The 120,372-nt window shown below is 47.7% G+C and overlaps 1 protein-coding gene across 1 annotated transcript; it reads left to right on the top strand.

Moving 5' to 3' along the window:
* Positions 1-2,484: 2,484 nt before the first annotated feature.
* Positions 2,485-115,959, top strand: HS3ST6 (heparan sulfate-glucosamine 3-sulfotransferase 6). Its single transcript, XM_063143432.1, has 2 exons — positions 2,485-2,983; positions 114,941-115,959. Exons 1-2 carry the CDS (start codon positions 2,538-2,540, stop codon positions 115,557-115,559), a joined length of 1,065 nt encoding a protein of 354 aa, XP_062999502.1. The 5' UTR covers positions 2,485-2,537; the 3' UTR covers positions 115,560-115,959.
* The last annotated feature ends 4,413 nt before the right edge of the window (positions 115,960-120,372 follow it).

The following is a 120,372-nucleotide window of genomic DNA, read 5'->3' as shown; positions in this document are numbered from 1 at the left end:
AAAAGGTTGTCAAACAGAGGAGGGCTAGGATCTCTTCTCGATCCTCCCAGAGTGCAGGACACGGAATAACGGGCTCAAGTTAAAGGAAGCCAGATTCCAGCTGGACATCAGGAAAAACTTCCTGACTGTTAGAGCAGTGCGACGGTGGAATCAGTTACCTAGGGAGGTTGTGGGCTCTCCCACACTAGAGGCATTCAAGAGGCAGCTGGACAACCATCTGTCAGGGATGCTTTAGGGTGGATTCCTGCATTGAGCAGGGGGTTGGACTAGATGGCCTTGTAGGCCCCTTCCAACTCTGTTATTCTATGATTCTATGATAAGCAGGACACAAGCGCAACAGGCCTCCCATGATCCACAGCAACTGATACGCTGCCTCTGATAAGTACTTGAAGGTTTTCATACAGAGGAGAGCCAGGATCTCTTCTCAATCCTCCCACAGTGCAGGACATGGAATAATAGGCTCAAGTGACAGGAAGCCAGATTCTGGCTGGACATCAGGAGAAACTTCCTGACTGTTAGAGTGGTATGAGAATGGAACCCATGACCTAGGGAGGTTGTGGGCTCTCCCACACAGAGGCATTCAAGATGCAGCTGGACAGCCATCTGTCAGGGATGTTTTAAGGTGCATTCCTGCGTTGAGTAGGGGGTTGGACTTGATAGGCCCCTACCAATTCTACTGTTCTATGAGGCAACATATAGCCATCACAACTAATAGACTTGTCTTTCATGAATGGGTCAAATCCCCTTTTAAGGCCCTAGTATGGGCATCCATCATGACATCTTGTAGCCATGAGTTCCACAGTTTAATTATGCAATGTGTAAGGAAGGACTTCTTTTCTCCTGTCTTGAATCTCTTACTGTTCAGCTTCATCGGATGACTCCATTGGGTTCTAGTGTTAAGATGGGCGCGGAGGGGGGGGGACGCACCCCCTTGTCAATTTTCTCTGGGCCTTCTCTGCATTTTAGCCCTGAGGCTAAATTCTCGCCCAGCATTCCATTCATCCAGTGGCCAGCCAGATGCCCCAACGGGAAGCCTCCAAGCAGGATATGAGCGTGCCACTCCTGTTCCCCCATCCATGGGCATACGAAGGCAGGCAGCCTGCCTCTGATTCTGGAGATGGCATATAGCCATCAGGACTTGTAGCCTTTGATAGCTGCCGCCGCCTCTGCCTCCTCTTCCTCCTCCTCCTCTTCCATGACTTGGTCTAATCCCCTTTCAAGTTGGTGGCCATTAGGACCTATGGTAGTGAATGCCATAGTTAAACCATGTGCTGTGTAAAGAACCATCAGAAGAGTCCTGCCGGATCAGACCGAGGGTCCATCTAGTCCAGCACTCTGTGCACACAGTGGCTGACCCACGAGCAGGACACCAGTGCAACAGCACCCTCCCGCCCATGTTCCCCAGCAACTGGTGTATACAGGCTTACTGCCTCCTCTTTTTCTGTCCCGTGGTTCAGACCCCCGCATTAGGAGAGAGGGAGAAAAACTCCTTCCCCTCATTCTCCAGACCCCACCCAATTCTACACACCTCTCTCATGGCCATTTTTGTAAGCCCACCACCACCACCACCACTATTTCCCCCTTTCCCAGCTCATGAGGTGGGGGAGGGGGGCTTTCTCCAGCCCCTGGATCCTTGAGGATGCCTGATGCCCTTACTCGAGAGGAACCCCGCTGAAACCAGAGAAGCCTGCCTGATTAGGGGCTGCGCGGCTGTTCACGCAGCGCGTAAGACTCCGGGCGGATTTGGCAGCATCTGAGCGCCCCGATCCCTCTTTGCCGACTTCAAGGGCGCCTCCTCTCCACGGAGCGTGCGTAGACCCTAGGCACGCCTGGGGCGTGGGGTTCCTCGCGAGTAAGCGCGCGGGGGCCGGCTCCTTCAGGGCGGGGCGGGGGCGCGCTCTTTGCGCCTCTCCTCCGCGCCCCGTCGAAGAGGCGCGCTCCCCCCGGGTCCGCCGAGCCCTCGCGGATGCCGCTCGCGCGGGGCGGGGAGTCCCGGAGAAGGGAAAGTGACCGGCCCAAGGGGCGGCGCCAGAGGTGGGTGTGAAAGTGACCCGCCGCCGAGCGGTGCCGCGCCAGGCGGAGGCGGCGGAGGAGGAGGCGGAGGAGGTGCGCCCGCGCCGCTGACTCGCCGGGACCTTCCCGGGGCCAGCAGGGAGGAGGGCAGCTGCCGCGCCCGTCGGGCCAGCCGGGGCGGGCCGCCGAGCGGAGGAGCGGCGCGCCGGGCGGGCGGACGAGCGGGCGAGCGCTCGGCTGGGGCGGGCGGGCGAGCGGCGCGCCGGGCGCCCGACGGCGCGGCGAGGCGGGCGGGCGTCTGCCTTCCGGATCGCGGCGGCGTCCGGGAGCCATGTCCCCGCCGGCCCCGGGCGCGCGCCTCCTCCTCCTCCTCCTCCTCCTCCTCTTCGCCGTCGTGGCCGTGGCCGTGGTGGTGGTGGTGCTCCCCCCGCTCGGGCCGGGCGCGGCCCCCCATGGGATGTAGCCGCGGCGGGCTCCTCCGGGCGCCCCTGGGCGGCCAGCCGCGCGCCCCGCTGCTGCTCGCCATGCTGGGGCTGCTCTGCGGCGGCTACCTCGTCTTCGCGTGCCTGGCCGGCTCCTGCGAGCCGCTGCAGCTGCCCGGGGCCGGCCTGCAACGTCCTGCCCAGCCGCCGCCGCCGCCGCCCGAGCGCCGCCCGCTCCCGGGACTCGCCGCCGATGCCGCTGACGACGCGGCGCTGGACCAGCCGGACGACGAGGAGGCGGCGGCCGCCTTCGCCGGCGGCGGCAGCAGCAGCAGCAGCAGCAGCAGCGCCCGCCCGCCGCCCTCCCGGCTGCCCGTAGCCAACGGCGCCGGCAGCAAAAAGTTCCCGCAAGCCATCATCGTCGGCGTGAAGAAGGGCGGCACGCGCGCGCTGCTCGAGTTCCTGCGCATCCACCCGGACGTGCGAGCCGTGGGCGCCGAGCCCCACTTCTTCGACAGGTGCTACGAGAAGGGGCTGCTCTGGTACAGGTAAGGACGCCTTCCCCCCTCCCTTTTCCCTACGGGAGGGGGGCATCGTCGTGGGGGGGGGGCGCGGAAGAGATGCGGCTCCATCCCCCGGGTGGGGTCCCCACCAGCATCCGGCTCTTTGGGGATGGGAGCGTGCCCTCGCGAGGTCCCGGCCCGGGTCCTTCTCTCGTTTCTGTTTTCAGAACGATCTCCCTCCCTCCCTCCCTCCCTCCTTGGACGGTCTGAGATCGCAGGTTTTACAACTATAAAGTTGTCCTATATTTTAAGCATTACTTCATTTAAATACTACTAATTAAAAAAAAAGATAATGGAGCCTGTCTAATTACTCTAAGCAAGGTAGTCAGTTTCTTCTTTTCTGCCCCCCCCCTTGTCCCACAGCCCACTTCCTACTCACTCCACACAACCCATGCTCCTAGCCCTTGCTGCTCATATGTTTAAAATATTTAACACCCTCACAGGCTTCCCTGTGCCGGGTTAATTAACCCAAGGTAGCTGCCAAACCTGGTTCTGTCCCGGGAATTGCCCCTCTGGTTTGGAATTCCCACTTGGCCAATAATAAACAAGGGTGGGAAATTTGCCCCAAATCACTTAGATTGGAACACAACCTATTAATCCGATTTAACATGGTTGCTTTTTCTGCCTGGTGTTCTCCACGCTGAGCCTTTGCAGTGTAGCGAGAGATAGAACCTTCAAAATAATCTGATTAATACCTTTGGGTAATTAATGCCCTATCTTCCTTTCTTAATTTTTGCTGCACCTTTATTCATTAAAGCCAGGTACGTAAACTTGACAGTGAAATGACAGCTAATAGACACCAGCTGTTGTCAGTGGCTTAACCGTGTGGATAAATTGTGGATTAACGCCTCACGATTTTGGCACAAGGTGTCTTTTAATCAAAATTATAATAAGCCCATCTCGCCGTTAATCCCAATAAATCCTTTTTTATATCAGGGCCACCTTTCCTGAACTGTAGTTGCATTAAAATCTTTCCCAAAATGTTTAGTTTGGTATTGGTTCAAAAAGTTTCTTCTAGAAGTTGCTCCTGATCCACATTGTTAACACCTAGGCCACAAATGTCAGCCACGGATGCAGCCGCGAACTCCACCGGCCATGTTAAATGAGCAATTCTCAGTTTTATAGTGGATGAAATGTTAGTCCCATCTCTCATTGATGTTACTCTTTGCCTGCCCTTCTAGCTCCTTTATGAAACTTTCTATAATGGGATAAAGTATGAAAGACACTCTTAACTTTCAAAGTTGAAGGCTGCCTGCGTTTGATGTCAGCAGTGCAGCCTTGGCTTTTGTTGACTTCAAAGGGGTCTAGATTTCACAAAGACAAGGTAACAAAAGCTGACCGACTATTGGAACTGTGTTGTTTTTTTTAAAAAATCTCCAAAGTGATTAATCAAGGCTCAGGTATTGGCCTTCAGTGTACAGCTTTAGTGGGCTGGAAGGCAGATCACAAACTTTCAAAACCATTAGCTTACAATATTCCATTGGCCCCGATTCAATCCAGCCCCCAAACACAAGAGTGCTTCTTTTGAAGGGTATACAGAAAGTTTTTAAAAGTTGTGACCGCCTCCTCTAAACCACCCCGGAGCATTGAAACTACAGTGAGATCAATGTTCCAAACTCATTAAGGTTTCCCAGGTAACACCCGCTTCCTTTTCCTCCCTTTCGACTTCTGCTCTCTTTCCCCCTGTTGGGTTTGTAAACGTTTGCCTCTTTTGGAACTTCTGAACGGAACTGCAGCCGTCATGTTTGAAATCGCAACTTAAGCTGAGCTGTGTTTTCCTCCCATTTTGAGCAAGGCAACAATCGCTCCGTAAACCTGCAAAATTCAGAAATATGTTTGCAATAAACCGGCACCAGGAACTGATGGAGCTTCCATTTTTACTAGCTGAATAAACTGCTATTTGTGGATGGAGGGAAAAGTTGTGAGATACAGAGGGAGAGGATTCCCATGCTAGAAGGAGTCTGATAAAAGTCTGTTTTATTCTTACTGGGCTGCCCGTTCACCTTCACATCTCTGCGTTTCTGTGGCTATTAGTTTTTCAGGGTGCTTCTCCCCACCAGCACCAATGTACACCCAAAGTGAGTGTGCACGATAAGGCATTAGCTGCTGTTTTGCATCTTCATATAGTTAATGGTATTCTAACGTGAATCTCTCCAATGTGCACTGGCTGCAACCCCCGGCAAATGCTAGATATGAATAGAAACGGTTGTTGATATGAATAGAAATCTCATAAGACTGCATTAGTGCAATTGAACAATGCCCGTGCCAGTGCGGCAAGAGAAAGCCAAGATGAGCGATTTGTGCCTCTTATTGGTATATAAAGTACTTTGCTTCTTTCTTTGCTTTCCTCTTGGGGTCATGATGGAAGTTCAGGTGGCTACTCGGTATATGTGGTTTTAGTTATATCAGTAGAAAAAAAGAAAACCTTTAAAAACGTTAGGACCTGTGGTTTTCTCTGTATATGTTTAGCCGGACAACTTATTTATACAGCAATGTTTTGCAGAGTAACAACAGCACTAAAAAGGCAGGCCTCTGCCCCAAACAGCTTACAGCCTAAATTTTGGCAGAGTGTAAGAGAAATAAGAATGGTAACAGGATACAACCATGAGCTGATGCAGTTACACATACGTGTATTTCATTTTGGCTGGACTAAGAGATTTCCGCTTGAAACAGGCTGTTGGGGTGAGGTGTTAGTAAGGCTGAGGCCTGGTTATAGCAGTGCATCACTATTTTTCTCCTGGGAATTACAATCCCTGCTTCAATTTTGGGGTAGATGTTACAGACCGCAACCGATTGGGAGTGTCAGCTACAGAGGTCCCGTTGAAAGCATAACTACAATAGCACACCCGTTAATTATTCCAAACAGGCTTTTGGAGGTGGTGACCTCATCGGATTTTGCAAAAACTGAGCAATTCGGTGTTGAAATGGTAGTTTAGTGGCTTGTAACTTTTAAGTATTTTTTTTAATCACTGTAAATTTAATTTTATTGGGAAAGTATTGAAATGCACTGCTTGAAAAACAGTAGACAATATTGCATCTCCAGAAAGAAGTCATGGGGGTTTAGAGTCATGCTGAGGTGCTAAGCAATTCTAAGCACCTTTACTTAGAAGTAAGGTCCCTTGAAATAAGGTCTACTTTCTAGCAAGTGTTCATAGAGGGCATGGTAAGAGAAACTGAACAAGTTCTAAAGTCTCCTTAAATCATCTGGCAGGTCCAACTTTTGTAAACCTCTCTGCCCACCTCCTTCTGGTGATTATAAGCATAAATATTACATCACATCATGGCATCTTATCAAATGGCATAAAGTGTGTCAGTTTTTTCAGGTTTGTAGGATTAATAACATGTCTGCGAAGGTTTTCCAATATTCATGAACTTCTGATTATTATTTTTAATGGGTTTCTTCTATTTATTTTTATCCCTTGTTCATCAACTCTCTTCCTTTTTACTATCTTTGAAAAGAAGAATTAGAAAACTTGATATTTTCAAGCAGCTGAAATCTTTGGCACAGCGTGGAGATTGAATGTGCAAGGATAAAAAAACCTGAATTGGGTTCCTTACGGGATTACATTGCAACGCGATGGGATTGATCAAAGGGATATAATGTTCTTATAGCAAGAATGAACTCTTTAGGTGGTCGAGATCTGAGTAGGTCCAGCTACTGTTCATATGCTTAATATTAAACCTTCATATCTTCGCCAACTGGATAAATGTCTGGAGCTGATTTATCTCTGCTTAGAAGTAAATGGATGTATCCGGTACATTATCTTGGGGGGGGGGGTGAAGTGGAAAGACAAAAAGTGAAGCAGTTAAAATGGCTGCTACCTTTCCGTTTCTGAAACCGTTGGCTTTCCGGACTCTTTTGGAGCCAATCAAAGCAATGGTTCAGTCCAATCTAACGTCAAGAAAGACTAAGTTCCATTTAAAAAAAAATCAATAGAACGTGTAAAACTTGGTTGTTAACCAAGGCCTATTATTTTCGATAGGATGTGTACAGCCAGATCCTCAAAGTTACTCAAAAGTAAAACCCACTTATTTTAATGTGTGTCATTACCGATTGTGCTATGGGATTTCAGCTGTTAGTCCTATTACTGTCTTAAAGCAAACAGTTCTTTAGTAAGCTCTGCAGGAGTTATATCCTAATTTCTGTGATGAATTTTTTTTAACTCAGTAGCAAATTTAGCCTTAGTGTTGAGGTCAGTCAAGGTACATCTTCTGCAATAGCAAGGTTTTTTTTAAGTATTGCGGCAGCTTTCAAGATGGTTCGTAGAACATCTGTGCACTGGAACAAAAATAAGGTATTTTTTAATCTCATTCCTTAGATTTGTATATACCTGTAGTGCTACAGAAATATTTTTTTTAAAAAAAAGCAATTGGAGCTTGGCTTCTAATGATGAAAACACTTAATTAAACCACATTTTCATCTCATGACTATGGGGTTATCCTAAAGTGGATTTAAAAAGTAAGTAGAAACTATTTGCCAGACTACTGTGATTTCTTTGAGGTTGCTTATATGTCTTCACTGGCCATTCTTTCATTTGTCTTTGGGTGCAGCAGAATTAATGAAAGGTATGTACTTGGAGAAATGTTGCAGCTGTGAAGAGGTGCAGTCTTTATGATGGAAAAAGCAGGTGACTGCCATCCAACCAAAATTAAGTTCTTTTAAGGCTGTGATTCTAGGTATGAACCCAGTTGAAACCAACAGTGAGGCTTACTTCTGAGTAAATATTAATAAAATGGAACTGTACGTTTTAGTGGTTTTAAATGAGAGAGAGAGAGAGAGAGAGAGTTAGAGTTAAGGGCCCTGCTCAAGTCTTCTCCTGAAATCAGTGGAATTTTGGCCAGGTTGTGTCCTGGTGAGATGTGCAGAATGCAGAAACTAAGCCAGTACCACTTTTTCTTTTCTTTTTTAAGTATTTTCCTTCGCTTAAAGCTTGTTGAACTTCTGCCTGTTTTTCTTCCCCTCTCCTTTCTGGCAGAGAGAGGGCGGGCGGCATGTTTCTTAATTTGGGTGTATTTAAGATTGCATCTGATTGCAGGTGATAGAGAGATATTTAAATTTCGGGTGTGTGTGCAAAGAGGAGGGGAAGAGAAATTGAGCTCCCTTGCTCCTGGGAATCTTTCAAACTAGTGTCAACATTTCTTAAATATTTGACGAAGCCAAGAAATCCCAACCCATGCCAAAAGCTTTTAATTGCCAACACGCTGAACCCGCAAGGCACCTGTGGAATGGTTCGTGTTTAAGTACTTTTTTTGGGGGGGGGGGGGGGAAGCAGAAAACATTTTGAGCCACAAACTCTCTCCTCGCAATCCAATCTCTTTGTATTTTCCCATGCAGTGTTAATCCAACATGGAGTTCTATATATAATATATGAAATTGGCACGAACTATGCTTGGCGTTTGGCCTTCTTTGAAGTAGGAGTTATTTTGCTTTGTAAATATATTATAAAATCAGCAAAAGCAGAGGGGGGTACCATCTTTTTGTGAAGTGCTTTTGGTTGGTTGCCCTGCCCTAACTGTTCTGGAACTTGCGCTCTTTGTTAATAACAAAAAAGCAACTTAGAAAGCCACAAGCAATTCCTCAGGTTGCTAAACCTTTTAACTCTTTAATGTAGGGGCAGAAGGAGAAATGCAGCTTTCTTTTGTAGGCGGTGATGTGAATCACTCAACGGACAGTCGAGGAATTAAGAGACTCTTTAACTCAAGTGAAACAACGCCTCAAATATTCTGTTCTAATGCTGAAGTGGAAAGAAAAGGAGAGAATGGGATGTCATTGAAAAGAGTTTTTTTTAAAAAAAAACATACACCTTTCTGTTTTGTGGAGAGGAAGAGACCAAATTTTGCACATCCGGCTACAAACCACTTTTCAAACTAAAACAATGAGGCGTTTTGTGGCACTTCGTGACGAACCGATTTCTTCTGGCAGAAATTCTTGTTGGCCAGAACTTGTTTCATCAGATGTGTCTGACAAAAGTGCATTGTAGTTCACAAAAGCATCCTCCAGAGTCAAACTGTTACTCTGTAAGGAGCCCCGAATTAATGCTGTGCTGAAAATTTCTCCCATGAGGATTTTGACCATTCTCATTCAATTTGACGGAAAAGAAATTGCTTTTGAGGAGAAATTCCGGAGAAATTCTCATGGGATGGGTTCAGGGTTCTTGTGCTTACCTTACGTACGAGATGGCTGAGGAGTGCGTGTGAGTGTCCTGTCCTTTATTGTACAGTCATTTCTCAGACAGCCTGTAGCCTCCTTGGCTTCCTGCACTTCCCACTCAGGGGAAGATGTCATGAATTTGGACCTTTTTTATTCTCTCAGTATTTTAACACTTAATTTTAACTTCAATTTAAATGTTACTGTTCTAACTCTGTATTTTAATCTTATATCAATTTTGCTGCGTGGTTTTATCCTGGTTGTGCTTTTTATACTGTATTTTGTATTTGTGCTTTTAACCTGCTGGTTGTTTTATTATGGTTTTAATTTTTGTGAACCACCCAGAGAGCTTCGGCTATTGGGCAGTATAAAAATGTAATAAATAAATAAATAAATTTATTCCTCCCACTGGGCCGTTTGAGATCAAGAATGTAGGCAGCCTGGAAGGCTGTAGAGCAACTGTGAGATGTGTAATAGAAAAAATACAAATAGACAGCGCCCTTAGCCACCTTACAGTGATTAGTTAAAGTCAAAAACACCACCAACACACAGGCCTTAGCTAGACCAGGCTATATCCCGGGGTGATACCCGGGATCGTCCGTGTGCGTCCAGATGATGCCCAGGGGGTCCCGGGCTCACAGAGGGATCAACCCTTCCTGGCCCCAGGATATAGCCTACCCCTTTGGGCCTGGTATTTTTCCTCAGTCTTGGGCTGAGACCGAGGCCGCGGAGCGTGTGGCCCATTTTCGTGGCTTGACCCCAGCTACACGCGATTACTCGCGCATAGCTGGGAGCCGCGCACAGGGCGCAGCGGGGGAAACAATTTTTTAAAACAACAACCTTACCTGGGCGCACAAGCATTCGTGCTCATCCAACCCTTTAAGAACAAAAAAAAATGGCAGGCGCGACGGCTCTCTTCAGCTGTAGCTAGACCTAAGGTTTATCCCAGGATTGTCCTGGGGTCAAACCTGTTCATCTAAGTGCCACACAGGGCATCCAGCGCTTAGGGCAGGGGTGAACCCGGGATGATCCTGGGATAAACCTTAGGTTTATAAACCTACGGCCTTGGTGAGCTCGTTGCACCTTGTGCGTAAACGAGGGCGAGATCCCGCGATAGTTGAATCGCAGGCTCTCCCCTCCTCTCGCCCGGATTTTAAGGTAGGTCTAGCAAAGGCCACATTCAAAGTAATTTATGAAATGCCCTGAGAATGAGGCAGAAAAATGGAAGCCCCTTTCATGGGGGAGGGTGGACTTCCAGGAAATTCCTGAGATTTTTCTGTTCTTACCTCCTAGAAATTAAAGGACACTTTTCAGAATTTTCTTCACCATTATTTTTTATGATGGCTGCATTCCCTCCCCTCAATGCCCTGGAGTGCTGCTAGGTAGATGGGGCATTGTGGAGGGTTCAAAATGGGGGCCAGGCTGCCAACATAGTTGATGGTGTTACCAATTGCGGCAGCAGTGGAGAGAAAAAATAAAACCCCTTCAAAAAGAAAGAAAGAAAGTAGCTGTTCTACAACCCTTGCCGATGGGGATGGCTACCTTTGAGAAATTGTTGGAGAATTTCTCTTCCCCCTGGGGAAATTCAGTTAAATTGTCCATCCCACCTCCTCCCCCCCCAAATAGGGTGGAGAATTTTGAGAGGCTGTTTGCTCTAGCCTCAAATGCTTGTAACAATTTCCAGAAGGGAAGCCGTATTAGTCCACTGCCGCAAAAGCAACCAAGAGACTTCTGGCACCTTAGAGATGATCACATTTATTATCAGCATAAACTTTCATGGACCCTATCAGAGGCATGGAGTGTAAAACTTAAATTGGTGCATAGCAAAACTTTTCCTTTGTTTTTGTTGCTACAGACCTAACACAACTAAGTTTATCACCTTTTTTTTAGAAAAAAAGTCCCTGAGTCTTCTAATGCAGGGGTGGGCAGCAAGTAGCTCTCCAGACGGTTTGGACATCCGCTCCCAATTTTCCTGACCATTGGCCATGCTGTTGGAGGCTTCTGGGAGTTGAAGTCCAAAAGAAATCTGACGCTCTACCTTCTGTCCACCCTGCTCTGCAGAATATATGTGAAGATGGAGATCCCATACTTTGCACCTACAGTATATAGATAGTGCCTTATATTGTTATTATGACATTGCATCAATATAGTCCTTAAAAGTGTTCCAAGAACGAGGCTTACACAATTTGTCTTGATAATCCTGACCAGCGACCTAGGCGCTACGCTACATCAGCTCTTAAGGATTAGTCACTTCAGCTTTCTACGCATGCAATAGCACTCACTCTGAGCTTGCCTGTCGTGCACCTCAAGCGTTCAAAATGCTTCAGATACATTATCTCCGTAATCCTTACGAGAGCCTCATGGAGCAGACTGTTTGTGTTGTATATAATAAACGGGCTCAAGTTAAAGGAAGCCAGATTCCGGCTGGACATCAGGAAAAACTTCCTGACTGTTAGAGCAGTACGACAATGGAATCAGTTACCTGGGGAGGTTGTGGGCTCTCCCACACTAGAGGCCTTCAAGAGGCAGCTGGACCACCATCTGTCAGGGATGCTTTAGGGTGGATTCCTGCATTGAGCAGGGGGTTGGACTCGATGGCCTTGTAGGCCCCTTCCAACTCTGCTATTCTATGATTCTATGATATCCCCACACTGCAAACGCAAGAGGGCCCAAAAACAGTTAGAGAGCAGCACATGAGTTTGTTTATGTCTGAGGTGAGACTTGAATCAGGGACTTCTGGGCTCATTTTTCTTAGATGCTGCTAGGGTTGCCATATTTCAGTCCCTCAAATCCAATTTGTGAATTATGCAAATATTACTCTGGTTTGTGTGAAGGACTTCTGAGTTTCTACACATTTCAAAAGGCAATGCAAGACAGCGGAGCACAAGGTTGCTGGATCTGGGCTGGGAGGGAACCAGAGGGGAGCCGGCAAAGCAGGGAATCCAGCCCTACCAATAGTCAAAGTGAGGCAGTTGCCTCAGGCAGCAGAGAAGTATATGCTATGTGATCTTCCCTGTGTCCCTAACCTAGGGTGTGTCTACACCAGCCATTTATCCCGGGATCATCCCTGTGCATCTAAGGCCATACCTAGGCCTAAGGTTTTTCCTTGGATCGTCCAAGGGTCAACCTGTTCATCTAGGTGACACACAGGGGATCCAGTGCTCAGGCAGGGGCGAACCTGGATGATCCCAGGATAAACCTTAGGTCTAGCTGTGGCCCAAATGACACACAGGGGATCCCGGGAGCAGGCAGAGACAATCCCTCCATTTTCCTGGGAAAATCCTTAGGTGTAGAAAGGGCCCTAGGCTGCTGCCTTCAAGTGTCACTGTTGAAGAAAGGCTTTTGTACGTGGAACGGAAGAGGGCGCCATCTTGTTCTCTGCCCCAGGAAGCAAAATGTCTTGGGCTGGCCCTGGTACTAGCACTGAGCTATAGCCCCTTTCTGTCTGTCACCCAAGCTAGCTGTTGTCCAAGCTAAGTCCAGACATGACCTGGAAGCGTTAATAATCAGGCCAGAGAGAGCCAAAAGGCTGCTCCAGAATAGAGAATGGGGACTCTGCTGGACTCGGAGACAATCCACCTTTCCTCAGCCTTACATTGCTCCTCCCACGAAGAGAAGCAGAACAAGCTCCCATTTTTAGTCTCCGCTGCTTTTGACACCTCTACTCCCCTTCTCCAACCTGTTTAAATAATATGAATCTTTGAACATCCTGCTAATGGGTAAGGGAAAAGGAAAGGAACCTCTCGTGCAAGCACTGAGTCATTACTGACTCTTTCGCTGATGTTTTCTTGGCAGGCCTTATAGCGGGGTGGTTTGCCGTTGCCTTCCCCGGCCATTAATACCTTTCCCCCAGCTAACTGGGTACTCATTTTACCGACCTCGGGAGGTTGGAAGGCTGAGTTGACCCGAGCCGGCCGCTTGAAACCAGCTTCCACTGGGATCGAACTCAGACCGTGGGGAGAGTTTCGGCTGCAGAAACTGCTGCTTTACCGCTCTGCGCCACACGAAGCTCTGCTAGTGGGTAAGCTGTGGTGTAAATAAATATGAGGTTGGATTCAGATGTAGTCATACTTTGAACAGAACCCGTTGAAATCAACAGAAATTAATTTAGTTATAACTAACTCATCCCATTGATTCCAAGACATCTACTCTAGTCATGACTAAATCTGGATCCAACCCATCGTACAAGGATGTTTCAAGGAGGGGCGGGGGCAGAAATTTGGCAATTTGGATGGATGAATTCAAAGTGGCCAAAGTTTTCAATATCAAGTCAGAAACTGCTGTGGACACCACCACAAAATGTCAAATCAGTGGATCACCACTTTGATGTCTACCTGTCGTGCCTATGGATCTTATGCTGCATCATATTCAGCAAAAAAAAAATGCTTCATGTTTATTGGACACCTCAACGTCTCTTCGTTAAGAGAGTGTAGAATTCAGCTAATTGCTGGGGATGCAAAAGAGCTAACACTTCTTTTAAACATACGTTTTGGCAATGTCCAGTAGTTCCTTCTTTTAAGGAATAGGTTATTATTACACAGATAAGTTTTGTATTAGAACAGTCTTTAATATTCATTGATGTGCTCAGACTTCTGAATTATTTACCTGCTTCATGGAAGTTAACAAATGTGCAGCGTAAATGGATTCTCCAGTCCCTTCTGACAGCTAAAAGACTGATACTACAACACTAGAAGGATAAACACTCACCTCCCATAATGCAACGGGTTGAAGAACTTACAACACTTTCAATATTTGAACAGGTGGCATACAGACGCCACCTTCAAACGGATACATATTTGGATGTTTGGTCTGCTTTTGTTGAAACTTACATATAATTGCTAAAAGTTGTATGCATTCCATATGTATTCATTGTGAGAAGGATCTTGGACTTGTTGTAGATCACAAGCTGAATATGAGTCAACAGTGTGGACCTTTCTATACCTAAGGGTTATCCCAGGAAAATGGAGGGATCACCCCTGCCTGCTCCCGGGATCTCCTGTGCGTCATTTGGATGCACAGGGACCATCCAGGGACCATCCAGGGGGGAAAAGGCAGGTGTAGAAATGGCTTGTGATGTGGCTGCAAAAAAAGCAAATGCTATTTTGGGCTGCATTAAAAGAAGTATAGTTTCCAAGCTGCATGAGGTACTGGTTCCCCTCTATTCGGCACTGGCTAGGCCTCATCTTATTGCATCTAGTTATGAGCACCACACTTCAAGAAGGACGCAGACAAGCTGGAGAGTGTTCAGAGGAGGGCAACCAGGATGATCAGGGGTTTGGAAACAAAGCCCTATGGAGAGAGACTGAAAGAACTGGACCTGGAGAAGAGAAGATTGAGGGGAGACATGATAGCAGTCTTCAAATACTTAAAAGGTTGTCACACAGAGGAGGGCTAGGATCTCTTCTCGATCCTCCCAGAGTACAGGACACGGAATAACGGGCTCAAGTTAAAGGAAGCCAGATTCCAGCTGGACATCAGGAAAAACCTCCTGACTGTTAGAGCAGTACGACAATGGAACCCATGACCTAGGGAGGTTCTGGGCTCTCCCACACTAGAGGCCTTCAAGAGGCAGCTGGACAGCCATCTGTCAGGGATACTTTAAGGTGGATTCCTGCATTGAGCAGGGGGTTGGACTCGATGGCCTTGTAGGCCCCTTCCAACTCAACTATTCAATAATTCTGTGATTCTATGAAATCCATGCAATATACTTTTTTAGAAAGGGTGGGAAATAACTTTTGTGGGTGCTTGTGGGCCCCATGTTGGAGAAACACTGTCCATCAGCCACTGCTTTGCAAGCAAAAATAACATTGCAGGAGCTCAGCAACCTTTATCGTTGGAATAGCAAAGAAGTTTGTTTGTAAGCATGATAGCAGAAACTATCACTTTTGCTTAATTCATGTGACCTGCTTTGGGAGACAATAAAAGCAGGATAAAATGTCTGAAAAGCAGGATAAAATGCAGCAAATAAGTAAATAATAAATAAAGATCCTATCTGTAACTCTTCTCAAACCTGGATTTAATAACTGAAGCAGCGGTTTATTATAGGTACATGACGTGAGTCTTCTTCTGCCCCACCAAAAGCTAGTTTACTACATCTTTAGCATAAGTTCAGGGGCTGGTGCTTATGTTTCTTAGCCGCAAGGGTGTGAACACCTGGATTTGGGCCAGTGCATAGATTTCAAGTACTGATATTCTCTACTGAAATAATATCAGCGTTACTACAGAAGTCAAACCATGTTGTTTGTCTGTAATTGTGTAATGTTCTCTTCTGAAGCCAACAGATGGATTCCTTTGAGCAACAGGCAGGGAAAGACCAGCAACGATCTTCAAAATGTACAATATATTTGGCATCGAAACATCGTCACAGGCTAGCCTCTGAGGCAATTGTCAGTGGCTTGCCTCTTCCTCAACAAGCACAACAACTTTAGAGAGTTGTCTTCTTTCTCGTTAGACCTTGTCTTGAGTCTTGCATCCAGTTCTGGGCAGCACACTTCAAGAAGGATGCAGACAAGCTGGAGCATGTTCAGAGGAGGACAACCAGGATGATCAGGGGTCTGGAAGCCCTGTGAGGAGAGACTGAAAGAACTGGGCATGTTTAGCCTGGAGAAGAGAAGGCTGAGGGGAAACATGATAGCACTCTTCAAAGACTTGAAAGGTTTTCATACAGAGGAGTGCTAGGATCTCTTCTCAGTCATCCCAGAGTGCAGGACATGGACTAACGGGCTCAAGTTACAGGAAGCCAGATTCTGGCTGGACATCAGGAAAAACTTCCTGACTGTTAGAGCAGTACGACAATGGAACCCATGACCTAGGGAGATCGTGGGCTCTTCCACCCTAGAGGCCTTCAAGAGGCAGCTGGACATCCATCTGTCAGGGATGCTTTAGGGTGGATTCCTGCATTGAGCAGGGGGTTGGACTCGATGGCCTTGTAGGCCCCTTCCAACTCTACTATCCTATGGTTCTATTCCATCTGTTCTCATACTGTTTGGCTTTTGCACAGAATGATTGCATAACTCTATTATTTCATTGGAATGTTACAGTCCCTTTCCCAGAAATATCCTTATATATACAGTATATTTAGAATCAACACATCGAAGTGGTTTTAGTTTTGTGGCCTGGATGCTCCCACTTCAACTTGCTGTACGCTGAACTCCTCTTCAGAGCTTCTTCTGCAACTGAGATGAGGCAAGTGTCTGTCAGGGAAAGGGCTTCTTCATTGTGCCACCCCATTTATGGAATTCTCTCCCCAGATAAACTCATATTTTTGGTACCAAATTAACACCATTTTTTTTATTCCAGGCTTTTAATATCTGAGCTGTTTGTTTTTAACTCTATCCTTGTTGCATGCTTGATTATGCTGTTTTAGGGGGTTACTGTATTTATTTTTTTGTTGTATTCTATGCCCTGATACTTTTCTGTTGATGGCTGGTGTATAATAAATGTGTAAAATAAAAGTAATAAAGTCCAACAGTTGCATAGGCAACAAAATGGTAAGCAAGTGATTCCATTCAATCTACCCTAAGCTGTAAACAATATTTCCTGTTGCCTTGCTAGTTATGCCTGATTTCTCAGTTATGAGGTTGGTTGTGGTTGGCTCTTCTACCTGAAGGAGAGCCCAGCATGACGCTTACACAATCCTCTCTAGCAGAATAAGGCCCAGTCCAAACTATCTCCTTTATTTTATTTATTTATTTATTACATTTCTATACCGCCCAATAGCCGGAGCTCTCTGGGCGGTTCACAAAAATTAAAAACAAAGTGTAAAACAACATTATAAAACCATAATATAAAATACAATATAAAAGCTCAAGCAGATAAAAACAGCAGCAATGCAAAATTACAAATTTAAAACACCAAGTTCAAATTTATTTATAGACTGTTAAAATGCTGGGAGAATAAAAAGGTCTTCACCTGGCGTCTAAAAGCATATAATGTAGGTGCCAAGCGAACCTCCTTAGGGAGCTCATTCCAAAGCCAGGGTGCCACAGCAGAGAAGGCCCTCCTCCTGGTAGCCACCTACCTCACTTCCTTTGGCAGGGGCTCACGGAGAAGGACCCCTGAGGATGACCTTAGGGTCTGGGCAGGTATATACGGGAGGAGGCGTTCCTTCAAATAACCTGGCCCCAAACCGTTTAGGGCTTTAAATGTTAATACCAGCACTTTGAATTGGGCCCGGACCTGGACTGGCAGCCAATGAAGCTGGAAAAGGACTGGAGTGATGTGGTCTCGTCGGCGAGTCCCTGTTAGTAACCACGCTGCCCTGTTTTGTACCAGTTGAAGTTTCCGGAATGTTTTCAAAGGCAGCCCCATGTATATTAGTGATGTTGGAGAAATCCGCAATGGAACCAAATGGATTTTTATGAATCAGACTCATGGATCCTGCAGCAGACCAGCTTTTTCCGTGTCAGGGGCATCCATGGACTTGTGGAATGTTTTCGCAACCTTTGGGAATTTTACGCAAATTTCATCATTAAAAAATACGCAAACGTTTTTTTAAAAAATGGCCAAAATGTGAGTGAAAATGTACATTTTGGGAGAATTTGCACATTTGCACACGTGTGAAATTCTGCAAATTTGCATTTGCGCAAATTCAGAAACTGAAAAAATCGATCGATGGACAGATGATGGAACAAAAAAGCGCCTGACAATCTGTGAAACACAGACAGATCAGATTTTACACAATTTGTACCTTCCTAATCTCCTTATCTCCCCCCACCCATTTCTTTTCAAAATAAAAGAATAAGGTATGACACATGGATAGGACCCCTGAATTGACTCCATGCTGGCCCAGAAACAGTAGTGCAGTTAGGTAATTTTGTACTCTGAAGCGCAGTTTTCCCCAACCTGTGCTGGATTACAACTCAGTGGCGGCTCTGATGTCATTGGGGCGGTGAATTTGCTCCGGGTTTCTGTCAGAAGCAGTCAGAACTTTAAAGGAGCTAGCCAAGGTGCGGAGCTTCTTTAATCTTCTGACTTGTTCTGACCGAAGCCCAGAGCGGCTTCACAGCCCCACTGACTTCGGAGCCACCAGCCGCCACTGCTTCAACTCCATCACCCCCAGCCTGCATGGGAATGGCTACAGAAGAAGATGCTGTCCCTTGCTTGAAACAATCTTCTCCCGCTGTCCCAATGTGAGAACTACCACAGTCGTATTTGCTTCTGTTCTCTGTCTGCGAGTCTTGGAGAATTGCTGCTCTTTGTATTTCAAAAGAAGCGTCCGCGTCGCTTGACCCTTGCAGCGCGCCAGAGCTCTAAGGTCTGCAAAATGTTTCCTCCGCTATCATAAGACTGAAACAAGTTGCAGACAGGCCCTAACACTGTGCCATGTAACAGAAATGCCTTTCCCCACCACCACACCACCACTTTTTTTCCCCCTTTTTAGCATTGCTTGCAAATTTTGCCTGAAGCAAAATTTCAAAGCAGATTGTTGGAGTTTCTTTCCCTAGTGAAATAGCCAGAGGATTCTGGAGAAGCAGCGCAAAGAATTTTGATAGGACTAGTGAACATTTTTAACGGGGGAGCTTGCACATCCCCACGCTCCCATATGTGATCTGGAGCCTGGCATGAGCAGAGCCCGGGGGTGTGGGCTCAGACCACTCCAAATTGTTCTGCGAAGTAGAATCCAGTACAGACTGTTTGTTTATTCATTACGTTTCTATACTGCCCCAATAGCCAAAGCTCTCTGGGTGGTTCACAACAATTACAACTATAAAATACAGCATGATAAAACATAATATTACACTTTTCAAAGTTTAAAATTCACTTACAAAACCAAAGAGAAAAACCGGCAGCACTGTAAAGATTTTAAAAATACTATAACAGATTTAAAAACAACAGAAACTGAAGAACTAAACTGCCTGAGGAAAGAAGAAGAACTTTACCTGAAGCCGAAAATACCACAATGTAGACACTAGGGCCTAATCTACACCAAGGAAGATATTCCACTATGAAAGCGGTATATAAGAGGCAGGAGCCACACGACTGCTTAGGACAGGGCTCCTGTATCTTTAACAGTTGTATTAAAAAGGGATTTTCAGCAGGTGTCATTTGTATATATGAAGAACCTGGTGAAATTTCCTCTTCATCGCAGCAGTTAAAGCTGCAGGCGCCCTGCCCTCTTTTAAATCTGGTCACTCTAGTATAGCTCCTGCACCTTTAACTGTTATGATGAAGAGGGAATTTCCCCAGGTTCTCCATATATACAAATGACACCTGCTGAAATTCCCCTTTCTATGCAACTGTTAAAGATACAGGAGCCCTGTCCTCCTTTTCATATGGTCACCCTAGCTGCTTTATAGCGGTATTAAAGTGCACGGACAACTGTTGGGGCCCATGGACACATACCATATACTGCTTTCATACTGCTATATCCTGCTTGGTGCAGATAGGCCCAGGTGTGCCTCTCTGGGGAGACTATTCCATAACTGGTGTGCCACCACTGAAAAGGCCCTCTGCTTAGTTGTCACTTGCCTCACTACATTTGACACTGACACCCAGAGAAGGACCTCTGAAGACCATCTTAGGGTGCAGGCAGACATATATGGGAGGAGATGATCCTTCAGGTAACCAGGCCCCAAGCCACTTAGGGCTTTGACAGTTAATACCAGCACTTTCAATTGGGCTCTCACCAAGTGGGGCATGTGGGCAAAAAAGCAGCAGATTATATTTCATAAGGACCACTGTGCTGGATCAGAGCAGAGCGCCTCCCTAGCCTAGCATTCTGTTTGTGCAGTGGTCTGCCAGACACATCTGGGAAGCTAAGTGTTGCTGCTGATACTGGAGAGAACGGATAGCCATCAGAGAAGCCTGCCTGGCACCAGCGTTGTTATCTTTTCAGTGCCAGGTCAACACTTTTCTCGCAGGCATGTAGTACCACATGTTGAGTTTTTAATCGATCCCAGATCTATCCTTAAGTTTGGCTGAGAACTCAAAGCTGTTTTTAAATGTATGCTGTCTTTGTATGTTGTCTGCTTTACGTTTTTATGGTTTTAAATTTTGTATATCAATTTTTAATGTTTAATGTTTTAATCTTTCATAAACCGCCCAGAGAGCTTCAGCTATTTATTTTATTTATTTATTTATTTATTTATTTATTACATTTCTATACCGCCCAATAGCCGGAGCTCTCTGGGCGGTTCACAAAAATTAAAACCATTCAAAGTATAAAACAACAGTATAAAACCATAATATAAAATACAATATAAATGCTCAACCAGATAAAAACAGCAGCAATGCAAAATTACAAATTTAAAACCATGTTATTTAAAATTTATAGATTGTTAAAATGTTGGGAGAATAAAAAGGTCTTCACCTGGCGTCTAAAAGCGTATAATGTCGGTGCCAAGCGAACCTCCTTAGGGAGCTCATTCCACAGCCGGGGTGCCACAGCAGAGAAGGCCCTCCTCCTGGTAGCCACCTGCCTCACTTCCTTTGGCAGGGGCTCATGGATAAGGACCCTTGAAGATGACCTTAGGGTCCGGGCAGGTACATACGGGAGGAGGCCTTCCTTCAGATAACCTGGCCCCAAGCCGTTTAGGGCTTTAAATGTTAATACCAGCACTTTGAATCGGGCCCGGACCTGGACTGGCAGCCAATGAAGCTGGAAAAGGACTGGTGTAATGTGGTCTCGTCGGCCAGTCCCTGTTAGTAAACGGGCTGCCCTGTTTTGTACCAGTTGAAGTTTCCGGACCGTTTTCAAAGGCAGCCCCACGTATAACGCATTGCAGTAATCCAAACGAGAGGTTATCAGAGCATGGATAACTGTAGCTAAGCTATCTCTGTCCAGATAAGGGCGCTATGGGGCAGTATAGAAAAATAAATTATCATCATCATCATCATCATCATCATCATGACTAGAATTCCTTCGAGAACCTCCTTTGGTCTAATCCCCTTTAAAAAACAACAGCAGTACATACACATTGTGTAAGTGCAAAGTGGCACACACTAACTCCACATGTTCCCCAGTATTGGAACCGGCTGTGGCTACCCAGGAAGGAGATCTTGGGTTTGTGGTGGACACTGTTTCTGATCCATGTCAGTCTCATAATCCATTCTGTGTATCTTCTACATTAATGTGCAGTATCTTTTTTCACCCACGGGGGTATTTAAATGACTTTAAATAGTATTATTGAGCTTACTTTCTCACCAAATAGGCATTTCTAAATGTATTTTATCCTAAAATACAACATTTTATATGCAGTTTGGTACATATTTTGAGCCATTTATATGCATCGCAAAATTAAAAAAAAACAGAGAGATCCAAAGGATGTGTTCCAATGCGCACAATGGTCCAGGAGATATGGATCAGGTCAATCCATGGGTAAAAATACAACAATTGTGAGAATTGTTAGGAAAGGGGTTGAAAATAAAACTGGCAGTACCATAGTGCTTTTATATAAACCTATTGTGTAGCCACATCTGGAATAGCTTAGTTCTAGTCCAAGATCTCCCAACCTGGTGCCTTCCAGATGTGGAGAACTTCATCACCGCCACCTAGCATGGCCAGGTTCCAGTTCTCCCAGCCAGCACGGCCATTTTGGGTGTGCTGTTCCAGTGTCTCCGTTGCCAAAAGGAGATCAGAGACCTGGAAAAGGTGCAGCAAAGGGTGAGCCAGACTACTTCGGTGATGGAGCTGAAGTGTTGGGAGGATTTAATTTTAGGGGTGGAGAAAGACAACTTGGGCGGGCGTGGAGAATGGATGAGGACACGAGAGAGGTTGATAAAACAAAGCCTGGCGTGGAGAAAGTGCATGAGGAGATTCTTTCTCCACCTCCCATAACTGCAGAACTAGGTGAAATCAATCTGCGGTAGGTCTAGAACTGACAAAACCAGCATAGTATGTTACGCGACTCAGAGATAACCTATGGAATTCACTGCCACAGGATATACACTTGCTTGCACAATTGACTTTTTGACTTTTTGTAAAGGGGAACGGTCGTCCCCAAATGGGTGTGCTCCAGATGTGTTGGAAACTACAACTCCCATCTCCCCCAGCCAGGTTGTGTGATATATAGATTCGTGGTCTTACAGTGGCTTTTAGCAATGGTTATGAAATAGAACCTCCATGTTCAGAGGTGGTGGTGATCTGTTCCCACAACATGCTAAAGCCATGATGGTTAAGCATTTTGAGCTACAAATTATGGCTTAGCATATTGTGTGAACCCTGACTTAGCGTGCTATGCAAACCACTCCTAACCGTGGTGGCTGCATAACCAGTGTAAACATGCTCACTAACCACTTGCTGCAAAAGGGTTAGCAGCCTAAAAGGGTTAGCGTGTTGTCTGAACAGGCCCAGTATATATGTTTGAATACCAGGTGCTTGAGGCATACAATGAGGGACCATCGTTGGTCGCTTCCATGGCCTGCTTACGGCTTCCTTGGAACTGCGGGTTGGGCCACAGTTGCAAACAGCATGCTATCCCAACAGGGCTCTTTTGATGTTCTGACTTTGCCTGCTGTGACATTTGGAAGCTCCTTCTTCTTGGGAGAGGGAAGCTAAAAGGGTTTTGGGACGTTCTGCAGAATGTTCAGAGCAGCTTCTGCTGTAGCTTTCCTTATTATCGTAATTGAAAACAAAACAATAACAGCCAGTTGAAAGGAAATATCTGTGCACCTCTAAAGCTGGCACACGTCCCGTTCTGAACCCGGGTTTGTCCTAATTGAGGCATGCTGTGGAGTTCCTTCTGCTCGACCAACGCCGCCTTGATCTCTTCTTGATCTCCTGAAACATGTTTGATTGTTAATAGAATGTCCCCGGACGGCTGCTGGAACACTGAGAGTTTCTTTGGTTCGGTTGATTTAGGTGGGGGGAATCGGTCCTCTTGGCTCCGAGGACGACGCAATTGTCTCTAGTCCTCAAAGACGGAGGCGCCTCCTTTGTGTTCCGCCGCTGCTTGGCTGATCCAAGCCCCAGCACCACCCTGCTCGCCGGTCCGGCTTTTATAACTTAAAGGATGACAGGAAAGCCAGCGAGACAAAGCTAATGGGGTTCGCTGCAGGCACTTGCTTGCTGAGCAAATTGAAAGCTGTTACTTAAGCTCTTTTTTTTTCCCTGAGTGCGTGCTTGTCCGTGTGTGAGTGCGTGTGTGCGCGCGCGTCTCTGCTTTCTTCAAAAACTAATGATTGCATTTGCTGGGAGAAGGAAGTGGGCGCCGCGGCGGAAGTTGGGCGCGGGAGGCACAAAAGTTAATTGGAGAGCAAGTTTAAAAGCTTATGGTTGACCTTTTTGTAAAGAGGGGATGGTGGGGAGTAGGGGGGGGGGGGCGGAAAGAGAACTTTTTCACTGAATTAAGCTTGGGTGGAGAATGAAAAGTTGGCTAATGAAAGGCTTGGTTTAATACCACGATTTAAGCTCCTAAATAGCTTTTTAAAGCACTTTTGGAGTCCGTCTACATGGAGAAGCCATCAGGGCAGCACGACCAACTTGTGGTTATCTATTCCTTTCCAAATGGAGGGCTCTCTCCAGAGCTGAAAGTAATACACCAAAGTTGTGTTTTGCATTCTCCCCTTCTCATTTGTAGCAATCGGGAGTGGGGAGGAAGGAGGGCCCAGTTCAGACGACACGCTAAACCATGATGGTTCAGCATTTTGAGCTAAACATTGGGCTTGTTCAGACAACACGCTAAACCATGGCTAGGCTGCTAACCCTTTTGCAGCAAATGGTTAGTGAGCGGGTTTAAACCATGGTTAGGTAACCACCAAGGTTAGGAATGGTTCACATGACACACTAAGCCATAATGTTCAGCTCAAAAGGCTTAAGCATTGTGGCTTAGTGTGTCATCTGAACAAGGTCATTATGGCTTAGCAAGCCACGTGAACCATGACTTAGCATGTCGTGTGAACCATTCCTAACCATGGTATCTACATAACCACGGTTTAAACATGCTCACTAACCACTTGCTGCAAAAGGGTTCGCAGCCTAAACATGGCTTGATGTGTTGTCTGAACAGACCCAAGGATTTCTTATGCCAGCTAGACGGGATAGTTTGAAACTAAAGAGGTCTGAATTGCCTGGCTGCTTGGGTAGCCTTGTGTCCTGCTTTAAAGAGGACAGTCCTCTATTTGATGGGATGTCCAGTCCAGGTCTGGTGTAAGGATGACGAACCATAAGAGAGACAGAGGCCTTAGCTAGACCTAAGGTTTATCCCGGGATTGTGTCCGGGTCATTCTTGTTCATGTAAATGACACACAGGATATCCTGGGAGCAGGCAGGGACGACCCTGGGATGATCCCGGGATGAACCTTAGGTCTAGCTAAGGCCATAGACGAGCAGGAGCCTTGGAACTGCCCATCAACACTTGGCACAGGAGCGCAGGGGCTCTTTCAGCCTGGTGGTGCGTGAGGCCAGGGGCAGAGGGGGAGGGGCCAGAGGGGAGGGGCCTAAAATAAAGCCTCTCTGCCTATTTTAGCTGAAAGCTGTTACTGCCAGCCACTACGCTGGAGGAGGGGCATTTCAACCCTTTGGAAAGAGGAAAAGCTGCTCCAAAGCTGGGAAAGTCCAGAGAGCTTTGTGAACCGCCCAGAGAGCTTCGGCTATTGGGCGGTATAAAAATGTAATAAATAAATAAATAAATAAATGACGAAATAATTGGTAGTTGGGGGGGAGGAAGGCTGGGGAAAGGTCTGTGTCCCCAGAGGGTGGCATTGGAGTGGATTTAGCTGCTGGGCCTGCGGTTCTACAGCGCTGGTTGGTGGAGGCTGGTGGCTCCGATGTCAGTGAGGTGGTGAATCCATTCTGGGATTCAGTCAGAAGCCTAAAGGAGCTCTCCAAGGTAGCTCCTTTAGAGTTCTGGACTGAAACCCGGAGTGGATTCACCACCCCAACGACATCGGGGCCACCAGCCTCCACTGCCCCTGACTTGGCTCCTGAACAGCTTCTGAGCAGGGAACCTGGTCGCGGTTCCCCCCCCCCGCCATGTTTGTATTTCTATTTAAATCAAACAGTTTCCTTCCAGATTTGCCACTCTCTCCTATATACATGAGCAGGTGCAATTTCCTTTGCAAAACCTCTGTCCCCTTCTTTGGCGATGCAGCCAGCCTGTATGCAGGATTAGACCAGACATCACCACACACGCACACACACACACACACACACACACACACACAGAGACACCCCAGTATTCCGTTTCCAACACCGCCAGCCAGGTAGGAAGCTCCCAATCAGCCTGCGAAGGCAACCGCTGTGCCCTGGTGATGAAGGCTCCCATGAAAGGTATGGCCATGGAGGATCCATTTAGCCTTACCTAATCATGACCCCTCTACATCAAGGGTAGGCTGCCTTTTGGGGCCTGCAGGCACACTTGTCATTTGTGGAGGGGGGGAACATATTGGCCCATGGTCATTTGGGGGGGTTCCCTTTTCTTACCCCCCACCCCCAGCTAACATTTTCTGTCTCCTCGGCCCCTCCTCATTTCTTCTCTCTTTCACTGCCTCCTCCTCGTCCTCCTGCCCCCCTGCCTGCTCAGGTGCCGACCAGCCGCTCAGGTGCTGCCAGTTCCCACCCAGCCACCTACTCGCTGCTCCTGCCGCTCACTGAGACCTTCCCACCAGCCAGCCAGCCAACTGCCCCAGCCCCACTTGCCTGCTCCCTCGCTGAGTGCAGAGGTAGGCAGAAACCGTGGCTGCAGCGAAAGCGGGGTGTTGGGGTGAGGAAGCACTTTGGCAGGCGCCGTCCTGGGTTTTGGCAAAAGCCTGCGGGTGCCATGTGCCTGACCCCTGCTCCATAGGATCCCCAGGGATCTACACTACTGCTTTAAAGCGCTTTATAACCGTTTTGACAACAGTATACGGAGCGTGTCCTGGGCTCCAACAGTTGTCAAAAGCTGTTATAAATCTCTTTAAAGCAGTAGTGTAGATCCTGCCCTTGTGTAAAGCTTCTTCTTTTTTTAAGGCTGCCTAAACCAGTGGCCACGGCCACTCAGCCGCCTCTCGTGATTCTGAGTTCTACGAGCTAATTGTGTCTTGAGTGCAGAAGCAGAGCGAGGAGTCCCCCAGTGTGGCTTCCCTGTGGCTCATCATCCTCCGTGGCTCTCGTGGAAACAAGTCCTTGCTGTTCCCCAACGAGCCAAAAGAGTGGGGTGGGCCGACAGAAAAAGGTCCCCACCACTGCCGCCCCCAATGTCCTTCTCCTCCTAAGAAAAATGAATCCTTAGTTCAGATTTTAAAAACAGAAGTCAAAAAGGAGGAAGACCTCAGACAACAACGGAAGCAGCTGCTCTGCCTGACATCTGTTGCTGTTGGGTTCTGTGTTGCTTTCAGAGACAATTTCCGAATATTTATGTAATCCTTTTATCTATTGCTTTATTGATGTAATCGGGATTTTAGATTGGAAGAAGGCCCAAATATTTCCAAAGTGGAAATATACACACACAAACACTATATTGAGCCCTCCTTCATGTGAGTTTTGGTGTAAAACATGAAAAACTTTCTCCAAATTTATTTTGATCAGATTCATCTGCTTACAGTATTTTTCTGACTTTGCAATCCATGCATCTCTCTCTCTCTCTCTCTCTCTCTCTCTCTCTCACACACACACACACACACACACACACAGACACACACACACACTCCCCTTTTCAATCTGGCAGTGGTATTACAATTTCATGATGTCTGAGGGTCTGGGCAGGGGAAGCTGTTTGAGAACACGCTGCAGTAACTCAGTGCTGCAGGGAATTGTATTCATCACATGCCCAGATTCCTTTCTTCACATCTTCCAGGAACTGAAAATAACTTTGGTATTGAAAAAGAGATTCCAGGGTTCAGCCATAGTGAGCCCCAGCAGAAATTTGGCCCTACATCCCGCCAGGCCTTTAGGAACAAGGTCCAAAAGGATCCTACCCTTTAAAAATCATTTTAAATAACTTAAATAAATAAGCAACCATGGCCTAGAGTCCTGTGGGGGATGTAGAGTTGGAACGTGTAAAAATTCACAGTCCATATCAGAAACCTTTGAGGACAGCCCTTCACCTTCCCGGGCACCTGAAGTAGCGGTGACTGTTTTACGAGAGCAAATTGATTACAAGCAGCAGAGAATTACGTTAATATACTTGCTTGTCACTTGGGCCGTATCCATAATCTCTGCTCATTAATCTGCAGAGAATACGGAGGTGACCTTGTTAAGCATCCTTGCAGATGGGGGAAGTCTGACCCGGCTGCTATTGATTTACTACCGTGAGACCCATCAATGCCCCTCCCGGCACACGCCCTGCATTCCAGTTTCAGAGGGAGCATCTGCAGCTCTCCGCAACTGGCCGGGCCTGAACTTGCCCCAGTTTGTGCTTGGTTTCGTGACTCAGCAGTTGTTTTAAGTGTGCAGATGTTTTCTCAATGGGCACCGTCTACCTTTGAAAGAAAAGGCTGCATTGAGTGATATACTAACGTGTCTCTTGGTTGACGGTTGTTGCTTGGGAGAGATCTGATGTCTGGACATGGGCCAAGCCAAGCGTGGCAGGGGGAGGAAGGAGGCACTTGAGTGGGGCCCGGAGTTCAAGGGTGTCATGACCCAGGTTCAACCCATTCCTATGGGGGTGGGGGGAATTGACGCTAAATTGAAGTTCGTGCTAGAAGTTCATGGAAACCTATTTCCTTGTGTCTGTGTACCTGTTATCCAGGGGACTGTGTTGACGTCGTCTTTGCCTCAGGGTGTCTCTGAATCCACGATACTTCGGTTATATGATGCAGACGCAGATTCGAAGCCACCCCGAGGCGAAGAGGCGTAGCCGAAACGTCGGGGACTTAACCCAACTTTTCCAGCCAAAGCGAGGTCAGCACGGCTCTTCTGCTGGCCTGTCCTTGCTCGGAGCCACTCAGGGGGGTGTTCCCTAGGCTGACCATATGAAAAGGAGGACAGGGCTCCTGTATCTTTACCAGTTGTATTGCAAAGGGAATTTCAGCAGGTGTCATTTGTATATATGGGGAATCTCATGAAATTTCCTCTTCATCACAGCAGTTAAAGCTGCAGGTGCCCAGCCCTCTTTTAAATCTGGTCACTCTAGTATAGCTCCTGCAGCTTTAACTGCTGTGATTAAGAGGGAATTTCACCAGGTTCTCCATATATACAAATGACACCTGCTGAAATTCCCTTTTCTCTGCAACTGTTAAAGGTACAGGAGCCCGGTCCTCCTCTTCATATGGTCACCCTATGTTCCCGGGCGGAAGGCGACCTCCTATTGGTCGCTGGAAGCTGCAGGTGGACCCAGTGAGCCTAATGGCCACCAGAAAGTCCACGCTGCCTCCCCTCATAAGGACAAATTGCCGCCGCCGTGAAGACAGCCCCCAGATCATGTGTAAGGGTGCCATGTGCCCTATTTTTTATGAAGGAGAGGTCTGTATTCATGGGCTGTCTGGTCCAAGTCCAATCTAACGATAAAGAACCCTCAAAAGGAAGAGCTAAAGGGCCTTGAAGTTGCGCATCCACAGTTCGTACCTGGAGAGCAGGCAGAGCACATAGGACACCTGGTCCCAGCCTTCCACACTACGGCGAAAGGTCATGTATTTCTACTTTAACTATGATTTGAAAACTGCATACAAACAGATGGCCTGTTTTGGAGCACGTCACTGGAATACTCACACGGATCTGGCTTCAGTTCTGGCTTCAGCATAGATTGACCATAGGGAAAGGAGGACAGGGCACTTGTGTAGAAAAGTAGGGTGACCCTATGAAAAGGAGGACAGGGCTCCTTTATCTTTAACAGTTGCATAGAAAAGGGAATTTCAGCAGGTGTCAATGGTGAGATTCCCTCTTCATCCCAACAGTTAAAGCAGCAGGAGCCCTGCCTAGTGTGACCAGATACAAAAGAGAGCAGGGCTCCTGCAGCTGTAACTATGGCGATGAAGAAGGGATTTCACCACGTGCTGCATGCATACAAAGGACACCTGCTGAAATTCCCTTTTCTATACAACTGTTAAAGAATGAGAAGCCCTGTTCTCCTCTCCATATGGCAGCCTTCCTCAACCTGGGGCGCTCCAGATGTGTTGGACTACAGCTCCCAGAATGCCCCAGCCAGCTCTGCATTCTGGGAGGTGCAGTCCAACACATCTGGAGCGCCCCAGGTTGAGGAAGGCTGCCATATGGTCACCCTACATGTTCCCCAGCAACTGGTATAATATAGGCTTACTGCCTCGAGTACTGGAGACAGCACACAACCATCAGGGCTAGTAGCCGTTGATAGCCTTCTCCTCCAGGAATTGATCCAACCCCCAGGAATTGATCCAACCCCCTTTTACAGCTATCCAAAGTGGAGGCCATCACTACATCTTGTGGTAGTGAATTCCATAATTTAACTGTGTGCTGGGTGAAGGCCCTTCCTTTTATGTGCCCTGAATCTCCCAACAATCAGCTTCATGGGAGGACCCCCTTGGGTTCTAGTGTTATGGGAGAAAAATGTAAGGCACCTTGGGTTTCTTGCAAGGAGAAAAGAGGTGGAAAATCATCATCATCGTCATCATCATCATCACCACCAGCACGACCACTCCAGATTCTTCATGGTAGTCCTCATTCTTACTGTTCAGCAGGATCCCTTCTTGGATTTATAAGCAAAAGAAACCTCTTCTGAGCGAGAAAACCATCTTTTCAGGATGACTTTCTTGCCACCCTGGTCTTGTTGCCGGGGTGTGTGTGTGTGTGTGTTTGCATTTAATTTGCAGTGTAATTCTGAGTGACAAGTTGTCTTGGACAACGTCCTGACAGAACGAACATCGATAGCATCGGAAATGAAATGAACCCTCCCAATTACTGTCTCGGAAGGAGCAGGGTGGAGCCCGGCCACCCGGGGATATGATGAGGGCTCAATAAACGGCATTGATCCGCGCCTTGACGAGGTGTCCTCTTGAGTGTGTCAGCACGCCAGGCTTCTCATTACTTACCCTTGTCAATAGATCCTGGCTCGGACGAGAGCACTGGCAGTCGATCCGAGTCCCATGCCAATAGGACGGCTGTTTGTCGGCCCAGCTCGCTCAACAGGAAATGGCACACCACGGCCTGGCAAGTTATCGATAGCCAAGCGCGTTCTTTTCACCTCAGGAGCCTAACGGTACGTGCCGGCGGAAGCCCTTCCCTGAAGGGCTAAGCTAAGCTGAGGCGACGTCGCAGGTCCTTTATTTATTTATTTGTTTGTTTGTAATATTTCCATACTGCTAAGAAGAATAACATCCATATAAATATGAAAAGCACATTTCAAATGCCAGATTAAAAACACAAGATTAAAAAACAATTCTAATTACGTGAAAAGCAAGACACGCAGCAGTAAAACGGAGCAGAAGGGTTACTTTCATGGCAGCCCAGGGAAAGCCTGGATGAAGAAGTGCGTTCTCAAGGCGGCGTTTGAAAGATGCCACATTCGCTGCATCCCGAACTGCGTGAAGGAGGGGTTTCCAAAGGGCGGGCACCACTTCTAAGAAGGCCCACCATTGTGGTATTGCATGGCGGTAATCCATTAACAGAACATAAGAACATCAGAAGAGCCCTGAGGCTGGATCAGACCGAGGGTCCATTTGGTCCAGCACTCTGTTCACACAGTGGCCACCAGCTGTCAACCAGGGACCCACAAGCAGGACATGGGTGCAGCAGCACCTTCCCACCCATGTTCCCCAGCAAGTGGTGCACATAGGCTTGCCACCTCAGCTACTGGAGGTAGCACGTAGCCATCAGGACTAGTAGTGTGGCCCTACGTTCTGCAAACAATTGGGAGTTTTATGGCAGATAATGGCATGGATTAGATCTCCAGGATCATGCGATGCCCGGGACCAGGAGGGTTCTAGTCTGTCGTTGTAGCTTCCTGGCTTGAGCTGCCTACAGTTTCATCCTCCAACCAGCATCCCTAGTAGTGCAAGGAGCAAGGAACTAGTAGCCGTGTTGTGCTTCAGGCAGAGCTGCTGAGTGAACATTGCGGGCTGCACGTTGGTACAGGGCGCATTTCTCAAACATGAGGTCCGCAGAAGATCCAAGGGTCAGAGCACACAAGGCCAAACAGGAACTAGGTGGCAAAGGAATACTAAGTAGGCATGTGCTCCGCTCCGATTAGAAGCGCAGAAGCAGGAGCGAATTGGCCTGCTCCGCCTTGCCCAGAGGCGGAGTAGAAGCGGACCACGGACCCCTAGAAGCTAGGCGAAGAGAAGCGCCCATTTTCGGAGTGCTCCGGTTTCCGCGGTCCGCTTCTATCGCCATCTTGAAACATTTCGCCCATAGGATTGCATTGCGGAAAAGAAAGGGGGATAACTGTGTTGTTTTTGAAGCTATCTTTCTGAAAATTCTTGTGCTTGGAGAGTCGTGGATGGGGGTCATTTTGAGACTACTCTCAGCTCTCTGCGTGGTGCGGGTCGCGCGCTAGAATTTTTCTAAAAACCGGCGGGAAATACCTTTTTCGAAGGGCTGAGGGGCAGAGTCAACTCCCGGTCATGATCACATGATCCCAAAGTTGGAGGAGGGGATAGGCAAAATGGGTAACTTGGGATTCTGGGAACTTCTCTTTCTACTCTGAATGGACTTTTCCCAGTGTTTTTTAAAACAGTAGCCCCACCAAATGCACAAACACAACTTGTGAAATCATATACTAAGCCAATAATAAGAGATAGAAACACAGCACTGCAACCCACCCTAACTTTGGGGAACAACTGAAAAGATGTGGTGCAAGGGGATGAGCTCCCCTAGGGCATGCCATGTGGACGTGCCCCCACTCTCTCCTGTACTTGGAAGGCCATCAGAGCCTTCCAAAGAGAGTAACCCGGTGGAGCAATGCCTATCATGAGTTGAAGTGAGAGTTCTATTTCTCAGAGCTCTCGTGGTGGAGCAATGGCTTTCATGATTTGAACTGACAGCCTTGCTTCTAAAAAGACTGGTTACTAGGACCAGTCAAATTGGCAGCTGCTTCCCCCTCCCCTGGGCACGTCCCCCTATTGCTGGTAAAAGACAGATATAGCCTTTTTAAAAAAGTTCTTCTTGTTGTTTATTCAGCAACACTGCTGCTTTTAATTCCACCCCTCCTTTATTTATTTATTTATTTATTCCATTTTATATGCATTACTGGCTTATCCTTGGCTCACTTCCTTATGCCCCCAGAAATGTCTGCTGCCTACCTGCCTTCCCTCTCTCCTCCCCTGCCCGCCTCGCAGGGATGTTGTGTGTGTGTGGCTTTGACTCAGGGGAGAAGTCCTTCCTGCGCTCACTTGGAGTTTTGGAAGTTCCAAATCCATTTTTCAAGTGTGGAAGAAGATTCATATTAGGTTGATGATCTCTACTCCCCAATTCATGGCATGTTGGGATTTCCTTTGAAATGGCCCCATTGAGATGTCTGCAGGTTTAAGCCCCGCCAAAAAACAGGGGATGATGGGACTGCCTTGAGTCTGGGCGTGTGTGTGTGTCCCTGGATAAGCTATCATGGTGGCGAGTTTGAGGTTCTAACGTGCAAATTGACGGAGCTATCGAAAGGGGTGTGAATGGGGTGTTGGATTTTCATAAATTCCCCAAAAATCAGGGGATGATGGGACTGCCTTGAGTCTTGGCGTGCATCTGTATCCCTGGATAAGCTATCATGGTGGCGAGTTTGAGATTTTTAACGTGCAAATTGACGGAGCTATCGAAAGGGGTGTGAATGGGGTGCCCGATTTTCACAAATTCCCCAAAAATCAGGGGATGATGGGATTGCCTTGAGTCTTGGCGTGCGTGTGTATACCTCCATGAGGTGTCATGGTGCCAAACTTGAGGTTTCTAACTTTCACAGAAAAAAGTTGTATACTTTTTTAGCTTAATGCAAGCCTATTGGGGGGGGGAAACGGAGCTCCGATCCGGATCCGGAGCGTAGCGGACATGGGCGGAGCGAAGCGGGCCGATCCGAAAATCACGGATCTGGAAGTGAAGCGGAGCGGGGGGTCCGTGCACACCCCTAATACTAAGGCATCTGGGAGCTGGAAAAGGGGATGTTCCTAGTGCCATCTGCCCTGAGCTCTGAGAGCCCCAACCATGGCTCAGTTGCAGATTATCAGAAATGTCTTGGAAAGTTCTTACTCATGAAGAGAGCCTTATACATGGGTAGCCCTTTACTCATGAGGAGTTCTACTTCTTAGATGGGCAGGGTTTTTTCACCTGGCAGTCAACTGAGCCTGCACCCTCAGGCTTGTGCACTCCCTAGGACTAGCTAATGAGTCGGCTTCTACATCCGAATTGGGGTGGTGGCTCTCATTATCCTGAGCCGCTTGGTCTACTAACAGAGAATCCCAAGGGCGTAGGATGCCCCTGGTCCCCCTGACTTGAACCCCCTCCAACTCCCAGGACTCCACACCTGAATGCAGAAAACCAGGAGGCCTCCAGGCGAAGGGGAATTGGCGAGCAAAGCTAGTCACTCAGATCTGGGACAACCGAAGGGCTCCAAGTTCATGAATAAATATTTATAGCTGCCGCACAACAAGCAGGAACCGTTCCGTACAGGGCAAAAAGGGAGAGGGCTCCGTTTGGCATCTTGACAGGTTGGTGGGCCGATCAAAGGGAAGATATTTTCTGCGTGTTGGGCTTATGAAAGCTGTTGGAGGCCCAAAGCCCAGAGGGCATGTGAGCTGGTGGCGGCCCAGAGACAGAGAGAGAGAGAGCAGCTGTTTTTGTTCCTGGGAAAACCATGGGCACAGCCCAGCAGGAATGCAGCCCACACCTGCCACCCCCGAACGGATGAGATGTGGCATGTAGCCGGATGGCTCATTAGCCTGACCCAACGCCAGGGCCTTTTGATCTTGAACAAGTGGAGGCTGGTGGCTCCATTGTCAATGGAGCGGTGATTCCTTTCCAGGTTTCGGTCAGAACCAGTCAGAACTCCAAAGGAGCTCTCCAAGCGGCGAATGGGATACCTTGGATAGCTCTTTTAGAGTTCTAACTGATTCCGACTGAAACCCGGAACAGACTCACCACCCCAGTGACATCGGAGCCACCAGCCTCCACTGCCTCAAATGAAAAGAAAAGAAGAAACAGCAGCAGGGGGTCTGGGAGGACACATCCAAGGGGCTGGGCTCTAGGAAATCAGCCACTCCACTGTTCTCCATCTAGCTCCTTTGCTTTGCTTACTTGGGTGTTGTAAAAGTATATATTCCCAGACTATTGGGACCATCAAGGTGGACTCCTGTGTTCAGACGGATGGATCCAAATCCTCCCCATCTCCTCCTGTTATTTGCATCCTTCTCCCTCTCTCTCTGGTGCCATAATGACACACCTGAAGCACATTAGCATCCTGGAGAGATAAAGGAAGGCAATGCAAACAGACTACTTTTCCAGAATTCCTGTGCAGGAAAGGTGTGTGCCCTTGTGAGCGCCGAGCGATGGCAGAGCCCAGGAGGCGCATTTTAAAATCCTCTTGATAGGCGATTCCGACCCAGGGTGGAGCGTCGATGATTTATGGTGAGATTCAAAGGTCACGGGAAGAGAAAAAAGTGGTGGCGGCAGGGGAGGGAATGGTAACATCTGTATCTGAAACGCCAGCCTCTCCTCGTTGCTTCTGAAGTGTTGAGCCTCGACAGGTAGATGGCTCTTTCAGGAATGCCCCCCCCCTTCCCGGCATCTGGTAACGCTTGTCCCGATATTTAAGACGGCCAGTGGGGCATCATGAAATGTAACCGGGATCCCGGCCCTGTTGTGAGACCTTCCTCACCTGCCCTTTGTCTTTGCAGCATGTCCTCTGGAAGGCGGAAAAATCAGCCGTATCAGTCTGGGTGTTGAGTAATCGGTTTAGAAGCTGCTTTGCTTCAGCTTGCTCAGGGCCCCGGTGTTTAGGGCCGAGTCGCCCCAGAAACAAGGTTAGCTAGGGGAGGGTGGTCTTCTCCTTCCCCCATGACTGTTGATGTTCTCAATTTCCAGAGAAGAAGTCATGTTGGTCCAGCATTCTGTTCACACTGTGGCCTTCCCTTTGCTGACCCCCACTACTCACAGGCAGGAGGGAAGAAGAAGCCAGGACGGGCACCCACACCAGCCACGGTCCTCTGGATCGTCCCGGGACTGTGGGTGAAACTGGGATATTAACAGTCCCAGAAATCCCAGGGAAATGAAGGGATCATCCATCCCTGCTCCCGGGATCCCCTGTGCATCATTTGGACACCCAGGGAGCACCCAGGGACAACCCTGGGGGAAACGGCCAGTGTAGAAACTGCCCTGGTGTGTTCGTAGCATTAGCAGAGGTGAGATTCAGGCCAGGACTTCCTGGTTGGTAGCTCAGTCTCTTAGCTGCTATGCTTCCAGTCTCTTACCCACTCTGCTATGCAACTGACACACCACAGGTAACAATGGTAGTTGTGGCATAACTCTCACTCTGGCAATGGGCAAATGGATACCTGCTACCTCTGACACTGGATGTAGCATATAGCCATCAGAACGAGCAGCCCTTTGAAGCCTTCTCCTCCATGAATTTGTCTAACCCCCATTTAAAGCCATCCAATTTGGTGTCAATCACTACATCTTGTGATAGTAAAGCCGTAGTTTAATTATGCACTGTGTGAAGAAGTCCTTCCTTTAGTTCAGTGGTTCCCAAACTTTTTCAGGTCACCGCCCCCTTGGTTCCACAAACTCATGCCCAGGGCCCCCTACCCTACCCTATAAAAACCATTATTCAGAATAGCGGTTTTCAGTGACCCACTAAGGAAGATAATAACAATAAAATTCAAAACAGTAACAATTAATTGAATATTTATTCAAAATCCGAAGCACCCGCAGCAGGCTTGCTGAGGGAGGGAAGGAAAAGAGAGCAAACGCCTCTGTTTTGCAGCTGGCGTGGCGGGGCACACCAAGCAGGGTATGTCTCTTCATTAGCGTTTTGGTGCTTTTGAAACACTTCAATTCACCGTTAAAAGGACTCTTCTTAAATGGTATTAATACATGTGTGGATTCTTCCCCTATATGGCTTGGGACCAAACTACCTTCTCCCATAAAAATGTCCCTGGGTTTAAGACCTTCTGGAGAGGCGCTTCTCGGAAAAGACCCCCTCGAGCGCCCTCCTGCCTCTTAGTGCCCTCCTGCCGCCCCCTTGCCTCTTAACGCCCCCCTATGCAATCCCACTGTCCCCAAGGGGGCAGTACCGCCCACTTTGGGAACCACTGCTTTAGTCTCTCCTGAATCTCCCACCAATCAGCTTCATCGGATGTGTCTTGTATTATGAGAAAAAGGAGGAAAATGCCTCCCTATCAACTTTCTCCATCCCAGGCATAATTGTGTACACCTCTATCAAGTTTTCTCTTACTATTTTTCTAAGTAGACATCCCCGAACATTGTAATCTTCCCTCACAGGGGAGTTGCTCCAGCCCCTTGAACATTTTAGTTGCCCTTTTCTGCACCTTTTCCCACTCTGCAACATCTGCTGTGGGGCACAGTGACCAGAAACGTACACAGTATTTCAAGTGCCGTCGCACCATATGATAAATAAAGGCTTTTAATTTCTCAATCATTTTGCCTTTTAGCTAATCACAAAATTGAATGATAAATTAAACCCTTTCTTTGGTTGCTGGATAAATGGATTGTATGTTTTTGTTTGTAGTTCATGCTTTTTATGGTTTTAAATTTTGTATATTTCTTTTTAATAGTCACTGTTTTTAACTTTTGTAAACCTCCCAGAGAGCTTCAGCTGTGGGGTGGTATATAAATGTAATAATAATAATAATAATAATAATAATAATAATAATAATAATAATAATAGGTTGACAACAAACCTAGTCTTGAGGCATGTACTGTAACTTCATCTCTAAGTTAGGGATGGATACATCTGTCTATTTCTGGTCAATATCTCTTTCCCCTGTGCTTCACACTTCCATTCCATTTCCAACTGGGAAAAACAAATCCTTGGAAAATATCTATGTAAGTTTTGAATTGTATTTTCTCTGAATATGGGTACTTGAATGCTTATTTTGATACATTGGAACTGCTGAGAACTGTGTCCCAATGGCCCCGTTCAGACAATACGCTAAACCATGCTACTTAACCACAAAATGGTGCATTCCATTAACCATTTTGTGGTTAACTAGCATGGTTTAGCATGTTGCCTGAATGGGGCCACAGTCTGGAGAAGTGCAGAAGCCAACGGCTATCAGACTTCCAAACTGTACATTAGTCTGAAAGGTTCCATCCAGGTCATTTCCTCAAATTCCTCATGCGACCTCAGATGAAGCTCCAGAAGTCTTTTAAACGTTTCCGTGCAATCGAGCATGGATGTTTGCATGCGTTTTCTTCCTTTTAAAATAGATCCACATAAAACCAAATCTATGGAAAGGGATAGTTTTGATCAGAAGATCCAAAACCACAGCAAGGCATCAGGGAGGGAGAGCGAACTTTGGAATGTTATTTCATTGTGAAACGTAAAGTCAAAGCGTTTGATGGCTTCAAAGTTTGCAGACCTACAGCGGCTCTTCTGGAAGCAGCGTGGTTTGGATTTCACAAGGCAAGTGGGATCTAGGACGGCCCCTTAACTGGATCAGGCAAACCCAGCTTAGCTAAAGACGCGACTTCTCTCCCATGAACTTTCACTGTTTTTAAGATCAGATTCTATACACATTAAAATGTTCCTTTCAAGGGATGCCCCGTGGAAAAACCAAGTGTTGCATTACTCTCCTCCAGGGAGCGAAAACGTTGGTCTGTTCTTGAGAAATGTGCAGGCACGGGAAGTGAGAATGGCTTTTTAAAAGTCTTGAACTTCCATCCGAAACCAAGCTGGGAATGTTCCATTGCCTTTTTTGGTCCTTCATTGGGACTTTTCAGGCAGCGCTGGATGTCCTCTGAACTAAAAATAAGAATTCTTAGCATTTATATCAGTGGTTCCCAAAGTGGGCGGTACTGCCCCCTTGGGGGTGCTGGGATTGCATAGGGAGGCGCTAAGAGGCAAAGGGCGGCAGGGGGGCACTTGAGGTGGTCTTTTCCGAGAAGCGCCTCTCCAGAAGGTCTTAAAACCCAGGGACATTTTTATGGGAGAAGGTAGTTTGGTCCCAAGCCATATAGGGGAAGAATCCACACATGCATTAATACCGTTTAAGAAGAGTCCTTTTAATGATGAATTGAAATGTTTCAAAAGCACCAAAATGCTAATGAAGAGACATACTCTGCTTGGTGTGCCCCGCCACACCGGCTGCAAAACAGAGGCGTTTGCTCTCTTTCCCCTCCCTCCCTCAGCAAGCCTGCAGCGGGTGCTTCCCATTTAAAGGGGCCAATTGAGCTACAAAATGGCATTGAGCTGAAGCCAAAGTTTAAGAAATTGTACCAGGAGGTTTGGTTACAGAAGGAAATTTCTGATCGCTATCCTGCGCTATGGAGAGTGATTCAGAAGCTCCTGGTTGCGTATCCAACATCATATTTGGTGGAATGTGGTTTTAGTGTGGTCTGCCTACTTCTCTCCAAGCAAAGAAATTGACTCCAGATTACTAAATGTGGTGATTTAAGACTCATGTTAAGTGACTTTAAACCAGACATTGGGAAACTGGTATCACTTCATCAAGCCCATCCATCACATTAAGAATTTAAAGAATCGTGAGGTACTCTATCTACCCTAGTTACTAAATGGGATATCTAATATTCTTGCTAAATGACTATCAGACTTTGAAAAGATGATATCACTGGATCAAGTTCATCAATTATGTTTAATTGAATAAACTAAAAAATTGAAATTGGATTTTGAATACATATTCAATTAATTGTTAATGTTTTGAATTTTATTGTTATTATCTTCCTTAGTGGGTTGTTGAAAACCGCTCTTCTGAATAATGATTTTTATAGGGTAGGGTAGAGTAGGGGGCCCTGGGCATAAGTTTGTGGAACCAAGGGGGCGGTTACCTGAAAAAGTTTGGGAACCACTGATTTATATGGTGCTTTAGAGGGGTCGAACATTTTAACACTTCACTTGCACTGCTGCTGGTAATCCTCACCATATTTCCATATGGTAAGTGGGCCAGCGATATCCCATTTTGAATTTTAACCAATGGAGCCTAGTGGCTCCGATGTCAGTGGGGTGGTGAACCCGTTTCGGGTTTCAGTCAGAACAGTTAGGACTCTATAGAAGCTAAGTGCGACCACACTTCGAGTACTGTGTACAGTTCTGATCACCACACCTAAAAGAAAGATGTTGCAGAGTTGGGAAAAAGGCAGAAAAGGGCAACTAAAATGATCAAGGGGCTGGAGCATCTCCTCTATGAGGGAAGGTTACAACAGCTGAGGTTGTTTAGCTTGGGGGGAAAGGAGTGTAAAAGGAGGTATGATAGAGGTGTACCAAATTATGCATGCTTTGGAGAATGTGGCTAGGGAGACATTTGGATTGGATAAATTCCTGGAGGAGAAGGCTGTCAATGGCTACTAGTCCTGGTAGCTGTGTGCTACCTCCAATATCAGATGCAGCAAGCCTATGTACACCAGTTGCTGGGGAACATGGGTGGGAGGGTACGGTTGCACCACGTCCTGCTTGTTGGTCCCTGGCCGATGGCTGGTTGGCCACTGTGTGAACAGAGTGCTGGACTAGAAGGACCCTTGGTCTGATCCAGCATTGGCTCATCTTATGTTCTTATCCAAGGTGCAAAGATTTAACCTTAAATAACCTTAGATTTAACCTTTCGATTTAACCTTAAAGCCTTAAATAATTTGGGACCAATTTACTTGAAGGACCACCTTCACCCATATCAGCCTGCCAACGGCCTGGTTCAGAAGACACCTTAAACCGCAGCGTTAATCGTAAAACTCCCAGAGAGCTTTGGCTATGGGGCGGTATATAAATGTTAATAATAATAATAATAATAATAATAATAATAATAATGGCTTTTTGGCTTAGGCACCGTGGTTAAAGCCATGGTTTAAGGTGTCTTCTGAACAGGGTCTATACGTTACGATCTGAAACTGAGGCCCTTCTTATTTGCCCACCAGCAAAGATGATCAGGTTGGAAGGGCTGAGGATGAAGGCTTTTTTGGTGGTGGCCCCACAGTTGTGCAATAAGCTTCCAACTGCAGTCCAGGCAGCTCCATCGTTACAGAAATTTAGAAAGCCCTCCATAAAGACTTGTTCGTTTACCAAATCCTCTTTACAATTGAGAGATTTGGGGGCTATTGCTAGTTGATTTTAATAGCTGGTTGCTTTTGATGTCTTGCTGCTTATTTTAATATCTTTGGACTAGACGTTTTAAATTGGTTTGTTTTAACACTGGCACTGATTACTGTTTGATTGCATTGACATTTATTTTTACCTGTAAAGGTGGCATTTCCAATATAATAAAAAATAATAATGAATAATATCAATAAAATCTTTTGGTTTCCTTCAGAATCAAAGCCAGGGAATGAACCATTTTTTTTTAAAAAAAAAGAAAAGAATAAACTTTCGTTTGGAAATATGCAACACTTGCTTCTCCCTCAATCAAGCTTTTACCAAAAAAATCTGTATTCCGGGGCTGGGATTCTGAGTGTGCTGGATTTGTAATTGGACAGACCGCGTAGTTTGTTCGGGTTAGCAGACCTTGAGAGACCTCAAACGTAGCAGCAAGGCCAGATCTACACTAAGCAGGCTATAACACTTTGAAAACATTTTGAAGACTGTATAGGGAGTGTGCCCTGGGCCTCAACAGTTGTCACTACTGTTATAAACCATTTTAAAGCAGTAGTGTAGATCCTGCCCAAGACTAATTTGTAAAACTGCTTATAGGTGCAGGGCTACCGAGGGCGGAGAGATCTGGATGGAGAGCAGACCATTTTATTCTTGTGTGTGAATTGGCTGGGAATCTCTCCGGTTCGAGCACCGGGCAGATCAAGACAGCTACCAATCCAATAATGGTGCAGACCAGAAGGAAGGTAGAGGAACCACAAGATCAGCAAAGAGAGCAGCTGGATTCTAGATGTCACCACAAGTCGGCGAATTGTAGAATTCATGAGGGGCGCTGGAGACATTTCAGCGGAGGCACTGAGGACAATTGTAGTCAGTTTGGAAATTTGGGGTAGGGAGGCTCATATTTTCTCAGGGGGCCCCAAATGCTGTCAGCAACCCTGTCCTGGCGAGATTTATTTTGTAGGGTTTGAACTAGCAGCTAGAAAAAAGTGGTCCGTTTATTTCCAGTCCTCCCTGCTCCATTCTGCCCACCCCCTTCAGCGCATCACCATTCAAGAATATGAGTTTCTGGGGAATTGCAGATGGAGACATTTTCAGTGTTTACTGGTAACAAATGTAAACCGTGGCCACTTAGAATTTTTCAGGAGCTGTTTTTGATTAATTCCTTTTGCCTTTGACAGTTTCCGCCCAACCCCTCCTGTCCTCTGAGAAGGAAGGAGAGATGTGGCTTCTCTCTCTCTCTTTCTCTTTCTCCCCCCCCCTTTCTCTCTCTCTTGGATAATGTTTCTATGTTTGCGGTGAGGCTAAAATAATCTATCTTTCTTTTTAAAAAAAATGCAAAGAAGGAAACAAATCGAGAATGAATAATAACTTAGACTGACCCCAAAATATCCAATTTCCATAAGGGACTGCAAAAGAATACTGGCTGATGAAGCTATCAAGGCTGACAGAGTAACATGTTTGGGCCAGAGACGTTTTCTGCTGTAACTCTTGAACAAAAACGGAGTGGGGAACCACAGTGCTTTTCAACTTGTTCATAAAACATTTGGAATTAGAAGTGAGCAATGAGGTGGCCAAGTTTTCTGACGAAGCCAAATTCTTAGGGTGGTTAAAACAAAAAAGGGACCGTGAAGCGCTCCAAAACGATCCCTCCAAATGGGGAGAATGGGCATCAAAACCACAAAATGAGATTCAGGCCTTTGCTAGACCTAAGGTTTATCCCGGGATTGTCCCGGGGTCATCGCTGTTCATGTAAATGACACACAGGATATCCCGGGAGCAAGCAGGGACGATCCCGGGATAAACCTTAGGTCTAGCTAAGGCCTCAGTGTAAGCAAGTGCAAAATGTAGACTGTTGGGGTAAAACATCCTGGTTTTATATATGTACTGATGGGATCTGAGCTAGCGATGACTGATCAAGAAAGAGATATTGGAGTTGTGGTGGACAGCTCAAAGAAAATGTTGATCCTGTGCACAACCGCTGTGATAAAGGCAAATTCCATAATTAGGAAAAGAATCAAAAATAAAACTGTCAATCTCATCCTGCCCCTATACAAATCTATGATGCAATACACGCTTGGAGTATTGTGTACAATTCTTGTCACCGCATCTAAAAGAAGATATTGTAGAGTTAGAAAAAGTGCAGAAAAGGGCAAATGAAATGATCAAAGGGATGGAAGAATTTCCGTATGAGAAAAAGTTACTAACATTTGGGACTGTTTAGCTTCGTGAAAAGGTAAGTGAGGAGAGACATTGTAGAGATGTATAAAATGATACATGGTGTAGAGAATGTGGATAGGAAAGTGGACTTTTTTCTCTTCTAATACAAGAAGTTCCCTCCTTATCACAACAGTTAAAGCTGCAGAAGCCCTGCCCTCTTTTGTATCTGGTCACTCTGGGCAGGGCTCCTGCAGCTTTAACTGTTGTGACAAGGAGGGAACTTCACCAGGTCCTGCATGTATAACAATGACACCTGCTGAAATTCCCCTTTTCTATGCAACTGTTAAAGATACAGGAGCCCTGTCCTCTTTTCATATGGTCACCCTACACTGTGTGAACTGAATGCTGGACTGCATGGACCCTTGGTCTAATACAGCAGGGGATCTTCATATGTTCTTTCAACAGGGATGGGAGGAGGGGTTGAAACCTGCCTTTGCTTTTTTCAAAATTTCTGAGATGTTGCTTCTCCTAAAAGACCTTAACTAAAAAATGCCAGCTTGAACAATAAGTGACTTTTGAGTGTCTGCTTAAAAGTAGGCTGTAAAAGGACCAAGCACACTGCTTTGGGGAGGCAATTCCATAACTCTGCTGGAATTCCCTTTTCTATACAACTGTTAAAGATATAGGTGCCCTGTCCTCCTTTCCATATGGTCACCCTACGTTTGGCCTCACCTATTCTGGGCCAACTGAGACATGTCTTAATTAGGGTGATCATATGGAAAGGAGGGCAGGGCTCCTGTATTTTTAACAGTTGTATAGAAAAGGGATTTTCAGCAGGTGTTCTTTGTATGCCTGCAGCACCTGGTGAAACTCCCTCTTCATCACAACAGTTAAAGCTGCAGGAGCTCTGCCCAAAGTGACCAGATACAAAAGAGAGCAGGGCTCATGCAGCTTTAACTGTTGTGATGAAGAGGGAATTTCACCATATTCCCCATATATACAAATGACACCTGCTGAAATTCCCTTTTCTATACCACCGTTAAAGATGCAGGAGCCAAGTCCTCCTTTCCATAGGGTCACCCTAGTCTTCATGACACTGTCAAAAGTAGCACTGCCTGTTGCTGCACCCCTGTAATGCATGCTCTATCTTTCTGATTTGTAAATACTTTTTTACAAAGATTTCGTAAACAGGGCTTATGCTGAGTCTATGCACGGAGCTTTCAAATTCAGTGCCCAGAAAGCATTAAGCTAGCTTTGCCTCAGCTCCCATGTGCTATGAGGGAGGGCAGGTATGCCGGTGAACCCCCTGTCTCTAGTGAGGGAGTGGGAGGTGTAGCAAATTTCCCACTCCTCCCTCACCCCCACCCACCCCCTACCAGGTGGGCCTCCTGCTGCTATCTCGGTCTGGAGGACTTTGCCAGTTCCACTTTTCTGCTGCCCCAGTAAGAGAACGTCCAGCAGGGCTCTTTGGAACAGCTGCCTGCCCTCTGTTTGTTCTGAGGAACCCCCACAGAGGATGTAAATAAATGCATTACATCACTTGTATATATTATTATATAATAAACGCATGCAATGTAATAAAGAGGTACATAGATAGATAGGGCAGGCGGGCGGGCCCTCTGGAGCAGCCGCTGGCCCAATGACATGCTCTGAGGAGGTCCTCCGAGTGAGCCAGAAGGAGGGTGGCTGCTCTCAGCCTGAGCCAGGAGATGGGCGGGCTCTCTGGAAAGCTGCATTGGCTGGAGAAAGTGGCCAGCGCAGCCCTCCAGAGAGACGACCTAAGCGCCTGGCTCTGAAGGGGTCCTTCCTCGGAGCCAGGTATCGTGGGAAGGGTGTCCCAGGAGATTGCGGGTGATTCAAGAAATCTGGAACAGCTGCCACGATGGCTGGCTCTGAGGAAAAACCCCACTCAAAGCCAAGCCCTCTGGCTCACACCGAGAGGAACCTCAGAGCAGTCCAGAGGGCAGGCGGTGGCAATGGATTGGGCGGGGGACACAGTGGCAGCACATGTGTGCTGTCATAGCTCAGGCAGTGGGAGAGCTTGTACCGGTGCTGAGGGAAAGGCCCGAAGCTATGTAGAGCACCGATCCCCTCTCGACTAGATGTCCTCCTCCAGCTCTTGATTCTTCACTGGACGTTGACCATGTAGTTTCTACCTTATCGGAACGAAATTATCCGATAGCCTTACAGCACAAAACCTTGCATTTGGTGAACGGAACTCCCTCTTAGGCAAATCAGGGCAAGGAATATATTAGAAAGCTTCTCATCAAACCTCCGTGTCTTTTGCCCTGGGAGTCTGCGCAACTGTCTTCCGATCTGCTCTCTATTAGAAAAAGATGCTTTCATATGTTTCTGGAACTCCTTGCGCAAGCCGTCCCCACGGCCTGACAATGAACAGTGGGTTTCTTTTCCTGGAGAACGGTTTGGGCCTCACTGAAATAATTTCCTTTGGCCGTGCCTATGAAGGAAGCCAAGTGAAAATGCTGCAAGTCTGAACTCTTGGCTCAAGAGCCCAGGGAATTCGCATCCTCTTAATGGCTGTTACTTCAAAACTGGCAGGCAGCCGCACGCAGCATCTCCTGGAAGAGAGAGGTGTGGGGTGGGGTGTGGGTGGGGGTGGGGGTGCCGTTGGACAGGGAAGGAGCTGGTTTGCCAGCAGTCATGGTTTGGGGCCACACGGATGAGGATGTGATGATCAAGAAAATGTGCTTGGTGGGCGTCCGCTTTCGGTGATTCCCTCTTTATCGCCAGGAAATAGAAGGAGATGCATTTAATCCAATCCAGTTTAATAACCAATCCAGTAAAGGAGTGGAACGGATGAGCGTAGTAACGTAGGGCGTTGAGAATTACAGCATCTGTCTTCATTTCTTCTAATAATGAGTTCATCCCTCTCATGGTCTCCCTTGCCTAAAATCCTTCCGCTGGCTTCCCATCCTGCGTCCAGCACAACTTTCTGTAGAAACATAGAAACATAGAATAGTAGAGTTGGAAGGGGCCTACAAGGCCATCAAGTCCAAACCCCTGCTCAATGCAGGAATCCATCGTAAAGCATCCCTGACAGATGGTTATCCAGCTGCCTCTTGAAGGCCTCTAGTGTGGGAGAGCCCACCACCTCCCTAGGTAACTGGTTCCGTTGTCGTACTGCTCTAACAGTCAGGAAGTTTTTCCTGATGCCAGCCTTACTCTGTACCATCAGCTGGTGGAGGCTGGTGGCTTCAATGTCAGTAGGGTGGTGAATCCACTCTGGGTTTAGTCAGAACTAGTCAGAACTCTAAACGAGCTATCCAAGGTGCAAACCTCGGACTGGTTCTTACTGAATCCCGGAGCATTCAGTCTGACTGGTTCTGACTGAATTCACCACCCTATTGACATCTTCCCTCCTTTTGCATTGCGCCCTGGAATTCCACTCTTTCAGTTCAGCTGTTTTAAGTTGCCCAAAGAAGAGCTCCTTCTCTCCTAAATAAAGCTGCCCATTCTTCCTGGAACCCTTTCTCAGAACACCAATCACACTTAACGCCCTTCAGCTCCCAACTGAAAACCTGCCTTTCCCATGAAACCTCTTAAGAACTCAGAATGGACGTATCTGTCAGTTTCACTTTCTCCCAAATCCAATGTCTTAAAAATATATCAATCAATCCAAAGTTTATTGTACTAGCCAAAGGCCATGACAAATACATCAAAAGAAAGCATCCAAACTTATATACAGTAATACAAATACCTTGAAAATATACAGATAACTTGAAATTTACCCTAACTAAAACTCAGCTTTCACTCAGCAGCCTGAATCTCCATGGCAGTTTATGGCAATTTTCTCTAATTCTCTCTTCCTAACCTTTTTTGGTGCCAGAGCAAACAAAGCCACTTTATGTGTTATGTAGCAGTCGGTATCACTCAAAAGAAAATGAACCTCTCCTGCCAGGGCGTTCCTATATCCGTGTGTTAACAAGGGTTTCAGGAATCTCTCTCTTGGGTCCCTCTACAGAGGGCAAATTAACACATAGTGAACGATGTCTTCCAATTGATGTTGGCCACAGATGAATAGTCTGCGTTCAAATGGCACCTTGTGGTAGCGTCCATCCAGAATTGCAGTTGGCATCACTTGGAATCTCAGTTCAATAAAAGTGTTTCTTAGGGGAAATGGCCTCAGTTTGGAGAAATAGCTGGCTCTGAAATGTTCTGTTTTCAAAAGAGGGAACCACCGGGAGAATTCAGAGTTTTTAATTAGTTGCAGATCCCTCCTAGAATCTATCCAAAATAGCCAATCCCTTAGCTGCTTCTTATCCATACCAAGGATGGGGAAAATATATCGCATTCTTTCTATCCCATATATGAAAAAATGTGCAAATGGTCATACGATCTTTTCAAAAACGAACCAAAACTAAATTCTCATCCACCTGCACTGGCTAGATTCATTAGGAACAGCTATTCTCAACATGATGATGATGATGATGATGATGATGATGATGATAAAGAGATGGCCATCCTAATGTAGAACCATAAACATTAGGGAACTGTGCAAGCTTCAAGGTTCGGCTTTGAAAATTCGAGTCCCGCTGGCCGTTTTATGACAGATCCGCTATTTTATGATGGATCCGCCATTTCCCCTGCACAGCTCAAGGGACCCGGTACTAAATTCCTACAACTCCCAGGATGCACTGCCTGGGATAGAGGGACCTACCAGGGGCCCAGGAACGGCGTGCAATCGTGTCTTGGTTGCTGCGATCGCCGCTGCAGCTGCTGCTGTCATCCGGGCGCTGCAGCCGCCCACGTGCTTCAGGACATGAATGTCCCTGGATGGGGCACTGCACATTCTGCAAGCGCCCCCCACTCAGCCAGGAAGTTCACTGGGTGAATTTAGGCCAGTCAGTGCCTCTCAGCCTAACCTACCTCACTGGGTTGTTGTGAGGATTAAATGGAGAAGAGGAGAACCATGTGAGCTGTTGTGAGTACCTTGGAAGAGGAAAAAGGTAGGATCTGAATAGTAAGCTGAATGCCAGATCAGCTGGCAGCTTACCATTTCCCTCACGCATTCATCAAACTGACCATAAACAAAAAGCACAAACAAATTTTAAAAATTACCCCGAGGATTGGCAAGGAGATACATTGATGGTGCTATTTATAAATAAATAAATAATAATAATAATAATTGATGACTTGAAGAGCACTAGCCCGTTGTATACAGGGCTTCCCTTGAAGCCAATCCAACGCCTACAGGCTGTACAAAATGCAGCAGCCAGGTTGGTCGAGGGGCTCCCGAAGTGGCCTTCTATCACTTTGGTGCTTCAAGAGCTCCATTGGCTGCCGGTGGCTGCTAGGGTGCGCTACAAGGTCTTGTTGACCATGTATAAGGCCCTGCATTGCTTGGGTCCTGGATACCTGAGCACTCGCCTCTCTCCTGTGTCTCACCATTGGCAGACTCGCTCTCAGGAGCAGGGTGACCTGATGGTCCCCCGCTACAAACTGGAATGTGCGGGGGCCAGGGCTTTTTCAGTGGCTGGCCCCCGGTTATGGAACATTGTGCCACTGGAGATTAGACAGGCTCCCACTCTCAATTCCTTCAAACGCCTTTGTAAGGCGTTTTTATTTTCACAAGAGTTTGGGGAGGGGTGGGTTAAACTGGGTTGAGGGCTTTTGATGGATTGAGGATGACGGTTTTTAATGGAATTGTTTTATATGTGATTGTAAAGTGCCATGATACCAGAAATGGTGGGGTGGCGCTATAAAAATGCTTTAAATAAAAATAAATAGCCAATAGGTGCCTTCTAAAACCAGCTTTTCCCAGTCTAAGGGACAAACTAGACATTACTGTAAGAGTGTAATAAGTAACTAAGGGCCTTGCTAGACCTACCAGAAAATCCGTCTGGGAGGAGGGGCGACGCGCCGTCACCCTTTTCCAGACGTAAAGACGTGACGGGGCAAGGGAAAGCCCCGTTGAGTGCTCCGGGTTTTCGCCCCTTAAAGGGCCAGGTGTGCAGGAGCACACCGCTGAAAAGGTAGGTTTTTTTTAAAAAAAAATAAAGGGTCCCCCGCTTCCCCTGCCCCTGATTCCCCCACACACACAATGTCTGATGCCCCCCCTGCCTGCTCGCTCGTTCACCCGTCCTCCCCCCGTCTGCCAGGCCTGTCTCCGTCCTTCCCCCACCCCCGTCCGCCATGGCTGTCCCCATCCCTGTCCTTCTTCCCCTGCCCCAGGTCCCCGATGCCCGTGCCCGTGCCCATTCTTCTTCCCCCGTCCCCGATGCCCGTGCCCATTCTTCTTCCCCCGTCCCCGTGCTTGTGCCCATTCTTCTACCCCTGTCCCCGATGCCCGTGCCCGTTCTTCTTTCCCCGATGCCCGTGCTTGTGCCCGTTCTTCTATCACCGTCCCCGATGCCCATGCCCGTTCTTCTCCCCCCCCCTCCTGCCGGGTTGGTATTTCCCCCGGCCCCCACCTTCCCTCCCACCATGATTCCCCCCCCCAGCCCGATGGGCACAGCGCTCCTATGGAGCGCTGTGCCCAGTCTGTGGCTTCTCCCGGCTACTCGCAAGTAAGCGAAAAGCCGGGAAAAGCCACGGAAGTCGCTAGAGTTTCCGCAGCTCAGGCCGGGCTGCAGAAAAGCCAGGCCATAAGCGAATCTGCTTATCCCGGGTTAAGGGAGGTCTTAGCCAGGCCTGATCCCGGAATCCCCTGTGCGTCATCTGGATGCACAGGAGGGAGACCAGGCCTCACACCGCGCTAACGCTTCGTCTAGCAATGGCCTAAGACTTGTCTTATTTTGTACTCTCATGTAAACACACATGGCCCCAATTTGGCACAGGAACATGGCACCCCAGAAGGGGAAGATTAAACTTTCCCTGCCACACCTGTTTTTTCCCTGAAATCCGCCCCCCATGTGAGGGAGGGGCATTTGAAATAAAAGGGGGGAAGCCTCCAGGTTGGTCGAGGGGCTCCCAAAGTGGTCTTTGGGAGGAGAAACCAGGAGGAGAAATTTCAGGAGGAAAATGGGTGGTGGGGGAAGGTTTTATCCTCCCGTCCTGGAGCACAATAATCCTGATCATAATTGGGGCCATGCATACTTACCCAAGAGTACAAAATAAGGCAAACCACAGCTATACACTACACGGTTAACATAATGTGTAGTTTGGCTCTGAGACAGGCCGCGTTGGCGGAAACTTGTAGAATGGTTTTCTGTTTTGTTTTTCAGCGTTGCCCGTGGGACAGCGGGGGGAAGGCACTTTTAGACTGGCCCTGCTGCTCTAAGTAGCTTACGTCTGTCTACACCCCGGGCGTACAGCGTTGTGCAGCCGTGTTGTGATACGTGTTGTGATTCCCTGGGGTGTAATTTCCCACTCATCTGTTGTGGGGGCTTGATCCGCAAGTTTTCCTCTGTTGCTAATTTGAGTGGCTGAGTACTGGCAGAGTTGCGCTGTTCCGGCTCGCACATCCAAGATTGTGGGCCCCTCAATCCTTTCCATCCTCCCACCCAGCTGTCATTCTCCCTGTTCTTGGGGAAGCCACTGACCACTGGGTTCACTTGCCAGGAGGGAAGAACGGCAGGAAGACGACGTGTCGCAGCTTTATTCGGAACGTGTTTCCCTTCTTTTTAATCCTGTTTTATATAAAATAGAGAATGAAAGCAAGGACAGGCAAATTTGTCAGTCTCGGCTTCACCGAGATTGTCAGGAGTTTCAGGTTTCTGCTAGAACTTGTGGTTTTTTTTCTTAAAAAAAAATCCATGTGGAAATCTGTACCTTTTGGGCACATTTTTCCTAATGTATTGATGTAATTTTTTCCCATTGTGAAATATTTAAATGCCTCTCCTAAACTTTAGTTACTGGCATGAAGGACTTTAAGCTAAACTATGCTGGTATTTGGGGGGGGTGTTTAGTCCTGCCCCCTTTTGACTTTGGCCCCAGATCTGCTGGGATTTGGCCCCTGAAAGCTTCTCCAACGTTGAATTTGACTCTCAGGCTGGAAGAAGCTTGACGCTTCTGCCTTATAGCAAACTGGTCTGTGCAATGGTTCTCCCACTGAGTAAAACAATGTCCCATCTTAAGGGCGTCACTGGCACTCCACCACAATCCAGGCCTGCAGTAAGAGTTCTGGTGTGATTTGCCAATTACGTCAACTGCCCAATGAACACAGGATGCTGTCGTACCGAATCTGACTATTGGTCCGTCTAGCTAGGGATGGGTGAGAAACTAGTTTCACTGCATTTTAAATAAGAATTTAACTATGTAATTCATTTCTTCTGGAACCGAATGCAGACTTGAACACAATCCGTGGTTGGAAGTCCTGATCTTTCAATGTGTTTTGAGCAACTGTAAATACATTCATCTTCCAAAGTAGCAGGGTAATTGACAGACTATAGAATCATAGAATAGTCGAGTCGGAAGGGGCCTGTCTACCTGTCTACCTTCTCCACCTTCTCCACACCATGCATAAGTTTTACATCCCTGTCATGTCTCCCCTTAGCCTCCTTTTCTCCAAGCTAAACAATCCCAGTTGATGTAACCTTCCCTCATAGGGGAGATGCGCCAGCCCCTGAATCATTTTAGTTGCCATTTTCTGCACTTTTTCCAGCTCTATGATATCCTTTTTTAGGTGTGATGACCAGAACTGTACACAGTATTCTAAGGCCACAGCTAGACCTAAGGTTTATCCTGGGATCATCCAGGGTTCACCCCTGCCTGAGCACTGGATGCCCTGTGTGGCACTTAGATGAACAGGTTTGACCCCAGGACAATCCTGGGATAAACCTTAGGTCTAGCTGCGGCCCAAGTGTGGTCGTACCAAGGATTTGAAGAGTGCTCTCATGTCTCCCCTTAATCTTCTCTTCTCCAGGCTAAACGTGCCCAGTTCTTTCAGTTTCTCCGCTGAAAATGCCAGTGGCTGAACCCAGGGCCTTCTGCATGTGTTCTAGCCATGAGCGGCAGCCCTCCCTGAGAGGTTCAGGGAGCACCGTCCCCCGTTGACTTCCCCAGATCTGGCTGCCCAACAGCTTTCGACTGGAGGTGCTGGGGCTTGAACCTGGCCCCTCCTGCAGACAAAGCAGGCAGTCTGGCACTGAGCTGCAGGCGACTCCTCCCTTCCAGTGTTCAAACACTCAGTTCTGAAACGAAGGATTAAATCTGTACATTTAAACATTGCGGGATGTCAGACACAGCTATCGAATGATCTTTGGCAAGATTTTGCATCCTCGGAAGCGATCCAGTCAAACATTGGCTTTTCTTTCTTTCTTTTTTACTCGGTAGTTCCTGGGTCAGGTGAAGGCTCCATCAAGCAAGGAACAACCAGGAATATTGTTGTTGTTGTTGTGGCAGGGAATGTCTCCCAAGCCAGGCTCCGGACAAGCTCAGCTGGCTTCCTTTGCCAGCCAAAGCCAGCAGCCTGTTCCAAGCTGGCCTCGAGAGATTTTCTTGCCCGCAGTATCCTGAGCTGATGGGTTTGTTGATGTTGGCGTTGGCGTCTGAGCAAGATGCAACCCATTGCCTGACTATTCTGGGAGACATTTCAAAGAATGAGCAGACTCTGCTCCACCCCATCTTCCCACTCCACAAACACACACACACACATACACCTCAACTGGTTGCTTGCACCCCAAATCCAGCCTTCCCTTGGAGAACAGTAGCTGAATGGAGTCAGAAAGGTTTTGGCTGCTGATGGGAAGGGTCTCCCTGAGGGGAGTATTTTCAGTTCTTCAGGTAAGATTCATTCCCCTGATTAAATTTCATTTCTCCAGTTAAGTTTCACTTCTTCAAGCCTGAAATAGTACTTTATGTTTTGGGAGAGGGAAGAGGGTATCTAAAAGAGTGAGAGACCAAGCCAGAAAGGAGCAGGAAAAGACCAAAGCATGAGGAAGGAGCAGAAAGAAGCAGCCTGAAGACATCTAGGTGCAGCTTAGGGTAAAAGAACATGCAACTTTCTTTCTGCAACTTTTATTTTCTGCAACTTTTATTTTCTTTTAATGCATTTGTACCACTCAGCTTTATTGACTAAATACCTTTTATTATTTGCTAGTTTTAATATATTCGTGAAGTGTGGTGTTAAACCTAAGGCGTCTAGTGTGCCAGTCACTCCATATCTACAGCCTAAATCCCATGTTACTAGGAAGGGGAGGGTAAAAAGAAGGAAGGTGGGACTCTTAAGGAGGCAGAGATCCTTAAGGAGTTGTTCGAGGGGGGTCATAGTACCTTGACACCCTCAAAAATCACTCCATTTGTGACCCAACATCTCTAGTTAAGGTGTATATAAAGCCTCTGTCTGCAATGCTTTGGGGGAAGGACTGTAGCTCAATGGAGCCCACGCTTTGACTGCAAAAAAGTCCCCTATTCAACCCCTGATTGCTGGGATTGCCAGTGGCGTGAACTTGAGGCCAAAATCCAGGGCCCCATAACCTATGGGGTAGGAAATGACCAGAGAGCGATGGGTGATGATGGCAGCAGGAGCCCAACTCCGTTTTATTCCTGTAGTTATGATGGTGCTATGATGAATGTGAGCTTAAAATGTGAAAGTGCACATGCCGAGAGTTTATTTATTTCATAGAATCATAGAATAGTAGAGTTGGAAGGGGGCTATAAGGCCATTGAGTCCAACCCCTAGGACCTCCACTTCCCTTACTCGGCTTCGTCCTTTTTCTTCTGCTGCCCCTTACGCCTGGAACGCTCTTCCAGAACACTTGAGAACTACAAACTCAATCACTGCTTTTAAAACTCAGCTAAAAACTTTTCTTTTCCCTATAGCCTTCAAATATTGAGTTTGTTCTGACTCTATACTGTTAGCTTCTCCCTACCCGGTGCCTGTTTACACTTCCCTGTGCCTGTTTGCATTCTCCTTCCCTCTTTATTGTTTACTACAACTTTTTAGATTGTAAGCCTATGCGGCAGGGTCTTGCTATTTACTGTGTTATCTGTACAGCACCATGTACATTGATGGTGCTATATAAATAAATAATAATAATAATAATAATATTTTTAAATCCAGGTTGGCAGGGAATTTTGCTCTTGTGCTAACTGGTTAGGAAGCAGGGTGGATAAAAATCAATGATTTTTTTTTAAAAAAAACAGATTTTTTGGACTCAAATCGGATTTTTTTTTTAATAAAATGCTTTTTGAGAAAAAATCTATCCATGGGCAGCTGGTTGGCCACTGTGTGAACAGAATCCTGGACTAGATGGACCCTTGTTCTGACCCAGCATCAGGGCCTTCTGATGTTCTAATGGACTGACACTGTAGAAAGCAGCTTTCATAGTTCCTACCCTGAAAAAAAATAAGTTTGGAAACAAATTTAACCAGCCCTGTGCATGCTGGAATTCCACAGGAGGGCAGAAGTGGAGCATATGGTATTGAGTATCTGTTCGTAAGAAGAACCAAAGCGTTCATGGTTTGCTTTTTCAGTGCATGTTTCTAGCCCTTATGGTGGCAAGGGTACGCTTGCAAATACTGAAATCTCAGGATGAGACTAAGAGCTTTATCACACCAGCGTTATACTGTGCAATCACTGCAAATTGCATGCAGAAGACTCAGAAGTTTTCCACCTTAGAGTCTGCGTTGATTGTGAAGTACTCCCAGGCATCCTGCCTTAATTGTGCTATAAAACCAAAAGATTCGCCCTATTTAGCCCCTACTTTTTGAGCGTATCATCCGAGCCGCCACTGGGCACAGGAGCATGATTTTAAAGAAATGCTTACGTCTGCATACACTTTAAAGATAAAGACACCAAAATTGGCACAGTAATAGATATTAGGGAGAGCTTTAAGCATACCAAATTTGAATTGAATTGGGTCATCCGTTGATTTTTTATGATTTTTTAAATTTCCCCCCTTAAACTCACTTCCTGGTATGCAAAGGATCGCTGTCGCCCGGTAGCAAAAACAACAACGGCTAAAGCTTAGTGCTACAGCGGTTGCACTGTTGGAAAGTAAATCTATCAGAGGAATGATGCCTATTTAGTTCATTTGCATAGTGAGTAGAGGTTACAGAGGCATGTGTCCCTCCTCCACACCCATCGCAGAAACGTTGCTTTGTTGTGTTCTGTTCATACAGCCTTGAGTGTGACCCGATAGATGGCGAGTTTGAGTTGGCTCTAAAGGTCCTGGTTTCGAGTCCCACCTTTGCCGTGGTCCCTTGTGGGGCTGTGGTCAAGTTACTACGTTTCTTCATGCTGAAGGTGGAGGGTTACAGCATAATGCTCTCCAGATGAGTTGTACTGGAACTATCCTCATTTCCCAGCCAGCATGGTCAACAGAAACCCCAGTTAAGATGGGGAAGCATATTGCAAATGCTTAAAAGTGTCTGGCTAGTAGAAGGCACGGAACTGGGTTTGACTAGGGTGACCCTATGGAAAGGAGGACAGGGCTCCTGTATCTTTAACAGTTGTATAGAAAAGGGATTTTCAGCAGGGGTCATTTGTATATATGCAGCACCTGGTGAAATCCCCTCTTCATTACAACAGTTAAACCTGCAGGAGCCCTGTCACCTTGACCAGATACAAAAGAAGGCAGGGCTCCTGCAGCTTTAACTGTTGTGTTGAAAAGGAAATTTCACCAGGTGCTGCATATATACAAATGACACTTGCTGAAATTCCCTTTTCTATGTAACTGGTAAAGATACAGGAGCCCTGTCCTCCTTTCCATAGGGTCAGCCTAGGTTTGAAAGATCATGCTTCAGACTCATAGTCTTTTGGCCTGGAAGCTTTAATTGGTAGACTAATCAGGTCAAGATTAAACCAATTCATCACTTTCATTGAGTGTCAATGGCGCCTGTTTATTTTGCCAGATAGGTCTGCATAAGTATCCCAAAGGACGCGGTGCATCTTTGCCTGTTTTGCATGTGCCCAAGTGAGACGTATCTGTTCGTTCTTTAGATTTATATCCCACTTTTTCCCTCCAAGGGGCCCAAGGTGGTGTACATGGTCCTCCTTCTCTCCATTTTATCCTCATTGCAACCCTGCGAGGTAGGTTAAGCTGGGAGTCAGTGACTGACCCAAAGTCACCCAGAGGGAATCTACACGTCGTACTGAAGGCGCTTGCGTGCGCCTCCAGTGCGCCGTCAAAACGATGGTGTAGGCGAAGAAAGAAGAGACGGAGGAAGAGGCGGAGGAGGAGGAGGCTGGGGAACCGGCCGCGTCCTTGCCGCTGCCGCCTCCCCGCCAGCCTCCTGCTGCCGGGGTAAGAGCCACCCGGGTCGGAGCCGAGCTCTCCGACCCGGGTGGCTCTTACCCCGGCAACAGGAGGCCGGCGGGGAGGCGGCAAGAACGCGGCCAGTTCCCCAGCCGCCTCCTCTTCCACCTCTTCCTCCGTCTCTTCTTTCTTGTCTACACCATGGTTTTGACGGCGCACTGGAGGCGCACGCTAGCGCCTTCAGTACGACGTGTAGATTCCCTCCCAGTGAGCTTCATGGGGACTAGAACCCGGATCTCCTGAGTCCCAGTCGAGCACTCCAGCCACTGAGCACTGGGCCTGCCCCTCGTTGAATTCTGTGTCGTCATAGCAATGCTTGAATTTTATATATTCCATATAACTTTGGAGTATGTATTCCAAAATATTTTTTGATATATTAGTTTTGTGCTTCTTTCAACTCTCTCTCTCTCTGCTATTGAGGTTTTGATGACTATGCAGATGCATTCAAATGTCAGCAATTGAACCAATGGATTAAAGGCAGATTGCTCCGAAGGAACGATCCGGCACTTAGGCCTCTTGTTCTTCTGGGAATGAAGTCATGTGAACGTGCCCTGAGAGACGACCGCATATTAAAAGCCTCTGTGTGGTCCGCATGCTCGGAGCGGTGGCCGGCTGGCGTTTGCGATGGCTGGGCACGGATGCTTGCACCACAAGAATGTTCGCTCGTTCTTCTGGGGAGAAGTCGGTTCTAATTCGGGATCCTTATTTCGGCTACTGCCGTTTTGCCAGCTTCTGCTGCCACTGAATGAAGCGAGGCCAGGATTTTCCCCTTCCCTTTCCCTTGGCTCAGAGAGCTGTCTGCAGATCTGTTTCTCCTGGCCCCGCTCTCCTGAGCCCATCCCAGAGTCTGCATCACAAAGCAAGACCCAAACCGCAAACATCATCCCAAAATCACCAGCCATAATTTACTTGCAGGGTGTGTGTCTGTGCGCGCGCGCGCGCATGCGCACACATTTCCCCCCCCCCTTCCCAGACTCACAAACGGAGCAAGCCAACACATGGAAGCATTTTGCAGGGATAGGGAGCAACGTTTTGGAGTGGTTCAGAGGGCCTGAGCAGGAACCCATTGGCCGTGGTGCAGCGTGGACCAACGTCCACCAGGCCCTGCCACCCGCAGCATCCAGGGGCCCACCAGGACTGATGCTGCTCCCTGCACCATCCTTTCTCCTTATTTTTAAAAGCATTTTAAAATAAATTGCTTTCATACCACTTTCGTAGTGCTATATGTAGATCTGCTTGATGCAGACCTGGCCAGTGGTCTGGGCTCAGAGTCCTAAAGCTTTGCCGGGCACTGACTTCTGGGGGTGGGAAGTTAAGCTCTGCCCAGAATTTGGAATACAACCTGGGGCCACGTAAAATATGGGGGCCCTAGCTACTGTTGCCTAGGCCTGACATTTGACAAGTAGGCTGACTCCATAGATCTTAATTGTTGGGTGAGTTCCTAAAGGGAGACCCATCCTTAAGGTATGAACAGAGCCAACTTCAAGGGTTGGTATTACCAGGCACCTGCTAAGGCCTACATGGAAGGAGGGGGGCACTGCGAGTCCTGGGTCCTCTGGGCTATGGTAGGGTGACCATATGAAAAGGAGTACAGGGCTCCTGTATCTTTAACAGTTGTATTAAAAAGGGCGTTTCAGCAGGTGTCATTTGTATATATGGAAAACCTGGTGAAATTCCCTCTTCATCACAACAGTTAAAGCTGCAGGTGCCCTGCCCTCTTTTAAATCTGGTCACAGTATAGCTGCAGTATAGCTCCTGCAGCTTTAACTGTTGTGATGAAGAGGAAATTTCACCAGGTTCTCCATGCATACAAATGAGACCTGCTGAAATTCCCTTTTCTATGCAACTGTTAAAGATACAGGAGCCCTGTCCTCCTTTTCATATATATGGTCTCCCTAGGCTATGGCATTGCTGCTGCTCCTTGCTGTACATGTCATGGAATCATAGAATAGTAGAGTTGGAAGGGGCCTACAAGGCCATTGAGTCCAACCCCCTGCTCAAGGCAGGAATCCACCCTAAAGCATCCCTGACAGATGGCTGTCCAGCTGCCTCTTGAATGGCTCTAGTATGGCAGAGACTACGACCTCCCTAGGTCATAGGTTCCATTGTTGTACTGCTCTAGAAGTCAGGAAGTTTTTCCTGATGTCCAGCTGGAATCTGGCTTCCTGTAACTTGAGCCCATTATTCCGTGTCCTGCACTCTGGGAGGATCCCTTCTCTGAGCATGTGAGAAGTGCCAAGAGTGAAAAGATGGTGCAGTAGCCAGCAGCTTGCTGTGTATGCTCCCTCAAAGCAGTTGCGTGGATTGGGCCCAGCCAGAGAGTCCACAGGCAGTGGACAAGAGACCCTGGTGAATGGCCCCTCAGGACCAGGGTTCCAGACCATGCTAGGCAGTTGGATGAATTGGCCCGCTTTGGGCTCCCTCAGATAGATGAAAATGAGGCTCAGTGGGAAACCTGTGCTTTTTTAATTCTCTCTGCTCATTACGATGGATGGGAAATGCACTTCTCATGAATAATCCGAAATGTGAGATCTGGGGAGACGGCTGTAGAGAAGGACCTTTTTGAACCGGGCGCTGATTCATGGCAGGGCGTGGGCAGCAAGGGATGCAGCCGCACATGGATTCAAAGGAGGGACAGTGCTGCAGCCACAGGATGTGGGGAACGGTGATGTCACCGTGTAATTGAAGTAGCTGGGTACACAAATGCGCGGGGGTGGGGGGGGCTGCCTGTTGATGGTGATACCGGGCTACATTGGCGAATAAATAAATAAATAATATCTCTTTAAGCCATTATGTTGTTGTTACGGACAGATGTTTAAAAGGATTCAGGAATGTTTTGGAGCTAGTGTCTGCTCCTGCAGGGATGGGAGAATGGGCTATTTCTGAGCTCGCCTAAATTCTTTGAAAAATCAGTCATTTTTGTTTTCAACCTGTTTTTTTCATTTATTTGAATGGGGAAAGTTCACATTTATGTGCGTATTTTTCAGAACTGCAGACTCCCCACCACCACCACATTGACTAAAATGTGTTTGCTTTTTTTAAAAGAAAAGTGCACTTTTTAAAAAAAAAAAAACTCATTTTTTCAACTGCCAGAAATTTGGTTTTTTTAAAACAGTTCTTGAAAAAAGCGCTCCTGCTCGTATTTGCCTTTCGAATTGCAAACAAAATTCTCCTGCATCCCTAATCTCGAACCCTCTCTGCATAACCGTGTTTCCCAAATGTGATGTTCTGGCCTTCCAAAGAGGTTCTGCTGCCTAGCACCGTAAACTGTAGAAAACTTCAGTTAATGGGCTGTATAGAAACAAAATCAATCAATCAACTTGTTTTTCTGCATTGGGGGGGGCATCAGTCATCTTACCCTCCAAGAGACAGCCTTCTCCAACCTGGTGCCCTCCAGACATGTTGGACTGCAACTCCCACCATGCCTAGCCAGCATGGCCATTGAGAGTTGTAGTCCAGCATATGATGGGAGTTGCAGTCCAACATGTCTGGAGGGCACTGAGTTGGACAAGGCTACTGTAAGATTTCTCCTCCGCCCTCCCCCCCCACCAGGCCCATTTGCAAAATCAAGCAAGCCGGTCAGTCCATTTCTTCCTTACAGTTGTAAGACCTGATGTCAAGCAAGAATAGCCTGCTGCAATTGTTTGTGGACCATGGAAAAGTTCTGCATGCGTAAGGTTGTGGACTATGGAAAAAGCTCTGCGTGTAGAAGGACAAGCTCTGTGTGGAAAAACTCTGTATGCAGAAAGTTGAAGCATCCCTACTGCAGAGTCTTTGGGGGGGGGAGTACTGGGAACCTCTACCAGAGACATGGACAGTTACTGCTGCTGGTGCTCCTGACCTAACCTGGGGCAGATCTAGACAGCGTCCTGAAGGCGCTTGCGTGCGCCTCCAGTGCGCCCCGAAACTGATTGTGTAGATCCTGCCCTACCTGGCCAGAAGAGACGGAGGAGGAGGCAGCGGCGGCGGCCCCGCATCGCCCCTTGCGGGGATGGGGCGAAAAGTTTCCGGGCTCGGCAGCTTCGCTGGGGAATCCGGCCGCCACCGCCCACCTCCCCGACGGCCTCCTACTGCCGGCGAAAGAGCCACCCGACCTCTTTTGCCGGCAGCAGGAGGCCAGCGGGGAGGTGGGCAGTGGTGGCGGCAAGGACTCCCCAGCGAAGCCGCCGAGCTCGGGAACTTTTCGCCCCATCCCCGCGAGGGGCGATGCAGGGCCGCCGCCGCCTCCTCCGCCGCCTCTTCTGGCCAGGTAGGGCAGGATCTACACAAAGAGTTTCGGGGTGCACTGGAGGCGCACACAAGCACCTTCAGGACGCTGTGTAGATCTCCCCCTGGGGTGATAGCTGGATGCAACAGAAGGTAGCTCTATATATGTGATTCACTGGTGGTGGCTTTTAAAAAGAATTGGATAAATTCCCAGGGACGTCTCTCCATGACTTTTATCAGACAGGGTAGCTAAATGGGACTTTGATGTCCATCCTTTTCATTCATTACATTTCTACACCACCCAAGTGCCGAAGCTTTCTGAGTGGATTACAAAGATGTAAGCCTTAAAAAAAATCTTTTCTGGGCTTCAGTCTTCAGCCCATTTGCTTTCTGGCCAGTTCACAAAAACTAAAACAACAAGGTACAGCATAAAATATAAAACATGAAAGCTTAAAACCACACTATAAAAGTACAACTAGAATAAAGGCTAGCAGCAATGTAGGCATTTAAACACAGATTTAAAACAGCAGAGCTCAAAGTCTAGGATGCTAAAATGCTGGGGAAATCAAAAGGTCGTCACTGGTGCCGAAAGGAGTACGTTGTTCAGAGAGGTGTCTCCGGATTGGTTCAGGGATCCACCCTTTCACCAAATGGTTTGCGGGCTGCCAGGTGGCTTTGAATTAGCAGCACCAGCTGAAGAATCCCTCCCAGGTGGGTTGGGGGGTCTTTACCAGCTGATCTGCCCCCTGTTTAAAATTCCTTAAACAACTGTTCAGCACAAAAGCTTTGATTTCCCCCACTGCAGTTGCAAGGGAACAGATGTTGCTTCTGCAATCCCGTAGTGTATTGGTTGCAGTCAAAGGCTTCCGCCATGGATGGCTCTTGGGTTTTGAACCCTAATGTACATTGTTTGCATGACCGCCCCGGGAACTTTGTCATAAGCACCTGCAGAGAAAAATTGACAGGTGTTCTCTCCTCCACTAACCCTGCCCCCAATTTCCCAGTCCCAGAAAGAAAGAAAGAAAGAAAGAAAGAAAGAAAGAAAGAAAGAAAGAGAACATTTGACACAACCAAGAATGGGCAAATTTGTTCATTGTGTTTTCGCTCTGTTTCTCATTTTTCCAGTATTAAATGTGTCTTAATTTCCACATCGGTTTGAGCATTTTTTGAAAACTTTCCACGTGCACATTCTGTGCACATTCCTCCCAGTAATGCACGTTTTTGTGTGGATTTTGCCTAATACACACATTCTTTGACAAGCGATGCGTTTTCATACGTTATTTTCACTAACACGAGCATTTTTATATATACATTTGGTGAGTGGTTAAATTCACAAAGGCACGCATATGAAAGCATAATGTCATTTCAGTTCATGTACTGGTTCAGGAATTATTATTATTATTATATTATTATATTTCTTTATGTCCCTCCTTTTGTCCAGTGCCGGGCCTGAAGGCAGCATTACAAAATTTAAAACATATACATTTAAAAACTATATATAGAAATATACAAAGTTAAAAATATATTAAATATATTCCAATATTAAAACATTTAAACTTTTTAATTACAGTCTTAAAAGTCCTTGGCACAGACAGAGGTTCCAATTATTCGCCAAAGGCCTGTCGGAACAAAAAAGTCTTTGCCTGCCTCTGAAAGCACATCAAGGAAGGAGCCAGTCTAGCTTCCCTGGGAAGAGAGTTCCAGAGACTGGAACAGCCACCGAGAAGGCCCTCTCCCACGTTCCCACCAGGCGGGCCTGTGATGGTGGTGGGACTGAGAGAAGGGCTTCCCCTGAAGATCTTAAAGCATGGGCAGGCTTGTAAGGGAGAATACGGTCTTTCAGATAACCTGGACCCTAGCCGTGTAGGGCTTTATAGATGATAGCCAGCACTTTGAATTGTGCCTGGAAACAAACTGGGAGATAGTGGAGCTGTTTTCACAGGGGAGTTGTCTGCTCTCTGTAACCAGCCCCGGTCAACACTCTGGCAGCAGCTCTTTGAACCAGCTGAAGTTTCCAAACACTCTTTAAAGGCAGCTCCACGTAGAGCACGTTACAGTAATCCAATCGGGATGCAACTAAGGCATGTGTCATTGTGCCCAGGTCTGACATCTCTAGGAAAGTGCTGAGCTGGCGCACTAGCTTTAACTGTGCAAATGCACTCCTGGCCACTGCCGAAACCTGGGCATCCAGGCTCAGGGGTGAAGCCAGGAGTACACCGAAGCTGCGGACCTGTGTCTTCAGGGGGAGTGTAACCCCATCCAGCACAAGCCGAATCCCTATTCCCTGATCTGCCTTTCGACTGACCAGGAAGTGTGAAATTAGGTAAATTCACATTCAGATGTGAACAGAACAAATTCTGAGTGTCATAGCTAGGGATGTTGTGGGGACCTGGCTGGGTCCGGGAGTCTGATGAACTTCCTGCATCTGCCCACCTGGACCCACCTTGCCAGCCACGGTGCATTCACAGGCCCACACTTTGAGCAGCCGCGCAGCCCGACAAGCGCCCGGCTGCTGTCCTCCCACATCAGGAGCCTCCATTGCTGCGCACAATGAAGGCTCTGGAAATTTCGTATTTCCCCGTTGCATAAATGGTGGCCACGAACCTTAAATCTTGTGTAATCTTTATTGTTACGAAGTTTGCGCAGCACCGTGAGCGGCGGCGGGCGGCAGCAGGGGAAGCGTCCGACGAATCGGACATGAGTGAGTCCATCCATCCCTATCCATAGCTGAGTGCTGAGAACCAAACTCAAATTTCCACTGAGTCCAGCATGCTAAACCCTGTACCGCTGTAGGTATTATCAAATACAACAGCACTGGGTGTTTAACCAATTCCAGGGGTATCGATGGAGGAAGGGGGCCATAGGAATGTAAGAAACTTCCTTACCTGAGTTAGAAACCGGGCATCTCCTGGTAAGGCTAAGATTGGAAAGATTTCAAAGCATAACTGCTGCCAGTCAGTGTTGACAATACTGGGCCAGAGGGACTCTGGGTTTGACTGAGTATAAGGCAGCCTCCTATGTTATGATGGGACCTCAAAGAGCAGCCGGACGCCACCTAACCATCAGCTTTCGCAAGGCCTTTTTCACAAGTCTTTTATTGTGTGCTTGTGCTTCTTCAGTCACTGTAGTTTGCGGGCGCGTTCCATGACATCACCAGCCTGTGCTTTGCAACCATTGTTGTGTTTGTTTGTTTGTTTGTTTGTTTGTTTGTTTCCTAATGGGGAAAATCTGGTATTTTTTCCCCAATGTCATTATAGAACCCTGGTGTAATTGCACAATTCTGCTGTGCTACAGTGCCACCTAGTGGTTGTATAATGGAACATATAGAAAGGAGAAGAACAAAAAACTCTTGGGAGGGGGAACACATGTAAAAGAGCTGATTTTAATTTCGCAAAGAATCCGGAAGCAGATGCCTCGCTAAAAGCGTGGGTTATCAGCCTCATGTAGAAAAGCCCAGAGAGATTTCTCCGGCCTGCTGGAACAGAAATGCCTACAACTCAGCAGAACGCCCGGGCAGACCCCCTGCAGACTTTTCCTCCAACCTTCATCCTGCCGTTGATCTCATTTTCTTCCCATGAGGGCTGATAAAAGGCAGATGGAGGCCTCTCAGGTCTGTCTTGAATTATGGACTTGCATCCAGGGGTGGGTCTCCCCCGTTTCTGAAGTGGGTTTTCTAGCTGCCTAGTAGAGAGAGGATTTAATAGGGAACAGAAGTGCTAAATGGCTTAAGTGGCATGTACAGCAAGCCAACACTTTAGCTATCATCGGTTCCTTGATACGCTCCACATCTAAGCCCCAAGCGTGGTGGTGTTCCCCACCCCTTTGGGATACTGCAGCGCTCTGTCCATGGGAGTCAGATATAGGAGACGGCGAACACCTTTCGGTTTTCGGGAATTCTCGTAATTCCAAGTGCCTCAGGACTTGTGGGACAAAAAACCACAAGCGACACCTGTGCCATGTCCTTTCCGTCCTGGAAGAAAGTTGTTTTTAAAATGTAATGTAAGGACAAGCATCTGTGAGCATGTGCAGAGTGCACATCTCTTCCAAAATGCTGCTGCCCCTGCTTCCTCCCTCCCTCCCTCCCTCCCTCCCTCTCTCTCTCTCTCTCTCTGTGCAAAGAGATGGGATTAACCTAGAGTGATGCCGGAGGAGATATTATTTTTAAAAAATAATAATTCTGGCTTACCGTGAGCACGCTGTTGTGCTAGTGCACATGTCTGGGCCACTTGTCAGGGGAGAGACAAGAAAGACACCCCAGTATGGATGTCATGCTAAACTTTGAGGCAGGGGGATCTCATATGGTTCAGAGACCAAAGGCGAAGCTCTCCAGAGCCGTATTCACATGGTGGGCAGGCCTGAAGCCAAAAAAGAAAGCGGGAGCAAAATACAAGACGTACCAGCACATTATAGCTTAATGTTCTTTCTGTACATAAAACTGTACACAAGCCTGGGAGGCTGCTGCTGCACCCGTGTCCTGCTTTGTGGGTCCCTGGCCAGCAGCTGGTTGGCCGCTGGGTGAAAAGAGTGCTGGACTGGATGGACCCTTGGTCTGATCCAGCATCAGGGCTCTTCAAATGTTCTTATGTTCTTAACCACCAAATGATTGGTGGTTGGATGAAAGGGCAGTGGGGACCGAATTGAGACCCCAGGTCGACCATATTTAGACCCCAGACTTCACCTTCCACACCACTGTGCTAGAGAAATGAGGGTTGGAAAGTCACCCTCTATAGAAACCACTCCCATTGGCAAGAGGAGCCCAGTAGAAGTGATTGGGTTCATAGAATGGTAGAGTTGGAAGGGGCCTCTAAGGCCATGGAGTCCAACCCCTGCTCAATGCAAGAATCCACCTTAAATCATCCCTGACAAATGGCTGCCCAGCTGCCTCTTGAATAGCTTAAGGGTGGGAGAGCCCACAACCTCCCTAGGTCACTGATTCCATTGTCGTACTGCTCTAACAGTCAGGAAGTTTTTCCTGATGTCCAGTCGGAATCTGGCTCTTCCTGTAACTTGAGCTTGTTATTCCGTGTCCTGCACTCTGGGAAGATCGAGAAGAGATCCTGGCCCTCCTCTGTGTGACAACCTTTTAAGTATTTGAGGAGCGCTATCATGTCTCCCCTCAATCTTCTTTTCTCCAGGCTAAACATGCCCAGTTCTTTCAGTCTCTCCTCATAGGGCTTTGTTTCCAGACCCCTGATCATCCTTGTTGCCTTCCTCTGAACATGCTCCAGCTTGTCTGCATCCTTATAGAATCATAGAATCATAGAATAGCAGAGTTGGAAGGGGCCTTCAAGGCCATCGAGTCCAACCCCCTGCTCAATCCTTCTTGAAGTGTGATGCCCAGAACTGTCGCCACTAGCATGCTGGCTCACTCACCATAACCTAGAATTTTATTTTATTTTTTAAAGCGAACTGGGCCATTGTGTTGCATTATTTTCAGTAAGTTGGTTTGGGGATTCTTCTAGATCGAAAGATGAAATAGAAATCAAATCATATATAAGCATATGTGTAGGACTATGACTACCAAAAACCATTATCTTGGTCTTAGAACAGTTTATTGCCAAGTTTTCATATTTACAGTAAGAACTGAATGTGTCTAAGAGATTTTTCAGACCCAAGCGCAAAAGAGAAATAAGTACTATGTTATCTGTATACATTAAAATAAAAATCTTTCTGTTCATAATTACTGGGGAAGGAGAGTTTACTTGAGCTAACTGTGACACCAAATCATTAACATAGATATTGAAAAGGGGGTGGAGCCAAAATTTTACTCCCTGCGTTGTTTTAAAAGCTTCTGTTAGAGAACCATTCAGACCTACTCTGAAGCAGAAAAGGATGAAGACCTGATCCCTGGGAGACCCACCTTAAAGGTGCTTAGAGCTTTCTAACGGACAAGTGGGATACATAATCAGCAGCACAGACCCTAAATATTTCTTCCCATTAGTCAGGTGCTGGGAAATGAGGAATGGCAACAGTGCGAGGGAGTTTTCACATAGCTGGCAGCAAACGGAAGTCATCCGTGCTGATGACTAAATTTGCATGCTACAAATTATCCAGTCGGCTCAATTAATTATCCCGGTTGGACCTGAGCCACCATCCTTCATCTGACACCCGTCATGGTGGCTAAAAGCTCAATGGGAAACTTAACGAGGGCTTGCAAGCCCAGCTTTACCCTGATCTTTTTTTCCACGGAGCCATTAAGCAACCCTTGTAAAGAGTTATTACCTCCAGCAGCGTTCTCTCCGCCCCCGAGGGATGGAGCCGAAAGCACTTCGATCCTTATCTGCTTTGAAATGCCATCGATGGATGATGATAAGCTGGAGTTTACCCATGTACTGAGTGTGGCCTGTCTGCCTTCTGGGGTGATATTTCAGTTTCAAAGTCATTTGACCAGGCTTTGGGTGTCACTCCGCTCACTGGTCATTGGGAATGCCTGGCGTGGTTTTGTTTCTGCTTTTAACTCTCTGAAATGGGACCGGGGCACGTGAAGTGCAAAACGCAACTTTGATTTGGGTTGATTAGAAGCTGGAAGCCGCACTCTGGACCACCCGTGTTGCGGTCATGGGATATATAAATTTAAATACCCTTGGGATTCGGCACTTCGTAAAACCGGATTTGACTTTTCATTTTAAAATGTTCAATAAATCACAGAAAGTTTAATAAATCGTTCACCACCTTCGTACCTTCTCACGACACTTGAACCTGGCACCTCCAGATGTGTGGCCATGCTGGTCAGGGCTGTAGTCCGACACATCTGCAGGGCCAGGTTGAGGAAGGCTGAACTACAGAATATCTCACTATGGACCTAACTATGAGCCTCACATCCTTTTCCCTTCCAAAGGAAGTGGATGTTGCAAATGCTGCCTTTGATTTCACAGCCTCAAGAAGACCGTTAGGGAGACCAAGGGCGTTGCTAGACGAGGCCTTAGCGCGCCTTGAGAGCCGGTTTCCCTGCTGTGCTTCCACATGACGCACAGGGGAATCCGGCCCCAGGCCGCACTGAAGCCTCCTCTAACGCGCCATAAGCGAAGTCGCTTATGGCGCGCCTTTTCCGCAGCTCTGGCCTGAGGCCGGGGCTGCAGAACGTCTAGAGACTTCCGTGGCTTTTTGCGGCTACTCGCTTACTTGCGAGTAGCCGCAAAAAGCCGCGGACTGCACACAGCGCTCAGCGCTGTGCCCATCAGCCGGGGTGGATCCCAAGGGGGGGGAGGGGCAGGGGGAAGGCCGGACCCGCCAGGAGCGAGGGGGGGGAAGCCGGACATCGACAATGGCAAGGGAGGGGGCAAAGATCGGGGACCGCGCTGCTAAGGGAGCGGGGGAGAAGATCGAGGATGGCGGATGCGGGGAGGACGAGCGAGCAGGCAGGGGCCTATGGGGAGGGATCAGCAGCGGGTGGGGGGGCTAAATTAAAAGAAAAAAACCTTACCTTGTCCGGAGTCTTCGGGCCGCACGTGGCCCCTTTAAAAAAAAAAAAATAGCTGACGCTGCAGGGCTTCCGTCGTCCCTACACGTCGGTTGTCTAGGAGGCTGGGCGGCGCGTGTTAAATTTAGCGCGCCGTCGCCCTGCCTCCGTGCCGGCTTATCCCGGCAGGTCTAGCAATGCCCCAAAGCAAAATGTAAAGCTGCAGCAGCCTGCAGTACCTTCACTGCAATCTTAACTCAGAAGTAAGACCAATTGTGTTCAGTGGGGCTTTTCCCCAGGTAAGCAGGCATAATTTAATAACTTTTGGGTGCAATCCTGTGTATGTTCAGAGGGGGCAAAATGTCCTGCAATTTCTATCTGAGCATACATAGGATAGCAGTCTCAGTTAATTTTTTAATTGGTTGTCTGCCTGCTATCTTTGGCTATCTTCTAGGCTGACCATATGGAAAGGAAGACAGGGCTCCTGTATCTTTAACGGTTGTATAGAAATGGGAATTTCAGCAGGTGACATTTGCATGCAAGCAGCACCTCGACAGTTAAAGCTGCAGGAGCCCTGCCCTCTTTTGTATCTGGTCACTCTGGTATATTTATTACGAACCCATACACCGATGCACAGCTAGGCAGACTGAGCAATAAAAGAGGCATTACTTTAAATCCATCTCTAACAGCAATATTCCCCCTATTTTTACTCTGGAGTAGATGCAGCCCTCCTGGAACTTTAACTGTGGTAATGAAGAGGGAATTTCACATCATTTAAATCTATACCTGCTGAAATTCCCTTTTCTATGCAACTGCTAAAGATACAGGAGCCCTGTCCTCCTTTCCCTATGGTCACCCTAGGTTTAATGCCAATGAAATGAGTAAGTGAAGATCCATAGAACCAAATTCCATGCTTGGTACTGTGAAACTCTACTGAGGTTCTCTTTAGGGTTTCCTCCCAGAAATAATTTGGGTATTCTTCGGTCTTTCATACACATCATTTTAATCCATCCATGGATTATAATTTTAACTTAATACATAATTGTAATCTATGACACATATGGATACCCATTAAAATGTATAAAGTCCAGGTTTCGTATCTAAGAAGATGTTCCTTTAGGAATATTCAAAACTGATCTGAAGATTTTATCTTGAGATATTTCCAAATTAACAGCAACTGCAAAATTCTTCCCCATAAAACATTTGAAAGTGCAACTTTATCTAGTTTACTACACGCAGGGAATATTTTTCATTGGGTGGAGGAGAATTTAAACATATGACACTCTCACCCCTATAGGGCCAAAACAGATATTACTTTACATCTGTTTGTAGCAATTTCCTCCACCCCTGTTTTCACTCTACAGTAAGCTCAGGGGCTCCAATCCAAATTGGGACCCTAGCATGGAAGGTGGGTTTTTTTTAAAGACCCAAATTGGTGGGTGGAGGGCTGCATCTAGAGTAAAAACGGGGGAATGTTGTTGCTAGAGACGGATTTAAAATAATGCCTCTTTTATTGCTCAGTCTGCCTAGCTGTGCGTCAGTGTATGGGTTCGTAATAAATAAATAAATGTGGGCTATGAACTTGTGTTGATTTTGTTGCCTCCCGTGCGAGGAGGCGAGGGTGACCCGGGACACGGCGTGCTTGCTGTTATTTCCCTTTGCCGGGGAGCCGGCTGCTTTGGTTGCAAGCGAGCCTTTTTTTAATTGTGTGCAGCAGAGGCTGACAGCGGCGGTGGCCGAGTCTTTAAAAGGGGGAACTGAGGCTTTCATTCCCGAATATATCTTCTCCACTCTGCTGCCCCCTCATCTACAAGCTGTTTGGAGCTGCTCTACATAGCCATTGATGGAAAGGGTCACCGGGCGATCACAGCCCTCGATTGACCCGGGTCACAGGCGTGACACCTGTCACTGGGACGGCCCCCCCTTTTCTTCCCTCTCCCCCCCTCCCCCCCCCTCTGCTGCACAGTGGCAACACGGACTTGTGAATCAAAGGAGCTCCAGGGATATCAATAAAAGGGTTTCTAATTGCTGCTTTTCCAGACACTTTTCATGCTGGGGTGGGTGGGTGAGGGGGGGCGGATTTGGGCTCTCTTCTGCTCCCTGCTTTCTCCTTCCCCTCCCAATTCCCCGCTCTCCATAAACATAATCATTCTTTTCAGCGTTTGAGGCTTGAAAGTCCGCCTTTTGGAAGCGCTCCTTATTAAAAGACCGGAGTGGCAGGATGGTAATGAAGCACAGGCGGTAGCCCTGCTTTGAGATGGGAGCGTCTTCCGGCTGAAAAGAATCTGCAGCTTATTGAAAAAGAGGTGATTTTTGCAAATGTTAAGTCAACACACACACACACACGCAAATGAGAATTTTAGGGTTTGTGCTCACAAAAGGAAAACCAAATTGTGACTGAATAACTGACTCCTTGGAAATAATAATAATAATAATAATAATAATAATAATAAGAAGAAGAAGAAGAAGAAGAAGAAGAAGAAGAAGAAGAAGAAGAAGAAGAAGCAGCAGCAGCAACCACCTGTGGTTCAAGGTGATCTTTATCTTCATGGAGATTATACGGTGTTGTTGGAGTGGAGTGGTTAAAGGAGACTTCCCTTACCCAGTGTCATTCAGATGTGGACTACAAATCCCAGCTTCCCCAGCACCACCATGTTGGCTAGGGGATACTGGAAATTCTAGCACAACACATCTGCGGGGGCTCCAGGTGAGGTTGACTTAGGTGTCTCCAGAGGTGAACCTCCCACAGGTAGCAGAAATGCCTCCCGTTTGCCTTTCCCCTCCTTGAAGCTTTCCTGAGCCCATCGTGGTCCTGGATCGCCACCCGATTGCATCACGGTGCAAACGAGGACATGGAGGAGGCTAGCCAGAGGGTCACTTTCCCTGGAGGTGGGCAGGAGACATCCCTGGACACCAGCCGCCCTTTGGGCAGCTTTTCAGGCGAGCAGGGCAACAGGGAGCACAGCAAAGAGGCCACCAGTGAGGGAGGAAGCAGCAGCCAGGCCCCTCTCCACCGTGCCTGGGTCCAGCTCCAGCTGAGAGCCCCCTCCCTCCTGCTACCAACTGTCTCTGCAGAGGCCACCAGTGAGGGAGGAAGCAGCAGCCAGGCACCTCTCCACTGTGCCTGGGTCCAGCTCCAGCTGAGAGCCCCCTCCCTCCTGCTGTCAACTGTCTCTGCAGAGGCCACCAGTGAGGGAGGAAGCAGCAGCCAGGCCCCTCTCCACCGTGCCTGGGTCCAGCTCCAGCTGAGAGCCCCCTCCCTCCTGCTACCAACTGTCTCTGCAGAGGCCACCAGTGAGGGAGGAAGCAGCAGCCAGGCACCTCTCCACTGTGCCTGGGTCCAGCTCCAGCTGAGAGCCCCCTCCCTCCTGCTGTCAACTGTCTCTGCAGAGGCCACCAGTGAGGGAGGAAGCAGCAGCCAGGCCCCTCTCCACCGTGCCTGGGTCCAGCTCCAGCTGAGAGCCCCCTCCCTCCTGCTGTCAACTGTCTCTGCAGAGGCCACCAGTGAGGGAGGAAGCAGCAGCCAGGCCCCTCTCCACCGTGCCTGGGTCCAGCTCCAGCTGAGAGCCCCCTCCCTCCTGCTACCAACTGTCTCTGCAGAGGCCACCAGTGAGGGAGGAAGCAGCAGCCAGGCACCTCTCCACCGTGCCTGGGTCCAGCTCCAGCTGAGAGCCCCCTCCCTCCTGCTGTCAACTGTCTCTGCAGAGGCCACCAGTGAGGGAGGAAGCAGCAGCCAGGCCCCTCTCCACCGTGCCTGGGTCCAGCTCCAGCTGAGAGCCCCCTCCCTCCTGCTGTCAACTGTCTCTGCAGAGGCCACCAGTGAGGGAGGAAGCAGCAGCCAGGCACCTCTCCACCGTGCCTGGGTCCAGCTCCAGCTGAGAGCCCCCTCCCTCCTGCTGTCACCTGTAACTGCTGAACTTTCCAACTAAGATTGTAGTGCCTGAATTTGCTTTCCTTTCCCCCCCCTCCTCCTCCCTCCCAATCCCCTTTCCTTTTGTGTCATGTCTTTTAGATTGTAAGCCTGTGGGCAGGGACTGTCAAGAAATACTTTTGTAAGCCGCCATAAGAGCCTTTTTTGGCTGAATGGCGGCATAAAAATCCTTAAATAAATAAAATAAATAAATGACTCCTGAAATGCCCGTTCACCTGTAGCACCGTTTGCACCACTGAAGAATGAGCCAAAGAGGAGAGAAGATGATAGGAGCCCGAGCATGCCCAAAGGAAGGCTTCCTCCTGGGCCAAAGAGAGGAGCGCCAAATGCAGCGCTCCCTGCACCACGTTGGGGAAGGCTGGGCTAAAAAGAGGGCGAAAGACCAACGTTGGCCTCTGCCACAGATGCTGCGCTGGTGGTCTTAGACAACCTGCACTCCCATCCCCAACAATCTGGGGACAAAATAGCACTGGCCCATCTTAAAGGCCTGCCCATGGTAGTGATGGGTGGCTTTAAAAAACGGGTTGGGTGAGTTCCTGGAGGAGAAGGCCATCAATGGCTACTAGCCCCGATGGCTATGTACTACCTCCAGTATCCAAGGCCATAAGCCTGTGTGCACCAGTTGCTGGGGACCATGGTCGGGAGGGTGCTGTTGCACCATGTCCTGCTTTGTTGGTCCCTGGTCAACAGCTGGTTGGCCACTGTGTGCTGGACTAGATGGACCCTCGGTCTGATCAAGCAGGGTAACTTCTTGTGTTTTTACATTCTTATGGCCATGCATAAGTGGCCATCCTTGGGCATGAGATTATTGGAAGCAGTGCCTGGAACACCTTTTCGTTCTTTTCTTTTCACGGTGCTCAGCATCAAAACATCCAAGGCCTAGCCACCATTTTCTTTTTGCCCCAATTCTCCCAGGCCATGGCTTAGCATCACTCAGAGGGAAAATGAGGGCACCAGTGAGGGAGGAAGCAGAAGCCAGGTCCCTCTCCATCGTGCCTGGGTCCAGCTCCAGCTGAGAGCCCCCTCCCTCCTCCTACCAACTGTCACTGCAGAGGCCACCAGTGAGGGAGGAAGCAGCAGCCAGGCCCCTCTCCATCCTGCCTGGGTCCAGCTCCAGCTGAGAGCCCCCTCCCTGCTGCTACCAAAGGTCTCTGCAAAGGCCACCAGTGAGGGAGGAAGCAGCAGCCAGGCCCCTCTCCATCCTGCCTGGGTCCAGCTCCAGCTGAGAGCCCCCTCCCTGCTGCTACCAAAGGTCTCTAAAGAGGCCACCAGTGAGGGAGGAAGCAGCAGCCAGGCACCTCTCCATCATGCCTGGGTCCAGCTCCAGCTGAGAGCCCCCTTCCTCCTGCTGCCAACTGTCAACTTTAACTGCTGAACTTTGCAACTAAGGCCGTAGCTAGACCTAAGGTTTATCCCAGGATTGTCCTGGGGTCAAACCTGTTCATCTAAGTGCCACACAGGGCATCCAGCGCTCAGGCAGGGATGAACCCTGGATGATCTTGGGATAAACCTTAGGTCTAGCTACGGCCTAAGATTGTAGTGCCTGAATTTGCTTTCCTTTCCCCCCTCCTCCTCCTCCCTCCCAATCCCCTTTCCTTTTGTGTCATGTCTTTTAGATTGTAAGCCTGTGGGCAAAGACTGTAAAGAAATACTTTTGTAAGCCGCCGTGAGAGCCTTTTTTTGCTGAATGGGGGCATAAAAATGCTTAAATAAATAAATAAATAAGTGCCAAGGGAAAGATGTGGTGGTCTTTGGGACTTGTATTCTTCTCAAGAGCAACATAACCCTTGCCAGTAGAGCAGGAGTGGGCAACTACAACTCCCATCACTCATCACCATTGTCTACGCTGGCTAGAGCTGATGGGGGCTGTAGGACAAAACGTCTGGAGGGCCACAACTTCCCCACCCTTGCTGTAGAGCAAAATAGTTTTAATGCATCAGCAGTAAGATTCGTTTTCCAAAGGCCTTGCCTTTCCGTTCTGGGCTTTAGCCTCACTCCCCCACCTTGTCCTGACAGCTCAAGGCAGGAAATGGTGTGTAATTTGTGCCATATGAAATAATTCACCTATTAACATAATCACTGGATACTATTACACACTGTTTCACTTAAAAGCTAAGAGCAAGATGTTTGCTGATGGGAAACCGTGTTTCTGCAGACAAATTGCATGTCTTATCAATTAAAAATATATATTTAATTACCCCTTAACCAACAGCTGATGTCTTGGTTCTCCTGCTGATAAGGAGTTAATTCCAGATGCCTCCTATTGCTAACCTTTTGTTAGCGGTAAGCTATCCAAGGGCCATGGAATTGCAAAGACCTCTGCAGCCTGCTCGTAACCAGGGTCACTCACCTCCAAATGCTCTGTGAACAGATGCCTCGCCAACCAAATTTTTAATCATTTCCACTAATGGGGAACCCACAACCTCCCTGGTAGTTTCGTTCACTTGCCCAAATATTTATACAGAGGGTTTTTTAAAAGAAAGAAAGAAATAAAAAAAAATAAAAACCTTATTAACCTATTTTTTCCTACACCATTATTATAATTAAAGGTGATTGCTTTACTTCCTGTCCCTTGGTAATCTGAGGAAGCATCTGGTTCTCCTTTCTCTTAGTACTACTGTGGGCCCTTGGAGTAAACTACATTTTTAAAAAAAATCAAGGGTCCACACTTACCGTTTTACTCATTACTTTACATTTGTTAGGGGCACTGTACACATTACATTTTCAGGTGGACCCCTAAGATTTGGGTGGGGGCATGAAAGTGGGCCCCTGAAAGGTGATGTGTGAATGTGGCTGAAATGTGACTGGGAAACACATGTGCCATAAAGCCTGTAAAGGCCATGCTCATCGAAGAGTTGGGATTGGCTATAGTTCTATATCAAGAGGCAAAACTGGTTTTGCTGTCCTGTAATGTATGAAATAGCCCATGCTCACTGGGAATGATGGAAGTTCCAGGCAAACCCATCTGAACATTACCAGTTTGGGAAAGGCTGCTATACCACTAGCCTTTTAGTTTAGAATAAGGCCCTCAAGATGCCAGAGAACTAAAAGGGAGGATTAAGGTTGCCAATGCCTTGAGACGATTGTTTATTGTAAAAGCTGGTAACAGGGTGGAAACCTGGGAATAGGAAAACCTGCAATGAGATCAATTCAGTTCAGATTTGAGTGAATCCGACCTGTGGATTCTGCGGACTTCCAAACCGTTTTTCTAACTTTCCAGAATTTTGCACAAATTCAGCAGTAGGAAAATATCCCCTCCGAAAGGGGGGGGGATAATGCCAAATATGTACGTCTCCCCTATAGTAAGTAGTAGTAGTAAAGCTTTATTGTTCCAACCCCTGGTTACAACAAGCACAATAAAAGCAATACCAAAACAAATCATACATAGAAGGTCAGAAATTTTGAGCTGCAAGAGCGAAATGGGCCCTTGCCCATAGGACAGTCTTGTTGTTGCATGAAAACAGAAAGTGTGCTCTTTTTGAATCAGACCAGCTGGACCCATTCACAGAAAAATGATCCAAATATTTAGAACAAATTTCAGAATAGATCGGGCAGTAGAACAAATAGTGAGGCAGAAAGTCTCGAGGCATAAGGAATTTTATTAAAACGCCCTTCTAGCACTGCTGTTTTCATTTGTTGCATCTTTAATCGTGTGAGGGGCTCCCCTATAGGCTAAAATGTGCACATTGGCGGGGATTTGCACATTTTCACTAGCGCGAATTTTGCACAGTTGTGAACTTGCGCAAATTCGGAAACTTTTTTTTTAAAAAAAAAACCAATTCCGTTGATGAGAGGACAATGGAGGTTCCTGACAATCCATGAAGGGCAGACAGAATGGATTTGACACAATCCATACATCCCTACCTGGGACCAGAGCCCAGAGTGGATCTGGCCCTGGAGATGGAGCTCAGTGGCCTTTGATGGCTCCAGTAGACAGAACCAAGGGCAAAAACCATCCTGTTGCTTTCTGTGTGCAACTCAAAGAATGGCTGAGGAGCAAAGAACCTTGCTAGGCTGGGTAGTTGTTGTTGTTCTGTATGTCACCATGGCAGGAGACCAGCAAAGGCTGGGCAGCAGATCCAATTAAACTGTCGTAGGAATACAGGAGGCTGCTTCATTATACCAAGTCAGACAATTTCGCTTAGTATTTTTGACACTGACAAGCGGCGTCTCTCCAGGGTTTCAGAGAGGGGCTGTTCCCAGCCCTACCTGGATTGTTCCTGGATCTTCTACAAGCAAAGGAAATGCTCTAACACTGAGCTATGGAATGAAGTCCAATCCTTCGACCATTTAGGGCTCAGCAGGTGCTCTACCAGGGAGTTGAGCCTGCCTGATTGAGTCCAACCCTTGGACCATCTAGTTAGTCCAGCCATTGAACATAAGAACATAAGAAGAGCCCTGATGCTGGATCAGACCATCTAGTCCAGCACTCTGTTCACACAGTGGCGGATCCACAAGCATGACATGGAACAACAGCAGCTCGCACACTGGGTAGACATTTTCATCAAGCTGTCCACCACAACCCCAAGATCTCTTTCTTGGTTGGTCACCACCAGCTCAGATCCCATCAGGTTATTCTTGAAGTTGGGATTTTTTGCCGCAACGTGTAGCACTTTACACTTGCTTACATTGAACCGCATCTGCTATTTGGATGCCTGCTGTAGAGCACAGCAGGTGCTCCACCACGAAGCCATGGCACAAAGGAATCTGCCTTACTGATTCCAACTCCTGGACCATCTACAGCAATGCAGGTACTCTACCTTGGAGCTGCTGCCCCTCCCTCCTCTCCCAAAGCACCAGGCTGAACCACAATTCAGGGCCCAGAATTGCTCCTCCCCCCAACATCAGTTGGGGTGTAGACTGGTCCAAGCGCATGGCCATTGTGCTGCTTTATGGGAGAGTCTCCCACCATCTTTTCTCAGGTTGCACAATTTGTTGGTCAATTTCTGCACGTTGTTCTCCAAAAATGGCCTTTGCCCCTCGTGATCTCATGGAATCGAGGCTGATCCTGGAGCCCCCAGAAAGAGAAACATGCTAATTCCTCCTGGAAGAGCGCAAGTATTGCTTTTATCGACTGTTCGCTGGCGTCTCCAGAGGCAGCTGGCAAGGCTCACGCCAACCTTTGGGACTGCTGCGTTTTTCTTGTTTGCACAAACAGAGATTAAAAGAGACTGTGGGGAGACTCCGGTCAGAAGGCCGGTGGCACTTGGAAAGCAAAAGGAAATCAATATGTTCAATTGGATGTTTTTATTTTATTTCATTCCTTTGTGCAAAGCCTCTGGTTCAATATGGAACATGTTGCGTCAGTTGGTACATGGTGGAGGCTTCTGTTGTTCAGCTACGCAGCTCAGCTTGGAGAAATTTCAGGAAGAGCTGGACCCAATCTCAAATTCTGGAGCGACACTGTTTTCCAGAATTTTGGAATTGTTCTCTCTCTCTCTCACACACACACACACACAAATGCAGCACCCCCTAATTGTGTGTGTGTGTGTGTGTGTGTGTGTGTGTGTGTGTGTGTGTGTGTATTCTGGGGAGCATAGCTCCATTCCCCATTATTTATTTATTTATTTATTTTATTTTATTACATTTATATACCGCCCCACAGCCGAAGCTCTCTGGGCGGTTTACAACATTTAAACAACATTTACAACATTAATTGTGACTAAGAAAACCAGAATAAATTTCAGAACAAAGTATGTGAAACAGAATTGACATCATGCAAAATGGCTTGACGTGAATCATATATACAGGTTGCCAAATTTGTAGATCTGGAATGCACGAGTACAGAATTATTTATTTAGCTCAGAGTACAAACAACCCTGGGTAATGCCAGTGAGGGGAGAAATGGACGTCTATCATTTAGAAACAGTTCATATGGTTAATAGTATAGGTTGTTGTTGTTGTTGTTGTTGTTGTTGTTGTTTGGACTCTACCACTTTAGGCTGCTGAGGAGGTTGCAGACTCAAATGCTCCTCCATAGAGAAAAACCTCTACATGTAGAAAAATAGCATCTCAAGGGGAAGGCTAGGCTAGAACTCTTCTCCCTGACATGCTAGTTTTCTAGATGCAGGAAGATTTTGCTATGTATCAGGAGGCTACATGCAAAGACCCATCTACACCAAGGATTGCCATCTTCTGATGTCAGAGACACGTCCTCCTTTGGGAATGGCGGCGGGTGGGTGGGATGGAGAGATGCTGCTAGGAGAGGCAGCGCCTGGGAGGATCTGGTGGATCAGGGATGGCGTTGAGATGGCATCTGGAAGGAAAGGAGCCAGGGCAGAATCTTGGAACCATCAGGGCACAGCCTAACAGAATACAATAGCTTGGTGGGTGCAGCCATTAGGAAAGCTGGTAGAACCATTTTACTGGCTGGGCAAATAAAATGCCAGCTGGTAGAGTGCAGGTTCTTGAGGGCCGCTGCATGAGAATGGGGGCCACCTTCTCAGGGAGGCCACCGTCTCACCACCATTGTCACCAGCTGCCCTTGCTCCTCCTCCTCTTCCTCATCACTGCTCCCACTTGCTTGCTGGGCAGGCAGAGAGCCAGGGGGCAGCGGCGTCTCCTGCTCCTCCTTTTCACCACCACTGTTATCTGGGGCCGAGCGAGAAGCAAGTGAGCAAGCAGGCTGCCATGGTGAAGCAGAGGACAAGCCCAGGGGTCTCTGGTCAGTGGGCCCCTGCTGGAGATTGTGGGCCATTGGCCGGTGCCCAACCACGCCTACCCTTGACGCCTGCCCTGGGCAGGCTGACAGTGACCTCTATCCTCCAGCGCGAAGTGATTAACCAACCAGGACTGGCCTGGTGCTATCGTATCACATCCTTGGGCAACTGCAAGATGCAGCTGCCCTGGGCCCACTGGTTAAATCTTCAACAATCATCCAGAGCCATGTGGTGAGGGCAAACGGGGCAATTAAGTTGGCCGTTGCAAGCCACCTGATCTGCCCACCCCCTATTGCTGCCACCGCCACTACACTAGACCACCGCCAAGCCCATCAGCACAGAGATGGGCCCATCAGAGGTCACTTTGCATGCCCCCCCCTCCAAACTGGAGCCCAGCTCCAAACGGGAACCCAGGTGGACCCGCGATGGGTTGCTGTGTGCAGAGAGACCTGGCTTCCCCCACCCTCAGAATGCTGGCATTCCCTCCACATGGATCCCACAAGGGGAGATATTTCCCTAGGGATGAGGAAGAAAAGAAACGGCACCTGATGGGGCTGGTTACCTGGGGGTCTTGCCTCCATTTGCCAGCCGTCCTGGACCACCTCCCAGTGCCCGATGCCTTCGCAGGTGGGTCGTCATGAGACCGGCTCACTTTTCCGTCCCGCGTGTGGCTGTCGCTGCTTGCCATTCAGGAACATGAGCCTCCTCTTATCTGAAATTAATAACCAGGTTGCTGCATAAAAGCTGTTTAATTTGGAAGCAACTCCAGCTGGAAATGATGTTGGCTCTGAGTCAGAATTTGGAGAGTTCCGTCACTCCAAATCCCTCCAGATCTTTAAAGCAAATAGCTGGAAGAGGAAGAGACAGGCCTCCCCCACCCCCTGGGCCACCTTCCTTCCAGCCTGTGGTCTTTGCTCCTGCCGCCTGGGTGTTCACAGTTGCGATTAGCTGTTTCCAGGTTATGACCTCCGTAGTGATCATTGACTTGTGTAGTCCGCAGTTCACACTGTTTTAACTTCATTCACTTCGATTAGCACTGAAGCAGGGAGCAATTCAGCCAAAGTCAGCTTCTTGGGAGGTACTCACAAACACCCCACTTCCATTTCCCTCTGTGTGTGTACACACACACACACACACACACACACACACACAGTGCAGATTTTGAAGTACCATAAATACAGACTCAAGGTCCATTTGTCAAGATAAATCATGAAAAGGTCATTAATTCTTTCACTCCAAAGATTTCAGAGCAGATGTTAAATTCTTAGCAGGGAGCAGCAAATCATAAATAAGTTAGGTCCCACTGATTTCAATAAGTCTACTCTAAATATAGCCAAATCTAGATCCAACCCAGTATATTTCTCGTCTGTGTCATTTTTGCATGTGTTCTGATTGCATTCAGCTACATATCTCGTCTCACAATATGCATTTCTAAATATGCATTTTAAAATTCTCTCAAAATATGCTTTTTTAAAATGTGTTTTCTCTCATAGATCAAACTCCGTAAGTCTTATTATTTCGAATTTAGCTTTGGTTTATCCATCCAAATATTCCTTTCTCTCTCTGTCTCTGAACAGTGGTTTACTGAAAACTTGCTTCTTAGATTAGGATGGGTCTTTAAATTTCTAACCAATGGAATTGAAATAGAGTCTTTGTCACTTTAGGTGGACGCTGAATAATAATCCAAATTTCAAGATGCTGAAAGAGATCCAGTATTTAAATTTTGGCTAAGAATTTGAAATGAATGCAGCTTCCAGTGGGGATTGAATTTGTACAGGAAAATGTTGGCCAAATCAGTGAAAGTGAAGCAGCTAGACCATAGCTATGCCTTCGTAAAAAGCAGATTCCTATTTTTCTTAAAACGTTGGGTTTGTTAGTGGGCAGTATCCAATGCTACCGCTCTGCTTAATTCACGTAGTGCTAGTGCAACGGCACTAGCGTAAGTTGCTGTAACAGGTTTTCCAAGGAAACCTATCATAGAATCATAGAATAGTAGAGTTGGAAGGGGCCTCTGAGGCCTTCGAGTCCAACCCCCTGCTCAATGCAGGAATCCACCTTAAAGCATCCCTGACACATGGCTGTCCAGCTGCCTCTTAAAGGCCTCTACGGTGGGAGAGCCCACCACCTCCCTAGGTCATGGGTTCCATTGTCATACTGCTCTAACAGTCAGGAAGTTTTTCCTGCTGTCCAGCTGGAATCTGACTTCCTGTAACTTACGCTACTGCTATTGTGCTAGAGGCTGCTTACGCTAGCACATCATCAATTGCATAAGTGGAATGGCAGCATGGGATACTACCCAGTTTTTCCCCCATTTTCTCCTCCTGGTTCCCAACAATAGGGATACTGTCTAATTACAAGATTAGAGAATATTCCTATGTTCAACGCCATTTTTCATTTAGCTACTTAGGCCACAGCTAGACCTAAGGTTTATCCTGGGATCATCCAGGGTTCACCCCTGCCAGAGCACTGGATCCCCTGTGTGTCACCTAGATGAACAGGTTTGACCCCTGGACGATCCAGGGATAAACCTTAGGTCTAGCTATGGCCTTAGACCTATCAGAAAGAGCAACTGGAAAGACTTGGAGATTTATGGGGTTGGGTTGTTGTTCAATAGCAGTTAATTTATAAATATAAAAAGCTCAGGCTTCTGTCTCCTTCACTGGCTACGTTCCACCTGCCGAACTGTCTCTTTCTAGCCCCAAGCAGATGGGGTGTGTTGCAAATTCCCGTAGCTAGTAGCCACCAACCATTAAACCCATTAATGCTCATTTAAGGAAGCATTTCCTAGCCGCCAGTGCCCATTAAAGAATCATCATTAGCTATTAGCTAAATAAAAGGCTAAGAGAGAGTGGGAGCAGCAGGGCAGGGGCGTTATACCGTCACTTGGCATCACATAATAGCTTTTCTGTTATGATATTTAAATAAAATCAAATTTAAACAGATAATGGGAAATAGTCTTTCCTATTGCAAGATAATAGGAAATACCAAATCCCTCCACTGGCTTGATCTTGATGAATCTTGCAGAGCTTCTATGAGAGTTTTGAACTTTGGTTTTCAGTGAGTTGTGAGATGGCTGCTGCAAAATTGATGCTCTTTGGCTGTCTGATTACGGCTGGCATCAAAGGTAGTACTTAACCACCCATTAAGTACCAGACTGTAGTGACCATGAGGTGGTGAAGGGAGGGTTTTCCCCTAGTGATTTAATACATGCTAAAGAGGGAAGTAGTTACTCTAATCCACTTCAGTGCATGTGAGCATGGCAAAGCCTAAAAATGGTGACTGCCTTGTGCAAAAAAGTTTCATTTCTTTATTACATTTTTATACCGCCCATTTTTATACCTCTCTGGGCGTTTTACAAAAAGAGAGAAGCTACTTAGAGACCTATCAGAAAGAGCAACTGGAAAGACTTGAGGCACCCATCAGGCAGAACAGACTTGTGCTTCCCCAAGTGGCAAGAGGTTCCAGGGGCAATCATTACAGGGTCCGTTTCTTTGGAAGGAAACAGCTCTTAGAGATTTATGGGGCTGTGTTGTTTTTCAATAGACGCTGTCTGTTTTCCTGGACTCTGGATTATTTAACTGAATGGTTGATGCATTGATGTGCTGGAAAGAGCCATAGCTCTGTGGTGGAGCACATGCAGGCCGAGCCGGATCAAGACATGCTGAGGCCCTTAGCCGGATCAAGATTCAGAGGCCCCATAAAGAGGGGGAAGTGTATTACATTATAATAGAAAGGACAATGAAAGGATATCACTGAGCATTAGGGGGTGCTTGCAGTTAAACAAAGTTAGATCGCCTTCTCTGAAGATGCGTATAAAAGCACTATTAAAGTAAGTTGATTTGAGGTTCTTTTAAGCTGGCTCTAGTTTTCACCAATACTAAATGCTGCATTGCCACACTTTCTCTATATAAGGCAACTCTGCTATAAGTCACACCAGACATTCCAACATATTTAAGCCAAAGCGATTTCATCTTAATTATCTTACATCTTAGTTATCTCCAATGTATTTACAGGCTCCTCTTAATATTAGGCCCTAAGCCATGGCTTACTTGGTTTGTTCCTAAATCCAGTACTGCATGCAGGACATCCTAGATTCAATTCCTGGCATCTTCCCAAAGGGATCTCAGGGAGAAGGACTTTGGAGAATCACTGCCAATCAGTGTGTATAAGGCTACAATTGGTCCGTAACACCTGCCTGCATGGTGACAGAGACAGAGTGGGTGTATTAAGATATTCCTAAATTGGCCATTGTGTTGGCAGTACAGCCTTGGAAGGGCGGCACATTGAAGGCAGCGCTGCCTATAAAGGGACTGTTCTTGAGAATGTTTGTCGGGGTGTAAATGGAGCGAGCAAAGAAACATTTCTCTGCTGGACCACCAAGGCCTTGCTAGCCTCAATGTTGATGGCTATGCCAGCCTTGATGTGACCACAAGGCACAACTAACATCTTAGAATTCAGTGTTTGTGATATTATTTATATATGCTGCTTCAGGTATTTTGACAAATAGAGAAGAGACAAATAAATGTATTGTACATATAAACAAACAGGGTTTAGGGGGCTTCGTCAGCATGGCAAACTGGGGGCCCTCCTATTGGAACATCTGGGTGGGCAGCAACAGTTCTAGCCACCACCTTTACTTTCCCAAAATGCAATGCACCAGAAGTTCCAGTCCCAGTGCATTGTGCCTCAAACAGTTATCACCACTGCTATGTTTTTGGTGGTGGCGGTGGCCATATTTTGTTACCCACAATGCACCAGAATTGAAACATTCAACTCAGCACATTTGGTGAAAATAAAGATGGAAACTATTAGAGCATCAAAATTGGGGACTTAAGCAGTGATGAGGCCCGCAGGTGGCATGGACCACAACAGTTGCCCAACTGTGGCCAGGTCTACAAATAAACCCCCTTCACCCAGCCACCACTCCCTGGTGAGAGGAAGGCACTCTGCACACAGGGCCGGCCCTGCCATGAGGCAGGGTGAAGCAGTTGCTTCAGGCAGCAGATGCTGGGAGGCGGCAGCAAGGCGTTGGAAGAGAGAGCTATGAAACACAACCCACAAGCTAGTTTGCTGTCTTCAGGTGCAGTGGTGGACACTGCCCCATTGTCTTCAGGGGCCAGTCCATTCAGCTGTTGTACATGGAATGGGGAAGTGGCACCATCTTGTTCTTTGCCTTTGGGAGCAAAATGCCTTGGGCCAGCCCGGTCTGCACATGCTCAAAATCACATCCTTACCTGTTAATGCCTCCAAATGCTTGGAAACAGGCGCGGGTGCTGAGCCCGGGCTCACATTGAGTTCCCAACGCCGCTGTCGTTTAGCCTGCCTGTCCAACTTCAAGCAGGAAGTGGAGGGAGTGGCAGGACCGAGTCCTCCAGGGTGTTCCCCCCCCCCCCGTAACAAACTCTAATTAGGTGTAAAGGGCAGGCCACGGGGCTGGCAAAGGGGAGGCTGAGGGACATTCATAAATTATTCCCCTTGTCGTTAATTGTCACGTCTCAAAATCGGGAGCTTGTTGAGCCGGGAGAGGGGGGCGGCTTCCATGCCGGGGGGTGGTGGTGGTATCATAACCTCATTTTGGCCCCCATTAGCATGTGCGAGTTCAGCCTCTTAAAGCCAATTAGCTCATGGGCCGAGCTTGATTGGAAACCCACTGGCCTCATTTGCACGTTTCAGGCGTTGAAAGAATAACAAAATCAGCGCACGAGGGCTCAGGATGCCCACGGCGGCCTGTTCTGGAGCAGCTTTTGTGAAAAGCTCAGAGGGGGAAGTCTGAGGCTCCCGGGGCCAGGAGGGGCAGGGGAGGGCGGGGGAGAGAAAGGGGCATAATGAGAAGAGAGAAAAGATTTCCTGCTGCCGGACCTCGGAGCTGCCTGCAAGGGGGGGGGTGCTGCGCGGCCGAGACGCCAACGCACCGTGTAACTTGCAGTTTACCTTCCTGGGTGAGTCACCTGTTGCCAAAGTCATTCTTTTGCTCCTGGGAAGACAAGGATGGGCGTTCCAGAACGAAGATGGGCAAACTGTATTTGCAAAGGGTGCCCTTTTGCTTCAGGCCTGTGCAAATGGTGCCCTGTGCTTCCAATGAGTTCTGGAAGTGGGTATGGCTGCACTAGAGTAGAACCATAGAATCTTAGAGTTGGAAGGGGCCTCTAAGGCCATCGAGTCCAACCCCCTGCTCAGTGCAGGAATCCATCTTAAAGCATCCCTGACAGAGGGTTGTCCAGCTGCCTCTTGAAGGCCTCTAGCGTGGGACAGCCCACAGCCTCCCTAGGTCATGGGTTCCATTGTCGTACTGCTCTAACAGTCAGGAAGTTTTTCCTGATGTCCAGCCGGAATCTGGCTTCCTGTAACTTGAGCCCATTATTCCGTGTCCTGCACTCTGGGAGGATCGAGAAGAGATCCTGGCCCTCCTCTGTGTGACAACCTTTTAAGTCCTTGAAGAGTGCTATCATATCTCCCCTCAATCTTCTCTTCTCCAGGCTAAACATGCCCAGTTCTTTCAGTCTCTCTTCATAGGGCTTTGTTTCCAGACCCCTGATCATCCTGGTTGCCCTCCTCTGAACACGCTCCAGCTTGTCTGTGTCCTTCTTGAATTGTGGAGCCCAGAACTGGACGCAATACTCTCGATGGGGCCTAACCAGGGCCGAATAGAGGGGAACCAGTACCTCACATGATTTGGAAGCTATACTTCTATTAATGCAGCCCATAATAGCATTTGCTTTTTTTGCAGCCGCATCACACTGCCAGGCTTCGTCAGAGAACCTGTGTGGTGTAGCGGTTAGAGCAGGGGTGGGGAACCTCTTTTGGCCTAAGGGCCGAATTCCACTTCAGAGAAGCTCTCGGGTGGGAGGGCACACTCCAGTGGTGGGCGGAGCCAAAGGCAGAAGGAGTTGGGGGGAGCCCAAAGTATGAAAAATCCCAGCATACTGTAGCTTAAAGCTCTTAACTAAATCTGAGAGAGATTTCAACCTTTTAGAAGGGGAAGGGTGCACAAAAGGCAACACGCCGCAAATGCTCCGAGACTGGGCAAAAGGTGGTCCCAGCCAGCAAAAAGGGACGAGGCCATCTGGGGAATTTGGCCCCTGGGTTGGTGTATCAGGGTTAATCTTGGGAGTTCCAGGTTCAAATTCACAATGAGCCACAAAGCTCACTGGGTGACATTGCCCCCCCACCTCAGATTTACCAACCTGACAGGATTGTTGTGAGGATAGCATAGAGAGGGAGAGCAGTTTCCTGCCTTCCTTGAAATGTCACACCCTGATACCTTCCTGTTGGGACCTATCTGGCCTTCTCCACACCCATGAGTCCCTTGGGGCAGCAATGGGGTCCTCTAAGGGACTCGAGGGGGTGGGCGGTATTCCCAACCAGAGCCCGGCTGATTCCTCAGGAAGAGGTGGAGCAGCGGGGCCAGCTGTACAAGCGGTCAGCTGCTGCCTGCTGGTGTGGGTTGTTTGCCCTGCCACCAAAGGCCTGTTGGACAGGCCTGGCTGGCAAGAAAGCAATCCAGGCCACACTGCAGGGGTGGCGGGATACGAAGGAAGGGTGGGATGGATATGGAACAAATAGATCATTAAATGTAAAACTAACAATCAAATTGTACCTATCTAGCAGCAAAGGTCCCCCACATATAGTGTCAGTGGAATCAGCTCCCTGGAGAGATTCGCCTGGCGCCTACGTTGTATGCTTTTCGGCGCCAGGTGCAGACCTTTTTATTTTCTCAGTATTTTAATACCTAATTTAACTTAAATTTAAATTTTGCTGTTTTAATTCTGTATTTTAATCCTATATCAATTTCTGCTGTGTGGTTTTATCCTGGTTGTGCTTTATATATTGTATTTTGTATTTGGGTTTTTAGATTATTGGTTGTTTTATCATGTTCCTCATGGTTTTAATTTTTGTGAACCGCCCAGATAGCTTCGGCTACTGGGCGGTATAAAAATGTAATAAATCAATAAATAAATTCCCCCAGTATTTTAGCATTTTAGCATCCTAGCCTTTTAGCTCTGCTGTTTTCAATCCGTATTTTAAATCTCTGCATTGCAGCTCAGTTTCCTGGTTGTACTATTATATTGTCGTTTCAAGCTTCCCTGTTTTAGATTTTATGCTGTACCTTTCGGTTTTAACTTTTGTGTTCCGCCCAGAGAGCTTCGTCTATTGGGCAGAATAGAAATGAAATGAAATGAATCGATTAATTAAGGCCTTGTAAACTGCCTTGTGATGGCAATGGTTTAAAGCATTTTTTAATAAATTAATGAATATATGTATATTTCATGCAAACTCAGGGACCATAGTGATTAGGGTGGAAGGTCTTCATTTGACAACATGAAAATATTTTAACCGTACTTGAGTTAAAAATATTCGTGGCCCCTTGGCAAACCTATAAGAATTGCTTCTGGGCTGGAAGTCTACACTACTGCCTTATAGCGCTATTGAAGTGCACTGATAATTGTTGGGGCACATTCCACATTCTACATACTTCGTTCATGGTGTTATTTCCTGCTTTTTATTCCATATTATCCAAAATACTGCAACAAATGTTATTGTGGGTACGTCTAGATGAGTGTTTACCCTGGGGATCGCCCCGGGATCATTCCTGTGCCTCCACATGACACACAGGGAATCCCAGGGGCAGGGAGGGATGACCCCTCCCTTTCCCCAGGATAACAGGCACCACTTTTACCCTGACTTCTCCCGTGGTCTTGGGATGATCCTGAGACCGCAGGAGGTGTGGGCCACCATCCCGGTTTTGCCCCGGCTCCTCACCAGTAACCGTGAGGTGACATGAACCAGGCACATGGTGGGGTGGGGGAAGCGGGAGATTTTTTAAAAAATTATCTTTTTCGCTGGAGCGCTCTTGCGCTCACTTCCGATTAAAAAAAAATGGTGGGTGCGATGTCCTCTTACTCCCAGGACATCAAGCGCCATGTTTAGACTGAGGGGGAGGATCTCACGATCATCATATCGCGAGATCCTCCCCCTCCGCCAGTAGGTCTAGCCATGCCCTGTGTGTCCGACGAGGTATAAATGCGCAAGAGGGATATAGCCTTACCATGAGAGGATCTATTTTAGATGTGGAGCAGTATATAAATATTGTAAATAAATAAATAATGATTTGTCACAAGGTTTGGATCTGGTCGTGGTCTAGAGAACTCCATTCTTATTGGGGGGGGGTGTCCAGGCTCCTGTTGAAAATCCCCCACCTCACCCCCGGTGCTATTTGCAACAGAGACGAAGATGCTATCGGAGCCAAGTCCGCTCCCTGTGCGCCACGGCCCCAATCCTTCTCATCCGTCCCTGCAGCTGAGATGTTTTTTCTTCAACAACAGGCATGTGGAACGTGACCATGCCTTCCAGATGATGTGTGTTTTGGCCCCCAGCAATGCAGCTGCTCCAATGTGGTCTCAATCGGATCACTGCCAATGGTGCTGGAAGGAGGAAGAGGCAGCTGCTAGGGTGTGTGGGTGTGAGGACTAAATGCGGACTTTTCCTCCCACCTGCAAACCACTGATGGCACTATTTGACAGGGGAGGTGAGCACACGCATGCAGCTGAGGCTGCTGGTTCGGATTGAGCAGAGCCGGTGTCGAGGGTCGGCCTGGTCGGGCACACGCTAAGGGCCCACGCCCCAGGAGGACCCACGGACAAGAGTGGCTCCTCCTCTTCCCCGTGGCAACCTTCTTGTTCACCTGCCTCTCACTCTGGCCCAGATAATGGAGGCGGTAGGAAAGAGGAGCAGGAGATGCTGCTGCCTGCTTGCTCCCTGGCTGCCTACCTGTGCAAGAGATTTTTATATACGAAACATTCCATATACGATAGATCAGCTTGAAAACCAAAGTACAATGGAACTTGAATCGGATACAAGAAATACAATTAATGCACCTACTGCGAGATCCAATTACCAAATTACATGCTACTAGGCCATTAACTGCAACTAAACGAATCATTCTTTCAAAAGGATTCACAGGAAAGGGAATTGTATCGTATCTGTACAGTATTTTAGTTGAGGTACAAACAGGCTCTTTTCCAGGACTAAAATTGATATGGGAGACTGACTTTGGCTTTAATATACCAGATAGCCAATGGAATCAGCTTTGGGTACAAAAACCCTACAAATCTGTCTCAGCAGCCATTAAGGAAACATCTTTGAAGATGCTGCATCAATGGTATAAAAACCTCAGATGGGAAGTCTGACTGCTGGTGGGGTGTTCCAGCAGAGGCACATATTATCACCTCTGGTGGGAATGTCCGCAGGTTCAACAGTTTGGGTATATGGTTCATCAGGAATTATTACAGATAACAAAGGAATATATTCATTTTACCCCAGAATTATTTTTATTATCCTTGTATTATAATAAAAACGAACCTATTGTAGCCAAACAATTAGTAACTTTATTAATATCAGCTGCGAAACAAACAATAGTACAACAGTGGAGAAAGTTGGATCATCTTATTTATTTATTTATTTATTTGTTTGTTTGTTTATTAAATTTATATACCGCCCCATGGTATAAGAACATATGGTCTACTGCAGTTTGTGAAAAAATAACACATAAGTTACGAGTACTACAAGGCAAAGATGAGACACTAGTATTTAGTGCTATATGGTGGAAATTCATCTCACACACAACTATGAGATATTGACATATATGTCAAACACAGCTAGGGATATATGAACTGTATAAATGGAATGAAATTTCTGATATAGAATGAATTTATAGTAAATTTATAATAATATCAAGAACTTAAAAATGTAATAAGGGCAATAAGCTTCACGCCATTGTTTTCTTAATTTTTTTAATTATTATTACTATTATTCATTTAGGGGAGGGAGGGGATATATTATATTATACTGTATTATATTATAATGTTTGTGATATGTTGAATATATGAAAATCTTTAATCAAAACATTTTTTAAAAAAAAAACACAACCAAGCAAGTGAGAGCCAGGAGGAGGAAGAGGAGCAAGAACAGCTAGTGGCCACGGCGATGAGAAGGGAGACTCACTGAGGGAGGAGGGGACCTGTTGAGGGTGGCCGGATCTACACTACTGCTTTAAAGCACTTTATAACAGTTTTGACAACTTTATGTGGAGTGTGTCCTGGGCCCCGACAGTTGTCCAAACTGTTATAAAGCGCTCCCGGCTGCCTCAGCCAGCATGGCCAACGGACTGGGACCATGGGAAGCCTAGTCCAAAACATCATCCAGGTTGCGGAAGGCTGACCTAAAGCACCTCAACCAACCCAGCACAGCCACGCGCACCTCCCGTTGACGGTGTCTTGCCCGTGCGTCCTCCAAAGCCTGGAGCCACCATTGAGGCTAAGCAACGCGTGTGCCTTTCCAATTGGCAGGAGAAATCCCTCATCCATCAGGGCATATCAGCATGGGATAGGTGTCTGCGCCTGGATTGGGATGCAGCCGTGTCCTGTACTCCCTCCCTACAAGGGACTTTTCCAAGAAGAAGGCCAACCGTAAAACCACCTGTTGCGTGGAGAGTGTGAAACCTGGGTCTGAGTGCTGGGCAAATGTCACGTCCCGGCGAGATCCGCAGGGGCAAAGAGACATTTGCAATTCCCCACAACAGCTCAGGGAGAGCTCCGTGTCACTTGCGCAATAAAAACGCAGTCTGGAAAAGTCAATTTTAGCTACAGTGGAATCACTTTGGAGAGTTCTGCTTCCTCCTTCCACAAAGGTTTCCTTGTTGCTTTATTGGGCGTGGGGGGTGGGGAATTCCTGCAGATAGGCCTGCATATTGCAATTGATATGCAGATCCGGGGAGGTTCTGTATTTCCAAGCTGAGGGGATAAATCTACATGCATCTCTGTAGCCTCCCCTCCCTTCCCGCCTCCCCTCCTTCACTCCTATTCCCTCCCTCCCCCTCCCCCCCATCATCGTCCCCCCCCCATCCCCCGGTTCCAGCCTGTTTTACATTTTTATACAAAAACGGTTCTGTCCCCTTTAATCTGCGTTCCGGGGCCAGCCTGTCACACTGCCTTTTGAAAAGGGAGCTGCGTCCGGACTTCATTGAGAGTGTAACCCTTGCCTCTATGAGGGCCGGCCGTGTGAATCGACGGGGTGGGGAGGGGGACCGAAACAGAGACAGAAGTTAATCTATGTTTCCTCGCTGCGGTTTTCTTGTTGTTGTTCTGAAAAGTTCTCCAAGCTTGAAAGGCTGGGTGCTTAATAGTCCAGAAGGATTCTTTCATCCGGATCAACATATTTTGTTTTGCGTTTTCCATGCAAATTCTCCTTCTTCTTTTTTCCTAACCCCCCCCAAAAAAATTAAAATTAAAAATTCAAATAAAAGCCCCATGTTTCCTAGTAATGCAAGACAGGTGGCTACAGCAATATAATTATGATGGATATTTCCCAATGGGTTAGAACAAGCATTGGTTGCTTGACGATCCTCTGCTTGGGCTGGCCCTTGGGTTTAATCTAACCTTAAACTGTCTGAAAAGAACCACAGTCTGGAAAGTTAAAATTGGACAGATTCTTCTCGGAAAATCTGGCTCAGTTCTAATTAGCTGTAATGGTTACCAAATTTTGCCTAAAGCAGAAATCAAACCGAACGGAGGCCCAGGTGAAAGCTTAGGAGGGTTGTTGACAGAACTTTAAAAGAATTTCTATAAAGTTAGTGAAACGTCTTGGGATAGGGTTTGGGACCCATATCCTTCAGGAATCACCTTCTCCTTCTACGTGAGCTTCTCTGGCCCTTTGGTTCCTTTGCCAAAATTCTGCTCCATGTCCCCTTGTGAAGGTTTGAGGCCTACAGAGGCAAAGTTAAGAGGCCTGGAGTATTTTGGGAGGGGGTATCCTTGAGAAGAGGAGTTTCATTTTTCCAGTTAAGATTCATTCCTTCAAAGTGGGAACAGTACTTTTTGTTTTGGGGAAGAGGGTATAAAAGAGTAGGAGAGCCAGCCAGCCAGAGCCAGGGATGACCAGAGCATAAGGAAGGAGCAGAAGGATGCAGGTTGAAGAAGTCTAAGGCCTTAGCTAGATGAGGGGTTCGCCCGGGCTGATACCCGGGATCGCCCCTGTGCATCCAGATGACGCACAGGGGATCCCGGGCTCAGGCAGGGGTCAACCCTCCCTTGCCCCGGGGTAATGGGCACCACTTTTGGCCCGGTATTTCTCGCAGCCTTGGGCTGAGCCCAAGACTGCGAGCATGTAGACCGTTCCGCCGCTTTTCCCGGCTACTGCAATTACTTGCGAGTAGCTGGGGAAAGTGGCAGACAGCCATCAGGGCTAGGGTGGAGGGAGCAGGGAAAGCCATTATTTTTTTAAATAAAACCCACTTACCTGAGCGCATGAGCTTTCGTGCGCATGGCCCCTTTAAGATGAAAAAAATGGCGGACGCGATGGGGTCCTTTCTTGACCTCATCGCGCCTGAGGTGTAGACTACGTCGAGAGCCCACGATAGTTGCATCGCGGGCTCTCCCCTCCTCACCACCGGATTATCAGGTAGGTCTAGCAAAGGCCCAAGTGTAACACAGGGTAAAAGAACTTGCACTTTTGCAACTTTTGTTTTCTTTTAATGCCTTTTTGTATCACTCAGCTCTATTGACAAAATACTTTTATTGTAATTTGTTTTAATTCACTAGTAAACTGTTCCGTTAAACCACAAGTGTCTGGAGTGTCACTCACCACCCCACATCTACAGCCTAAACCCCATATTACTGGGAAGAGGAAGGTAAAAAGGAGGAAGGCAGGACTCTTAGGGAGGCAGAGATCCTTAAGGAGTTACTTGGGGGGTCCAGTTCACAGGAAGGAACCTTGACACTCATCTGTTCTTGAAATAAGATCCACAGGAACGCGAACCAAAGACCCTTCGTTGGTTGCACTTAGTCAAGCAGAGGAGGAGGGCAAAATTCCCCAGGGGCCCCTGCTGAGCCACTTCACTTAATTGTGTGCCTTCTCATTTAACAAGGCTTTTAAATGGAGCTGCAATGATGGCCTTTTAGCAAATGGTGGTATATAAATGTTAGTTAGTTAATTAATTAATTAATTAATTAGATGAAACAATTATTAAAAAATATTTAAGAATCTAAGGAGGAACTTAGCTGAGGGTTTTCTGCACGGGACCGGGCCCTACCATTAGGCAGAGGGAGGGGACTGCCTCTAGTGGAAAATGCTAGAGAGCAGAGAATGGCAGCAAGACATTGGGGGCACAGAGCTGTATATGTCATAGGGCCTGTCCTGGACCTCCCCCCCCCCTCCAATATAGGCTGCTGCCCCCAGGCACAGTTGAAGATTCTGACTCGTTGGCCAAGTCAGAGTTCACTGGCTGCCATGTTCATATGTTCTTACCGGATTTTTTTTTAAGGCGGTTTTATATTGTTTGCTTGCTATGAGTTGTTTTTCATGGTGAATGTTACAGTTGTTAGCCTTCTTGGGTGTTTGGGGCCTTAGCTAGACCTAAGGTTTATCCCGGGATCGTCCCGGGGTCATCCCTGTTCCTGTAAATGACACACAGACTATCCCGGGAGCAAGCAGGGACGACCCCGGGACGATCCCGGGATAAACCTTAAGTCTAGCTAAGGCCTACGTTATGGAAAAGTGATATACAAATGTAACAAATGGATGAGTAAACAGATTGGATGAGTCTTCGTTGATTCATTAATTGATCACGTTTGCAGGAGCAAATAATAGTTCTAAAGGGAAAAAAGCATTATTATTTAGAAAGGCACTCTTTTCTTTGACTGATAGCTTCAATTTATATGACTGCCCACCAACAAATATTCACTTAGTAGCTTACAGTGTAAGGCAAGCAAAAGAAAACGTTAAAAATATGCAGAATACCATACTTAAAAGCAACAACAAATAATAATAAATGCCGCATAAAGCAACTTCCTTCTAATAGATGGCATAAAACTATTTAGTGGTTCCGATTAAAACCATACGAAAGGCGCAATCCTATGCATGTCTAGATGGGGGGAAAGTCCCTCAACTCCCAGCTTTCCCCAGCCGGCTATGGATTGGACCTTAAGGTGCTCAGAATGAGATGCAGCCCTCCACAGGTACCTAGAGTGGTGGGGCTGGAGTTGGTTTGCAAACTTTGGAAAGGACTCTAAAATAAGAGGGTTTAGGAAAGAGTCCTATGAGAGCGGAGGGGCTGATTTATGAGAAGAGATTAATAGCAGGGAATATGTTCCGCTTACCTAAGCACTAATTCATTAGGAAGGATCAAGAGAGAGTGTGGAGGGAGGGGGTGTGAGCATGCATGTTAACTGTCTTGAAGTATTTGAAGGGTATAAACACCGAAGCTGATGAGAAGAATTATGTGAGCAATAAAAGGGGGTTTAACAGGGGCAAAATTAATTAAGAGGAAATTCAGACTGAACATATACATGTGCACACACTCACACGCGCACACACACACACCAGTGTCTGCCAAAGAGATACTGAAAATTGTCCACCGCCGAAGCCTTCGAGCCAATAGACTGGAGCAAACGTAATTAGTGGCTATGTTATTTTTTTCTTCCAAGTTGTAAAACCTAGAACATGGGCTGCCTGATGCCGGTGCTGGCAAATCCCAAAGATGTAAAGCCTTCATTGTGGTAACAGCATTGCTGTTTTCACAGAGGCCATGGGACTTCCCAGGCTGCCTTGCGGTGGTTTTCTCCTTCGCAGTTTCTAGGAGGAAGCGGCATTTTGACATGGGGGAGGACAGAGGCTTTCTGTGAAGCGAGCGATTGTGGACTCCCCAAACACAAATGCTTGCCTTCCCCTCTCTCTCAGCTTTCCTGAGAATGTCCGAAGAACCCTGCTGGATCAGGCCAAATGGCTAGAGTGAAGTAGGAACTCCATCAAAGAAAAAGAAGGAAGAATCTAGTCTTTGCCTGAATTATTTTCCTCATTCTTTGATTTCTCTGTAAGGAAGTCTCTCCCAAGGCAGGTTGCTGCACTGCCACCTCCCCACCCCACCCCACTCTGTGCACCTGCCCACTGCCAGGTAGATTACTTTTCCAGGCACAGACACATGCATCCACCTCACCAGCCCGTGAGCTGTTTCTGCCTCCAGGATGCCACGCCTGTGTAACTGGCCAAGTATCGCAAGAGAGCCTGGAACTTCTGGGATTTCTCACGATTGTCTGGCCTTGCGCAGGCATCATGTGGCTCCTGAGGGCATAAAGACCTTACAGGCAGCACGCTGGCAAGGCATGTGTGCGTGTCCATGCCAGGAAAAGTTGGCCAGCAACCAGGTGGGTGGGGCTAGCTGAGTTGGGAGGCACATGAGTGGGCGGGCATGCACAAGGAGCAGGCAAGGTGAGAGGCGCATGGCCGAGCAAGCGGTTGGTTCTTGGTTCTGCCAGCTGTCTGCATGGCCAGCCATGCAAGTGGCCAGGAGGACCAAGAAGCAGCAGACCCTTTGGAGGGGAGAGCTTCCCATACTCTGCCACCTGCTATGCCCGCTTCCTACAGCTTCATGCTAGGGCCGGCCCTTTCTGTGTGAATCTGCAACAAAGAACAGTCAAACCTGAAAGCCTCATTTTCATCTCATTCATTTGCCGGAGCAGAGAAAGTCCATCGATTATCCCAGCGTTCTGGTAGACGACATCGCCACTCCTGCTCTGAAAAGGGTCCTGGAGCTGGGCGTTCCCAAGTTCCCGCTCTGCTACGCCACTATGCCTGTCTGGTCTTTCCGTGAGCACCTCCGAGGAAGTAAGCTGTACACACCCACCCTGGGAACTGGTCTCAGTTCTCAACTGCTTAGCCTAAGGACAGCATTTTCCTATGATTGGTATTTTTCTCTACTTTTTGGCCAGCCTCCAACTAGTTGACTGTCAGAGTTATCCCAAAGGAATCCCAGAGAGTGTAGATTTGTCTTTGCTAAGGATTCTTGATTACAAATCCACCAACAAACACACACACACATACACACGTACCACTTACATAACAATAGATTATTAGGTCTTCTGGACACGAGGACCCATGTAGCACTGACCTACTCTTCTACAGGGCTGCACTGAAGTTCCTCCCATTCCAACTCGTAGTGGTGCAGCTAGGTAACCAGGGCCTAATCTACACCAAGCAGGCTATTGCACTATGAAAGCGGTATACCAAAGGCAGGAGCCACACTACCGCTTTACAGCGGTATTGAAGTGCACTGACAACTGTTGGGGCTCATTGACACAGATCATATCCCACTTTCATGCCACTTTCATAGTGCTATATCCTGCTTGGTGTCGCTCCTGCCTTTTATATACTGCTTTCATAGTGCAATAGCCTGCTTGGTGTAGAACTGCCCCTGCTTGGTATAGATTAGGCCAGGGCCCTGCAGCCCAGCCGGGGAGTAGGGAGCAGGGCAAAGGCAGGTGATGGGATAGAGGCAAACAGGCCCAGTGTCAGCACTCTGGCCAACATGGGCAGTCAAGACCCAGCAGCTTAGAAAGGTGGGAGCAGTTGTAAAGCATGGAGCAGAGGTAGGGCAGGAGAGGAGGAGAAATGCTAGTTAGATGCTTCACAACTGAAGCAATATGCATGGTCATCTAACGTGCGCCCCCAACCACCATCATAAGACCATTCAGGCTCTAAAATTATCTAGCTGCGCCACTGCTATTTCAGAAAATGCCTTTCCTCTCCCTGTCAGCTCTCCTAAGAACATTGGAACATCCCTGCTGCGTCAAGCCAAAAGGCGAGAGTGAAGTAGGAACTCCATCAGAGAAAAGGAAGGAAAATGCTGTTTCAGAAAGATAGAAATCCCCCTCCCCCCAAAAAAAATCCTTGTGCACTTTGTGAAATGTTCTTCTTTTCCCAATCATGGTTGCTTCCTTGTTTCCTCTGACAGCTGCTTCTTCCTCCGTCCTGGATTCATCACATGGGCGAACTGCCCCAATCAGGGACCCCAGGATAAGCAGGATGATGTGTTGATTCTATGCAGTCACATTTAGCTGGATATGAGGGCAACTGAATAATGATTTTTTGCAGTGATCACAGAGAGAGAGAGAGGTGGGGAGGAGAGATTAGGTTTCCCCACCCTGGCCAAAATATTCAGTGAGTTTGGGCTTTGCTTTTAGACTTCTTGCTCATTAGAGTTTCAACCCACTGTTGCCTCATGCCTTCTCTTCAGTGATCAATTGTTCCCCCTATAGGTGGCCCAGACATGCTTCTTCCCCCCCCCCTCCCCGGCAGATTGCATTATTTGATCTCAGTGGGTGTATTTGGAAAGGCAGAGAAGGCAGAGGAGCTCTGTTTATCTTCCATAATTGAGGATGCTCCTGGAGAGCCATTAGATGTCATTATGAACAGCCCTCGTGCATCCCAGCAGTAATGAGGGAGCCTGATGCGAAATCAATCCTGCCTCATAATGAATCTGGACCTCTGGCCTCTCTAAAACTATATTCACTGAGGTTCCTTAAGAGAATAAATTAGGTGCCTTCCAGCTCCCCTGCCATCCCGCCTCTGCCTGGCCAGGCATCGGATGAAAGCTGGGCTGGGCTACTGTTTGCCCAAACTGCTCCTCCAAATCAAGAGGAAGAGCAGGTTTTATTTTAATGATATTGGCTGCGTTCACACGGAACGGCAAGCCAGGATACTGGGTGCTAGTGCATGCAGCCCGTTTGATCCCACTTGGCTCCTCCCACTAGAGCAGCCTTCCTTAACCTGGGGCGCTCCAGATGCGTTGGACTACAACTCCCAGAATGCCCCAGCTGGGAGATGCAGTCCAACACATCTGGAGCGCCCCAGGTTGAGGAAGGCTGCACTAGAGGCACAAGCAGCTAAACAAATCATCAGATATGGCTGGTTGAGTGTGTCATATGAACCCAGGATCCTGGCTTCTCACTACCGAACAAGCCAGGACCTGTAAACCAAGAATAAGCCCCAATACTGAGCCTTGTTCATTCCTAGCAGGGCACCCCCCAGGGCTGATTTCAGTCACTGCAGCGTCCTTTCCCTCTCCTATAGCTCAGTGTGGTAGAATACTTGCTTTGCATGCAGAAGGTCCCAGGTTCAATCCCTGGCTTCTCCAGGTAGGATGAAGAAAAGATTCCTCCTTGAAAACCTGGTAAGCTGTTGCTGCCAGCCAGTGTGGACAATACTGGGCTAGAGGGACCAAGGGTCTGACTCAGTATATGCTTCCCATATCCCTAAAAACATTTTATAGTGAGAGAATCACCATGTACATGGTTGCAGGTACTTTTATGTGTTTTTACTTTAACAATATGTTCTTCTTTTCTACACCAAAATGGTGTTTATTCCCATGTAAACATGTTCAGCAGAAGCAAGTTCTATTTGATTGCTCTGCTCATAGACTCATAGATAGTAGAGTTGGAAGGAGCCTCTAAGCCCATCCAGTCCAACCCCCTGCTCAGTGCAGGAATCCACCTTAAAGCATCCCTGACAGAGGGTTGTCCAGCTGCCTCTTGAAGGCCTCTAGTGTGGGAGAGACCACGACCACCCTAGGGAATTGGTTCCATTGTCATACTACTCTAACAGTCAGGATGTTTTTCCTGATGTCCAGCCAGAATCTGGCTTCCTGCAACTTGAGCCCATTATTCTATGTTCTGCTCTCTGGGAGGATCAAGAGGAGGTCCTTGCTCTCCTCCGTGTGACAATCTCTCAAGTCCTTGAAGAGTGCTATCATATCTCCCCTCAATCTTCTCTTCTCCAAGTTCTGCCCAGTTCTTTCAGTCTCTCTTCATAGGGCTTTGTTTCCAGACCCCTGATCATCCTGGTTGCCCTCCTCTGAACACGTTCCAGCTTGTCTGCGTCCTTCTTGAAGTGAAGGAACTGTCAGGGATGCTTTAAGGTGGATTCCTGCACTGAGCAGGTGGTTGGACTGGATGGCCTTATAGCCCCTTCCAAGGCCAGATCTACACCAAGAGAATATAACACTTTTAAAACATTTTGAAAACTGTATATGGAGTGTGTCCTGGGCCCCAACAGTTGCCACTACTGTTATAAACCATTTTAAAGCAGTAGTGTAGATCCTGCCCAACTCTACGATTCTATGATTCTGTTTGTTAGTAGTTGTAACATATCGGGGATATCGAAGCAGTTTTAAAGATGGAATGTTGGGGATGGGAAGAAGAGAAATGTTAGCTGTTGTACAACTGAAGCAATACTCAAGGCTGCCTAAACGCCGCCCATCCCCCTGCATAAGACCATTAGTCCAGGGTCTAAATTTCCTTAGCTTTACCATTGCCTGCAAGGACTGCCCCATTCGGTTCAATGGTGGAAGCAGGTCTACATATATCCGCCATTTTATGTGACGGGATTGGCTGGATGGACTGAAATGAATGGGTCGTGCTTGCACAGGAAGACTTGGTTCACCCATCAAAGGGCACGTTGGGGTCTGTATCTGGGCACATCTATGTATCTCTGTCTGTACTTACTTGCATTGGATGAAAAGCCATTTTGGCTGCTCATAAAACGCTGAGAACTTTAATATTTCATAGCTCTTTGCCTACTTTGGCTCAACTGATACAAAGCGGTTCTCCTGGCCATCTCTCCTTTCCTCTTGAAATCTCACTTCATTCAATCCAGCCTCACTCCTTCATTACAATTGTCCTCTCCCCTACCTGCAGGCGACGCTTAGCATTCCGAAGACATTCTCTTAAGGTCAATACAAATTAACGGCAAATTTAATTAAAGTTTCCAGTGCTTTTGCTTAAAGTGGTGTGTAATGGGTATCTATCTGGCCTCCCCCACCCCCGCTCCTCAACCCAAGCTCAAAGGGGGTTATCAATAATGAACAGCGGTAATTTCGATGAAAAAAATTAGAGAGAATGAAAATGTGGAAAAAGTGGAATTATCTCACAAGTCACTGGAAGGGTGGGTAAGGAAATGAGGCATCGCGCAGCTCTGCTCTTGCAGAGGGAGGCTTCTGTGGTGGCCTGAGCGCTGTGCAAAGCGAGGATCAGGCTGGCCTTGGGTGATGAGGGGAGTAGCAGAGGGCATACCTGGGCTGAGGTTAATGGGAGTTGTAGTCCAACACATTTGGAGGGCACCAGGGCGAGAAAGGTTGGGCAAGGAGCTGCTTGGTGCCTAAGATGTGCCAACCACAGCTGAATGGGGAACCATAGTTCAGAGGTGGAGTGCCTGCTTTGCACGCGGAGGAAAGCATGAGGTTAAATCCCCAACATCTCCAGTACAGGACCAGGTAGCAAGGTCCTGTACTGGAGATGCAAGAGAGGTAGACAAATAGGTATCTGCTTGTGACCCTGGGGAACTGCTGGCAAACATAGCAGACAATAGTGGGCTAGCTGGACAAAAGAGTCTGACCTGGACCGTGTCTATGTAACGTTGCTTTGCCTCCCCGTTCCCAAACCCCAAACCCTGCAGCATCACTGCTGCAAAGCGGCAGCGATGGAGTTACATGGCAGGAAGCCGTTTTCAGCTGGAAGCTCATCTTTTTCCCCCGGCGGTGGGGGAGAGAATCAGATTTAGTGGGGGGCGGCACGAGGGAGGCACGGATGTTCCTAAAACCTCTGCCCTGTTTTGAACGGAGAGCAGACGCACGCTGTGACTTGGAGGACGCGTTGTGACTTGCTGGGTGCCTGGGATGCTTCAGAGCAATTGAAAAAGTCACGGTAAAACGGCATCACGAAAAAGTGACGTTTCAGGGGGAGCCCAATGTTGCTGCATCGTTTAAAAGACGCAGCACCACTGCGCAGCCACGACATGGTATATAGGGTGCATAGACAAGCCCCAGGTATAAAGCAGCTTCCTGTATTCTGCTTGAAGGTTGAGAATTCTCCTTTTTTAAAATGCTATGCCATTTTTGCAGGTGATTTTCCTTAAATGTTCTAGTGTGCCCATCTCCGTAATATGCACATTTTGGGACGTGTGTTTCTCTACTATATGTGTAGGCATTTTTGTGCATGCCTTTTTTGATGCCCAAATTTTGATCACGGCCTTTGGAAAAGTGGGCTCATTCCATTCTGCATGCATGTTCAGGTAGCATAAGTTTAGTAAATTTGGAAGAATTTCTCCCTCCTCCCTACGCGTGTTCAGAGGAGTGTGTTCAGAGGAGGGCAACAAGGATGATCAGGGGTCTGGAAACAAAGCCCTAGGAGAGACCAAAAGAACTGGGCATGTTTAGTCTGGAGAAGAGAAGATTGAGGGGAGACATGAGAGCACTCTTCAAATTCTTGAAAGGTTGTCACAAAGAGGAGGGCCAGGATCTCTTCACGATCCTCCCAGAGTGCAGGACATGGACTAATGGGCTCAAGTTACAGGAAGTCAGATTCCGGCTGGACATCAGGAAAAACTTCCTGACTGTTAGAGCAGTACGATAATGGAACCAGTTACCTAGGAAGGTTGTGGGCTCTCCCACACTAGAGGCCTTCAAGAGGCAGCTGGACAACCCTCTGTCAGGGATGCTTTAGGGTGGATTCCTGCATTGAGCAGGGGGGTGGACTCGATGGCCTTGTAGGCCCTTCCAACTCTGCTATTCTATGATTCTCTCTGAATCAGTTCCTGGGGAACAACAGCAGGAAAAGAGATTTAGGGCAGGGGTGGTCCTATCCTCCCATGATCACAGTGAAACACAATTAGGTTTGTATTCTATAGAATCAAAGAGTTGGAAGCATCATTAGAGGTCACCTAGTCCAACCCCTTCCTTAATGTAGGACCTGCAATGCAGGATGCAACTACAGCATTCCTGAGAGACAGCTGTCCAACCTCTACTGTAAGAGAGCCCATTAATTCCCAGGACATTCCATTCGATTGCCTTCAGTGTTAGGAAGTTTCTTCGAATGTTCAGCCAAAATTTGTTTCCTTGCAACTTGCACCTGTTGCTTCTAGTTCTGCTGTCCGGAGCAAGTGAGAACAACTCTCCTCTGCTTTCAACAAATCTGTTCAGATACTCGAAGATGCCTGTCACATCTCCTCTTAATCGTCTCTGCTCCAGGCCAAACATATCTGGCTCTTTCAACCATTCCTCGTAGGATTTATTTGTTTACTACTTTTATATTCCATCATTCTCCCATCATGGGAGTCCAATCAGCATACATGAGTTTCCAGAGAGTCTCCCATCCAGGCCACTGACCACACATATGCCTACTTAGCTTCAATAAGGTGGCTGTGACATGTACCTTCAGACCAAGGGCCTTGCTAGACCTACCAGATAATCCGGTCGGGAGTCGGGGCGAGGCCGCGCTGCAGCTAGCGCGCGCTGTCACCCCTAGCTAGACGTAAACACGCGATGGGGCAAGGGAAAGCCCCGTCGCGTGCTCCATTTTTTTTCTCTTAAAGGGCCATGTGCGCAGGAGCGCACCCACGGAAAAGGTAAGTGGTTTTTTTAAAAAATAAAGGGTTCCCCGCTCCCCCTGATTTCCCCCCCACACAATGTCTGATGCCCCCCTGCCCGTTCGCTTGCCCGTCCTCCCCGTCCGCCATGCCCGTCCCTGTCCGCCATGCCCTGTCCCCACTCGCCCGTCCTCCCCACGTCTGCCATGGCTGTCCCCCGTCCCCGTTCTTCTCCCCCCCATCCGCCATGGCTGTCCCCCATCCCCGTTCTTCTTTTTTCCCCCCATCTGCCATGGCTGTCCCCCGTCCCTGTTCTTCTTCCCCCGCCCCTGTCCGCCATGGCTGTCCCCCATCCCCGTTCTTCTTCCCCTGCCCCCGTCCGTCTAGCAACGGCCCAAGTCAAGGAAAGAGATGGCTTGAAACTGGAGCGATGCTGGTTTGAGGAGGAAGTCCCATAAGGTAGATGGCTCCCACCTACTTCAAAGCTACCACACAACATGAGGACCCAAAATTCAGTGGGCCATGTACAACTGATGAGAGAAGGTGATCTGTGAGGTATAGAAGAGTTCAACTGTTCAGAGGGGTGAAGAAAGGGCCTGGGGGTGTCTGACTCCACAATTGAGACGCTTTTCTGGCCACCCATGCTCAATAAGCCGGCAACCAATTCCAAACCCGGTGGTTCCTGGTTTTTGTATTGGTCTCCAGTGTGCGACCTTCTTTGCTAGAGGAATTTATTTTGCCAGATGGGTATTACATTTTATATGCAGAGCAGCTTTTACCTGGCAGAGGGAATTCTTAAAATCAGATTTTAATGGGCCCTCATCATCATAGACGCACACAAAAACAGAGCTGCTTCCCCACAGCTACATTGGAAGAAGTAATTCCATATGCAAAGACGTTTTCCCAGCAAACACTTCTGCTTGTTACTGCATCGTATGAGTTTTCCTCTGGAGTTTATTTGGAGCAAGTTACGGTATATAAAATAAATCTAGAGTGGCATGTTTTCTTATTGAAAAAAAGACCGGGCAGAATTTTACATTCCTGCACTTTTGAATTGAATGAATGCTGTCGTGTGTTTTTGAGATAGGCCGGACGGATTTAGCAGTCTAGTTTAATGCAGTCTTTTCCAGTATCTCAAATGACATCACAGCCTGTTTTTTTCCCACTTGATAATGAACATTTTATTGCACGTTAAGCAGAATGATTGATTTAGTTCCTAAGCTTGTGTTTGCTGAACGATATTTTTTTTAACGTTAGGAACACATGGAAAGAATCACGCTCCTGTAGTAAAAGAAACAAAAAAAAACCACCCAAAGTTTAAACCCAATGAGAAACCCAGGAAAACATTTGGAAAGGACATAAATTCTTCAACAAGTCAGCACACAGTAGCCGTGTATAATTTAAGTTATAAAATTCTGACTACTGAGCCGTGTACCCACTGCTTGGTTAGCAGCACAGGGCTAAGCTGTAGGGTTGAAGGACATTTCATCAGGGGTAGGCAACTTGTAGGCCAATCTGGAGGACCACAATCCCATCAGCTCCAGCCAACATAGCCAGGGCTGAGGGATCATGGGAGTTCCAGGTCAAAACAACTGGAGGGCCACAATTTGCCCACCCTTGCTGTAGGCAGACGGGTTGTTCTGGCTGAATTGAACAAATAGCTCGGTCACCGCCTGAATCCTGAGAAGTATTCACACTTCCACAAGCCTCATTTGATGCCTTCTGGCTTGACTAGCCCACCCGGATGTCCCAGCTGTTGGTTGAGCCATGGGCCTTCTGGTCTGTGGGCACTGAAGGCCATGAGGTGAGCTAGTCAAGGCTGCAGAAGTAATACAGGGCAATATTGTCTTGCTACGTCCCTACTGGCCCACCTTAGCTACAAATGCTTCCAGGTTAGGTCTGCTTCTTTGTCTGGGCCACTCCCAGACATTTATTTGTTTATTATTAAATTTATCTCTCACCTTTTTTCATCTCTGGCACCTCAAATAGCCCTCCTCCTCTCCATATTATCTTCACAACAACCCCTGTGAAGTAGGTGACGGTGAGAGCCAGTGACTGGCCCAAAGTCACCCAGTAAGCTTCCATGGCCGAGTGGGGACTAGAACCCAGATCTCCCAAGTCCCAGTGCAACGCACTACTCCACACTACACCACACTGGTCTTGTTTGTACAACGTCCGATGGTTGTAGGTGTTCCTGTCTTACCTCTGTGGTTTGGCCATTTACCTTCTCCCTCCCCAGTCTGTCAGGTTCTCCATATGTTTATCTGCCCATCTGTAGGGTGACCACTTATGTGTCGCCAAAAAAGAGGACATGGATTTCCCTATAATGTGCCTATACTAATTAGTCTAAATAGGAATACAACATGTCTTGCCACAGCGAGGAATACGGGGACCAGGGGACCTGCTGCACCTTGCTCAGCCTGTTGTCCTGTGGCCCCGGGGACAGCATCCCTGGGGGGGCCATAGGAATGATCATCCAAAAACTGTATTGCGCTGGATACGTTTCGAACATTCTCAGGGGCACTCTTAGACACCCAACTACAGCTGTGCACAGTTACAGCTTACTGCTACCCACTGGGTCCACCCTGTTCTCGTTTTGTGGCAAGCGTTACCTCGATTTGTACCTTCCCCTCGGGGTCACCACCTTCTTCATTCCCCTTTCTTCGACTCAGTTCTACCCACGTTCATAGAGCGCATCTTCTGAGGGCTTGGTAATACACACAATTGTTTACATTTCATCACTTTATACATTAAAAGGCGGATCGTTAATTGGAGTGACATTTCTAGCCCCGGGAATAAGGGAACGTTACCAAACCCACATGACAAAAGGAGGAGAGGAGGGAGGCATGAATCCCAGCAAATCCCGGCTGTGTGGCAAGAGCTTGGCCTGGCCCAACCATCCGGGCAGCTGCTCCTGCTATCCGTGTGGGCGAGAAGAGGCAAGATCAAAGCGGCTGAGAGGCAAACGTCTTTCATTCCGGCTGAGTCCAGACTTCTAGCCAGTCACTTGACTTCCTTGTGCTTGCCTTTGTTGCTCACAATGTAGATTCTTTACCTCCATCCCTCTGAATGCTGAACTGTCCCTTCCTGTTTGCACTCGTATTCCTCTCAATGAAGCCGGCTTCCGTCAGCTCCCAAAATCATAAAGCATTTATCACATTTGTATCCTGCCTTTACCACAAAGAGGGCAGGATACCGATTGTCATGGCTACTCTCTTATATAAGTATACATTTTATTTATTTATTTATTTATTTACGTAGGGTGACCATATTTACATAGGGTGACCATTTATTTACATAGGGCTCCTGTATCTTTAACAGTTGTATTGAAAAGGGAATTTCAGCTGAGGCAGATCCACACAGAGGCTTTGGGACGCCCTGAAGGCGCTTTAGGGCGCCCCGAAATCGATGATGTACACCCTACCTTAACCGTTCCAAGAAGAGGAGGAGGAGGAGGAGGAGGAGGAGGAGGAGGAGGCCCCGCATCGCCCCTCGCGGGGACAGGATGAAGAGTTGCCGCGCCCGGCGGCTTCGCTGGGGAATCAGCTGCCACCCACCTACCCGCCGGCCTCCTTTTGCCGGCGAAAGAGCCACCCGGGTCATAGAGCTGCTTCTGCCGAGCTCTCCGACCCGGGTGGGCCCGGGTGACTCTTTCGCCGGCAGGTTTCAGGTTCTGCTGAAATTCCTTTTTCTATTCAACTGTTAAAGATACAAGAGGCCTGTCTTCCTTTTCATATGGTCATCCTAGCATTGCAGTAATCCAGTCTGGACGTGACCAAGGTGCGAACGACGCTGGGCCACATCTGCTTTAGATGCTACCAGACTTCCTTCTTGAGCCCAGCCTGTGAAGTGGGTCAGCAGAAACATCAGACATTTCTCGGCGGCGAAGCATGAGAGCGAGTGGAAGACGGACCCGGCTCTCCTGCCCACTTCAAGAGCTAATTTCTGGTTGCTCTTGGACGGAATCGGGATGCTGGTCTGGATGGGCTTTGGTGCTGACCCTGCAAGGCAGTCCTTAATGTCTTACGCCGACGGGCAACTATTTGAAGATTGCAAAGGGAAAACTTCCCAGAGTATCGGCTGGGAAAGGGCATCGGTGCTTGGCCAGAATGCAGCGCCATCCCATTGGGATTTACTGCGTGCACCTCCCATGCGTGGGGGCATCAAAGAGGCCTGGGTATTGTACAGACTGACATAATGAGACAGATTGGCTCCGGATCAAACTCCTGCCTTTTTACAAGTCATTATGATTGTCCCATATTGCTTCTCAGAAAAAGTAGCGATTAGCAGAACCCACCCCCCTCCCCCGGGTGGCTGCTTAGCTCCATTTCGACTTCTTGGCTTTGACCCAATAAAAGAACAGCTCTACTGGGAGAGGGGGGGAAGAGGTTTCAAGGGGGCCCTAGATCACCTGTGGGGTGGGGAACGGGCAGAAGATAAAAAACACAATGCCGGCAAAATCTGACTGTACTCCATTTTGGGCACCCCTTTGCAAGGAAGCTGTGGAGCAGTGGAGGCTGGTGGCTCTGTGTGTCAGTGGGGTGGTGAATCCACTTGGGTTTTCGGTCGGAGCCAAGGTACCTTGTATATCGCCGTTAGAGTTCTGACTGGTTCTGATTGAAACCCAAAACAGGTTCACTGCCCCACTGACATCAGAGCCACCAGCCTCTACCGCTGATCAGTTGATGAAAGGGTCAAAAAAGAGCAAGCAAAGGGCCTGGAAGGCAAATCCTGGGAAGGAACAATAAATATTTAGGCTGTTCCTAGCACACCTGCTTTTTTTCCAGGGATCATCCCGGGATCATCCCTGTGCATGCAAATGACACACCGGGGAGCCCAGGAGCAGGCCGGGACGGCCCCTCCATTGGCCTGGGATAATCCTTAGGTGTAGAAAGGGCCTTCATCTAGGCAGAATTCTAAGGCAGATTTGCATGTTCCTGTGTGGATCCATCATCCGAGGGAGGAATGTCAAAGGGAACTGGACGGGTTCCGATGAGGCTACTGAAAGCTCACAGGAAGGGGTCGTTCTCCGGCCGGTTGTCATTAGGTTGGTCGTTCACACATTAGCAAAAAAATAGGAAATGCATCACCTAAAAGAAAATTCAATTTGTTGTTTGTTTGTTTGTTTTTAAAAAATCCGCTTATTTATATGTATAGATGCAAATGTAGTAATAATGACTATAAGCTGCAGGAACTATACTAGAGTGACCAGATAAAAAAGAGGGCAGGGCTCCTGCAGCTTTAACCATTACAATGAAGAGGGAATTTCACCAGGTGCTGCACGCATACAAATGACACTTGCTGAAATTCCATTTTCTATACATCGGTTAAAGATACAGGAGCCCCCTATCCTCCTTTTCATATGGTCACCCTAGGCCAGTGGTTCTCAACCTTCCTAATGCCGCGACCCTTTAATACAGTTCCTCATGTTGTGGTGACCCCCAACCATAAAATTATTTTCGTTCTTCTCTACACGATCCATTGTCATGGGATGGTTTGCTAATGAAAATAATACATAACAATAGCTTTAATAATACAAAAGATGATACATGACATAGTTCAGTCAATACAGTTTCCTAAGACCATCGGAAATATGTGTTTTCCGATGGTCTTAGGCGACCCCTGTGAAAGGGTCATTCGACCCCCAAAGGGGTCCCGACCCAGAGGCAATATTTACCTCTGCGCTCCTCCCGTTCTGTATTTTCGCTAGATGGGCATTTTTGCCCATCTAGCTGAGGTGTTGGGGAGCAGGAGGGAAGAAGGCTGGGACATCCCTTCCACACCCACCAGCACGCCCCCTTTCCCTTCCCTCCGAGGTCACCAGTGTGGTTCTCTCTGCACTGGCTGCAAGGGGGAGGGGAGCTCGGACTCCTGGGCCCACGGTCTGAGTGCTCTCCAACCTCAGATCCAGACATCCAAACTCTCCTGTAGCCCACCCGCCCACCCCAGATTCTGTCTTGGGGGCATTGGATGGCTGTCTGAAGGGAGCTGCAGATGTTTCATCAAGGAACAGACAAAGAACAGAGGAGGAGATTACTAAAGGGATACTCAGAATCCGAGCGCACCCTGGCTTTATGGGAGTTTGGGTTTCCACCCTGTTGCCACCGGCAGTAACGAGGGCAGTCCTCTTTAACAGCCAGCATTGATTAAGCAGTTAACGTGAAGTGATTTATCCATCCATCATTAAGACGGGAGCTCTATAGCTGTGAAAATGCCTGGCTGGAGAAAGCCCTTAACAGCTACACTTACAACTGGCAGCTCGCTAAATGAAGAACAAAAGCCACGGAATGCTCAGTAAATATTTATTGGCACAGCAATAAAGTGATGATCGGAGAGGCTTTTGTGCTAAGGGGAGGCAGACTGAGCCATCCAGGTGCAATCCCAGCCGCTGGAAAGTTTAGGCAGAAGCTTAGGCAGGGTGACCCTATGAAAAGGAGGACAGGACTCGTGCATCTTTAACAGCTGTATTGAAAAGGGAATGTCAGTAGGTGTCCTTTGTATGCAGGAAGCACCTGGTGAAATTCCCTCGTCATCACAACAGTTAAAGCTGCAGGAGCTATGCTAGAGTGACCAGATACAAAAGAGGACAGGGCTCCTGCAGCTTTAAATCTTGTGATGAAGAGGGAATTTCACCAGGCGCAGCATGCAGACAAAGGTCACCTGCTGAAATTCCCTTTTCTACGCAACTGTAAAAGATACAGGAGCCCGGTCCTTCTTTCCATATGGTCACCCTAGCTTAGGAAGGCCTCAGTACATCTACCAACACAGCACCAGATACCTCTTTATTTATCCTGACTTTTTCCCCCCTCTTGCAAGGAATTCAATGAGGTTTACGGGATTCTCCTCGTTTCCGTTTTATCCTCACAACAACCATGTGAGGTAGGTCAGGCTGAGAGTCCATAACCGGCCCAAAGTCACCCAGGGTGCTTCCATGGTCGAGTGGGGACTCGAACCCAGATCTCCCGAGTCCCAGCCTAACGCTCGAACCTCTACACCACGCTGGCTCTCTTAAGTGCTATTGGAGCAGGTCTTCATTTTAACCTGGGCTCTGCCATGGAAAAAACAGCACCACCACCCCTTTTGCTGGTCTTCTGTTCCTTTTGTCCACGACTCTTTCAAATGTCAGCCACAAACAGGCCTGGGTCAACTCACTGTAAGGCTGGGATGCTTCACAAGGCAAGGCAGGACCCAGGGGCTGTCTTCATGGCAGCTTTCCTGTGGCTTGGGTGCATTGTGAGGTCATTTGCGGCGCATGACGTCATGGCCAGCATGCTCCACTTTCGCCTGGAAAGGCCACAGTATTGGAGAGTCCTTTTACTCCATTCTTCTTAGTTAAAGCAGCTCCCGGGCGCTTGCTCGGCAATGTGCCCCATGCCTCCACGTTAAATCCTGGTTGTGCTTGCGACCTGGCTGTGATGTGGGCTGCCCGTTCCGCCATTCATTTCTTTTCCTAGCGTTCCCGTTGAGAGCCGTTTATGTGCTTCCTTACTGCTGCGTTAATTCAATTCTCTGATGTAGTGTTAACTCCGAAGCCATGCAGCTCCAGAGTTGCGAATAGGGAGCTGCGTTAATTCTGATCTCTGATGTGGTGTTAACTCCGAAGCCGCGCAGCTCCAGAGTTGCAAATAGGGAGCTGCGTTAATTCTGTTCTCTGATGTGGTGTTAACTCCGAAGCCGCGCAGCTCCAGAGTTGCAAATAGGGAGCTGCGTTAATTCTGATCTCTGATGTGGTGTTAACTCCGAAGCCGCGCAGCTCCAGAGTTGCGAATAGGGAGCTGCGTTAATTCTGATCTCTGATGTGGTGTTAACTCCGAAGCCGCGCAGCTCCAGAGTTGCAAATAGGGAGCTGCGTTAATTCTGATCTCTGATGTGGTGTTAACTCCGAAGCCGCGCAGCTCCAGAGTTGCAAATAGGGAGCTGCGTTAATTCTGTTCTCTGATGTGGTGTTAACTCCGAAGCCGCGCAGCTCCAGAGTTGCAAATAGGGAGCTGCGTTAATTCTGATCTCTGATGTGGTGTTAACTCCGAAGCCGCGCAGCTCCAGAGTTGCAAATAGGGAGCTGCGTTAATTCTGTTCTCTGATGTGGTGTTAACTCCGAAGCTGCGCAGCTCCAGAGTTGCGAATAGGGAGCTGCGTTAATTCTGATCTCTGATGTGGTGTTAACTCCGAAGCCGCGCAGCTCCAGAGTTGCGAATAGGGAGCTGCGTTAATTCTGATCTCTGATGTGGTGTTAACTCCGAAGCCGCGCAGCTCCAGAGTTGCAAATAGGGAGCTGCGTTAATTCTGTTCTCTGATGTGGTGTTAACTTCGAAGCTGCGCAGCTCCAGAGTTGCGAATAGGGAGCTGCGTTAATTCTGATCTCTGATGTGGTGTTAACTCCGAAGCCGCGCAGCTCCAGAGTTGCAAATAGGGAGCTGCGTTAATTCTGATCTCTGATGTGGTGTTAACTCCGAAGCCGCGCAGCTCCAGAGTTGCAAATAGGGAGCTGCGTTAATTCTGTTCTCTGATGTGGTGTTAACTCCGAAGCTGCGCAGCTCCAGAGTTGCGAATAGGGAGCTGCGTTAATTCTGATCTCTGATGTGGTGTTAACTCCGAAGCCGCGCAGCACCAGAGTTCCGAATAGGGAGCTGCGTTAATTCAGTTCTCTGATGTGGTGTTTGCTCCAAAGCTGCTCATTTCCAGAGTTGGGAGCTGCGTTAATTCGGTGTTAACTCTGAAGCTGGGGCTGTTGCAATACTTTTTGGAGTGGGGCTTATTTGTACTGGTGGGGTGCTGTCATGGTGGGGCCAGTATTGTGGGTTAAGTTACTCCCCATTCCCGTTCATAGCCGGGAGAGGGGTAAGTAACAAGCCTCTCTCATTGATGTCATTCTACTCCACCCCTCCACCACCACCACCACCACCACCCCACACACGGAAGTATATTTTTTCCGGCACTGAAAAGCTGGGTTTTAGGGACAGCTGGCTCTGCAGTGTAACACAGATGGCGCAGAGCCGACTTCAGCATACTGTGGAGAATAACTGCAATGTGTGCTTCTCCCGTGCTTGTGAACACAGGGGCCAGGAAAACATGGGGCATAATTACTGGTCTCAAGCACGTAGGGTCGCCCCTCAGGAGTCACCAAAAAAGAAGAAATGCATCACCACACAAAAAGGGAAAAGAGGGCGGTGATTTGGATAACATTTGTATATGCTCATTTATATGAGTACATGCAAATTAAGAAATAATTATTATAGTTTAAATAGAAATCCAGTAGCACACTGTGGAAGACTATGAAGCCGTATGAAGAGAGACTGAAAAAACTGGGCATGTTTAGCCTGGAGAAGAGAAGATTGAGGGGAGACATGAGAGCACTCTTCAAATACTTGAAAGGTTGTCACACAGAGGAGGGCCAGGATCTCTTCTCAATCCTCCCAGAGTGCAGGACACGGAATAACGGGCTCAAGTTACAGGAAGCCAGATTCCGGCTGGACATCAGGAAAAACTTCCTGACTGTTAGAGCAGTATGACAATGGAATCAGTTACCGAGGGAGGTTGTGGGCTCTCCCACACTCAAGGCCTTCAAGAGGCAGCTGGACAACCATCTGTCAGGGACGCTTTAGGGTGGATCCCTGCATTGAGCAGGGGGTTGGACTCGATGGCCTTAGAGGTCCCTTCCAACTCTACTATTCTATGATTCTATGATTCTATAAGACTGTAGCCTTGGTGCTATATAAATAATAATAATAATAATAATAATAATAGCCAGGTCAGCTATGTGCCCGCCTGATCATCCTGCTGTCCGTCCCAGAGCTAATGGTTGATGGGAAGCAATTCTTGTGGTTCTTTTTCTTTGATCTGGAACTGGACAGGATAGCCTTCCAAACAGAAGACACCTTCAAAGAGAGGGCTGTCCTTGGTAAAAGAGGCCACCTCGACAAATCCTCCCACTCTGGATTTGGCCCTGAAAGACCAAGTGAGGGTGCATGGAGGGCAGGCTGTAAGCCAGCCCGGTTTGCGACATCTCACAACACCATCACTGGTCATGGGGAACATCTGTTAAGGCATCAGCCTTCGCTTCCAAATTTCCCAGCTTTGTGGAGCTTGAGCCAACATGGAATAGCCTTAACATGGGTCTAAAACTGGCTGGATTTTGGTCACTGGCAGGTGGAAAAGAACCTTTAGCAATGCAGAGCTGGAACTCCCCAGCAGTGGTCCGTGTCACAACTATACTACACAGCAGTGCCCCTATTTTCATCTGGATGCAGCATTAGAACAACCCTGCTGGATCATACCAAGGGTCCACCTAGTCCAGCACTCTGTACACACAGTGGCCAACCAGCTGTTGACCAGGAACCAACAAAGCAGGACACAAATGCAACAACACCCTCCCATCCATGTTCCCCAGCAACTGGTGTACATAGGCTTACTGCCTCTGATGCCAGAAGTAGCACAGAGCCATCAGAACTAGTAGACATTGATAGCCTTCTCCTGCAGGAATTTATCCAACCCCATATTGGTGACCATCACTACATCTTGTGGTAGTGAATTCCATAGTTTAACCATGCACTGTGTAAAGAAGTCCTTCCTTATATCTGTCTCGAATCTCCCACCCATCAGCTTCATGGGATATGACCCCTTTGGGCTCTAGTATTTTGAGAGAGGGAGGAAAATGTCTCCCTCTCCACGTTCTCCACACCATGCATGATGAAAGGAGGCACCATGCGGAGGAGATGGAAGAAGGCAGGACCCTGCTTTGGATCCAGGGGTGGAGCTTGGTCATTTTAGACCCTGGAGCTAATGGTTTTATTTGCAAGATATATATTTTTTCCGGCAGGAGAGACCTCCTCCTCATCCCAAACAAGAAAGCTCCTCTGGCAGATTGCACAGACACGCTGAACTTGTCTTTTCCATCCCCATACCTGGATCCTTCCTCATTTCCGACATCTGATTGTCATTAAACCAAATTGACACGGAACTCTTTGGGTTGCCTTTTTTTCCCCTTAAAAAAAGGGGGGGGGAATTGGCATTGCTCCTTCAAGACTCATTGAAATGAGTTCATGACCATCCCCACCCCCTCAAAAATGTCCTGTGACCAAAAGCCCGGATCTTAAATATGCTGCACTAATGTTTGACATGTGGAACCCGTGGGCGTGGGATGTGGAGGGCGGGGAGGAGCACAGGAGCATTACTGAATTTGTTAAAGGATCTGAATGTGTATGGAGAATAGGATGATCAACGGATATTAGATGCAAGAGGAAGGCCGTTTCTACACCAGTCCGAAAATGCGGGCTGGTCACGGCCGAGTCCCTGTGCGTCCAAATGACGCACGGGGACTCCCGGGGGCAGGGGGGGATGAGCGGGGTTTTTCTCAGGGATAAATAATCCTTGGGAAAATCCAATTCTTCCAGCAGTCTCGGAACCGTCCCGAGACCGTGGGAGGTGTGGCCGCCCATCCCGGCTTCTTCCCTGCTCCCTGCGAGTAGCAAGGAGCAGTAGAGGGAAGGAACCGGGCCGGGAGGAATTGGGGTGATGGATTTTTTTAAAAAAAAAAACTCACTTTTTGTTGGAGCGCACGTGCGCTCAGCTCCTTTAAAAAAAAATGGCGGGCGCAACACCCTCCTTCCTCCCAAGATGTCGTGCCCACCTGTGGACTAAGGGGAGGATCTCGTGATCAGGACATTGCGAGATCCTCCCCCCACCCTATTGGTGTAGAAATATGCAAAGACTTCTTTCTAGGTTTTGCCATGCCAGAAAATGCCAATGGTTGACTAAATATATCAGTCCACCGAATCCAATTCTGTTGTTTGTTGCCTCTTTAAAAATTCTGCTCTCCACATCTCAAGCCATTGGCAGAGCTGCTGTGATGTCATGGTTGTGCTCATGGAACATTCTATTCATTCAGAGTGAATGATGTGTCTAGGGAAAACCACAGGACCTTGTGGGGGCTGTGCGTTGTGGATGTGAAGAAAGGCAGCGGAGGGACTGACAGGTGACAATCTAAAGGGAAGAAGGCCCAGTGGTTGAAGGGAAGAGAAGGTAGGTTATGGATGTGATGAAGGTAGATGCCTGAAGTAGAGGCACTACATGCCTGAAGTAGAGGCACTACATGTCCTAGAGGGTTAGAGAGGGGTCATGAAGTTGAGATACGGAGCCAATAGGGCTATATGAAAAACAGATATTTCAGTTCATCTTTGTCCAGGATTTATTTATTTATTTATTTATTTACAATATTTATATACCGCTCCCCATTGAAAATTTCAGAGCAGTGTACAAAATAAAATAAAATAAAAACAGAATAAAACACTATAAAATAGATTTTAAAAGAAGCAAAATGTACAGTGAACCATGGCTGGCCAGTAAAGAAAGCTTTCCTGGAATAATGACATTTTCAGGAGGCGCCGAAAGGAATACAAAGTTGGCGCCTACCTGACCTCCAGAGGCAGGGAATTCCATAGGAGGGGGGCACCACGCTGAAGGCTCTTCCCCTGGTGGACTCCAATCGGAGGATGGATCTGTGTGGAACCATCAGGAACACAGTTTGCACCACCCAGACTAAACATGGACTGGAATGCAACCTGTGGTTGAAGTACCTTTCTGAACTTGCAGTGTGTCCCCAAAAATGGCATTCGACAGTGTTTGAAAAATCCCTAAGGGCCAAGGAGAGCTTGTGGCTGGGAGGAAAGATCTTGGACGTGGCACAGTGACAGGCGGGCCCATGTGCTGATGGGTGGAAGGAAGGATGTGGGCAGGCAAAGTGACTTTAGAGGCTCGGGGACTGGAGGCCATGGAGCCATGGAACCAATGGGGCTGAGGGCAAGTGCCAGATGGAACCAATGGGGCTGAGGGCAAGTGCCTGAGGGCAAGTGAGCCACTTTGAGCTGTGTCCATCCCCCCTGCTCTCTCCTGCTAGTCAGAGCAGTGCAGACCTTGCGCAGCGCAGCGCCCCTCTTCTCGTTCCCATTCCTTGTCGGCTTTGGTATGCTCCCGTCACTGGAGCTGCTGTCATCTTGGAAATGCTTTGACTTGGGTCTCCTTTTCTCCGGAGGGGGAGCTGGCACGAAGGCACAGCAGAACGAACGGGTGTTTGGAGGCACCGAACCAGGACAGAGCAAGAGACCTCCTCTGACCCTGGGATCATGGGCTACGCTGGAAACCGCAAATCAGTCAGCAAAAGCTGTCTGTGTTTGCCAATTGCCCAGCTGGAAGGGTGGTCGGATTTTGTAGCTTTAGATTAGGAGCTGGCATTGTATCCCCTCCTGTTCTTCTCTTTAAGGTCTGGATTGTGTGCCCCTCTCTCTGTGTGTAAAGTGTTATCTTTGCAGCTCCCATGAGCATTATTAACTTCAAGGATGTGGCTGGAATCCAGGCAGCTTGTTTTCAAGTTTATCGAGAACAGCAGCGGGGGCATCTTGCCTTTCAGAGATGAATGCAGGTCTTGTTTCGTTTTTTCCAAAAAAAAAAGAGCCCTAGATGGCAAGCCACACACAGACCCAGATCAGCCTCGCCTCTGCTCCCTTTTAATGACATTGAAAGTTAAGAGTTTTATAGTTTTTCCATAGATGCAAACGAGTCCCACGCATACCTCTGACCTTAAAGCTGCAGGAGCCCTGCCCTCTTGACCAGATACGGGCAGGGCTCCTGCAGCTTTAACTCTTGTGATGAAGAGGGATTTTCACCAGGTGCTACATGCATGCAAAGGACACCTGCTGAAATTCCCTTTTCCATACCACTGTTAAAGATAGAGAAGCCCTGTCCTCCTTTTCATAGGGTCACCCTGTTTCACCTCACTGGTCTTATTCAACATGGAGGTGTGTTAATCTATGGAGAGGCATTGTTTGAGCATCCCATGAACATTAGGTGTGGAGTCTGTGGCAGGTGAGACCCCTCCAGAGTTCCTCTTGCTTCACTTCCAAGCTGCGGTAATGGCAGGGAAACTCACAGTGGGGGGAAACCCGTTTGTCAGAATCCAGAACTCAACGTCCCAGATGGGTGGTCTACTTCCCAGGGAGGTAGACAGAGCTCATGGTTCTCATGGCTGTGGGAGAGTCCCGGCAGGACGGTTCCTCACCAATATCCCTTTTATCTCCACAGAAGTCTGATGCCGAGGACTTTAGAAGGACAGATCACCATGGAGAAAACGCCGAGTTACTTTGTGACAAAGGAAGCTCCCAGGCGCATTTACAATATGTCCAGGGACACCAAGTTGATTGTGGTGGTCCGCAACCCGGTAACGCGGGCCATTTCGGACTACACGCAGACACTCTCCAAGAATCCCACCATCCCCACCTTCCAGGCCTTGACCTTCAAGAACCTGAGCACGGGCCTCATCGACACCACCTGGAGTGCCGTGAGGATTGGGATCTATGCCAAACACCTGGACAACTGGCTGCGGTATTTCCCCCTCTCCAAGTTTCTCTTTGTCAGCGGGGAGAGGCTCGTGAGTGACCCGGCTGGGGAGATGGGCCGCGTCCAGGACTTCTTGGGTCTCAAGCGAGTGGTGACGGACAAGCACTTCTATTTCAACGAAACCAAGGGCTTCCCTTGCTTGAAGAAGCCCGAAGGGAGCAGCCGGCCGCGATGCCTGGGCAAGTCGAAAGGGAGGCCACACCCCAAAATCGACCAGCAGGTCGTCCAACGCCTACAGGAGTTCTACAGACCCTTTAACATGAAGTTCTATCAAATGACAGGGCAGGACTTTGGTTGGGACTGACCGAGAGACCTCTTTGGGGGAAGGTTGAACTTGCTATGGGGTGACGTGGGGCGGAGGGGGGGGAACTAGCCCACTTATTGGACCCACAAAGTGGATCCTCCTCCCCAGTGGCTTGTTGAGTGGTACCGTGGCCACAGGGCTGGGGGGGTGGGAAAGCACCTGAGATGAATCTCCAAGGGATGCTTCCCTCTCTTTCTAATTTATATCACCTCTTGCCAGTAAGAGAGAAATGTACACTTATTGAGTAGCGAGAGAAATATTTAAGGTTTTTTTTGTTTTGTTTTGTTGTTGTTTTCCTTCTTAAAGTCAACGTCGGCAAAACAAGAGCAAACGAATCCATTGCTGGAAACGTAGATCTGGTGAAATGTTCTGCTGAATAAACCTGGCTAATATAGATTAAGCATGCAAGTTTTTGAATGGCTATGCATGGGGGTGGGAGAGAGCGTCTGTACACACAAGATGTGGCTAGTAGCCAAGGATGCATTCATGGCCCTCTTCTGCAGATGTCCATTGATTGTAATCGATGTATAATCAGCCATGCGGCTTAAAAAGCAGGTGGGCTATGGAGCGGGGGGAGGCAGGAAGCCAATAGGCCCTAGCCCTAACCCTGGCTACCAATTTGGATGGCTTTGAAAGGGGTGAGATAAATTCCTGGAGGAGAAGGCTCTCAAGGGCTGCTAGCCCTGATGGTTGTGTGCTACCTCCAGTATCCGAGGCAGTAAGCCTGTGTGCACCAGTTGCTGGGGAACATGGGCGGGAGGGTGCTGTTGCACCATGTCCTGCTTTGTTGGTCCCTTGTTAACAGAGTGCTGGACCCTCGGTTTGATCTAGCACGGCACTTCTTAACAAGGCTAGGACATTCAAGCCCACTTGCCTATTGCAGTGTGTGGCTAACACAAGATACGTGGCTGGCATCTCACGGAGAGTTGCACATGTAGCGTGCGATGTGAGACATCGCCCTCCACATATGCCAAACTTATATACAAAATTAAAAACTGCTGGAAGAGTAAGCTTTGGCTATTCTTTAAAGGATTGTGTAGGGTGGGCAAGTGTGAAAAGAGCTTCCCCAAATTCTTGCCCTCCGGATGTCTTAGACCTGGGGTCCCCAACCCCCAGTCCGCGGACCAGGACCGGTCCGTGGCCTGTTAGGAACTGGGCCGCGCAGGTGAGCTGCTTTCACCCCCCCACCCCCACCCCAGCGTACCTGGGCATGGGGAGCCATCTCGCCTGCCCAGCCAAAGTGAAGCTAGGACCCAGCCAAAGCGAAGCTAGGACGCTTCAGAACAGTGCGCCCAGCCGGAAGCCGCTCTGGGAGAGCGACTTCCGGACGCGCCGTTCCAAAGCTGCCCGCCTGCACCAGCATCCTGGCTTTGCTTCAGCTGGGCGCCCACCCAGCCGAAGCAAAGCCACACACACACGCCCCCCCACTCCAGCATCTCTCAGAGTGCTGTGGGAGACCGGCTTCTGGGTGCGTCGGCGGGGGTGAGGAGGCTGCCACAGCTGCGCTCCTCCCTCTCGGGGACCAGACAGGCGCGACCCTGGCTGCCGCCACCGCTTGCAGGCAGGAGCGGGCCTTGCGCGTGGATGGGCTGGAAGCACACGGCGCCGTTGGCACTCCGACAACAACAGTTATGGGAGTTGAAGGCCAACACATCTAGAGGGCAACAGCTTGGGAAAGGCTGAATTATGGTCTCTGGGTTACTTAAGGGGCAATCCGATGCATGTTTAGACAGGAAAAAAATCCTACAAATGGAGAATGCTGAGAGTTGTAGGACTTTTTTCTATCTAAACAGGCAGAGCATTGTGCCCTTAGTGAGCATAGCTGAAGTTAGGGATGCTGTCACTGGGAGGGGGCGTGGCTCAGTGGTAGAGCCCCCGCTTTGCATGCGGAAGGTCCCAGGTTCAATCCCCGGCTTCTCCAGGTAGGGCAGGAGAAACTCCTGTCCGAAATAATAATAAATAATAAAATTTATTTATATAGCGCTTTCTAACAAAGCACCGTACATGAAATAAAATAGGTCAGGGAGTTTACAAAAATAGAATAAATACAATAATTCTATTAAAAGACCTAGCTGACATTAAACGAATATAACAATAAAACCATAAAAAAAACCATAACATCCTGGAAAGAATTTTCTACGTCGAATAGAAAAGGGGCTGTGTGTATTTTGTGATTCCCTACATGAAATATATGATATTTCGCTATAGAATTCAGCTTCCAGAGAATCAAAGCCTTTTAAAAAAAAAATTAAAAATGTTTTTATTGTGAATATCAACAAAACAGAACAGAAAATACATTGTGTAAAGAAAAAAATACATATATAGGAATATCATCATATTTCATCATGTGTACCGTTCATTAAAAAAAAGGAGGGAGAGTTATACATAAGTTTCAAGAAAAGCAGACCAGATATCCAGGTATTTAGCCACTCACAAGTTGCGTCTATATAACACCAGTCCATTGCATTATGGGAGGTGAGCAACTTAATCGTTTTTCGGCTGTCGTAAGGGCCCTGAAGATCCATTTGAAAAATAATTTTAAAAAGCAGCCTTCTAGCCCTTGCGTTAGCGGAGCACTGCTCAGAAATGTGTGGTTATGGCCTGCTGAAATCTCAGAAGCTGGGTTGGGGCGCGCTGAAGACATTTTCCAGAGGTCAACGGGTCAAACGCCAGGGCCTAGGAATGGTCCCATCACTAGCCGAAGCCGTACAAATGATACAAAAAGGGGATAATTTGCCTAATCCATGCAGTTTGCATCATTCGGCTTTATGGTGCAGGATGTTCATACTTGTGGTAGATAATTTTAAAAAGCAGCCCCAAATATACAGAACCTCCATATCAGCTTTGCCACATGCAAGGTCTCTAGTGTGCATAACGGAATTGGGCACGGCGCATTTGCTGCCATGGATATAAATGCAGAAGCTCTTGTTTGCGCAGTGTTCCATTTGCCCATTGGAGCCCCTCCAAGTGTCCCCCCCTGAGTGTGCATATTTTGCTGTTGGGCGCCCATTTTACTCCGCCTCGCCCTGGAGGTCTACAGCAAAGATAACATCCTATAGCAAAACGTTTTGGAGAAGAGGCAGAGATTCTGTTGTTATTTTTACGATAAATTGATCTGGCAAACGCTTCCCTTTTTGCTTTTTAATGGATTCTCACCACACACACACACACACACACACACACACACACACGAAGATTCTGTGAGGATTCCTAGCAGCTAATAAAAGGAACATAACAAAAGCCACTTGGAACATACACAAATGTTTACGATTGCTTTTCTTTGTTAAAAGCCTTGAGTTCTCATGTGTGCCGTGCAAAATTGTGGGTCAAAATGGAGGCTTCTAGAAACAAGATCGAAACATAATACTTTGTTGCACCAGATAATACGGAGGAGACAAATAATTCCCTGGAGCGAATTCCAGAGAGGTTATGCATGTTTAAGTTCCTGTAACAAGAGGCTTATCAGGTCTTTGTCTTCTCAACCTCTTCATGGGGCAGTAATTTTGTACAGGTGATACTTAAGGGCACTTAAGCCTTCTCCAAAGGGTGATTCCATTCATGTCCTCTTCAGATGGCTTGTTAATCTGTTTACTGAAAGGGGGGAAAAAACCAAAGAGTGCAATGACATGGATCAAATGTATGTCCGACTCAAGGCTTCCCAGCAAGCCCTGTTTCCTGTTCTACGAGGGAGCCTTGAAAGATCTGTATGCGCCCATGCGCATGCACACACACAGCACAGTGCCTTTGTTTGGCCTCCCAGACCAGTGGTGAGGAGGAAATAGTTACAGACGTCAGAAAAGGATGTCCACTGGTATGAGAGTACCACCAAAAGGTGTAAACTTTTTTTTAAAAAAAAAACCACTATACTGACTTCACAGAACTTTGTCATGGGAGATGTTTAACTCTAAGCCCAAATCCAGAATCTTAGTTGTGTGGCAACAAGCTATCAGATGAAAAGACATGCGGTGGGCCTGTTCAGACAACACGCTAAGCCATGGTTAGGCCGCTAACCCTTTTGCAGCAAATGGTTATTCAGCACGTTTGAACCATGGTAATGTAGCCACCGTGGTTAGGAATAGTTCGCACGACACTCTAAGGCCGTTGCTAGACAAGGGTTTAGCCCGGGCTGAAACCCAGGCTCACCCCTGTGTGTGCAGATGATGCACAGGGGATCCCAGGGTCAGGCCGGGCTAAACCCTCCCTTGACCCGGGATAACCAGATCCACTTTTGGCCCCCGGGCTGAGCCCAGGGCTGCAGAAAGTCTAGCAGGTTCCACAGCTTTTCCCTGCTACGCGGCTTAGTCATGGTTCACACAACATGCTAAGCTATAATGACAGCCAGTGTGGTGTAGTGGCTAAAGTGTTGGACTGGGAGTCGGAAGATCCGGGTTCTAGCCCCACTCAGCCATGGAAGCTCATTGGGTGACTTTGGTCCAATCATTGCGTCTTACCCTAACCTACCTCACAGGGTTGTTGTGAGGATAAAATGGAGAGGTGAAGGATTATGTATGCCACCTTGGGTTCCTTAAGGGGGTGGAAGGCGGGATATAAATGTATTAATAATAATAATAATAATAATAATAATAATAATAATAATAATAATAATAATAATAATAATTCTTTAGCTCAAAATACTTAACCACCATAATTTAGTGTGTTGCCTGAACAGGGTCTGTATGTGCTCAGACGCCCTTCTCTTTAAATGCCTCACCCCGTTCTCGTGGCCACGGATGGGGAAGTCTAGTGCTTCACGGACACGGCTAAAGGGAGGAGAGACATCCGTCTTCTCAGGGCTGGCTCCGGGTTTTTGCGG

Source organism: Elgaria multicarinata, chromosome 17 (genome assembly GCF_023053635.1).
Source record: "Elgaria multicarinata webbii isolate HBS135686 ecotype San Diego chromosome 17, rElgMul1.1.pri, whole genome shotgun sequence".
NCBI classification, from domain to species: domain Eukaryota; kingdom Metazoa; phylum Chordata; class Lepidosauria; order Squamata; family Anguidae; genus Elgaria; species Elgaria multicarinata.
Note: the sequence above shows the minus strand (reverse complement) of the source record. Positions and strands in the feature narration are given on the sequence as shown.

What these genes read in the sequence shown, in the direction of transcription:
- HS3ST6 (XM_063143432.1), top strand. Translation starts at nt 2,538, where the DNA reads ATGCTGGGGCTGCTCTGCGGCGGCTACCTCGTCTTCGCGTGCCTGGCC. An exon ending in AAGGGGCTGCTCTGGTACAG is followed by an intron (nt 2,984 to 114,940) that starts GTAAGGACGCCT and finishes TTATCTCCACAG; the next exon opens with AAGTCTGATGCCGAGGACTT.